Here is a 137,500-nt window from a genome sequence, read left to right on the forward strand (position 1 = left end):
GCACCATGGACAGCGCCTCCGCCACTAAGCGCAGCGGAACTCCACTGAAGAACAACAGACTGGTAGAACGGAAAGACGTGTTTTGCGAGCTGTTCTTTGGCGGAGCGCTCCGGGCACCACTCTGGGCAAAGAAACCAATCAAATTGATTAGTATGCAGAAGCGCGTTTGGTGGACACAAAACCTCACAAAGCAGGCTACGGTAGCCCATAGGCCTCATTCTGGACAGGACCCGGACAGGGTCAATGCCCCTGTTTGTCACACTCACATGACCCGCAAAACGTCCTGTAGTGTCAGTGATACACACACACACACACACACACACACACACACACACACACACACACACACACACACACACACACATACATACACATGGTCATGGTAGTCATGTCTCCCCAGTCTGACACAGTCCCCTTCACAAAGTCTTCCCTCTCTAAGTGTTGTCGTGAGGCGGGCCGACATGCCTGTACTCGGTCGCTTGACTGAGCAGCTGTCGTTCCCCGAGGCTGTTTAGGCTCGGTTACTCATACGGTAGCCTGCGTGTGAACGATCAGCCAAGCAGCGTGGAACAGGGTAGCCTAGGCGACCGGCGGGGGCATCAACGTGGAACCGGGTAGACTAGGCGATCGGCGGAGGCATCACCGTGAACAGAGGGAGCCTTGAAGTTTTTGCATTCCACTTTGGGAATCTCAAATTGGCCTAACTGTCAGAATAGGCAGGACATATGTGATACAGAGTACGATGAAGCTTCTATGGCCATGGCCTGAGGCTGGTGAAATGTAGAAGTTGTTCCTGCTGCTTCGTTGTAAGGGCCAAAAGATTTCTTTCATTTTTCTCACTTCAAAAGTGAATTATTTCAATTTTCTAAAGATGAAAGCAAACAATTCTACAGGTTTAGACCCGTTTCTATTAATAGGCGGCAAGCACCCAAAGACAGTATTACGGGTGATCACACCTAATTACCAGGAGTATTTTAAATACATTTTAATACACATGAAACCAGTGAAATACGGCGGCAATGAGTTCTCGCCTGTTAACGGCTGATAAATGTAATTGGAACTTTAAGATGTGCAGTCAGGTGAGGCGAAACAATATTGAAAGGAGTTTCACATTACCTCCAAGCGAATATCCATTTACCAATTTAGCTTATTATTTTTTTCATTAATTTCTTTATCTGTGTGTTCATAGTGCCAACTCGATTCATACCTGTCCATCAAACTCTGGGTAATGTTATTGCTGATTTCCCCCTGAAATGGACATAATTTCACTAACGAGGAGGAGGCTAAGATTGGGATTTGAAACATCAAAAAAACTGAGTAGGACGTGAGTGCCCTCTAGCTGTTGACACCGTCTACACATCTATGAGGGACATTGAGGCGATGATTCATTGGTTTAAACAGTTGACAAATACAGTCTGACTGAAAGAACAGAGGGCAAGTCATTGGAAACGTTTAATAATCATCCATCATCCCCTTCATACATTTTCATTTCCCCATATCTATCTACGTACAGTGCATACATGCAAATATAACAGTACTTTATCATCCATTACAAAAGTAAACGGAAATTCTTCTTTTTGCATAAAAGAGAGAGAGAGAGAGAGAGAGAGAGAGAGAGAGAGAGAGAGAGAGAGAGAGAGAGAGAGAGCTGTATGAGAGATGTATTTGAACTCTTCCCCACATTGTGTCAGAGTATTTGGACAGTCTGTCAGAGATGCTGGAGTCCTCCAGGTCTTCTCGTTGCTAGAAGAGGCTTTTGGCGACGGTTGTAGGTGTGGCTAACGAAGCTGTTCCCTTGGCAACGGTGTGAGACCTGCCTACCTCCCCTTCATCACCACCCACTGGGGGTTTTAATGCACCATGAAACTGTTTCATGATCTAGAGGCGACTTCATCCTGTTGTGTTGATACATTGTGTGATCAGTGGTGACTTGGAGTGTTGGCTCACCAATGGCTGCTCTGGGCGGGGACGTCCTCCTCGTCCATGATTCGTGGAAGCCGGCCACTAGCCCCGCCCTCCAGGTAGCCTGGCTTCACGGTGGGCGTGTCTACCAGTTTCCTCCTGTTCAGGTCTAGATAGAACAATTGACTGATTGATTGATTGATTGGTTGAATGATTGATTGACACTTTATCGATCACACAGAGGAACTTAGAAGTAGAGACATGAACACAGTTCAGAGAGAGTGAGAGGAAAATTGTGTTCTGGAACACATCCACTGAAAAGACCCCAGGGGAATGTCACTCACCAGTAATAGCCAATAGCATCTTCCGCCTAGCTCCAAAAGTGGACACGCCTACTTCCTTCAGATCTTCATCAGACAGCGTCAGGAAGGTCTGGTAGTCGATCTGGATGAAGAGGGGCACGGATGGACCACGTTACCCTTCTCTGTGTGTGTGTGTGTGTGTGTGTGTGTGTGTAAATGTGTAAGAGTGCAATTGTGAGTTTGTGTGTGTGTGTGTGCATGCATGTGTGTGTGCATGCATGTGTGTGTGTGTGAGAGAGAGAGAATCTATCAGTCCACCTATGCTCCAGGGGGCGCCCTACCTCTTGCTGTTGGAACACATCAGTGTACTTCCCCAAACCCAGCTGACTCAGGAGTCCTGGGAGGTCGTCTGTGGGCTGGGGGGAGGGGCTACGCCGGCTACCGGTCGACGCCCTGACAGAGGACACACCCTCAAAGTAGTTACTGCCGCTCAGGAAGCTCTCCGCTAGGATCCAGGGTCCAAGTTTTCCAGATGTGAAGGTCAGAGGTCAAAAGGAGGAAAGATATGAAAACGTTGAGACATAAAGAAGATATAGAAGACGAAGAAGAAAAAAAATATATATATTTTCTCGTTTTACTACTCATGGATGAAAACACTTACAGGTTTTGTCAGTTCGAGTTCTGTTTGTTGCCGACACAAATGGGAAGGAGGAAGTGGAAGAGGAGAAGGAGGAGGAGAAATTAGAGGGGGAGGAAGAGGAGGAGGAAGAGGGGGAGGGGGAGACGGGGGAGGTTGAAGAGGAGGAACCGCGTCTGTCTCTCCAGTTCCCCGAGTTGCTCCCGTTACACACTCTCTCCATCCCGTTCTGAGGCCCCCATGTCTACGGAGAGAGAGAAAGGAGAGAGAGAGAGAGAGAGAGAGAGAGAGAACGAGAGAGAGAGAGAGCAAGAGAAAGAGGTTACTTATGTTTATACTTTGTTTATCTCCTTAATAGGCTATACTTTGGAACTTCATCCTCCCCACTTTCTGCCTTTCACTTTCTTCTCCTCTCTCGGTCTCTCTCTCTCCCCCCCCCCTCCCTCCCTTCCTCCCTCCCTGAGGCTGAGTGGATCAGACAGGATGGTAATTGGCGCTCACAGTTTTCTCTCCTCTTCTCTGTGTTTCTCGGGGCAGGAATACCGACGGAGCCAAACCCTGAGAATAATCATATTTCTAAACAAGCGCCTCGTCTTGCTCCGCGTCTCTCTTCACCGCAAATAATCAACCGCTCAGCCGAAACACACACTCTCGCTCTCTAATTCCCTCTCGTAGAGAAACACAGAAGTCATCAGACAACTGCCTCTCGCATCTATTAACTCAGATTAGCCTGCTCTGCCTGACTAGCCTCCGAGCTTTCGGGGAGAGCGGCTGCCTTGATGCTGTTTGAAAACCCTGGAGGAGAGGAGGAGGAGGAGGAGGAGGAGGAGAGGGGGAGAGGGTTAGCACCTGTTGGAGCAGCCCCGGCTGAACACTGTTGTCTGTTGGCAGTGTCTTTTAAATATTTAAAGGTTATTTTTTAGAGTGTGGCAGTCCCACTTGTATTGGATGGAGACAGTGAAGAAAGACAGGAAAGTAAGGAGGAGAGGGTATGCCAGCAGGGTACGGGCCAGATTCGAACCCATGCCGACATGGGCATGTGTGTGCAATGTAGGCAGCGGTGCTGGACCACTGGACCACCCCAGGCCACTCTGTTGGCAGTTTTTGAAGTCTACGTAGGTTCAGGCAGGGCACTTTAAGGAGAAAGGCAGCTGGCTGTCAGGTGACTGACAGGTGTCAGGTGATGGACAGCTGAAACCACCTATGAAAGAAAGCAACATGTCACATGTTCACGGGACCAGGCTTTAAGGGCTGTGTTGATACACTCCACCATAGGCGAGCAGTTGTTTGCCACTGGCTATGAGACATTTTGCGTCGTTCCATCCACCACCCCAGCCTCCACCTGCAGGTGTTTTACCTACCTATAAAGGGTTTGAAAAGATTATGGACTCCCCGTCTTATCATTTTGGATGTTATGTTGTTTAACTTCAAGCCGGGAGCTATATCAGAGCGGAACCATCCAATTACGGCAAACCTAATGTACTACCATTTTTTATTAAACTTTATTAAACTCACTAACTGCCAAAGAATTCCAGAACACTCACCACACCTAGAGTGCCAAGTGTTTTATGTGGTGTTTACCTAACAACAATACTTTGATTGGCTACAAAATGAAGCATCATCATTTATGCATTTTTGGTGAATAAAGTCACCCTCGGCACTGTAGAATGTTGACCATTTGATAGACTTTATTCACCCTTGACACTGAATGAGTTAAAATGACATAAGTGGCTGGTGTTACCAGGGTTAGGGGTCGTACCTGTGGTTGGCCCACGGTTCCCAGGTAGGTTAGGGTTAGGGGTGTTACCTGTGGTTGGCCCGTGGTTCCCAGGTAGGTTAGGGTTAGGGTTAGGGTTAGGGTTAGAGGTGTTACCTGTGGTTGGCCCGTGGTTCCCAGGTAGGTTAGGGTTAGGGTTAGGGTTCGGGGTGTTACCTGTGGTTGGCCCGTGGTTCCCAGGTAGGTTAGGGTTAGGGTTAGGGTTAGGGTTAGAGGTGTTACCTGTGGTTGGCCCGTGGTTCCCAGGTAGGTTAGGGTTAGGGTTAGGGTTAGGGGTGTTACCTGTGGTTGGCCCGTGGTTCCCAGGTAGGTTAGGGTTAGGGTTAGGGTTAGGGGTCTTACCTGTGGTTGGCCCGTGGTTCCCAGGTAGGGTTTGTAGCTGCGACGGCTGATGTTCCGCAGCTCTTTGATGGCCTCAGCAGGCATGGACTTAGAGAAGCCCAGACCGCTCCATGTGTCTGTGGGGGTCTGGACCTCCGTCACCACCGGCTTCCTCTGCATGGCTGGGAGAACACACACACACACGCACGCACACATATACACAATTACATACACACACACACACATACACAATTACATACACACACACACACACACACACACACACACACACACACACACACACATACACAATTAACTACACACACACACACACACACACACACACACAGTCAGACTAGACATCATATATCATATCCAGCTCCTCCCATGACAGGCAGTGGTTTAATTGGTGAGCTGTTTCAGGTGTTGAATGATGCAGATTAATAGAGAGTGGTGTTTCATTACTGGGATACAGAATGTGCTTAATGAAGCGCAACAGAGGTTGATACTGAGCACATGCACACACACACACACATACACACACACACACACACACACACACACATACACCAACATTAGACTGTGATTGTGTCCCAGGAGTGAGTACTGTATGTCTTTATGTTAGTAGAACCAAGAGTGTAATCAAGCGTGCTTACTAAGTACAGTATGTGTGTGTGTGTGTGTGTGTGTGTGTGTGTGTGTGTGTGTGTGTGTGTGTGTGTGTGTGTGTGTGTCAGTCACATAGACAGACATATGGGTATCTTAATGACCAGAGGCAGATGGCTCATTCAAGCTGCTAATTCAAAATCCCATAAAGCAACACTGTGGGAATTCAGAACCATTTGGCCAAAGATACTCAGATTATCGCTCATTCTGAACGATAGATGTGTGTGTGTGTGTGTGTGTGTGTGTGTGTGTGTGTGTCTAACCAACAGAGTGTATTGGACTAAAGAGTGTATGTTTAGTAGGAGTAGCAGTGCTCCTCTTCTATCTCTTTGGCACAGTGCAACCCATAAGTAGGTGCTCTTCATCAACTGTTTGGCAATGTGCAACACTTAAATGGATCCCGTCTATCAATTCTCTGGCTCAGAGCAACACACGAATGAGTGTTCCTCCCATCACTGATATAAATAACAAACAAGAGCTGCCTTGTACTTAATAACATATGTCACATATCCAGTCATATTATGCCATGAAAACACATATTTGGCTCAGTGCAGTGGTTAAATCCCTTATTCACAATGGTTGGGCCTGGCGCGCCACTTAACTCGGTCCCTGAGGCTTTGCCCACACCAAGAGGATTCTTTGGACCAGCAGTTGGCAACTGATCACAAACGAATGGATGAGGATCATCTACTGTAGATTTGACTGATGTCTGTCTGTTCTTAAAATATGAGTTTCACCGGTACTTCACATCATTCATATCAGTAGGAAAGGCGACCAGAAAAGGAGGTTGTTGTTGTTATTGTTGTTGTTGTTGTGTGAAAGCAAGCTCTGGGAAGCAACGTCTGTCCGGGAACTCTTTGGGGAATCCACGAGGCAAAGACATTTAAAAACGCTCACCTCGGGTTGCCAGCAGTTTCTTCTTTTCGTAGTCGTAGTCCTGCAGAAACAGCAGAAGGGAATGGCGCAGGTAAATATGGAGAGGAGAGAAAACAAGGTTTCCTCTGAGTGATGTTGGAGGAGAGGGAAACCTGATTTACTGTGAGAACAGACACTGACTCCATCTGGCACTTCCCATCATTACCGTGGAGATAAAGTCATTATCCCCACGGTAACCTTTGATTCAGGGGAGACAGAGTGGGCCAATAAGACCAGACCAAAGCAACAACAACAACCATCAACAGACAGACATTCAATTCCGTGAGGGTAAAAAAAAGCAGCAAATGAATTTGTGACACCACCCACAATGCCACAAATGAAATAAAGCTAGCCCTATTCCATTACTCAGTATGTGCACGCGTGTATCCAAGTATGACCTTGCAATTCCATCTTCCAGCAATACAAGTTTGAAAAATGGTATGCATGCCTTCTCTTCTCGTCCATCTTTACCTTATTAAAGTTTAAATGTACTCCATTCTAACATAGAATTCACACGTGAAAAGTATCTGTCGAACTTCACACGTACTGCACAGTGTCATGATCAGTGTTCAGTCTTCAGCCTTCAGGCTACATCTTAACGATCCCTCCTAAAGACCTCTTCACCCTCACTACCCCCCTGTACTAACCCTAACCCTAACCCTAGAGACCTCTTCACCCCCACTACCCCCCCTGTACAAGTTTCTCTCCTGTTAATAACAACAACAACAAAAATCCTTCTTCTAGCATTGTGACTGCCTATGGCCCCTGGTCCGAGCATTGATTACTTTATCTCATGATGACTGATGGATAGATGATTCACTTACTTCAACAAATGGATTTGCCTTTGGATAAAGGCGTCTGCTAAATGCCATCGATGTAAATGTAAAAAATGTAAAGTGTGTACTGTGACGTTGTTATGGAGTCAGACGTGGCTCACTTTGATGAAGACCTCACCCGTACCTCACGGTCGTATGGAACCATCAACATAAGTTGAATATTTTCCTCCTATTTCTTTGAAATGTAATACGTTTCCTGTTATTGCGTACATCGTTCCTGGACGAGTCAGAGAGAGCGTCCTGGGGATGAGTCACCTCTCGCCTCAGGCTGTTTCCTCTGTCACCCCTCCCTCCCTCCGTCTCTCCGCTTGGCAGCCTGCAAGAGAGGAGCCGCGCCATAGTCAGGTGTGAGCCGCAGAGCATGAAGGCTGTTTGAAAGACTTCGCTGACCAACAATGATCTTTTCCAAGGGCTATTTTTTTTAATTTTATGAGAGGCTCTCCTGAAATGCAGTCCCTTTACAAGGGGCTATGATCTACCATCTGGCAGGACTGTTTTACTGTCCACTACACAGCAGTACATAGGTTGGTTCCTGATATTTCCCAAGCCTGACAATGTACAGGTATTGGTAGAACAAAAGGTTAATGACAGGCGATGAAGCGTGAAATGGTTCATCGTTACACGTTCTATGTTGTGTTGTGAGATGGGAGCTTGGTAGCTTTACCTAGGAGTCATTGCCTGACCCGTGGAATGGCGTCTTCCTTGGTTCAGAAGCCTGAACACCTCAGGGCCCTGGAGACTACCCCTCCGGCTCATCATTGCCACCCTGCTCATGAATTCATTGACCTCTGAGGTCATCGGCCCGGGGCTCTCGTCCTCTGAAAGGCTGGACGGATCCTCGTTCTCCGGGATCTGAGGAAGCAACATGTGGTGGTTTGTTGTCATTGTTGGTTCGGTAACCCAGTCTCCAAATGTTTCTGCAGACCAAAGAATACGGTCTGTGTGGTTGTGTTATCTAGCTGTACTGGCAGGTAAATACGAAAGGACAGAACACATTACATAAGGAGGTACTGACTTGTAACCTGATTGTTTCTGCTGTCAGGACTGCAGAGTCACTACCGATCTTCCGCTGTAGATTGAAAACCCATCTCTTCAGGCTACATCTTAACAGTCCCTCCTAAAGACCTCTTCACCCCCACTACCCCCCCTATACTAACCCTACCCCATACCCTAGAGACCTCTTCACCCCCACTACCCCCCTGTACAAGTTCTCTCCTGTTAATAATAAAAAATAATAATAATAAAACAAATAAAAAAAAGGCTTCTAGCATGACAGCTGCCAATGGCCCCTGGTGTGAGCATTGATGACTTTGTCTTATGATGATTGTTGGATAGATGATTCACTTACTTAAACAAATGTATTTGTTGTAAGTCGCTTTGGATAAAGGTGTCTGCTAAATGCCATAAATGTAAAAATTTAAATGGTTTGAATCAGTTGTTGCTTTTGCTAATATTTGCTAATGCCTTCCCCTGACAACTTACCCTAACCGTAACCACTCAAGTTAAGTTAATGCCTACTTTAACCATAACCAGTCAAAGTTAATGCCTAGCCTTAAACCGCCACGCAAGTCTTAATTCATGTAACTCTTACGCAATGTATCTTATGTCAAAACAGGTGATCAAACGCTGGTACAGCCAGATAATACGATCCCTCCAGACTGTATTTCCTTGGTCTGCAGAAACGATCCCCCAGAATGTAATCATTTGGAGACTATGTTGTGTTTAGGTGTGTTGATTCATGTTTTATGTGATGGTGATCCTGGCGCTCCAGACCTTCTCCAGCGGTCTGCTGTCTGTTCCCTTCAGCCCCATCCGCCCTTCCTCAGTGGGAGGGGCCAGACCAGGTGGAGGAGAGAGGCGGGGCTTTGTCTGCAGGGGAGGGCCAATCACTGTCTCGGGGGTGTGCACAGTGCCTAAGAAAAAGGAGGAGCAGATCATCGAGAAGATGATTGGTCAAATCAGTAAAGAGCAACAAAGACACTTTATTTAACATTGTAACAGACAGAACAGACAAGCAACCATTGATATCCCAAAATAAACTGCATAGCACCCACCCACCCACACACACACACACACACACACACACACCGTGGTCGGAGAGGCGAAGCTGCTGGAGCAGCATGTTGAGCCAGTAGTTGGTCAACCCGTTACCGGATAGCATGGGGTCAGGGGTCAGCTTGGTTGCCGTGGTAACCTCACTGGAGTCCAGCCCCAGCAGCAGACGGCGAGCCTCATACAAACTGGACACGTTCCTTTCCAGCCCCTTCACCACCACCGACTGGGAAATGTAGTCCCACACAGAACACTGTCTCATTGTCCAACACACAACACCATGTCCTCTAAGACTACAAGAGCACAGTACAGGAAACATAGCAATGTCAGCATCACAGTGCAATAATGACCTGCAAGCTACTGCACTGCTAGGAGAGGAAATGCTGGCTGTGTACACGGAGCAGGGTAACGTGGGTAATGTAGTACCTTGGCTGTCTGTTTGACCTTCGGTTTGACGCTGATGAAGACCTCCAGGCTTTGCATCATCTGAGCCAGCCGCCGAGGGTCCGCCTCCCCGTCCTCCCGCATGTCAAACATCAGACACACAGGAAGACAGTCCTGCCACGCCACAGAGACAGAACACACATGAAACAGTCGTCAAGTTGTTGCAAACAACCCCCGCAATTCCACTTGCACCGACCAAGTCTCGAACTTGCAACCTCTGACTTGCCAACACACATGACCGTCTCCTCAAATAGCCGATGTTAACCAGCTACGCTATCGAAAAGCTAGCAATTCGACAGTGCAGATGGGTGGGGGTATTTGCACTTGAGGAGTGAGTTTACCATCTCAACTCGGTTACGTACATACTGACCTGACTGAACTGTTGTCAGGTCAGGTCTGTTGTTCAGTCTGTTCTTAAGCCGGACGGGCCCATAATTGGGCCAAAATTCTGCTTTAATTTGCTTATTAATTTGATTATTGTTTACTTTACCTCCTTGTCATGTGTAGTATGTTATTCTGAACTATGATCTGAGCATATCCACACAAAACTTCAAGGTGTTCCCAATCAAATGGCATCCTGCTTTTGCATCTGATCCTCATATTTCTAGTGTTATAAGCAGTTTAGTTTGGGTCTGGTTTTGAGGCGGAAATGAGTCAAATAGGGCATTCATCTTAAGAGGTTAAATCAAAAGAGTCCGTTGACCGTTCACAAAGACGGAAGTGAACTTGAACTTCCTCTCACCATGAGCTGTTGCCTGGCCAGACACACTCCGTCTGGGCTGCCCTGGATGAGCAGGGAGGGGGGGTTCTGGGGCCCGCTGAGGTCCGGCAGGACGATCTGGGTCTGGGTCTGGTGCATCACGCCCAGGAAGTGAGCCCCATTCTGGCCCAGCAGGAAGAGGTGCTGCTGGGATGTGACGTCCAGCTGGGTACTCACCATGCCAGTGACCCCGGTCTGACCCCCGACCTCTGACCCCAGCAGCAGCTCCATCAGCACACACACCGCCTTCTGTTAGGGGGAACAGTTCGGAGGGAGAGGGAGAGAGAGAGAAAGAGAGGGAGAGAGAGGGAGAGAGAGAATGTAGAGAGTGAGTGAGCAAGAGAAATTGCATCTGGAGAGAGATAGAGAGAATGTCTCCTACTGTACATGCAGTGTGTGTGTGTGTGTGTGTGTGTGTGTGTGTGTGTGTGTGTGTGTGTGTGTGTGTGTGTGTGTCAGCGTATCACACGGACCTTGACTGCGGCAGAGTTGCCCTGCAGGCCACGGACCACGCAGCAGCTGCTGTAGAGGCGAGGCTGAGCCCTGAAGCTCACGCTCACACCCAGAGCCTGCGCCACCTGCTGGACCACTGGGGAAGCTGCATCCGGCAGGGCCTGGGGAACAAGGCTCACCGGCAGGTCAAAGGTCAACACCAGAGGCTGGAGGTCCTACGGGAGGAAGAGAGAGAAGAATGAAAGACAAACAGACACACAGAGATGACACAATTACATATTATAGTGCCAGCACAGAAACAGAACAGAATGTCTGCTTCCTTACGAATACATGTATGCAAATGTATGCAAAATATAAAAATATGTTTTAAGCCCCCTAAATGGTCCTACACACTGACAGGGTTTTTCAGCCCACTCAGCTTTGACTCCTGCTACAGTGCAATCGCTTTGTCGGTCTATTTCAAACAACATACACTCAATAGTGACAGTAGACACACACACACAGGAATGTAAAATAAACACATATATGATACACCCAGTACACCCAGTAGGCCCAGTGTAACCCATGGAAGACTGAGATGTGGTCCACTCACTCGTATCCTCCTCCTGGCTGCCTCCACCCCTTGGACCGGCCCGGCGATGGACACCTGGACAGGCCAGGCAGAGAGAGGGGAGGGAAGAGGACGTTAACTTGCAACAGTGCTTGGTTAGAAAGTTGTGGATGACATCACTCAAATATAATGTCACATGCTTTCTTTTGGAGAAAAAAGATGGGGTTGCCGATGGGCAAAACGAGAATGACAGGAAAATGATGGCTGGTTGCTAAGGGACAGTACCTGGTTGCTAAGGGACAGTACCTGGTTGCTAAGGGACAGTACCAGGTCGCTAATGGACAGTACCTGGTTGCTAAGCGACAGTACCTGGTTGCTAAGGGACAGTACCTGGTCGCTACGGGACAGTACCTGGTTGCTAAGGGACAGTACCTGGTTGCTCTTCTCGCCGGTGGCGTTGTGACGGTTGGAGTCGGGGAAGTGAATGTGACATGATGTCATCTCCATCACCTTCTTGATGTTCCCGCCCCCTTTCCCAATCACATGCGAGTGCTCCGTGTGAGCCACGTCCATCTTCAGGGTCACCTTGTTCACCTTAGAGACGGGGAAGAAACACTCACTATACTGTATGTTCTTACTTGTTTTCTTCATGAGGTAAGATAGAGGGTGCTCGCTGATATAAATAGACTCAGTCGTTTTCTTCAACAGGTCAGGTAGGAGGTTGTCATTGTATGGATTTGAACTCTCACCTTGGTTTCCAGAACTTCTAGAATCTTCTTTTTGGCATCCAGAACATTGGCTCTCTTCCCCTCCACCTTCACATGGGGGTCTACGACACAAGGACACATATGATGGATGGAACTTTACAAGTAATGCAATGTCTTAACAGTCCCTCCTAAAGACTGCTTCACCCTCACTACCCCCCCTATACTAACCCTAACGCCGAGACCTCTTCTCCCCTGCCACCCCCTGTACAAGTTCTCTCCTGCTAATAAAATGTATTTAAAAAAAAACAAAAAAAATTACGACTGCCAATGGCCCCTGATGTGAGCATTGATTACTTTGTCTTATGATGACTGTTGGATAGATGATTCACTTAGTTAAACAAATGTATTTGTTGTATGTCGCTTTGGATAAAGGCGTCTGCTAAATGCCATCAATGTAAATGTAAATGTTACTTCAGACTTTATTTTCATGCATTGGCAGCACGTTAGTGTTATGATGGAGATGGTGTCAAGATGGAGTCCGATATCAGAGAGAGTTCAAAGGCCAATCACCTTTCTTTGACTTGGCTCCAATCTTCAGCTTGGACGGCCACTTCACCTGGGTGTCGGTCTCCCTCATCACCTGGGTGACGAGAACCATGAGAAGAGAAACCCAGGGGTGTGAAAAAGAGGAGGAAGAGGAAGAGGAGGGGAACCAAACTCCTGACTACAAGAGCAACACAAGTCTAAGTGTCCCAGGGACACACTCACACAATACCCAAACACACACACTTACACACAATACACAAACATACACACACTTACACACAATACACAGAGAACACATAGGTTATTCAGAGAAGACAATGCTCCATTTGCATTTCAAAGAATGGCATTTCTTTTTACCTCCATAACAACAACAAACAAAGTAACAATGTATTTCCAAAGTCTGTTTGGAAAGTAATTCAGGTTTTATATTTTCTATGTAGAAGACCTCTGTGGATACAAATACAACTGCTTCTTAAGTAATAGAATGTGTTATGTTATTTTTGATGGAGGTGTGGTCCCCTGATTAGTAAGTATTTCTGAGAATGACTGCTATTGTTTCATCTCCTTCTTTCTTTCTCTCTCTCTCCTTCACCTTCTCTCCACAGTAACATTTATAAAATACTTACTCTCTCAAAGAACTCTTCACCTGTGAGACCCTCTCCATGCTTAGGGGCTGAAAAACAATCCATCAATTTATTATTCATAGCCCTTTTACAGTTTTGTCAAACGGTGCTTAAGAACGTAAACCATATAAACAATACAGACAATAAATACTGGGTCACCATTCCACATCAAATGAGATGTCGAGGCAAACCACAAAACAGCTGTTAATGATTTGTTTGAGTCAGAACAACACGCTCGGACATGAGTGTTGAGAGTTGTGAGAGAGATGTGCAGAGTAAACATTGAAACAGGGAGAGAGGTGAAATTTGCAGAGAAAGAGGGACCAAGGGTGGAACATAAACAGTTTAAAAGGGCATTGCTCCACAGTGACATTTAGAGGGATGGGGGGGAAGCCCTTAAAAAACGCCCGCCCCCCCGCCCGCCCCTTCTGATCACCAAGGGTAACGATGGCCAACGCCAAGGAATGGCCGGGTGAGCAGCATGGGGCGGAGAGAGAGAGGGGGGGTGACACCAAAAACCAAGCCCAGAGACAGCTTACCACGTCAAAGGTATTTCACTGACGCAAAGCCCCTCTAACCCTCCGAAAATGAATTAACAACCGCTGACACACTTGATAAAGCGATTGTAAAAAAAAAATACAAAAAAGTATACCCATCCCCCAATATCTTTCGTTCCAATTCGGCTAAAAGTCCCTCCCAAGAGGATGCAGAGGTTCACAGTCTGTTTATCATACCCATCTGGTTCACTTTGAGCTGTGGGACTTATTCACAGTACTACCTTTAAAAAGAAATGTACACACACCCAAACACACACACACATACACACACACACACACGCACACACACACACACACACACAGAGACAGACACAGACACAGACAGAAAGACAGACAGACAGACAGACAGACAGACAGACAGACAGACAGACAGACAGACAGACAGACACAGACAAACACACACTTTGTACTTTCTACTGTACACATTCTTAACAGTGTTGAAGCCTCTCAAACAAAGTAAAAAAAACACCCACTCATTCACGCAGATGATTTTGCCTGTCACAGAGTTTTCCCTGAGCACGGGGGAGGCATTTGTCATGAACCTGTTGTGTCCTGATAAGTTACCCAGACAGACATGTCTACATTGACAGGAACGATAACACTGAAGCCCTCACGCTTCCGACGCCCCACCGCTCCGAATAAATCAGCTACCGCAGATGATAAATCATACTGATCCACTGGCTAACTTTACCATAGAACCTCACAATGACATCAGCAGATAACTTGGCAATACACAGGAGGGTCAGACTGGTGCTGGAACAACCCGATACTTCAAAACGCACCAGGGTCTTGAAATAGACAAACAGGCTCATCATCGGCCCAACTCACTTCAGCTCAGAAGACATACCCAGGATAGCAAACCCAGCAAGCTCCCTCAAAAACATGTTGAGATGAACTACATGGCTTTGTCAAGGACGAGTGTACACTCCACATAGAGGTTCAACCGCTGGTCAGAGTGAGTGGTTGTCCTGACTCACGGTACGACCGCAAACTGGAGTGGACCGCACCTGCTCAGCCCGCTTACCGTACAGCATGGTCTCCAGCTTCTTCCTGTCGATGCGGAACCTCTCCTCCACACACTCCGGGTCCGAATGTTCTCTTGCCAGATACTCCTGTCCCAGTCCGGAGTGTCCAGCATCTTCCTCTTCCTCCTCCTCCTCCTCCTCCTCTCTGTCAGGGTGGGCCAGGTACGTGGAGGGGAGCTGCATCGGGCTCTGGGTGGGCTCGGGGCTGTGTTCTGAGCCGGGTTCTGGGTCAGGCTGTGGTGGTTCTGTCTGGGCCGGGTTAGGGGTGCTCTCCTCCGTGGTGGTGGCCATAGCAGGACTGAGCCTCCGTCAGTGTGTCCACGGAGACAGAGAGAGAGAGAGAGAGAGAGAGAGAGAAACGTGGAAGAGAAGGGGCAAGAAACACCCCCTCTGTATCCATAGCCCCCCCCCCCCTTTTACATACCCGCCTCCTCCTCCACACACAACACGTTTTGGGCACACACACACACACACACACACACACACACACACACACACACACACACTTCAACGGGCTGTGGTGCATGGGGAAGAGACAAAGTACCCCCAGCTGCTATGCTATGCATTACCATTCTCCTTCTCCTGCTATGATTGTGCATTAGGTAGAGTCACTACAGTGTGTGCAATGCCTCAATGTCATCTTTCCAGTAGTAGGTATTTGGGAGAGATGCCTTTACTTTCTTAGTGATTTCGGGTAGTTGGAGTTTTTGCTCCTATTCACTTTGACACTGGCCTGACAGGCAACGTCAGAGCCTCTGAATTAGAACTGTTTGCTCACGGACATGCAGATACACACGCATTCCTTCCTGATCAGAGAAACATTCAACAGAAATCAAGTGAACCCAGAGAGTGTCTGAATGGACCAGCGCTTACATTAAAGACCCCCCCCCCCCGCCCCAAATCCTGAATGAGAGGGAGAGGGCTTGAGATTCCAGAGATGGGGGGAGGGGGTCAGGGGGTTTGGGTGGGTGTATAGGGGAGGGGGGGGAGAGAGTCTGCGTGTGGGGGGGGGGCATGGAACAATACTTGGGATAAAAGATCCCCTCCGCTAACAACCCGCTCCAGCACTGTGTTTGCCACTGTTGCCTAGCGACCCATTTGTTTACGAACAAGCAGACGGTGAGAAAGTCATAAACTTCTGCAAAGGGGGGAAATGGGTCACGAAAGACAAAAAGAGAAGAAATCTCCACAGCATTTCATACCGCTTTCACCTCTCTACGACATCCCACAAGTCCCAAAATACAAAATAGATTTTTTCAAATTCAACAGTTCTTAAAGTGTATCTAACAACATTCTCAGATACTACTTCAGCAGCCTCTGCTTTCTATATCGCCCACAAAAATATCACCTCAGGCAAATGTGAGATGCTCGTGAGATGAGTGACATTGGCTGAAACGTGAATACACTGCCTCCCCAAGCTTCCGTTTTTTTTATTTTCTTCCATGCGGGAGACCTCTTCCTCCATGTAAAAAATATTCCTGTTTACGAAAAAAAAAACTAGGAGTATTCGCCTGAGGGAAGATTGCTGAAAACTCAACAGATCATCACCATGGAAACTGGTTAAGATCTTAACTCCATTTGAGGTCAACCCCCCCCCACCCTACCCACTACCCTTGTTACTCTCTGAAAGAGTAAGAGTGTTATTCCAGTAAAGGAGGCACGTCACTGTTTGACCCTGAAAGACACAGAGTAACCAACGGGCTAGACCACTTTTACTAGGGCCCTTTGTCCCAGGACACCCCAATGCTCAGGAATGGGCACAGAGTGCCCTTTATATGTGTGCGTGTGTGTGTGTGTGTGTGTGTGTGTGTGTCTGCCTCTCTCTCTTTCTTTCACACTCTCTCTCAGACAGACAGACAGAGAGACAGAGAGACAGACAGACAGACGCACGCGCACACACACACACACAATCAGAGAGAAATGGGGTATTTCTACCTGATTTCATACACTGAAAACTATGGACCCTCCTATAGGTACGAGCTGCCAGACTGAAAACACTTGCAATGCTTTTGCCACAGATGTCCACAGAACGGAGGGTCAGCTTAGTGATGTGGATGATCTTTCATCCACGACTGGCTTCTGGAGTTGTACGAACAATAACAATGTTCCATCTGTTTTGTTTATTGCAAAAGTATTGAAGTGAAGTTTATTGTCAATGTATTTAAATTAAGTTGAAAACATGCACATCGACCAATGAAGACATACATCACAGAGAGTCATACTGGATTTTGAAGTTCATTTCGAAAAGTCCACTGTTCACATTTTCCCAGTTTAAGAATATGAGCTGGAAGGCGTTGTGCATCTCTCTCAGACAAACTCCTTCACCCGGGAGAAAAAGGGTTGTCGTTCTGAGAATTTCAAAGCAACTTGGAAGCTTTGTGAATCTGGTCCCAGGTGTTGCTGGAAGAACAGCAGGCGGTACTCCTTCCTCCGTTTGAAAAACCCGTTAAAGCCCCAGGCAAGAGACAGGGGGTCTCGTCCCTCAGACAAGACGTGATGGAACACTGTTGGTCTCAGTGTGCCATGACACAGAACATCAGCTGTCGTCTGGCATCAAAACCTGCTGTGCTACACATCATTACTGAGGAAAAATAGGACAATAAAGTGACAATAAAATTACGTTTTATAGGACCCACATTATTAATAACTCTAAGCATTAAGAGCGTCAGTAGTAGAGTATCTTGTCACTCGTCATTCCCGTTGTGCATCCTCAGATATCCCAGTCAATTCCATGTCATTGGAAGGGCTCTAAGTGTATGAGAAACGCGTGACATTATACATTTAGTACCATTTATGGTTGTGTTCTTTCATTCCATGAGAAACATTGGTGTGAAAAATTGGTGTGTTCAAAACTTAGTATGCATGTGCGTCGTTGTGCTATAAGATAGAAAATCATGCCCGTATTTGTTTGGACAGTTAGCCTAAAGTGTACATTTGGGTTCTAGACTTCAGCTAATTGTGTTCTAGATGATGCAAACACATACAAACGGGTGATACAAACACAGAGGTGACTGTACAGTGCATACTGGTAAAAGTGTGGGGCTAGTTCACAGGCCTGGACACTGCCTTCAAAGGCCTCCACGTCATCTGGATCAGGGGAGGCGGATGCAGGTAGAAATCCTCAGATTTCTACCTCCACCAGGCTCCACTGATCTGGATGTAACATTGTCAATTTTCCATCCAATCAGATGCTTTCGTGATCTCACAGCCCATGCTAAACTTCTCCCCTTCTGACTGTGGCTGGACACAGGCCTTCCTGGCTCTACGCCTTCTTTCTCCGGTGAAAGGGTCCAAAAACACCTTTCCACTTTGACAGGATCGCTTTGTCGCAGGCCTCTTGAACGATCCCGACCCAGTCTGGGTGTCTCAGCAGTCATTCTGTCCGTCCAGCTCCTTGTGGTAGAAAGTGCACATGATCTCCTTGGAAGTCGTACGTTTTTGTTTTTTTTATCACATTCGCAAATCATCCATTCAGAATTCAGACACACCTGTGGACGCTCCCCTTTGTACCTCAGCCTCCCCTGGGTAGGGGAATAGGCGTGGTGGAGACTGACAGAACACGGCTTCCCAGACACACGGTACCCATCATGCCTTGTACATGTTGACGGGGCTACTGAGAGCCAGCTGCCCGTTGGACACCGCCTCGCTGACCTCCTCCTCCAGCAGCCCCGACATGTCCGTGTTAGGGAGGCTATCGTGGTAGCTGCAGAAGCTGACGTTGTCCTCCTTCAGCTCGATGGTCCAGAAGGGCGCGTTGATTTTGCGGTTCTGGTACTCCCGGTAGGTGTAGACCCCGCCCACCGAGCCCATCAGCACCACCACCACCACGATGATGACGGCCAGGACGATCACGTTGAACTGGCTCCAGGAGACAACTTGGAGGGCCGTTGTGGTGTTGGTGAACGGGGCCAGGGTGCTGGTCTCGGTGGTCAGCAGGAGGGTGGACTCGGAGGTCATGGTGGTGCCACTAGAGGGGGTAGTGGTGGTGGACTGGGAGGTCAGGGTCATGGCCTGGGGGGTGGTTGTCGTGGGATGTTCAGCGGTTGGAGTGACTGTTGGGGCTGAGGAAAAGGGAAAGGCAAAGGAGCAGGTTTAGTGAAGCATGCAAACCACAGAGCCAAGAAGGTGCTTGTGAAAGTGGACATCCCCACGGACTTGGAACGAGGCAGGAACTTCCTTTTTCCTTCCAACAACTGCCCCATATACAGTACAAAGAAGAGTTCAAAGGAATGACATGTATCCCAGCTCATACTCATTGTTATAAGCAATCATGACAGCTGGTGTCATCTGTCATGACAAATTAATAATTTATGACAGAGACTTTTCACCAGTTCTCACCATGGAGGATACAGCTGTGGGCGAGGGCGTCACCAGACTAATTCATTTGAAAAGAAGACCAAGTCATTTGAAAGAAATAATAATTTCTTATTATTCATGTCTAATCACTTCTATTTTATTTCCATGTTAAGGCTGCTATTAATAATCATGATGTACTACCTCACATTGACTTGCCTCACAAGTGTTAACTGTATACCTTGTTCACTGTAACGATGTCACTAACTGAAACAACAGGGCCTCTTTCTTGTCTAGTGTGCCCCCTTTGGAATGTGGAGATGACTGAAACTCATGTGCTTGTCCTTGGTCCTTATCTCTCAGCAGGCTGTTTGTGCATGTCTATAAATTGATGTGTCGAAGTGAGTCCGGCAGAGAAAAATCACTTCTGCAGACGGTTTCCCTGCGTTGATCGATTTGTCTCTCCTTATTGCAATAAGATTGAATGAAGGAGTTTGACTTGATCACACTGGAACATGGAGTGAAGACGTTTCTTCGACAACACCATCAGTACGTTACTGTTTAGGATTGCTCATTGACTATGACTGTGCTGACTGTTTACAGCATGTTGACGTGTATACCAGTGTTTTATGATACTGATGATGTTTATTATTATTATTAGTAGTAGTAGTAGTAGTATTAATAATAATATTATATATTAATTATTATTATTATTAATAATTCATATATTCATATATTAGTATTATTATAATAATAATGATCATACTGATGATAATAATAATAATAATAATGTTTTATGACAGAGACTTTTCACCAGTTCTCACCATGGAGGATACAGCTGTGGGCGAGGGCGTCTCCTTCATAGCCCTGGGCACAGAGCTGGCAGTGTCTCCCTGCCGTGTGGTTGACACAGCCCAGGCAGTGGCCGGTCTCAAGGTGGCAGAGGGCAGGCAGGGTCTCGGGGGCCGCGTTCCCACTGCAGTTGCAGGGCAGACAGATGCTGTCTGAGTTGTAGAAGCCGTCCACACACGTGTCACAGTGGGGACCCTGGTACTCTGGCTTACACTGGTCACACACAGGACGGCCACCACTGTCTGCAAAATTGAAGAAAAAAAAAGAGAGGAGATTTATTTAAGCAAGTGCACTTTGTCCATACCCGAATGAGCGACAAACAGTACTTCTGCCACTAGATGGCGCTATCACACCAATTGATAACCACTCGTTGGCAGTCATTTTATATGGCGTGTGTTGTTCTATGTTGTACACCGTAAAGTAACAACAAACTGTCATTCCATCTGGAAACTGAACTGGGGGAATCTTAAAAAATGTTAGTGTTACTGATCTTTCTGTGATGCACCATAGGTACTTTGGATATGTTGGCCTGGGGGTGAAGGAGAGAAGATCAATGCACTCCGGACCAGAGGCTTTTCCATCCCTGGGTGAGGTCACAGTGAACAGTGAAAGGAAACGTCATGGTATTTGTAGTATGCAAATCTCAGGAGAGGACAAGCTGGGCCCTATGCCTTTCACACTCAGTGGAGATTTGGGAGGTGGGGTAGAGGTGCGTGCGTGCGTGCGTGATCTTCTGGGACACAAGCAAGGTATGTGCTAGAGGGCTCTCCCCCTCTTCTTTACCCTTCACTGCACAGTCAACCCCCCACCCACCACCCTCCTCCACGGCCCCCCACCCCTCCTTCCTCCTCCACGGCCAACTCTCAATCTTCCGAGTCAGTGGAGAGCAAGATGAGACGTGTTGAAGCAAGAGCTACCCAACACTTGCTCAAGGGGTCAAGCTGTCGCAACCGTTTTCTGCCCAAAAAGAAATGTTCTGGGGTGAGTTTCCCAAAAGATGCAAGATCTTTTAATTGCCACAATTGGTGGAATTGGTTTTCAGTATAACATGGTGGGGAACTCTACATTGACAGACATTCATGTACACATCAATGAGACAAGACAGGCAATGCAACTAACATTATGAAAAGCTTTGGAGCAAACACAATACTTTATCTGGTTTAAGCACAAAGGCCCAAGCCCAGAACGACAATGTGTGTCATTTGTCACATGGGTTTGTTTTGGTTTTGTTGAGAGAAAACGTTGAGATTTTAGAGGGTTTCAAAACTCTCTTCATACCTGCAATATAAACACCTCCGGAGTGTACCTCAGTATAACCTGAGTATACCTCACTAATCGCCTACTTCCCCTGCAATCCAAACATAATGAGTATATTATCATTTCATCTGACAATGTTGCAGCCACCAAAACCAGGAGGTTGTCACAAGGTGGTATCAAGGTTATGTTTACTAGGCGTACACATGATCTCCTGCTCTCCTGAGGAAACCGCAGTGAAAAGGCTTGATATTTGGACTCTCATGGCGCCCAAATCCTTTCCCCTTATTTAGCACTGAAAATACAGAAGCACTTCTGTCCAAGTGTTGTAAATCAAAACAAACGCAGGGGAACACTGCTATCCTGCTCAACCCCCGGTTGCAAAGGAGAGACCCAGGAGTAAGCCCAGGTTCCTGTGATGGATGGGCCAGTGGTTGCTGTGGCAGGCTGGGACACTCACCTATGTGGCAGCTGCCTGAGGAGGTGACGCTGGAACATGGACAGGGGACGCAGACCTCAGAGAGGGCGGTGGAGGGCCTACGATAGAAGTTATACTTGCATTCTTCGCAGCTGGGTCCTTTGGTGTTGCCTTGGCAGCTCAGGCAGATGCCTGAAAGAAAAGAAGTGAGGACAGGGGGAGTTGGGGGGGGGGGGGGGGGGGGTTGGGGAGACAGTTAACGGAGCCGGCTGATGCAAGCCACGGAGCTGACTGATGCAAGTGATCTTACTCAATGACTTAACAGAGTTGAAGGAAGCTGCGCAAGGCAGAAGGACTGAGTGGGGAAAAAAAACCAGGCAGGCATACACAGAGGACTGTAGAAAACCAGGCAGGCATACACAGAGGACTGTAGAAAACCAGGCAGGCATACACAGAGGACTGTAGAAAACCAGGCAGGCACACACAGAGGGCTGTAGACAAGGAAATCAGACAGACCAGCTGAAAGTGCTGACAAGGTCATGTGACTGCAAAGATCACAGGGAGCGGCAGTGTGTAGGCGGAAGCATATCTCTATGGCCAACAGCAACTGTGTACTTTGACTTAAGAACTCAAAAAGGAGAGAAAGAATTACAACGGCATTACGTAACATAAGAAATACAGGTCTTTAAAACGTTTTGACAGTATTGGGTACAGTAGCAAGTAACTGGTCGAGGAACTTTGAAAGATACTTAAGATTCACCAGCTAACAAATAAATAATCTCATGATTTTTATTTCCAATGTATTGTGATTGGTAGGGACCAAAGCCAACCATGCAGTTAATGGAGAAAAGCAGGTTAGTGCAGTAGTAAGATGTGGCTTCCAGCCCACAGATAGCAGTCTGCCATTAAGTTGAATTGGGACTCATTAATATGTATAGAAGGAGAGGAATAATTAGCTTATCAGGCGGCATGTACTTAGCCCTGCCATTCCGCAAAGCCGTGAAGCGTAGAACAGGGAGAGGAACACGGAAATGCTTATCAAAGAGATTGTGGCGGACTGATGACTCTGGCACTTCCTCATTAACGGAATGGCCGCGACATCGACTAAAACTCATTTCAACAGAGGCAGGAGAGTGGGATGGATTTTTTTCCTATGCTCTCTTTTAAGGCTTAGGCTAAATCATGCACTGTGAATACAAATCAAATTACTACAGCCCCTCTCCCTGTCAGCAGGCAACATGAAAGACACTCTTTTTGAAGGGAAAAGCTCAGCAGCAATTTTTTTGCATTACATAACACCTAATCTTTATGCTGTTTACTGAATAAACCAGGACTCTTCTCTATATTCATGAAAGCTAAGTCGATGCATTTATTTATGTGTGGGACATATGCAAAGAACACATAGAATACACATCACCACATAACCCTCATCTGCTTCGTCTGGGCTGGACTCGGATACCTCTTTCACAAACATCTCCTTCTCCAGTTTCTCTGAAATCACCACCTCTGACCTCTGAAAGGTGGTTGCAGGTGTGAAGACCTCAACCTGTGCCCTGGACCCAATTCCATCCACCTTGGTAAAGGCCTGCCTCCCGACAATCAGTCCGCTCATCATCAAAGCCGTCAACTCCTCCCTCTCAACTGGTAGTCCCCGCTTCTCTAAGGCTTGTTGCCGTCACTCCCAGACTTCAAAAACCTGGATTGGACCCGGACAGCCCCAACAATTATAGACCCATCTCAAACCTCCCTTTCCCGTCCAAAATATGGGAACGAGTTGTCCAGGTAGATGAAAATCAGTCCGTCTGTCTTCAGATCCAAACACAGTACTGAAACAGCGCTCGTAAAAGTCACTAATAATCTACTGCTCTCCACTGACGCCCAATCCCTCATCATCCTCATCCTCCTTGACCTCATCCACTTTTGACACCATCGACCACTCAATCCTCACCACTCGCCTTGAGTCCTGCCTCGGCATTACCGGTACTGCTCTGAACTGGTTCACCTCCTCCTGCTTCACTGACAGATGTCACTATATCTTCATCAATAACTGACCAAAAGTATCACTCCAGCCACTCACTCCACCCTTGCTAACTGTCTTTCTGGCATCAAGTCCTGGATGCAATGCAACTTCCTCAAATGGAACTGCAACAAATCAGAAATCATACTTGTTGGCCCAAAGTCCCTCTCCCACTCTACCCAAGACTTCACCTTCAACATTGAAGGCTTCACATCAAGCCAGGTCCGTAACCTCGGCGTCATCCTGAACTCCACCCTCTCATTTGAACCTCATGTCAAACACATGGCTAAAACTGCCTTCTTCCACCTGAGGAATGTTGCCGGTCTCTGACCCTCCCTGTCCTTCAGTGATGCAGAGATCCTTATCCATGCGTTTGTTTCCTCCAGGCTGGACTACTGCAACAGTGTTGTATTTGAGGCCACCAAACAGAACCCTCAACAGACTCCAACATGTTCAGAACTCTGTTCTGCCCTTTTGTTCAATAGAACCCACTCCAGAGACCACTTCACTCCAGTCTTTCAAAACCTCCACTGGCCCCCAGTCCGATTTAGTATTCAGTTTAAGATTCTCCTCACCACCTACAAAGCCCTCAACAACATGGCACCCTCCTACCTCTCTGACCTCCTCCTCACCCAAAATAGAGAGCACTTTCAGTGACGGATATTACAGGCTATGGATGTCAAGTGCAATGAACAAACAATCACATGTGCAGAAGTTTACAACTCTATTGATTCACAGATGATCAAGCTAGTCGAGAATGCATGGTCCGCCCACTATGTTTGAGAATGCAGAGGGTGGGAGGAGCCACTGTACCTCAGCCTCCAGTCACATAGCATGAATTATGGGGGCGTCAACAGCTGACAGTCCACAGAACTAGAAGCTATGTGTATCCTCAGATAAAAATGTCTGTGGGTAGACACTTTCAACAATATGGTAACGGGGATCACTTCTTATTCCAACCATGATTCCCCTTCATTTCAATGTAATTATAGTCCTGTTCCAGGGTAACACATCACAGACTTTGGAATATGGCAGAGGGGTAATTGGGCTTCACTTCATCGTCGGCTAGAACAACCACTTAATTCAAGTAAATCATAGTTTTGTTTCAGGTGAATAAACAACCTGTTATGTGAAGGGGAAATGTATCTCCTTTCCACCACCAAAGTTGTTCTGCTGAAACAAAATATACACATCTTCTTCAAGCAACCTGTTTATGGTATGCAGTGGGATCAAAGGGAAAGTACTGCAGTGAATTTTCAATAAGAAACTGAGATGATCAATCAGAATTTTAAATAAGCTCTGTTAACAATGCAGAGAGGACATAGAAAGAGCAGGAGGTAACACAAATGATAATGTGACGTTTCACACTATTTCTCTAAAATAACCAAGTAATTAACCTTTAATACTGTATGTCTTCTAAATTACTTACATGGTTGATAAATTATTAAATTAAGCAAATGGGGCCAAATAGAGCCTCTATTAAATGTGGTCCCTGCATTTCATCAAATTTCAAACAACTTCAAATTGGTTGTGATTCAGTATGCATTTTTTGCTTACATTAAGTGAGATTGCATTGTAAAACAGAGTTTCTGAGTTAGTTCTGCCCTTTGTGTGACTTTGCACACCTCTGCAAAGCCCTGGCAAGGCTTTCACAACAGACGCTGGTTTCAACCCTTGTAGAAGGTGACTCACCTGATTGCGGGTGGCAGTTGCCGGAGTGATTGTTGCACTGGCATGGCTGGCACCCCGTGCTACTGAAATGGAAGAACCCTGGGTGGCAGTCGTCACACTTGTCTCCGTAAACGCCCGTTTTACACACACATACCCCGGAGCTGTGAAAAGGAATTAAAATCTAGTGTCACTTCAGTCAGGAACCCTCTCTCCTCCCAATGCCTTCTTAAACTACGCACTCCATAATGTTAACTGTCAATTGCTCATCCAAACTTCCAAATGACTTCAATAAAGTACAAAAAAGACCCTTGGGGAACTACAGTATATGATACACAACAGAGTGTGTCATTTCTAATGATGGGAGCTATTTTACAGAACCTTTTTATTCCTGAAGGCAGAGCTTCTCGACATGGGTTCCATAAAACACAAACTGCAGGGAGTTTGCAGTAGGACACAGATGAGATGCCATTCCTAGCCTACAACAAGTCAGTGTTGAAAAGATGATCTTCCACAGGCATGGCCAATGCTCTGATGTTTTTTTTCCTGTTTTTTTTTCAAGTCACGTAAATTATGAAGGGAGCACGGAAACCTGCACTGCAGAGGATAATGTGTCACTGTGATATGTAAACAGAAGCAGCAATATCATAACATAGTATTTCCCTCTGTTCTGAAGCCTTTATTGGTACATTGGTATTGGTAGGTAGTCACAGTGTGTTATTTCATCACCTTGTTGGCATAGACTCTTAAACTACTGTCTGTTGGTAGTAATCCTAGAATGAGAACCCAACCCCTGCGAAGACATGTATCCTATCCCCACGGGCGCAATGGGGGCTGGGTTTCCATGGCAACAGCACCATGGACAGCGCCCCATGGCCTCGTGAAATAAGGAGATCACAGCTGTAAACAAGTCCAATGGATCACATTAGTAGGTTCTCATTAGACGGACGGACACTGGGGTCCAGCACGGCCCGGCAGTGTGTTTGATATTGAAGTGGGAGGGACTAGAGGATCAGACACAAAAGGCATCTCTGAGGATTCCTGCCTCCCGCAAGCCCCCCCCCCCCTAATCCTTCCTCATCAGCACCATCGGATGTGAGCGCACCGCCACTCTGAGCTGGCCACATACATTGCATTATTTATTTCACCATGTTTACTGTACATGGACTAGAATAATGTGAGATGTTAAGTCCTGTCCATCATTTAATTCCAAATGTAGGTCTCTTCTCACTCATGAGTGCAGTAATTGCATTGAAACCAGCACACACCTCCGGGGAGGGGCGGAGGCAAGCAAGTAATATGCATGAGGAATCTTTAAGATATTTCCTGAGCCGGGAAAAAACATTGAAACACAGTCGCCTCTACATGTGTTTGTTGTTCTAAAATTGGGATTTTGCCAACTGGTTTCTACACCGTAGATCAAACGTACAGCAAATCACAAACAGGGGGAGGGTTAACATCCTTTCATTGAGATATCATATAATACGATATTTATCATAGACATTAGAAGGCATTAAACAAGCGGATTGAATGCATCGTACCATAACGCTTTAAGTAAAGTGTTACCTTATGGATTTATGAACCATACGACATTGACAACTCACATCTTAGCTTTTTGGAAGTACCTTTCAGAGGTTCTGTGGGTCAGCAGCTACTGAAGCAGCAGCAGAAGCACTGTTTCGCTAGCTCGATGGACTACAAGTGCCAAAGACAAGGATAGAGACGCCTCAGCTCCCATGCCTAGTTACGGCGTCCACTTCCATTAACAAAAGACCTGAAGGACAGGTGCTAGTCAGGGACTATAACAGGGACACGGGCTGGCGGCTGTTCTCACAGCACAAACAGGTTTACCTTTCTTTGAAAAAGATGACCATTTTCAGTCCGTTTTCCTCCTAATTGCTGCAGAAGCTACAATGCAGAGACTGGAGCCTTGTGACAGTTGGCTGTGAGTGTGTTTGAGGCCCCCAGAATGCAGCACTGTGACAAAAGCCAGCCCTTCACAGCAAGTACAGTGTGCTAGTTTGTTTTCTACTTGGGCAGCCTCCTTTTGTATCGCTTCCTTTCATCTCAGTCGGCTCCTCAACAGTGAACAGCTCCCAGTTCTCTACACTGAGAGTTTTGTAATGAAAGTTTTTTTTTTTTTTTTTTATGCACCCAGCAGGCTATGACGTTTCCTCTTTTGAACCTCACAGCTAGTAGAGGCAGAGACGAGGCCAGTCCCAACTATGAGAACTCAGAGAGCCCAATTAAATCAACTTGACTTGGAAAGCAGCAGATTAGCAGACACCTGCCTAGCAAGCCTATCCTTAATACCCTAATAAATCAATGAATAATAAAATAATGAAATCTCATTTCATGCAGCCATAACATATTCATGTGTAAATGAGCCAGCATAGAGCTTCTGGCACCTGATGTTTTCTGGGGTGATTCATCCTGATGACGTCATAATCACTCCCACTAGTCTAGCTGTTCCACTTGCTTTATCAAAGTTGTTATTGCTGTATTCAGTGTCATTTTTAAGCATGTGCCAAAAAGCGTGACTGTCTGTGACTGTGAAAGAGAACCAAGGTATTTTGGTACTGAATCAAGCCCCTGCCTCCCCCTCCCTCAGCCTGAGGTACTGAACCAAGCCCCTGCCCCCCCCTCCCCTCAGCTTGGGGTACTGAACCAAGCCCCTGCATTCCCCCTCCCTCAGCCTGGGGTACTGAACCAAGCCCCTGCATTCCCCTTCCCTCAGCCTGGGCTACTGAACCAAGCCCCTGCATTCCCCCTCCCTCAGCCTGGGGTACTGAACCAAGCCCCTGCATTCCCCCTCCCTCAGCCTGGGGTACTGAACCAAACCCCTGCATTCCCCCTCCCTCAGCCTGGGGTACTGAACCAAGCCCCTGCCTCCCCCTCCCTCAGCTTGGGGTACTGAACCAAGCCCCTGCAATACCCCTCCCTCAGCCTGGGGTACTGAACCAAGCCCCTGCATTCCCCCTCCCTCAGCCTGGGGCACTGAACCAAGCCCCTGCATTCCCCCTCCCTCAGCCTGGGGCACCGAACCAAGCCCCTGCATTCCCCCTCCCTCAGCCAGGGGTACTGAACCAAGCCCCTGCATTCCCCCTCCCTCAACCTCGGGTACTGATCCAAGCCCCTGCCTCCCCCCTCCCTCAGCCTGGGGTACTGAACCAAGCCCCTGCATTCCCCCTCCCTCAGCCAGGGGTACTGAACCAAGCCCCTGCATTCCCCCTCCCTCAGCCTGGGGTACTGAACCATGCCCCTGCATTCCACCTCCCTCAGCACCCTGGCATAAACAACCTTTATCTGAGGACTGGGAATAGTACAGACCAACACACACCACAGGCTGAGAGGCTGCTGACCTGATAAAACACCAAGGCTTTCTTACAAACTCTGCATGTTCACCCCTCTCCATCTGCAGGGAGGAGAGGCGGGAGGGAGGGAGGGACGGGAAGAGCAAACAAAGCAAAAAGGGAGGCGTGAGCTATTGTCTGAGCAAATACTGCACTCTGCACATAAAGTGTGTTGGCACACAAGGTGTGCTGATGCATATTCTATCTACTGATAGTCTGTTTTATTGAGTGTGAAAAACAGATGCAGCAAATGTTGCATGGATGGATCGGCTGAAACAGAAAAGGCAATGATAAGACCTTAATGTACGACTTTCTCTTCACATCCAAACATGTAAGAGATTTGGTGAAATTGAAGAGATGTTTAATAAGGACTGTTCAAACTCTACGTGTTATGAACTTTAACTGTTCTTTCTTTTGAGGAAGTGTTTTGGAAAATTTCGCCCCACAATGCATTGCTCTGGTAATTATGTATTTTGCCAGGTTAGTATACTTTTGTTATATTCTCTGAAATGTTGATTAACGCAATTATATGCCTACTGTACCATCATTGTGTTGTTATTAGTCAGGTTGGTGAAGAAAATCAGTATTCATAAAATCCTTCAGAAATCCTTCAGAAATGTTGCTTCGAGGTCAAGGAAAAGTCACAGTCCTCTGTGGCTCAGTTGGTAGAGCATGGCGCTAACAACACTTAGGTTGTGGGTTTGATTCCCGCTGGGACCATATATACTGAAATGTATGCACTGACTGCAATATAAGTCGCTTTGGATAAAAGTGTCAGCTAAATGGCATATATTATTATGTTATGAAAGAAGCTTACTAAAGAATTTCAATGGAGCTAAACTCTTACATGCACAGACCTTTGAATGTGAATGTGAGCCAGCAAAATCATACTGAAGCATACTGAAGCAACACTTCCACATTCAGACTTGTAACAACATGTCCAGAAATGAGGAATTCACTTTTCACACATTCCACACACACACACATTCCACAAACACACACATTCCACACACACATTCCACACACACACACAAACACACACACACACAGATGATTGATAATGAATGATTCACACCTGTCACAGAGGAGGCTGAGGGCTCCATAGGAGTCACAGCCGCAGGGCAGGCAGCCGGTGGAATCGTTAGAGAAGTGTTGGTCCTGGCAGTCCTCACACAGTATCCCGGTATAGCCAGACATGCAGACGCACTGCCCAGTGGTTCTGTCACAGTCGTCAGGGTCCAGCGTTCCTTCACTGCTGCAGTTACACAGGATCTCAGCTGGAGGCAAAGATAATACAAGATCAGACATGGGGCATTTTGATGAGGGCTACAACCAAGACTCACTACACAGGGGCTCCAATTTGCTTCCGCTAGTAAGCCTATGGCAGCACAATAACCAAGTGTAAAGACCATTTTGGTATTTTCATGTCACCTCTAGGTACCAACACTAACTTTGTGCAAATGGCTATGTTAAGCAAAAATTAACACAATTGGGCCTAGATAAAGAACACACAGAAACTCAATAAAATCTGTACTGGGGAACATTCAAAGTTCCAGTGAAGGTGTCACAACTAAATCTAATTGTACGTAGTGCAAATACAAAAGACATGGACTGCTGTTAATGAGATGACAGTTCTAATTGTCAGGCTGTACAAATCACACCAGTCAGTGGAGAACATGGCCGGGCACAGTGACAAAAATCGGACGCAGAAGATATATTTAGCATCAGCTAACGGCATCCACCTCCCTCTCCGTTGGGCTGGGGAAATCAGAGCCCATATCAGAGGTGACCTTGTCATGGACTGTATCAGTGTGCACATTTCTCTTTGCCTGGGGCTGCCACTCTCACCATCATAGAGCGTCATAGAGTGGGTCACCAACACAAAGGTAAACAACGGAGCAGTTGCATCCCGTGACTTATTCACATGCTAATAGCATGAAGTCTATGTATCTAGCGCATTTGAACGAGTGACATTCAGTGAAAGCAGCATTATCTTTTTCTAACCTGTGTTGAAGCTGTACATCATTCAGGTATCTAAAAGTTAGAGTCTACTCATCGAAATCAAAGGGTGCAGCTGTCACTGCCTATTTTCCGCTGCAGACGAAAGACCCATCTCTTCAGACTGCACCTGGGTTCCTCCTCTTCAGACCTCTACCTCTTCTGGCACTTCCCAGCGTACCCCACTTGTGATGGACCTGCACTTTTTTTTTTTTTTTAACTTTTTTTTAAGATTTATTTTAGGGCATTTCTGCTTTATTGGGATAGAGATAGTAGAGATTGACAGGAAGGATGGGTGAGAGAGAGAGAGGAGGGATGACATGCAGGATATGTCGATGGCCGGAATCGAACCAGGGACCTTGCGATGATATGGTACACGCCTTGGTGTGCTACGCTACTGAGCGCCCATGGACCTGCACTTTTGCCAAATTAAATAGTTTGCTTCCCTTGCGCTAGCACGGTGGCTACTACTAGCACTTACTCTAATATAAAGTCCCACTTGCAATGAGCTGTACTTTAGGCAAATGTACATTGTGAGTCACTCTGGATAAGAGTGTCTGCTAAATGACTAAACTGTAAATTAAGTTCAAGCCTCCTTTTAAAAATACTAAAATAATAGTAAGTACTCCAAACTGAGAGTCCATTTAAAGACAGCCAGGCAGTTGTGAACAGAGGGGTAGTCAGAAGCCCAGGATTTCAATCAATACTGACATTCAATCTATAACAAGCAACTGTAAATCACACTTGAATCGCAAGGCCTCACATACCTTGACTCAAACTCAATCCACTGTCCATCTGGCTGTTATTCTGGCTGGAATCCAATCATTAACAGTTCAACAAGAACTGGACTAGGGGATGTACTGAGCTATACTGTAAATGAAATCCAAGGACAGACAGAGAGACCAGGAACTATCATTTCAGTGTGTCATCATCATACCTACTATGGCGAATGGGAGAGCAGCACAGGAACCTGTCACAGTGGGAGTGGTGAGAGTGTGCCAGACAAGATTTGAGACGGTGCCTCAACGTAAGCTCCCGACTGTGAACTTGAACTCTGGACGTCCTTGTAAAAGACAACATCCTCTGAAGCTCTATGCTACAGTACAGTATGTATCACGCATGGATGTCGTGACTCCAAAATGTGTCATTCCACTGCCCTTGTGTATGTTTCACTTTACTGAGACAGTAGGAAGGTAGGAGAGGATACAGGAGAGGAGGGGAGGGGAGGCAGGACAGAGTGGCATTGGGTGAATTCAAACCTGCACTGCCAAGGCAGGCAATAGGCGTCCGGAAGGCTAGGAAATGTTCTACTTCAGAGTAATCAATAGTGAGTGAGGGGAACAAAATGTACATTTCATTGGCTGTGCTTTGAGGAAGATCAGCTAATGGCGACAGTGATTCATGTATTAATGAGTCTTGAGACCGAAAGTGTCTGTCTACGGGCCCTAAAGCAACAAAGACTGAACATGTCTGAACATTCATGCCCCATCATCTGAAAGTCATTGAAATAAAGCCATCGAGGCTTTTCATAGAATGTGGGATGAATTGGGTGTGACATTTCAAATGTGTCAGCTCACATTCCGAAATGATACGAAATCTGTGTAATTGGGGTTTTCCAGAGCAAATTATACACATATATGGATTTTTATGAATGAATTAACTTGTTTATTGGTGTTCGCTGTTACTGGAGTGCCGACTGAAATGGCTGAATTTAGCAAAGTAACATTAACTCTTTGGACTGTGCAGTCAATTAACACTAACTAAATGGATGTTGACTGAACAAGAGAGTTATTCGGCATAAGGAGTCACACAGTAAGATATTATTTACCTATCATTTACTTCACCAGTTAATATTTGTATTTGCTGTATTTGTATTTGTATTTGCTTGTATCCATGAATTTCTGAGTCAGACGTTTGAGCTAACTTTTGTCACAAGCATCTTGGGTGTGTAGTTCCAATTCACATGTTTGTTTATTCTCGTGAAGAGAGCAGAATAGAGCACTTGAATAAAGTTTGTCTTGGGGAGGGGGAGGGCTGGAATAAACCATTACTGGAAATTACAGTAGTTAGAAAGTTAGGGTTCCGGAATTATTTTCTCAGTGCATTTTTGGATGTTTCTGTAAATTAAATATACTGAGTATAACAACAAATAATTCAGTTGATAATGAAACTGTCACAACAAGTTAGATTGAATAACAAATAAAATATCGGCAGAGATATCGGTTATCGGTGAATGTTGCCGCCCATAAATCAGCATCCCGAACCAAAGATCCAGTATCGGTTGGGCACTAGTTAGAAGTTAGTGACAGTGCTCAGATAAACAGAAGCAACGTGTGGATTAAGGGTGTCCTTGATCATAGACTCCTTTCACTGTAAGGAACCAAATATGTGATTTTGTAATTAGGATGAACAATCCCTTTAAAAGTCATATTTAGCTCCCCACCAATGTTTCCAATTGATTTCTCCTGGCCCGTACAGCCATTATCTGTTCATCAAATCCGAGCTCATTACAGAAAGTAGGCATATCAAAACATTCTGCAAATATTTATTGTTACCTGTTCACTTGACCTGTCGGGATGTTATCTCTGGTCTGAAGAGCTGATTCCGTGACGGAAGCTAGCTAGTACAATGGCTGTCACAGCTCATTATTTGCAGTTTCAACTTGTGGCCACAGCGGAGGTAGATTTCAGATGTACAGAAGCTCCTGGAACTTCAGACATCTTATTCAAGGATTCCCTCCTTTCGTTTTTTTTTAACAGTTTTTAGTTTTTTTGCCACAATCATTATGGTATTCATATGCATATATTTGAGTTTGTGGTACACTAGCCTACATCAAGAGACACGGATGGAGCATATATTGCAGTAGGGCCCAAGTCCAAATTGTCAATATCATAACATTGATTCATTAATTCTAAATAATCTTTGAGATATAAATGTCAAAGGTAAGTCCTCAGAAGGACCTTATTTGATCACTGACTGACAACAATTATGCAACAATCAATTAGGCCTATTAATCATATCATTGTGACAACTCAAGGTCTTCTTTTGTCAAGGATTTGACAACATCCTTGTGGTTTTGAGTTGGCCAAATTCAACGAACCCATTAAGGCTTCGACCACTTAACTAAATTACAATGTAGCAAGTTGCTCTTTGACAAAACCGATATGGAAAGGATATAGTTGCACAGAAATACGTGGTTTTCCTAGGAGATAGCAGATGTACATAGGCTGTGTTACAATTGCGCAAAGTGGATAGAGGGTGCAGGCAGCCACCTACTTGGACGTCTGTCAGAGGATGAGACAAGTGGACGAGGATCTGTGCTTTTCACCAGCAACGAATGTGTCGTTGTTTCGGGATCCCCGGGGAAAGAAATGATCGAAGTTGACGTTTCCATTAAAGACCGGGTTGTCTCCGTAAAAGTTGTCGGTATTTTGTTCGGTGTATCTTCATTGCGTTTGATAGAGGTCTCTTTGTAAACCGACTCACTTCTGCTGACCGTTGCGGCACTCGTCAGTCTCTTTGTAGGAGAGGTTGTGAGCTGGTTATATTTATTTCTCCTCAACCCTGTGATTGCCGTGGAACCTGCAACGAGCGTTGAGTGTGTGGACAGTCTTAATGTGTCCTCAGGTAAATCATTGGGAATGGTTGTGGAGTCGAGCTCTCCGGGAGCGACGGAGACGGGAACTTCAGAGTCAGACAATGCATGGTTGGACACGCGTGGTGCAGCCCGAGACAACAAAGCTGTGAATAAAAACAAAAGTAATTCAAAAGACATTGATGTTATCATGGTGATGTTCACACTTCCTTGTTTTCTTTCAACTCCCCATGTGAAACTCCTCCTTTAAGTCCAGTTGAACAGCGTGAAATCGGTGAAGCCGTTCCGTGGAGCATTAGTGCGTCTTCTTGAGTGCGACCACAGCTGTTTCCACTGGATGACAGGCAGGCAGCTCGAGCAGAGATGGTTGAAACCAAGACCCCCAACTCTGTGCTGTCTTCCTGGTTGGGGCGGGGCAACATTAGGCAGACAATGAAGGCGCTGTCGCCTAACGTAGCTGCTACACGGAGATGCAGTGCGCGCATTCCGTGAAGAGTGGCACGCCTGGATGCAGAATACACATATCTCCAGTCTGTTTCTGCATGAAACTTCATCGTATATTGTATCTTGTATCAATTTCTGACGTTGAATTTATGTATGTTGAGAGCCCTGTCAAATCGGAATATCTTCCCAGTTCGGCTTGCCCTTTACCTCCACATATAAACGAGGACTGTATTTTGGTGTATCAGCTGGTTTTTCACGTACCGCTAGTGTATGCATGCACTACTAATATCAATGTTTCTATGACATGATCATACTATGAAGCTGAGTGAATATGTTTTAAGCGTCCAAAAAGCATTGAAACCATGAAAAAAAAGCATGAAAAGTGTATGTGGTTTTCGCTCGTAGATCAGAGAAAAAAAAGACTCCAATCCTAATTTTAGGTTGCTGCTAGCGCAGCCGTTCAACGTCTAAGCTTAAAACGATGAACATGTCACCTCAGTTTCAGCCGCAAATTATCGCTATTTCACCCAGGCACGTAGGAAAGGGGGGGGGGGGTGCGGCTGATTGCTAGATGTATGCAGCTGATCACAACTCAATATTTTTTAGATAATTTAGCATGTTGGAGAGAGGGTCACGATGAACAACCGTGTAGTGCGTGGGAAAAGGAGATGTAGTTTATCAGAGCTCTTCGCCTCTAGTTACTTACGTAGTTACTTACGCCCAATGTTCCCTCTAATTTTTCATGTGTCTGGGCATACACACAAGCTCCCTGAGCACACTGAGGACCACTGTGAGCAACAATCAAAAATGCTGCGCTACGCAGCAACTGGCGGCAAATTCAAATGTGCGTAACGCAGCAACCGGCGGTAGATGCAATGCTGCGTAGCGCAGCATCCGGCACAAATGGGTTAACTCCGCCGCATTGTTGTTAGCTAGCTAACCTGCATGGTGCGTATGGGCAGGGCACATATGCAAGCACTATCAATGCTATGATTGGCTGCGTAGCGTAAGTAAACCGTATCGTATCATTGGCTGGACACCTGTCACTCACTGTGTTACATTGAAAAATGGTACAAAAAACACATTATTGGTCTAATTAATTAGATTAGATTAGGTCTAATATTAGATATTAATTAATACGTTTATGGTGAATTTTATTTTATGCGCTGCATAGATTTTCTTGTGCGCTGAGAATGTGCGAGCAGTGCGCGATTGCGCAGGCGCGCAGCTTAGAGGGAACATTGCTTACGCCTGACTTTTTTGTACGTTTATATCACACATATATTAGCCTTAACTCCTCTCATCCTCTCCTCTGTCCTCCACTCGCTTCCTCCTCAAAAAGTATTGGAGGAGAATATGTAAGGGGAGGAACCTAAATCTTTTTCTCTAATGCGTTTTCAGTTGGAAGCGAGTGGAGGACGGAGGAGAAGATGCGAGGAGTCGTGTTCTTAACAACTGAGAAAATGATACTGTCAGGCTTGACTGACACTGGTTAAAGCCACAACATTTTATTGGCTCGGGAGCGTGATTTGAACCAATCCTTTATAATACGGGTTGAAAATCCAACAATGGGGAACAGAGAGGACAGACATGCACTCCTGGTACCAAAAATAAAAGGGGCGGCGCTTACTTCGGCTCTTTATTGACAACCAGCTAGTCAAAATCCTGCTTAGTCTGCTTATGGGCCGTTACAGGAAGTGCCCGTCAGATAACTCTCTTGATTTCAATGTTCTCTGGTGGGACTGGTGCTAGTTAGTTTACACAGTGCACACTCTTTCCTATGTGTATTTTCTTTGGTTTTTGCGGTTGTTGTTGTCAAAATGGCGCCGTTGGACTTGGATAAGTATGTTGAAATTGCAAGACAGTGCAAATATTTACCAGAAAACGACTTAAAGGTGAGCTGAAATGTAGTCGTTTGCTTTTTTGAGAAACGATGACTCTTGCATTGATGTATCAAGCATGCTAAGATATAGCTAGCTTTGACGGCAACATTTTGTAGCCTCGTTAGCTAGCATGTCAGCGCTTTCCGTACAGTTGACCCCAGAATACAGCGGAACTACCCCATTTCCTGAGAAAAATAACCATCAATATACATTTAAACATGGTCTTATTTATAGTATCGATACTAGCTGATTTCACTCCGCTGTCATGTACTTGAGAGTTAAAGCTGGACTTCCCAACTTTTGGGGGATTTTTACATGCTTAATTATTAGCTTTGGGTACAACCTTGTCATAGATATGAAAATAAGTTAGTTACGAAACTATTACCAAGTTTTGATGATCCTCAATGAAATGGACTGTAGGGTGTATTTTTAATAACTCGGGGTTAAAACTCTGGTGGTCGAGAGAGGATTCGTGAAAGTAGCGAAATGCTAGGGAGTCTAGGTCAACAGTCGCGGCCCCTCGGACTAGCATTGGACTAGCATTTATGCTAGCAGTAGGAGATCATTTGACAGCATCCAAAAGCACCTTGCATAGTCACAGATTTGCAATAAACTCATTCTGTTATTTCGTGGGGTAGTTGGTCCTCACGTCATGCAGCAAAATAAGCACGATGTCCACTGGAAAGTATAAAATCAGCTATGAATGACTGTTAGGCTAGTCATTTCAAAAGAAGAAATGTACTTCGTAATGATGATTAACATGTCTCCTTCATGCCTTTATGAAAGCAGAACAAGTGTTGCACCTCATTTGAACCAAAGCAATAAGGATTTATGACTGGTTTTGTTTTAAAGCAAAGCTTAAAAGGGTCTGCGTTTATACACAGTATATACACAGCACAACTAATATGATACTAAAAACACTACTCATCCCTCCTTGACAACTGCTCAGAGCAAGCTGTGTGTGTGTGTGTGTGTGTGTGTGTGTGTGGCCGTATGTGGTCTGTCCTGCTCATTTGAAAGAAGGCCCTTTTTGCTCATTTCAAATGTTTCTTGTGCCTTTTCAGAGATTATGTGACTATGTATGTGATTTGCTACTGGAGGAATCGAACGTTCAACCAGTATCTACGCCAGTCACTGTGTGTGGAGACATTCATGGCCAGGTATGTATGTTCCTATGCTCTTATACTATCTTTACCATAACAACCAGTAACATTGCTGATTGTTGAACACTGGTCATGTAATAATAATAATAATAATAATAATAATAATAATATATGCAATTTAGCTACCGCTTTTATCCAAAGCGACTTACATTGCAGTGAGTGCATACATTTCAGTATATATGGTCCCAGTGGGAATCAAACCCACAACCTAATCGTTGTTAACGTCATGCTCTACCAACTCATGTGTGGCTCAGTGGGCAGTAATGCTTAGATTGTGGGTTTGATTCCTGCTTGGACCATTAGGCTATACAGTGTTTACGCCTTCACAAATGCCCCCACTGTTGCATATTGTAATGATAGATTAGCGGTCTGAAGCCAGACACAGGGGGCAGGATAGGGAGAAGGCAGCTACTTTACCAGCTTATTGACTGTTTTACTGTCGTGACACAGTTGGCTATTGGCTCTCACCATGCATAGTGAGGTTGTCTATTTATTATTTTTTTATGGGAAAGCCTTGTTGCATTCAGATCTTGAATTTAATTTTGTCTGATTTCTGCCTTCAGTTTTATGACCTGTGTGAACTCTTCCGAACTGGTGGGCAAGTCCCGGACACAAACTACATTTTCATGGTGAGTGTGAACTTTGACGTTTTATTCAATTGTCAGAGACCCTCAGTTAGTAACTTTCTTGTGATTTGAAACAGTATCCTATGTTGCATGGCTACAGTGGTATTTCTCAAGTAACTCAATGGACAGACATACCATGCTCACTTGATGAAAGAGTCACTACTTTTGTTTTCCGTCATCATCCTATTTCTGATGTTTTGACCTCACCTTTTCTGGTTGTGAAGACGACGGTTCACTATTTTGACACTTAATTTTTTAAATCGGTGGTGTTGTTAATCAGCGCAGATGGTTTTATGTGTGTACGTGTGCTGTATGTCTAGCAGTTCACTTGCTCAACTCCACCATATTGTGGGAGCTAATGGGGCAAGCAGCTCTCGACTCGAATAGTCGCATTTGTATGTGTCGTGTACTCCCTGTCTCTCACGAGTAGCTTTGTCGTTTCTAAAAGAACATTTTGTGCTTTTTAGAGTAGGAGGCTACTTGCCCAGTTTGCTTTCACTATACAGTTGAATTGAGCCAGCGGGCTGCAGTCATTAGGATTTCATCGTTATAAGTATCAATGCTTGCTCTTTTTAAAATATTTTTTGGATAAACCAACATTTACAACAGTCATCCACGAGCATTGCTTGAGTTGTTTGTTTCCTCTGGTCAGGAGGTGTACAGGAGGTAGAATGGAGAATTGTATGCATGCGGATGGATCTTAATATCTGTTTGTTTCCCCCCCCCCCCAGGGTGACTTTGTAGACAGAGGATACTACAGCCTGGAGACATTCACATACCTGCTAGCCTTAAAAGCCAAGTGGCCAGACCGCATCACACTTTTACGCGGAAATCACGAAAGCAGGCAGATCACACAGGTGTACGGCTTCTACGGTGGGCAACGTGCTGACAGACAGCCACGATGATCATATAGGTCCTTGTAGGGTCTCAGGCTGTTGAAGTGTGTGAGTGTGTGAGTGTGTGTGTGAGTGTGAGAGAGAGTTTCACGTGTGTGAGCATTTCAGAATTATTTTATTTTATTATTTAAAGTATATTTGCACATACAGGAAATTGACTTGGTGAGGTTGGTGCATGGGACATAAGATAGCAAATATTAACAACAGCAAATATTGACAAAAAATTACAAAATAGTAAAAATTAATGTGTACATGTGCACTGATCTCCCATGTATAAAACCACCAATATGATCTTTCCTATGTGTAATAATGTTTTTTTTTTTGTCTGTGTTTGTATTTTGCAGATGAGTGCCAAACAAAATATGGAAATGCCAATGCCTGGCGATACTGTACAAAAGTGTTTGACATGCTAACAGTAGCAGCTGTAAGTCTCATCATTGACTTGATTCCTTTATTTTAAAAAATAAATTTAAAAAAAAAAGTCGATCATGTTAATGCTCACATAGTTGATTTGTATCCTCATGTTTTGAGTGTAGGTCCTCCACAGTGTTCAATCTGCCTCAAAGTGTCCATCATTTTAGGAATCAATCACTAATATAGTTTCTCACCACAGTTGATAGATGAGCAGATCCTTTGTGTGCACGGTGGCCTTTCACCCGACATCAAGACCTTGGACCAGATCCGCACCATTGAACGCAACCAAGAGATTCCCCACAAGGGAGCCTTCTGTGACCTGGTGTGGTCGGACCCTGAGGACGTGGACACGTGGGCCATCAGTCCGCGAGGTGCAGGCTGGCTCTTTGGCGCAAAGGTCACCAATGAGGTAAATCAGAATCAGAATTATTTTATTTGGCCAAGTATATTTGCACATACAGGAAATTGACTTGGTGAGGTTGGTGCATGGGACATAAAAAACAACAGCAATATTGACAAAAAAACCGTACAAAATAGCAACATATTAACAACAACAACAAAATATTAACAAATTTACAAAATAAAATGCACCACGTTGTCATTGTTTTGAGTGAATCACTGTCAACGGTGATTATCATAATCACGGACAGGATTCTCAGGATGCACTTGGATGTCCTATCCTGAGTTCTACATTCACGGGTCTCTTTCTCTGTTTCAGTTTGTTCACATCAACAATCTGAAGCTCATCTGCCGTGCACACCAGCTGGTTCACGAGGGCTACAAGTTCATGTTTGATGAGAAACTGGTAACTGTGTGGTCTGCGCCCAACTACTGCTACCGCTGTGGGAACATTGCGTCGATCATGGTCTTCAAAGACGTTAACACGCGGGAACCCAAGCTGTTCCGCGCTGTTCCGGACTCGGAGCGAGTAATCCCTCCCAGAACGACAACACCCTACTTCCTCTAATCAAAAGAGACATTCGGTTCAGAAATAGCCCCAAGCCTCTTCCCCCCCCCCCCCCCCCCCCCCCCCCCTTTTTTTTTTCTTACTACTTTCCTTTTTATATTACGACATGCCTGTACACCTGATGTGCGTTCGACAAGGCAGAACGATAACGGTAACGTTCGCCAAATCTTTTCTGTTAACTTGACCTTCTCCACGACCGTTTGCTGGTGTTCAGTAACAGTACGGTTGGAACAGAGCTCTTAGAGACCGCAGGGAGTATCTCAACGCTGCCACCAAGTTAGCGTGAGAAAGAGAACAGCTTTGAGGGGGATTTGATACGAGGATCCCTAGCTACAGAGGTGAGTGTTGTACTACCTAAAGCAGTATAACAAGTTGACAGTAGCTACTGATATGAACGCGTATTCCGATATAGTCGACGTTTCATCTTGGTAGTTGCTGTACGGCCATTTCCTTATTCTTTACTGGCATTTCCGACAGTGCCAGCGTGTCCAGTGGCGCAGTAGGTAGCACCCTCATCTTGACCTGTCAGTAACAAATCAGCAATCGGATCCATACCTACTGTGAAATACATTTTTTTTTTTTTTTTTTTTTACAAATTTCTCCACCAAGTTTAGGGATAGGGTTCTGCATAGGTTCCTGATTGGTTAAGGTTAGGGTAAAGGTTAAGCTTAGATATATAGCGTTAGTCAACGGCATTCACCAACCCGGAAATTTGTTGTCAAAAAGCACACTTTTTTTTTTTTTTTGCCACCCTATGTTTTCATGTTTTCTTGTCTTCTCACTTGTATTGTTTTGTTTCAAATAAACAACAAAGCTCCCATTATTAGTGATGATGTGTTATGCTCTATGTCCTGATCAGGGTGCTACACCAGTATGGAACAGGTTTTGCTGTTGTGTTTGTAGCGTGCGTCTAAGATTGGTCCCGAGCGTTTTAGATTTTGCAGCGTGTTTTTTTGTTTTCTACCCGTAGGTGGTGTTTGTTGTTGGCCCTGACCTTCTAACTCTAACCAATCACACTTCATACTAGTGGATAACAATGATAAAATGGGTTTATAATGCCCTATGCCTTCCTGTATAAAATAATAAGCAGGACAGTGTCCTTGTGTTTCAAATGAAGGTATTTAATGAAGTCATGCATTCATGCGACAAAAGATTTCGAAACTGAGGTTTGTATCTTTCCAGAATGACAGATCAGAACATGAAGCATGTAGCACACAACATGTTACATGCTGTGGCATAGTGCCTCCTAAGGAAATCTGGGTCCAAATGCAGTTATGTTATCTGTGGCAATTTCAGGCTATAGGCATTATGCACTTTGGTCTTATAATGCTATCATGTTAGGCATTATAAATGTACTTAAGGTATTGTGTGTGTGTGTCTCAGAGAAAGCGTTACAAAATGTTTATGTTTTAGTATCTCGCATCTTCATGCGCTATGATACTCGGTCTGCAATCCCCAAGCATATTTTCTTTCATCTCATTGTCCTTGTGAATTCCGTCATGAAACAGAAACGCAGACATTTCTCACCTTCATCGACCGTGTTCACGGTAGCCCACTCCCACGTGCTCAAGCCATTGAGAAAAGTGTTGTTTTTATCAATGATGACACCCATTTAACTGATGTTACATAATGGAGTAAGTGTCATCATTTTAGAACTGGCCGAAACTTGCCTGTAATGGTTGGGAATGTTCATAAAAATGGTAAATTAGTAACTGTAAAAGGGTAACATTGTTGGCAGTGAACGCCTTGTTGGACAAACGCCTGGTTTATTTGTACTCCCTGAAACACGTTTTGATCCATGTAATGAGAGTAAATGGGTGGGTTATTTGCAATCAAATTGAATTGTATACCCAAAAACTTGATATGAATATTCTTTTATTTATAGTTGTGTGTGCATTCAATAGTTGTTCATCTGCTCTGCTTTTGTATGTGTATGTAAAGGGTTAGTTCACCCAAATTATGGAATCACTGATTTCCTTATGTAACCGAGTTGAGATGGTAAAACTCACTCCTCAAGTTCAAATACTACCACCTAGTGTAGCTGCTTAACATTGGGTGTTTTTCCAGTCACGTGTGTTGGCAAGTCAGAGGTCGCAAGTTCGAGACTCAACTTGAATTGTGGGGTGACTTTGCAGCAACTTGACGTCTGTTTCACTTAACCTGAAAGCAGTATATAGACTTCCCCAAACACACCGTCTTAATGTAGTTGGTTTGAGCTTGTTGAACTTACTTCCGGCTCAAGCTGGAAATCACCATTCATTTTCCCATTGGGATCCCAGCTAATATAAGCTTCGTGTTCTTGTCAGTTTTTCTGGCCTGATGAACTAACTAGTTTGAACAGTCTTTCAGTTGGCAACTGGTGATACAGTATATGACATCCTGGGGCTGCACAATGATTGAAGTCAGAAAATGGCTGTTTAGGTAAAGTATGTGTTTTGGGCGATACATTTTATTTTCTTAGCTCCTCCTAAAAATGATTTCCCACGTGCCGTGACGTATGACATTTCATTTTAGTAAAGTTAGCACCAGAGTCAAACAGAACCTTCTGAACCCCCTTCACGGCTTTGTTGAGACTTGAGTCAAACAACCTTTAGACACATATTGCTAGCTATATCTGGCATTACTTTCCCAAATATCTCCCTGATTGTCTCACGTTCTTTGAGTATTTTTTTTTCTCAAGAAACGTTGGCCTACAAAGACAAAATATTTGAGAAGCAGTTACCAAAATCAAACGCTAGTGGATCGGAAAATAAAACGTACAAGAAACTGTACACTGATGTGTAACGCAACGCTTGGAAAAAAAGACTTTGCCACTCCATTGACAAGGATAAAGTGCAGTCCACTCTTGGTTTTATGGGTTATGGCAGTTGTTTGAGTAGCCTACATTAATCTCACATGGCAGATGCAGCCTCCATATAGTCTTCTGACAGAGAGGTGGCGTAATTCCTACTCAACGCTCTTTATTGCAGTGAACAGAATGCATAACAAATAATTCACAAACAGCACAACAAAATACAAAAACTGGAACTTGAAAACAATTTGAAAGGGATAAGGGTCATCAACTTGAAAACAGATACACACTGACATGTAAACAACAAGGTACAAACATACATCATGAGCATTTCAAGGTTACAATAGATAAAATCCTGAGACATAGATTGGTACATTTTGTTCGATTTTTTATTTTTTTTATTTATGTTTTTCATAGATTTCCCAGCGATGCTCGTCCCTGACGTACGGATGTAGACAATGCTGTAAACGTCTGTGCTATAGATGAATGAAAATACACACATCCATTCATTGACATTATCTCTATGTGAAAAAACATGATGAAAACGACACGATCTGTATTATTCCTGAACCATCAACCACGCTTGCTTTTCACAAGAGCCGGCGTAGGTTTTTGTTCGGTTTCACCCGAGCGCTCCGCCCTCGCCGCGTTTGGCCCGGTGACGTGACCGACTTACGGTCCGGTTCAGACGAATCGAACGCCACCAAATGTGCTAGAAAACGTTCAGAACGTTGCAGATAGAAATACAAACATAGAGCCGATACGACTTCCCATCGTTCACATGACACATAACTGGTCGTACCTGTTCTACACATCCCGTTTCTATGTCCTGTAACGTTCCAACCTCCTGAAAAGGCCCCTTACTACTGCTCTGCTCCGCGTCTACTCAGCGGAGTCAACAGCTGGAGCTAGCTTAAATGACGGTGCGGCGCTGTATTGGATGCCCTGACCTAATAATGAATACATTTACATTGTACACCTGGATACGGTTGCCCTGAGGACGGGAGTTCGGCGCAGCAGGAGCCTGAATCAGGTAGCTAGCCAAAGCCTCGCCCCGTAAGGCAGTAGTACATTAATAATTTTTTTGAACGTAACTAAGGTTTCCCTCATAGGTTCTATAGCTGTATTGCTAGCTAGCAAAGGTGAATTGATTATTTATGAGCTAGCGAATTCGTTCATCTACCCTCGTCTGGTGTGAGAAGGGGAGTGTCAGGCACATTAGCACAACGTGTTTTGCGTTGCCAATTCGGAATGGGCTCGTTTACCTGACTGACAATTTGAACGCTTACCGGGAGCTGTCTTAATGGAAAGAAAACGGTAGCTAGCTAGCTAACTACATACTAAGCAAAGGCTAGGTTGCTAACTGGTGGAATGCATGAGTTGCGATGATGGAGGGGTGCTGAACTGTACGTGTAATGTGTCAAGGCTGCTTTAAATACGGCATCACATTCAGGTAGAAACGCGGTAGAGTTGTAGTTTCTACGCTTCTATTCTAACCTCGCATTAATTCACATCGACGACTCCACAGCCGAGCGAAAGGACTCGTTAACTAGATTATGTCCTAAAACGTCAAATGATGAAGTTGGATCAACTAAAATCCTCATCAGCCCTGCTCTCGCACTGCTGCGGAGATGACAGGGGAGTTGATGCATGCGTTTCTACCGCTTGTCAATGAGGGGCCGCTGTAGGCCTATCTTATTGCTATCAATAACGGTCCACATAATTGTTCTGATCAGGTCCTCATTGAATACTAGTCAAATGGTTTAATACTCCAAAACGACACTGAAATATAGCTTGTACAAAGGGAGTTGTGATAGTCCGAGACCTTAAGGTAGCCTGTCATGTGAGGCCAACATCGGTTGCAATTCAGTCTCTATACATTTCGATATTGTAATATTAAAACAAAAGAACAAATCGAATATCATCAATAGGCATGGCTTCTTAGACATTCCTTTGTAGAGTACATTTTGTACACCTATTTATACCAAAGTTTGGAATTGTGTTTCAAAGATAGGCTCCCCATTTCCCCCTTTTTAAAGGTGGACTCAGTGATATAACAGCCGCGAAATATGCGGGGTGACTACCAAGAGGCTCGTTACCATGAGGCAAAGCCATTCACTAGACATCCTCACAGTCGGGCATGATGTTGTATGGTCATGCCAAGATGCCTATAGAATCGCTAACAGGTGAAACACCTTACTTGGGTGAAGATGAAACATCTCTTGAAATCATTCCACTTCAAATGGTATCGCTGAGTCCACCTTTTTTAAAGGAGCTACACATGAATTCTGGCTCCCCGGGGGGCCACGAGAGGAAATTGCAAACAAGCTTTGTTTACACTAGCTCCGACACGACACGCCATATGATTTCATGAGATGGAGTGTTGTGGTATTGGCTTGCCAGAGCTTGTGACTTAATTCAACCATGAGTGTCTTTACCGGTTTAGGGCATCACTTATCCCAGTTTTGAAAATATCCACATTATTCTCCATCATCAGAGATTTTCTCCAGCCCCACAAAATATCCAAAAGGATATATCCATGGTACTAATATCCATGGTACTCTGCATTTCCACATCGGTGTGCAGGTAAGCCATAGGGTGATGGGGCTAACTGCCATTATTGTAAACAAAGAAGCAGACATTTCTGATGATTAGCCTAGATTATGTTATTGAATGGGATAATCTGGAGCAATGTTACAAGGTCATTGTTACGTCATACTTCATGTTACAATCTTACTCTATTACAGCTCAAAATGTGAACCTAAATGAAGTTTAAAGAGGCTGTTTTCATTTGTAATGGAAGAGTAAAAGGGTCAGAGACAAATACAATCAATGTTAAAAAAATAAATAAAATAAAAATTAAATTAAAAAAAAACAATTCACGTTAATTCCCATGGGAATTTTCAGACTTGATAGATAGATAGAAACTTTATTTATCCCTTGGGGAAATTCAGGTTCCAAGTAGCTTAAAGACATAGAGACATCACACATAACATACACATAAAACATACAACCTACAACATAAGCAGGATTGTAAACAGTAAGTCTATATGAACGCTATAGACAGATAAGAATAAAGATACTGAGAAAAATATACTAAATACTAAGTAACAGACAAGTCCACATTGATGTGCTGAGGCTGTATGATAAGGGTGACAGGGCAGGGACTGACCCTGTGGTACAAGATGGTTCAAGTATGATTTGGTGAGGTGCAAAAAGGTAAGGCAAGACAGTGCAATTATAGGTCAGGAGACCAGCATTAAATACAAAAAACTAAATATGGGCTAAATAAATATGGACTATTTTTTTAAAGTGCATTTAGTCCAGGCTGGTGGAGGGAGGTAGGGGCTGTGTATAAGGCCTAGCATAGCCAGTAAACATTGTAATTAATGAGGTGAAACAGTAAGGTACAGGACAGTAATGTGATACAGAGGGTGGAGGTTATGCAGAGAAGTCCATCTCTTTGCCTTTGATTGACATATTGTATAGTTGTATGGCTCTGGGGACAAATGATTTACTCAGTCTGTCAGTTTTGCATGTCAGTGCTCGTAGTCTCCAGCTGATCAAGCTCTTCTGCTGGATGATGGTGTTGTACAGTGGATGACCTTCATTGTCCATGATGGTGAGCAGTTTGCTCAGAGTTCTTTTTTCCGCTACTGAAGTGATGCTCTCCAGTTCAGCTCCCACAACAGAGCCAGCTTTCCTTACCAGCCTGTCCAGTCACCCGGCATCCCTCTTCTTAGTGCTTCCTCCCCAGCACACCACTGCATGGAAGAGAACTCTGGCGACCACAGACTGGTAAAACATCCCTAGGAGTTTGCTGCAGACATTGAAGGACCGCAGCCTCCTCAGGAAGTACAGCTGGCTCTGTCCTTTCTTGTAGATTGCATCAGTGTTGGCTGACCAGTCCAGTTTATTGTCCAGGTGTACCCCCAGATACTTATATGTGCTGACCACCTCCACATTGACTCCCTCTATGGAGACTGGTAGCAGAGCGGGCTTAGACCTACGGAAATCCACCACCATCTCCTTGGTCTTAGTAGTGTTGAGTTGTAGGTGGTTGAGTTTGCACCATTGCACAAAGGCTCCTGTACTCCCCCTCCTGCCCATCTCTGATACACCCCACAATTGCAGTATCGTCCGAAAACCTCTGCATGTGGCATGACTCTTTGTTGTAGCAGAAGTCAGACGTGTACAGGGTGAACAGGACAGGAGAGAGCACAGTTCCCTGTGGTGCTCCGGTGCTGCATACCACAGTGTCCGAGAGGCAGTCCTTCAGTCTGACGAACTGTGGCCGCCCTGTCAGGTAGTCAGTAATCCAGGATACCAGGTGGGCGTCCACACCCATCTGCAGGAGCTTGTCTCCCAATCTGAGGGGTTGGATGGTGTTGAAAGCACTGGAAAAATCAAAGAACATGATTCTCACAGCGCTTTTCCCTTTGTCCAGGTGAGAATGCGTCCTGTGCAGTAGATATGTGATGGCATCGTCCACTCCAACCTTCTCCTGGTATGCAAACTGTAGTGGGTCCAGTGTATGGCTAACCTGGGGTCTGAGTATATGTAGAAGCAGTCTCTCCATCGTTTTCATTATGTGTGAGGTGAGTGCGACAGGCCTGAAGTCATTGAGTTCTTTTGGGTGTGGCTTCTTTGGGACAGGGATAAGACATGATGTCTTCCACAGTGTTGGGGCCCTACCAAGACGTAGACTCAGGTCAAATAAGTACCTCAGCGGCTCTTTCAGTTCGGCAGCGCAGGTCTTGAGCAATCTGGGACACACTTTGTCTGGACCCGCTGCCTTCCTGGGGTTAAGTCGCTTTAGTCCCGATCTCACCTGGTCTGCCGTGATTGTAGGGGGGAGGGGCTGGGAGGGAGGGGGGGTGGGTGGTGGGGTGGCTCTTTGTCCCTGGGCGCTCCAGGAGACAGTGGCTGATGGCTGGTGATTGAGGTCGGTGACGCCTTTGATGATGGGTGTTGGGAGATGGGGGGGTGTGTGAGATGGGGGAGAGGTGTAGAATGGCCCTGCACGCCGACAGAGACAGCTCCTGGAGAGGGGGCGGGGTAGGCCGCCGCAGCTGGGTGGTCGAACCTGTTGTAGAACTGGTTCAGTTCATTGGCCCGGTCCCGACCTCCCTCAACACAGCTACTGCTCTTCCTCATGCCCGTCATCATCTTCATCCCATCCCACACCTCTCGCACGTTGTTCTGCTGCAACTTCCTCTCTACCTTTCTTCTGTATAACTCCCTTGCCTCTTTCAGCTTGACTTTGAGTTCCCCTTGTGCGTGCTTCAGCTTTGCTAGGTCCCCCTCTTTGAACGCCCTCTTTTTCCTATTGAGGAGGGCCTTGACATCGCTGGTAATCCACAGCTTGTTGTTTGGAAAGCAGCGAACAGTTTTTGTGGGAACAACAATGTCTTCACAGAAGTTCAGGTAGTCGGAGTAGCAGTGTGCGAGCCCATCAATGTCATCACCATATGATTGTTGGAAAATATTCCAGTCTGTTATATCCAAGCAGTCCCTCATGGCCTCATCCGTCTCGGGGGACTTCTTCTTGAAGGTGCGTGTTCTGATTGGTTCTCTCCGAACACATGGAGTGGTTGTAGGGAGACCAGCTTGTGATCTGATTTCCCCAGTGGTGGTAGTGATGTGGCGGTGTAGGCATCCTTAATGTTTGCATACAGAAGATCAATTGTTCTGCTCTGTCGTGTGTGGCAGTTGACATACTGGTGAAAGGCGGGCAGTGTTGAATCCAATGTGACATGATGCATACCGTTGAGATAACATCCTGGCATGTCAGATGGAGAAGTAATACTAAATACTTGCTATGGATAGTTTTGATTTGCCTACTTTCTGTAAACAAGCTATGAACAGAGTGGCCAGTACCAGCCAGGAGAAATCAACCCGCAATACCATAGCTAATCAAAAAGTTACTTTTAAACACTTGGGTGCCACAATCCCTGCACATTTTTCAAGGCTATTATATGCCGTAGTACAGTGAAAATGGGGGGATCCATGTATAGGGAGAAACCTGCAGCATTACATTATGGGTTAGCTTCATAGTTAGGTACTGGATTGATTACTGGTCTTTTCCACTTACAAAATCAACCATTATTTTTAAGGAGCATCAGGGACTGGTCGGGGTGGACTTGCAAGTAAACTTGGACTTGACAAGCGACAAGCCCTGTTCTGAGAGGTAAGTCAATCGTACATGCTTTATGCAGGTTGCCTTATTATGAAGCTCACAACAGCAGTAGCATAACTAGGATTGCGCAGCATCAAAACGTTCATATTGTTGCAATATCTCTCAAGATACAATATGATGCCAGCAAACATGCCACCCTCCCAACAAATATTGAACATTCTCACTACTTTAGGTAACGTTCAAATTCAGTACCAACTTTTTTCTTTCTTTTTTCTTTCACTTCCTGTCGTATGGACCCTTCAAGTAACGTTGGTTTGAATGGGGATGCCTGTTCTTTTAATTCTATTTCTATGGCTCATACCTGGTCATGCTTATTTTGTTATGCATTTAAAAGTAAGAACTGTTTTTGATTTAAAGGAGCCGGGTGTAAGTCTATTGAAAATCTGCCACCTCTGGGCATGGCGGCGAAATTCAGTTTGACCATCCAAACAACAACATCCTCTTTAATTATAATAATAATAATAATAATAATGATGATAATAATAATAATAATACAGTACAACCCCCGAAATGGACTTGCAGCTGTTGTGTTTTTGCATGTGTGCACGATTCAAAGAGGCAGCCACCAGAGACAGAAAGTCGAACATTGGTGAGTCCACTCCCCTAAAACACCAGTGTGGCCTCTAGACACTCCATTTTAGAAAGCGCTTTTCGGGACTAAATTATATTTTATTACCTGATCACTAGCGATTAAACAGTCATTATAACCATTGGACATTTTAAAGATGATTGGGTATACAATACTTTTTTTTTCAAATGTTTTAGCAATTTGTATTATTTTTAAGGAGTTAAGCTCAGGAGTGTTTTCTTACCAGGTACGACATTTGATGTTGCATTATTACCTGTGAAAAGTCTTGCTACCTGTGTCTGCTCAATGAGTTTGGCATTGCACGTTTGATTTTCAGCTGAGGAGCGTAGCGTGCTTTCATCCACTCGTAACGCAAAGCTCCTGCTCAATCAAACATCCTTCTACCATATATTTAAAAATTAAAAAAATAAATATATAATCTGTAGCCATCTACCGTATGTACTAGGAATGTGCCAGTATGATAATTTCATGGTGCGATAACCTTGGCCAGAAATCTCTGTTGACGATATTATTTCAGTATTCATTAAAATAAGCTGAAAATCTTCAATTTGATGCTAAAACATAGTCCCCTCCACCACATGATTTTGCATTGGAAATTTTTTTTTTTTTATTGTAAGATATATTTTGCATCTCTTAACAACACTTTTGTTCATTTACTTACTGAATATTCAACAAGGCTACAGTAGCATACTCTGTTTTCTTTTAAATCTTTCCTAAAAACAACAGTATATGTACAAAAAAAGTGTTATCATTTCTAAATTGTGAAACCAATATGTACACAAATACCCTCAAACAAAAGCTGAGAATGTCATAGTAACTTGATTTAAAATCCAAACTTTTGGATTATAGAGCCAAAAGAAGAAAACATGCTTCACTGTCCCAATACTTACGGAGGGCACTGCACCTGATAATTTAAGGCTATTTGCATGTGGAAACTGCATCCACTTTTATTCACATATAGATTGCTGGCAATCAATTTTATCGTCACCATACCGTGACGATATGTGGTCTGCCAAGATCTTGTCAAAGAATAATAAATGTGTCTGTATTTAGTGAGTGTTGTGCTGATGTGATGTGATGTATGCCTCTCTGAACCATAGGGGTCAGGGGTGAGAAGGAGGGGCCATGACTGGAGCTGGGGCTGAGGATGACATCCCATTGGGTGAGAGGAAGACAGTCACAGACTTCTGCTACCTACTGGACAAGTCCAAACAGCTCTTCAATGGCCTGAGGTCAGTCTGACGGTTACAGTAGTTGGGAGTCTGCTTTTGTGCGATGTTTGTATTTGACTTCTTCCTTTAGGCAGATAATGTACTACAAATAAACCTTCAAAAGAGTGGGCTACACACATTTGCTAAGGATCTTTCTTGAAACCCTGTCGATTGCTGGGTTAACCTTCTTAAAGGGTAAGTTGACGTGGAGACTAAATTGGTCTAACCCCTGAGAGTTGGAGGCTACAGTACTTGCCCCATTTCTTTACCATTACATCCCTGAGTTGAGCCATCAGGCTGATGTAGCTAAATAACACAGACATCAACAACATGAGATGTGCAAGTGTCAACATCGTGATACATCCATTTAAATGGGATGAAAACACAACGCCTACGGTTTCAAATGTATCTTGGCCCAAACAAATGTTGGTCCCAGAACCACAGGTACTGTATTATTTTTAATTCTAAAGTACTTGTGATGCGGTACCCTCTGTCACATGGAACTTTTTGCCTTTTTGTGAACGAGCCAGCTAGCCAGCCTCATGTTGACTGTGCATCTTAATCACATCCTGTTGTAGGTTTTTTAGGGCTTCTGAAAAGCAAAACAAACTCTTTGGATTTCTTCCCAAAGGCACCAGGGAACGGCACCGGGGTACTGAGTTAGTATCTGAAACGGCAATATGACGAAGTGGAATATTTGATTGTAGCAGCTCTGCAAAATTGCTTTTCAATGCACACACACACACACACACACACACACACACACACACACACACACACACACACACACACACACACACACACACACACACACATACATCAGCTTGAAAAGGGAAGAATGATTTGTTTCATTCCATGTTTTTCACCAAACCTCATTCAGCCAACGGGTTCTTTTTGAGTTAATCAGTCATTTGTAGTCTATTTTTAGGCTGGATGTCAGTGGCTGCAGGCTGGATTGTCTCCCTCTCACGCTCACACACTCTCATTCCCTCTCTGCCTCCCCCTCTCTCTCTCTCTCTCTCTCTCTCTCATTCTGTCCCATATGTGTGTGTACAGCAGCAACCATGCCTGCCTGACTGGTTGTCTTAGAGGTTGAAATTGATTGCTTCATTACTTTAGTGTGATGAAAGCCCCCATTCCTCTCTCCCCTGTGATAAACTGAATTAGCAGAGACTGGCGTGGCATTCTACTGTGTCATACACCGTACAAGGAGAGAAAGAAAATCCTATGGCCGCTAATTTTGCCCGATGCAAAGTAATGGTGAAAAGCAACCATTTTGATAGATATGGCCGGCACATTGGTGACATTTTCCCCTTTACCATCAAAGTGGTTGGTCTTAAACCCTATGGCATTGACATTGAAAGGGTGGCAAAATGAAACTGCCATTTAACTGTTCAGATAAGGTTTGACAGGGAAGTCTTGACTCTGTATTATGTTGTAAGTCAGATAGTTGATATTTGAATATAAATAATCTAAATCTGTTTCACTTAATATACACAATGTGCAAATAACTGTTGAGTGTGAGTAAAAAAAAAATGGTCACAAATCAAATGGGAATTTGTTAACAAATAAGTAAATCAATGAAGGAAATGCAGTATAATATCATCCTAACCCAAACATTTGACTCCCTGTGATGGTATCCATTATGCTGATAATTGACCAGCCGGTAGAGTGTTTCTACAAAGCGATATATACTCACCGAACACTTTATTAGGAACACTATACTAATACTGGGTAGGGCCTCCCTTTGCTCTCAAAACAGCCTCAGTTCTTCATGGCATTGATTCCACAACATGTTGGAAACATTCTTTTTAGATTCTGGTCCATGATGACATGATTGCATCACGCAATTCCTGTAGATTTTTCAGGTGCACTTTCAAGCTGTGAATCTCCCCTTCTACTGCATCCCAAAGGTGTTCTATTGGATTCAGATCTGCTGACAGGGAAGGCCACTGAAGAACACTGAACTCATTGTCATGTTCATGAAACCAGTTTGAGATGACTTTTGCTTTGTGACATGGTGCATTATCATGCTGGAATAGCCTTTAGAAGATGGGTAAATTGTGGCCATGAAGGGATGCACATGGTCAGCAACAATACTCAAATAGGCTGTGGCATTCAAGCGATGGTTGATTGTTATTAACGGGTCCAAAGTGTGCCAAGAAAACATTCCCCACACCATTACGCTACCTCCACCATGAGAAGGTGTACAGGTGTTTCTATTAAAGTGTTCAGTGAGTATTGGACCTTCATACAAAGTCTGATTTGCATATAAATTGTCATCTACTGTATTGGAGTTGTATAGATGAAGGAGGTTCTGGGAGACTGTGACAGAACGACCATACTGCCTCCTTATTACTACAAGTATACTGCATACTAACCATACAACAGTACATACTATTTTAGGCCACACTGTTTAATAAAAATGTATGCAGTAAGTGACATTTCAACATGCTACAATGCATTCATACAGAGAAATCCTCATCTCATGACTCAACCACGTTGCTTCATGGTAATCGGTTAAAGTGTTCTGCTGCCCGTTCCCTTACAGCTGTGCTCCATTGAATTGTGGGACTAAAACCCGAATTTACTTCCCGATTAGTGTGCAGTGAAACTATACTACATTGAAAGGCTAATCTAACATTTTAAGTCTAGGCTACTAAATGTTCCTTCATTTTGCATTAAAAAAACATTCGAACCTTGCATACTGAAAATGCCTACTAAATAGGTCGCAGTATCATTCTTTCCGGTACAACCTTGGGCTGTCAGGAATACTGAAGTCTGTTAGACTACTCATGCTCATCCCTACTATGCACTGACGGGGCCTAATGTTCTGTCAATTGAGTGTAGAGATTCTCAGCTTTAATTCAATGATTTATTTTTTCTGTTTGGTTTCACCATTTAGAAATTACAACCCTGTTATACATAGTCCCCCTATTTCAGGGCACCAAAAGTATTGGAAAATTGGCTTGACGGGTGTTTCTGGTTAGTTGGGTGTGTTCCGTCACATCATTTGCGCAGGCATAAGAGAGCTGTCAATGTCTAGTATTGATTCTAGGGATTGCATTTGCCTTTGGAGTCTGCTATTGGTGTGTGTCAACATGAGGACCACATAATTAAAAGTGGTGAGCTCAGCAATCAGTGAATGACCATAATTAAGAAAAACAACTGTCCCACAGATCAGGAACACTCTCCAGGAGATGGGCGTGAAACGGTGGACAGATTACAGTTTGCTCAAAAGTACCTAAGAAGTTCTGCAGAGGTCTCGAAAATGTTATTGTGGACAGATAACATTAATGTTATCATGTACCAGAGTAAAGTTTGGAGGCATAATTTAAAATGAATAAATAAATAAAAAAGATTTACAGCATACCACCTCAACTGTGAAGCATGGTGAAGGGGGTGCTATGGTTTGGGCATGTAAAGCTGCCACAAGAACTGGCTGACGTGTCTTAATTGATGGTGTTACTGTTGAAGTGTACAGAAACATCTCGTCTGCTTGAGTGCAACTAAATGCCTCAAAATTCATTGGATGGCGTTTCATCATACAGTAAGTCAATGACCACAAACATTGCCATAGCAACTAGGGAGTTTTTCAGGGCGAAAAAGCAGAAAGTTCTTGACTGGCCATGTCAATCTTCAGATTTAAATCCAATTGAACATGCATTTCATTTTCTGATGAGATTTTAGGCAAAAAAAGACCTCCAAAACAAACAACAACTGAAGATAGCTGCAGTACAGGCCTGGCAGAGCATCACCAGAGAATATACCCAGCGTCTGGTGGGGTCAATGGGTCACAGACTTCAGGCAGTTATTGCATGCAAAGGATTGTTGACCAAATACTCAACATGAGTGCTTAATTTGGACATTATGATTTTTTTCCAATATTTTTGGAGCCCTAAAATAGAGGGAGCATGTTTTAAAAAAAGGTTGTACTGTCAAAATGGTGAACACAATCTGAGAAAAAAAACCCTCTTGAATTAAAGCAGAGAATCTCTTCTTTGAACCCATAGTAATACTTCGATTTCAAATCCAAACAGTTGGGAGTGTAGAGCTAAAAGAAGACAAAATGCTTCCTCTTTCCAATACTTATGGAGGGCACTGTATGTAGACGTGGCCATACTGGTGAAAATGGCCAAAGATGATGTTGCAGGATAAAATGTTAATCCCACAGGTATATGGGGTGTGTTGCATGTAATTCCCACATAATAAACCCTGTGTTTTCACTGCCCCCCCGTCCACCATTAACCACTCGTTTCTTCCTTTGCTCCAGACATGTTGTGATGGCAACACTCCCAACTATTACAACAAGGATTGAAACTTTTCCGGATTCTATAGAAGAGAACAAAATGAATGCCAAAGTGTCTGACTTATGCCCCAGCCCTAACGGGCAGACCATCAGATTCCATCATATCACCACCCCTCTCACTCACCACTGCACAATGCCCAGTCCGCCCACACACTCTTATGTCATACACACCACTCCTCAGGCGAGGGGGGGGGGGGGGGGGAACTAAAAAAAACCTGGTCAGAACGCCCAATGCAGAGAGAATGGCTCCAAAGGGGAATCTTCAACAGAGCATATTTCTACTAGGGCCTGACAGGGGGGGAAAAAAGAAACTGTTCTTAGATGATGAACACCAGGCTGACAGACTGGTTCAACCAGGGGATCAGTCCTGAGAGAGATTTTGAAGCCAGATATAACATGTGGTTATGGAGAGAACTGAGGCTGGTGCCAAAAAGCATGTTTCCCCATTGAAACCCATACTCCCATCTGGCAAAATAAGACTTCTATTATTTTTCTAATATTACATGTATGTCTTCTCCCTGGGACATTTTTTTTCCCTCTTTTTTTCTTCATAGCTCACAAGTCAAGAAGCATATTTGTTTTAGGGTTTTTTTTTCTCATGAAAGGCAAGCTCTGAACTTAATTTTCTGGCTTCACTGTGACCATCTGTCTCTCATAGGGAATCCATTTGGCAGTTCTAGTTAGCTTTTTCTTCTTCGTCACTCTCTCTCTCCCACCCGTACCCCTTTTCCCCCACAGAGATCTCCCTCAGTATGGACATAAACAGTGGCAGTCGTACTTCGGACGCACCTTTGATGTCTACACCAAGCTGTGGAAGTTTCAGCAGCAGCACAGGTCAGAGGAAGACCTTTTAGTTATGGAGAGCAGATCTTAGAGAGAGGAGGTGGAAGGCTCTTAGACAGAGGCTAAATTAAACACAAAGAGGCTATGAAAAGCAAAAATCTGGCCCAAAAAATTTCTTTAAAAACGTTCCACAAACTAAAAAAGTGTTGCGTGACAGTTTTTACAGCAGGCGATAACATTGCCCGATTCTGTTTCACGCTGCAAGAAAATGTTGATCATTATTTTTGCTAAAATGAAAAAAAGAATGCATTTCAACAACATGTGAACATTATGCAGGGGGGTGAATACCTTCTCAAGGTACTGTATCAAGTGCCAATTCATTCTTTTGAATTAAAGGGGCAATCTGAAATTCAAACAGCAGAGCACTCTCCCTGCCACTCCCTGCCACTTGAGGGAGGGGCTAGAGAAGTGTAACCACTGTCAAATTCATAGACTGAGCTATCGATGCAAGGACTGACCATCTATGAGCCAGTGGCCGTGTCTTATGGAACACTCTCATATAGTCTACATTTATGAATGATAAATTCACGACTAAATCAGTTTGTATAATGTTACTAAATCAGTTTGTAAAAATTTGTTGTGGAGACCTGGCATGTATTAAGAGATATCTGCTGGCCTCTGTCCCACATTAATGATAAAATAAGATTTGAGATTGTTATCTATTATCTCCATTATTTTCCCCATCTGTGTCGCCAGGGAGACCACTGTGGTTGCATGCTCACATCTGTGGTTTAGTTTTGTGCATGTGTCTACTTTATACTGTGATTTGGTCAATGTGTCAATGTTTATTTCTAAACCAACGTTTCTTCTCTTTTGGCTTGTGTGCAGGCAGGTCCTGGACAATCGCTACGGCCTTAAGAGATGGCAGATTGGGGAGGTGGCATCCAAAATAGGCCAACTCTATTACCACTACTAGTAAGGCAATCCTGCCAATGCACCACACACCAACTCCAGAAGAGTTTTGTCCTACACCACTTTCTGACATACTGTGAAAGCTCTTACCGTACTTTATTTATTTAACAGACATGGAGTACACAGCAAAGCAGAACTAAATGTGTGAAGAAATATGTTTGTACCATCAAATAAGATGATATTACAAAGGTTATGGTTCAACTAATGTAACATTGCAGCATGCAAAATGTGTATCTTGGGTTAGTGTATCTCTACTAATGCCTGCTGTATACGAACGCCTTAGCACGCAGATCATGGGCGTATTGATATGTGACAATATTTGTATGTCTTTTTTTTTTGTGTGTCATAGCCTTCGTACCTCAGAAACAAGTTACCTGAACGAGGCGTTTTCCTTCTACTCGGCCATCCGCCAGCGCTCCTACTACTATCAGGTCAACAAGGAGGACAGGTGAGTTTCCAACACGGCCATTGACCGATTCAGACATTCATGGAAAGAGAAACAAACACTGTTCTGCAGGTAGCCTTTCTAGATCAGCAATAACATGAGTGAATGAATTATGAATTATTTTCCACCAGTTAGGCCCTTCATTAAATATGTGTTATTAGCTGATACATTTTTCATTTGTTAGACTCTACCTACATTAATAATACAGCATCAAATAATTGCAATGACATAATTACGCAAATGTTATCTTGACTTGATGCACAGCCTACTGTCCACATATAGGCCACATATATAATATACTGTTATTATGTATTAGAGGTAGTAACTATCATTTGTTGTTCTAAGCATTTCATCTTTTTTTTTTCTTATTCTATTGTTGCTCTCCTTCATCCGGCTGATTCTATGAAATGCTGTAATGTCATAGAAACATATATAGTACAGGACGTCCTTGAAAACAAGATGGTGGATCTCAAGGGCTTAAACCACTTAAATAATTTCTCTTGTTGTCATATTTCCTGCTGTGAAATAATGCAACAAAAACTCTTACAAATTATGATCTAATTCTGCCATACAGTTGGTTGGGAACATTGAAGCCATTCTGTCCACTGTAAACCTAGGTAGCTAATTAGCCAGAAATACTATACTATTCTCTCACTGGCTCTTGTGGAACATTAATTTATTACGTCAATTGTTACCAATATCAATCCTTCAATAGGAACACCGGTGTGCCTGCAGTTGACGTTTGCTGCTTTGATTGTAACAGCTCCTCTCTGCTGTCCTCTCCCCCCCCCCCCCTCCCTTCCTGACAGGCCTGAGCTGGTGGTGAAGAAGCTTCGTTATTACGCCCGCTACATAGTCGTTTGTTTACTGCTGAATAAGATGGACCTGGTCAAAGTCCTGGTCAAGGTATGGAACCAGAGAAGGTGAACAAACATCAAGTCCTGAGTTTCCCAAAGTCTCGCAATCTTTAATCTTGTTCCCAGACACTTCCGCACAAATGCTCAGAAGGTCTGGTGAACCAACTTGTCAAACTTGGCCTTCATTTACCCAATAGAAAGACCGGGAGAAACTGCCGGTCGCAGCCATTGGCAGTCGTGTGATTAGCTGAAATGACACATTGACATACTTTACTCAGTAAATTCACTCCCACTAAGGCCAGGTTTGAGTCTTTGTTATTCAAGGCTTATATGCACTGTACGCAATGACCTAGGAACGAGGTTACTCAGTCTTTTACTCCTTATCTGTAAATGAATATAGAAAATATGTGTGAAGAAATATGTTTGTACCATCAAATAAGATTATATTACAAAGGTTATGGTTCAACTAATGTAACATTGCAGCATGCAAAATGTGTATCTTGGGTTAGTGTATCTCTTTGTTGTAATTGCAATTAACTTATTTTGTCCCAAACGGCGTCAACGGTGGACCACCAGTATATGACCTTCACATGCGTTGAACTGGACCGCTCTGAACACATTTGATGTAGGATGACACGGCTCAATATAAAGTTCATGCAGAAATTGGGACAAAATGTAGAATAAATTACTTCAGTGATTAGCCTGGCAGAACGCGAAGAGTTTAAGTGAGGTATCTTATGAGCTACAGTCAACGCACAGCCCATGAGCAAGGAGAATGTGAGCAGCTGGACAAAGTGGTCGGCTTTGAAAGAGCGGTATTTGATATACCTCACAGCAGCATGGCATTATGCCAATGAGCAGAATGTTGGCAGTGTTAACTGAATGGGCATTCTAGTGACTGCAAGGATTCAGAAACATTTAGTAAGAAGAAGTGATGTGTTCATCTATCCATTCAGCGGTGGAACTACTAAGCTGTCACTATGACAACCTACCTCACTGTGTAACCAATACAAGCTGTCACCATGACAACCTACCTCACTGTGTAACCAAAACAAGCTGTCACCATGACAACTTACCACACTGTGTAACCAATACAAGCTGTCAAAATCCAGGGGGGTCTGCCTGCATATATTCCGAGTTGTGCTTCATTGAAATCATTGAGAAAACAACAAGACAAAGAAAATATAGCAAAACAAGCTGACGTATCCCTTTTTAATAGAGGGATAAAGGAGGCACTCTTTGATGTGTTGTGATGGCCGTTTAGACCCACAGCTAGTTTATATTCTCCGGTGTTAGCAATTTGAGCATTTTCAGCATGTTTCATTTTCTCTGATCATGAGTAGAAAGCCTCAGTGAATTGATAGGATTGCAGATGCGGGTATCGCCAGATTAGCACACCCCTAGTAGAGATTAGTTTATAAACTATTGCTGATGCCCACATGTCTCTTTTCAGAAATAAGTCATCATAAATATGTATTTGCGTGTCTGTGCGTGCGTAGTATCTTATGTCTGTCTTCCCCTGCAGGAGCTGTCAGAGGAAATCGAGGACTACACACAGCGATTCAACACAGAGGATCAGTTGGAATGGAACCTGGTCTTACAGGAGGTGGCAGCTTTTGTGGAGGTCAGACCCCCCAAAGTATCTACCCAAGGGCCTGGACTCTTAATATCACTGTTCCAATTGGAAGTTCTGTAGAGATAACTTGTGATGTCCAGAAACATTCCTACCAATCACAAATGAGAAAATGTCCATCTTAGGACCTATGATGGAGCCCACAGTGCTTTACAGAGCTGTCATTGGTCCAAATCAGTGCCATTTTCAATTGGATTTGAACCCGATGCCCTTTACTCAACCATGTTCACCACCAGTCATCCTTTCATTAGGGTTGTTCTAGCGTAGCATCGAATGTGTGGTTTTGTCTGTTACCACTTTTCCACTGTTACTGCACGTTTCTCAACGAGAACAAGTTGGATGAAGCACAAAATAATCAGACAGAGAAATGGGGCTGAATCCCAACGTTTTATTTTTAGCAACTTTATTTTCATAGATGACAACATAAGTTCTGTGCACGTAGCACAGTAAAGAGAAACAGTTGAGCCAGCTAGAATATTAAGTTAATAGCCAAACTTAATAACCCCGACTTACTTTTATGAATAAGCATTTAGAAATACGTGTATGATGTTTTGTAATTCCTGAGGCTTATAACTGTTGATGGATGCTTTGTCGATGTCCGTACATGTTCATGATTTGTCGATCGTTTATTCATTTAAAGTGAAGATGAACTATTTTTTTTATTTTTAGTGTCTAATGTTTGTGTGTCTGTGTTTCTGTGAGCAGGCAGACCCAGTGATGGTGCTAAACGATGACAATACGGTCATCATCACATCCAACCGCCTGCAGGAGGGGGCCACACCTCAGCTGGAACAGGGCATGGTGGTGGGCCAGCTCACCCTGGCAGACGCCCTCATCATCGGCAACTGTAACAACCAGGTGTCCACCTACTTATTCTAGTCAGGTTCAGGTTCAAGTCTTGCCCACAAACGACCCCTAGACCATTTTGCATAAAAGCAGAAAATCGAGCTAGCCCCCCCCCCCCGCCGCCGTATAGTATTACAATATTATTGAATATGTTGGATTAATTTAAGTCACACACCCAAGCTAAATATATATTTGTCATTCTAAATGTGTATCTTTTTATTTTTTTGACAGGTGAAGTTCAGTGAGCTAACTATCGATATGTTTCGTATGCTCCAAGCTTTGGAGCGGGAACCAGTTAACCTGGCCACACAGACATCTAAACCTGGAACATTGGTGAGAGAGAATGCTGTAGAACACACCACTGCTCTACAGACACATGCAGGTTATCTGTTCTCAGTTTTCAGATTTCATTCTTTTCCTCACAGGAACCCATTGAGAAACCAGCCAAGAGAGAAAACCCTCACAAATATCTGCTATACAAGCCCACATTTAGCCAGCTATACACTTTCCTGTCAGCCTCATTTAAGGTCAGTACCCAGCTGCCTGTCCCCTGTCTGCTCTGCCTTCATCTTCTATGAAATGTTCCACTGGTATTCATCAACCCCACACCTGCTTAAAGACAAAAGAAAAATTCAAATGTTTTTCAATTTGAGTTAGAGCGGGATCACAGCACCAAATGTTCAAGGATCAGAATCAGGGCACATTTGAACAGGCCTGCTTTGGCTGATTTTGAAGTGGTGTTGTTTTCTAGGAGTTGCCAGCGAACAGTGTGCTGCTTGTCTATCTCTCAGCGACTGGAGTATTCCCGACCGGACGCTTGGATTATGAGGGTAAATCTAACTTCTATTCTTGTCCCTGTTTTTTCTTTTAACTTTTAATGTACTGGGTATACCCTGAAAATAATCAGGGGTTTGTCAATATTCATCTTACATTTAGGTGCAAACCTTAAGCCATCCAATGAAATTAAAGATGGTCTGAAATGCCATGATAAGTTTGGTAACACTTTACATTTATTTAAAACATTTTTTATTATTTAGCAAGCACCAAAGTGAATATCGAACAATCCAAACGAATGACTTCTAACTGTTTGTAAATGGTTCATAATTGAACAATAAACTGGTTATAAATGATTTATGAACTATTTATAACCCCTTTACAAAGGGTACCTTAATGCAAAGTGTTCCCACCAGTTTTCAATGAAGAGAATTGTCTGAGTGATTAGACGAGACCAAACAGATACATGTCTCCAACAGGGCCGTATGACTTTGGAGGAGTCCTCACCAACACCAACCGTGACGTGGTGAACGGGGAGACGGTGCAGAAAAGGAACCAGGCCCAGAAAGAGATGCATTGGTAAGAACACATGCTTACAGAGAGCTTTGTCCTCCGTACATGTGTCAGCTGTTGGTGGACACGGGACACACCTAATTAGATGTGGACCTCAATGGGTCTTCCTCGTTAAATAAAGGTTTAGTGAAAAATATCTTTATTTGGCCAAAATCCTGAGAGATCAATAGCGTTGAATTCATTTTTTTCCCCAAATTCCCTGCATTTACTGTATGTGCATGACATTGCAACCGTCGGAGGCAGTTTATTCTCACTGCAGCATGGAGTAGAGAGCCGGCAAGCTGTTGTAGATACGGAGCCTTGTAAAATGTGTTCACTCCCTTTCAATTGGAAAAATGACATTTTTTGTGTCATGCGTATGTTCACACAATGACACTTGACTGATTTGTGCTTCAGCCTTCACCCCGGAGACTTGTTCCCTTTTACCCGGAAGCCTCTCTTTGTCATTGTGGACTCCTCCAACAGCGCAGCCTACAAGGTCAGTGAGGGTTACAATTCATAACAACTCCTGCGCCTCTCTTTGGCTATGGTGATGGTAATCATTTAGTGTGAAAATGGAACAGAAATCTAGTCATATGAACGTACAAATGTGAAATCAAGGGTCTAAAATCATTCTCAAATTGATTAGAAACAAAGAGAAGACCGGATTGCGTCGGTATTCACCCCCTTTGCTGAAGCACTTTCAACTACAATTACCTCAAGTGTAAAAATGTGTTAAACAAATTACACAATACATTAATTCAAGTCCATCTGAGTGATAAAGTTAGCTGAAGTTAGTAGTGGCTATTTAAACAACTCTGAACCATGGATTACAGTTTCTCCTGGCCCATGGACTACTTTCAGAGTAAGGAACCATCTGACTATAAGGTGCAAACAAGTGAAGTATCCCTTAAACAGTGGTGTGCGTGAATGTAATCTTTTTTTTACACAATTATCTGAACAAAACTGGTGACTACTAATGAGAATGCCTTCAATGTAGTTTCTGAAATAAATCGACACTATTTTGTTTGAATTAAAACAAACCGTAATAAATGTATTTTTCCCCTCTGAAGCTAGTTCACCTGTTAATAGCCTAAACATACTGACAACGTTTGTTTTGTTCAATAATGGTGCCAGTATAATTATCTGTGGTCTTTACAAGTTATTTAGGAGCTGAAGCCAAAACTGAAGGTACTAAGCCCATGTTCAACCATTTTCATTCTCCTTACACTGTACTGTGAAATACAGTGGTACCCGTTATGTTCTGAGTGAATAGAGTGTAATCTAAAGGGGTAAGATCTCCAGTTGTTTGTTAAAGGGTGATGATATAGGCTGTTGTACTGTAGGAACTTTCTTTTTTACTGTGACCAGCACTTGCGTTTAATGCTCAGATTAAAACTTTTATTTTATCTTTCCTTGTAGAATTTCTCAAATCTCTTTGGCCAACCGCTGGTGTGCCTTCTATCTCCCACAGTGTATCCTAAGAGCATACCAGGTTATTATGTCTTTTACTTACTGCTTTTAATGCAATATTTATTGTATTACAAGAGTAGGTTATTTGTCTCAATTAGATGGTTGCTATTTTATGCACCTTTTGTGAAATATCTACTACTGTATGTTCTTAGAAAATGGCTCTGAACTTGTGCAATGTGCCTTTGTGCAATGCGTCTTCCAGTGCCTTTGTGTATTGATACTCACTTACTTATATAGCAGACTTCTTCTTTCCATGGAATCCAGCAATTAATACTTTTTGAATTTTAGGGCTGACAAGAGACTTTGATTCGGTAGTGTTGAAAGAAAGACAGCTGTTCAATGGTCATTTTAAATGTATGATGTAAAGTGTACCCATTGATTCTCAAAGAATATGTCTCATGAATGCCTTATGAGCTCAGTACAGCTGTCTTGCCTTCTCATATATAAGGTTGTTTTACTTCATTGTTTGTAAAAGTGTGTTTAAAACCATGTCATGTACTGATTCTTCTTGAGAATAGTCACATTTCCACAGCCCCATCTCAACTTGATACCAAAATAAGTGGTGGGCCAGCCATTTGGTTGAAACATGAATCAATGATTGCACCTCTCATTTTCTTCAGATCAATCACAGCATGGCAGCCTCTTTACACTCTTCCTCTACTGCCCCCTGCTGGCCTTCCTGTCAGTGTGTGGTTTGAGCAGCGTGAGGGAAGAGTTGTGGGAGAAGGCTCAAGAGTTTCTACGCAAGGTTTACCGGGATATCGGTCAGATGATAACACGCTCCAGAGCCATAGGTATCGCACAGCTTTTTTGGACATTATTAATCTTTACATCTGATCAGTACCATGCATAAACAGTAGACTGTGATGCTTGGTGTGTTACATGTCCGAGTTATTTCATTTTTATAAGACTCCATAGATGAAAGTAGAAAAAAGTCTAAGTCCTATTGGAAATGTCTTCCCAGACCAAGCCTTTCTCCAGTTCTACGGTGATGAGTTCCTTCGATTGCTGCTGATCCGCTTTGTGTTCTGCTCAGCTGTACTGAGACTGCACAAGCTCTTCCGGGTAAAGCACTGTCCTTCTACGCATTCTTGGTATTTAGTTCCTGAAGCTCTGCTAATAGTCTGAGCTTCCTCTTGCCTTTGTTATATGTCTTAATTTTGAGAGAACTGCTAATTTACTAATCATAATTAGACTAAAGCTGTGTAAATAAAGCAGCACTAGAAATTCCTCCTTTCTGCAGTAATAGTTTTACTATATTAACAAAATCACTAGGACAATTGCTTTAAGTCAAACCAAATGCTACAAAACCATGAATGGCTAAACTAGAACTAAGCAGCCCACAGCTGTTAAGGAATTGCTGACAACATTCCCTACAGAGTGTGTCTTGTTGATAATGTACCCCTTTATTTATGGCAATTATGGTGATTAGGTGGCAACATGTAATAGTCTGCTCTCTGTCTATTTCCTGCAGGAGTCCAGGAGCTTCCCGGAGTCGTACCCTCAGCTACCCAAACAGGAGATATTGGAGAGCAGCCTTTTACAGAAGCATGTTCTGGAGCTGGCAGCCATGTTGGATGTGCAGAGCCTTTTCTGGGACGGCACACTGGATACCTACTGACCGTTTACAAACACAGATACAGACACATACACACTTGCACACGGGAGAGCCGTAACCATCTTTCAGAGGTAATATAATTACCTCTTATACACATACACCTTAACAGTTTCTTTTACATTTGGATCTTGAATAAGTTCATACTGCCACATGTAGAGGCAAACCGTGCCACATGCAAATATACACAAAGATAGACAAAGTCACCAACTTATACCCATAAGCTCACAGAGAGTGAGACGAGCATGTCATTGCGTGTGTTGTTTCTCATAAAAAGGTACTGAAACTAACACATGGGTATCATGGTTGGTTGAGGGTACAGGACACAATCTAGGGCTTAATAAATGAACATAGTATTTTATGACAACACTGCCTGCAATGACTCCAGATGGATGCTTCTTAAAATGCATGTAGTTGATCCGCACTCAAAAAAAAAAAAGAGAGTTAAAGGAGCAGGATGTACGATTTGTATCTTTTAAAAAGCTCTAAATGCCTACGATAAATTGGTAGTCAGAAGATGAGGAGATTCAATTGGAGAAATGGAACTTAAACAATGTAGTTATCGTCTTTAAAATCAAATTGTCAAGGTTGAGCGCTGACCATTACATTTTTACGTTTTGGTTGTCTAGAAGGACATGTACATAATTTGCTGCTATAAAAAAAAACGTTGTATATTTACGCTTTTAATTTTCAGTGTGGCCACAGAGGGCAGCGAACTGCAAAACGTACATTCTAGAACTTTTTTAGGGATTTCTTTTCACTATTTATTAATTCAGGAAGAGGATGGACACAGGCCATTGTCTGTGTCAGCGTTTTGGTTCTTCTCTAAGGTAGAAATCTCAAGTCTCTTAACTTAGCTCATTATTTTCCAAGTTTTGGCTTAGAAACCAAATAATTGAAGAGTTACAGAACTCTTTTTTTGTTTGTTTTGTTTTTTTCTTTAGTTTTTATAAGGAGTGGAGTTCCACTCCCCTTTCATATTTGAATTGATAATTATTGAGGTAGTAGGAAAATAAAGAGGGGAACAGATGAGAGTGAGGGGAGGGGCAGGCTGCCAGGCGGGGGGGACCCAGAACCTTCCAGGGAGAGAGTACATGTGTGTTGTTGTCCGGGGCGTTAACGCTTAGCCACAATGCCAGCACCCAAACAATAGTTCATCTCAAAAGAGAACGTAAGCCTATATGTTCACAAATCTTGTATTAGCTATTACACGTAATGTGTCAAATCAAATGTTACAAATTCCACGTATTGTGATGTGGAATTTACTGTACATGTTAAAGGGATGGTTCAGCCTAATTTCAGTTAGATTAAATATCCTACCGTGAGTTGTCCTCATAGGACAGTACCAAAGATTCTCCGGTTCTCTGTTATCTACTTTGCTACTGCATCACATAAGTTTCTCTGAGGAAATGTTGACATTTAAATGTTGCTAATCTATTGGAGACGGGGCTGCTAACTGTTAGCCTGTGTTGCGGTAGCAATGTAGATAATGAGAGAGAACCAGAGAATCTTTCACTACTGGCCTATGAGAACAGATCAGGGTAAGATGACATTTCACCTAAACATGAAGTTAGGCTGCTGAACCATCCCTTTAAAGTCAATGGATTTGCAAAAAGTCATAAGCTTACTGCATGTTTTTTTAACCAATTTTGCTATGCTTGAATTTAGGTTGAAGCTTTAACCTCTTATCAACCTTGCTGAAATTATTAATGTAATTACATCAACCTACTTTCAACATAGCTATGTAATGTGTTGTAATCTTTTTTTTGTTGAAAACAAATTGCATTATTGAGTGGCAATCAATGTCAGGTTTTAAATGTGTCTTCAACATTGTGTCCATTATTCAAATATAGCATCTCCTATTGTTCAGAAATCTACCTACCGTTTGTCACCTCAGGTCTCCCATCCAGGAACTGGCCATGAAAGGCTCTGCTTAGCCATTCAAATTTCTAGCGTGAATTACCATTGAGCTATCTACCGATTTGTGCCCTGTGGGAGTTTATTTGCTTAACAAAAAGTGCAAAGACCGGTTGGAAGTACTGTTTAGTATGAGAAGAGTTTGTTGCAAAACGCTATATCCACCATTTCCAAAAATGTAGGCTACTTTCTTTTCTATAAAATGATTGCCGTCATGAAACAAATCCCCTTTATGATGCATTTAAAAACACAGTAGTGATGTTAAGTTATTTGCTAAAATAATAATGATATTCTTGAGGTTGTAATGAATATTTAATGATAAATGTAATATGTCCTGAAATGTTACAAATGGACATAGTGTTTTGGAGTTAAACTCTTCATTTGCAGGACCAGTCTTTCTAAGAGAGCTATGTTTAACAGGGGAACGGAGGTCATGGTTGACCTTGGGGCTTAAACTCAAATGTGTAAGATGTGATACACTTCTTTTTTAAATTGAAGAGTTATGACTTATAGTTTAGTTTAATTTAGTTTGTCTTTTTATGATTAAGCATTATACAATATGCCATGGCTTTATTCAAACTAAGTTCATGTCTGATTCACATTGATCTCCAATTCAGAGATCAACTCATTAGATGAAAGTGACATTTGTGTAAAATAATAATAATAACCTAGTCATCAGGTTAGGTGGAATATTTTTCTGAAATATTTTTTCTAAAAAGGCCACACTAAAAAAATCTTCATCTAAATTGGATGTCAACTTTGAAATTTTGTTAAGAAATTAGGTTACACACTGTACATTTAAATAAATGTACAGTATGTTATGTCTCCCCCCCATACATTTTTATTATCAACAATCTAGAACAACCGTCTGAAAATGAAAAGCCAACGACATATACATGTTCTTCAAATGAAATCTGACACTTATGACAACCACGTACAATAGCGTAAACTAAAATTCAGTGGGTTGCAGCTGAGCTGGATTCACTTGACTTAACTTCAAGTCAGTCCATACAAAAAAACATGAGGTTTAGGCAGTGGGGTCACCCCTAGAGGTCAACAGAGCTGCTTTGTGGAGGTTGTTCTGGATGTCATTGGACAAGTGTCCTATTCTCTCATACAAACTAAGAGAGCTAATCAATACAGTTATTGCTATTTTAAACCATTGTGTTGACTATTGACATTGTTGACTGTTACATTCAACTAGTTTTAGATGGCATACAGTGTTTCAGCTGAAAATTGCATCAGCTTCATCCATTTACAGAAGTGAAGCACACGACTTTCAAAGTACGGTACTGGGGTTGCCAGAGAACGGAATACTTATGTGGGCATTTTATGTTTGAAGTGGATATAGATCATAGCAGATATTTAGAGATCTGGAGAACTGGGAAAGAATCACGCCAGTGTGTTTACAAACTTTACGTTCGGCTAGCCAATAAAACCATGAGCAAATCATCAAATTGGCGCTTTACTGCGCTGATTTCATATCACAAGGAGACTATTTCTGCTGTTGCCTGTCAAGCGCATGTGCCCCATCTGCATTAGGGCTAGCTAGCAAGATTACTATCAGTCGATTATAGTAACAGTAACAAAAAAGAGTTGAAGAGTCAACTATTTGATGGGTGCCATTATATTGACCGGAGAACAAGTGCGTCAAAAGAGTTATCTTGATATTAAATGATGCAGAGGCTACGACCAACGACAGCACAGTCATATATTTATCTGCAGAGGGCTGTGTAAGTACCCTTAGACCAGTTAAAAAGCAACTTGGTAGAGGAAATAAACTGATGAGATGTTCAGCTTTTACCAACAACTAGTGAGGGACCGTTGACCACTTTTCTTATGAATTGTAAATAAACGTTCAAAAGAAGGAGCACTTTTTTTTAGTTTTAGTTTTTTTTTCTATCCATGCCTTATGTAGCAGATGTCTAAGATGGCATCGTGCACTAACGTTGACTTCCTGAGACTTGAACTATTGATGCCCTGGAGCCAGCAAATGCCTACGCTTTGCTAGTTTAATAGTGTTGTCCGTTCTTTGTGGAGTGCGTTATGTCAGGGCTCTTTGAAACCTCAACCCGCTGTGACAGGGATGAATCGTTTCACTTAGAAAAAATGTGTCGATAGAATACTTAGCTATTCGGTGACTGTGTGTGTATTCACATCTAGCTAAGTTAGTTTAGTGAGCTAGCTAGGAATTTCCAGCCCGCAACAGTACAAGCGGTTAGCTAGCTCAGGAAGATGATAATTTATTTTTAAACAAATTTGGAGGTGGTGGTTGCACGGTTATGTATTGACAGAGGTTTGGCAATGGTGATATTTGAGGTCAAGTTAGTGGTGACCAGTAGTATGCTTCTGTTCTCAACACAGAATTGTGGTTTTACTAGATATGATCTAGATATGATCCTATGCTAGCCCTAATCGGCATACACGCCATTGCATTTTAACGTCTTGTGTCTTTCTGTCTCTTGTTGTTGTACCATTCGTTATGGGTGATGACATGGTCCTTGATCAAATGCAAATGTCAATTCAACATTAAATCATGCAGTGGAAGAACCCTCTTGGGGAGTGCACCAACAAGATGCACACTGTTAGAGGTGAAGATTTTTGCAAATATGACGATTTTGGAAGTTGTGTAATGTATACCAGGCGTTAGTCTGATTGGTCTGTTCCAGCTGTCCCCATCTATTGTAGCTATGGAACTGACTAGTGCTGAAATTGACCTCTGAAACCCAGATTTAAGGAGTAGTCCCCTAAAAGTACAATATGATGTGATTTTCCACTCACTGCCTTAATAGGGATTTAAAGTGAGGGTCTGTAAGGTGATTTAGACCTGCTTTCAGACTGAATTGGGCCCTATGGCAATACTGTTTTAAACAAAATATGGCTGCTAAATATTTTAGGGAACTTGGTACCTTAAGATTGTCTGGGTGAACCAATTACAGCCAATGTAAATGGAAAATCACATCAAATGGTATTTTGAAGGGAATTAATACCCCTTTATGTTGTGTGGTAATTAAAAAAAAAAATAGACAAACCGATTTTTGTATCAATGACTAATTTAAAGACAAGTTGAAGAAAATAGTTAAGATTTTAAATGTGTGTATATTTATATATAATTGCTAGTATTTATATTGTTGTATGTACACAGACAGTGTAAAAATAACCGTATATGACACAGATGATTTTGTCTTTAGTACTGTATGTGTGTCAGATTAGTTAATTGTAGAACATGTGTGAAACAATATAGTTGGCATAGCAATTGAATGATTGAACTAACGAACTGTGCATCCTCTTAACCTCCCCCCCCCCCCTCCCCAAGTTATTTTAACCAGTTCACCCAATGTACATTCCAAGGACATGCAGCGTAGGGGGGGAAACTGCCACTGTTCTCCCCATTGTAACACTAACAGCATGAGCTGTTTCAACATGGGAAAATGTTGCTTCCATGTCAATTGCAGTAATATTTTTTATTATGTTTATTGGTTGATGATGATAATGATGATAATAACTAATAGTAGCATTGCACTTGCATTACTGTATTGAGTAATGACCTTAGTTATTTATTTATTGTGCTGTTGGTGAAAGGCATGTTAAAAACGATCCATTCCAATGTCCCTCATGCCACCTCCCATCCTGATCCCCTTTTTGATAAGAGTCTTGCGTGGGTCATTTTTTCATTAACCATATCTGCCCACAATAATCGCACAACTCAAACAGCAACCCGCTTTCAGGACAGAATGCTACTGCAATGTGTCCTAAACCGATGTGGAATTTAACCAAATGACACATAAACAAACCAACACATTACTTTTTAGACTATCCTTTTTCTGTGAACATTAACTGTTGTGACATTTCTGCTATGTTCTTTGGTTAGAGCATGTGTCCATGTTTAAGAGGGGCAGCACAGGGCATGCACGCATGAGCGACCAGACCACATGGGACAAGCAGCCTTGCTCACTGGGAAGCACAAACGGGTACCTTGGCTTGTCTCAACTTAATGGACCCACCTTCATAGAACTGTTTCCGCAAAGCCTCGTAGAACTGTCTTTCATTCCAACTGCTTTTACTTTCATTCTATCATTTTGGACTGGACTGCTGTATCACTACGAATTCTGTACTCAACGCTCATTTCTACCATTTTTATGAACTCAGCTCCAATAGGGGTTATCACTGCCAAACAAAGTTAACGGAACAGCTCAATGCGAAACCATGCAGGAATGTTCCAGTGTCCACATTAGCGCATCACGTCTTCTGTCTCACTGGACGATCCCTGAATCACTCATATACAATCGCAAAATAAATGGTAGTCATTGGAAGAGTTGAACAAACTCTACACATGGTACTTGACTAAACCTGATGTTGAAGGATGAAAGTTAAAACATTGTGACTTTGCGCTTATTTATACCTGGTGTTAACATGTGACTCATTGTGGGATCAAGACGGTCAGATGACTACTTGATCAAGGTATGGCGCATCTACACATGGCAATAAAATGTGTCTATCAAGCGTCCACTGTGTCCTTATTATGAGTTATTATTTCCTAAGCCCATTCATTCTGGATGTATTATTTGAGTTCTCAACCACGTCCCCCTGTCATAACACATGCACAAGTCGACACAAAACCTAGTCTTATTTCACCATGATTTGTCATAATTATAGGTTAAAATCCCATCATTGTTTTTTATATATTTTGAATGTCATCCTTTGCAAACACTTAACTCAATAACCATGCTTTAAAACAGTTCCATAGATCAATGGATACAAGTTGCCAGTCAGATGCAAGAGCTGAGTACAAAATAACTTTGACTGGTATAGATGTGTTTATTAGTCAGACCGATGAATCAACTAATATTGTTTTAATGGGAGTTTGTCGCTGGTAATGAGAATGGGGAGACGCAATGTGCTGCACGTGGATAATGTGGATGGCAGAATTGGTTAGAATGTAAACCTTAATTATTTTTGGAACACTCACACAGCTACACAGGTGGTGTGGGGCTGGTGTTAGCCTACACAGTGTGTTTCTTGAATGCATGTGTACAGATGGTCTCCTTAAAGCTGCACTCCACAAGGGGGAATTGGCTGGCCCACCACATTGTCTACAATGTGAGTTGCAGCTTAAAAGTAAGCTAAAAAAAAGAAGAAGCAAAAAGCTTAAAAGTAACCTGGATAGTTTTGCTAAGCGACTGTCCTTATAGGTGTAACATGTAGTTTTGCATTTTGCTGCCTTCTTTGTTAACACAGAAAATATCCAATATGCTACATTTTCTAATAGTGGCAGACAATGTGCATTCCTTGATCGCTACAGATGTTTTGGGCCATTTAGCACTACTGTAAAGCTAAAATCTACATGCTGGACCTTTAAACAATTAGTTCAGAAGTAAAATCATAGCAATCACACGCTCAGGTACTGTAGTATTATACACTGCTGCTGTATCATCCAGTCTTTTCAAGGTTGTCGTGTTGATAAACTGATAGTGTTATTATGTACTTTAGGGCTCAATTGCTAAAAAGTAAATTCATTTTTTCAATCATGGAAGCACAAAAGTTGCTGCCTAAAATGTAAGAGTTAATTTAATGATGGCCTTACACCTAAAATCTTTGGAATCACAAGTTATAGGAGAGTCAATCATTCATTCATATACTGTATAGCAGGGAGTGTCAGGAGCCTACTAAAACTAGGCCAGAGCAGCTTAAAGTCAGACACATTCAGCACCACATTTCACCAATATCTGAGGTTTTAATCTTTTAATCTTCAATAATGTGGTTTTATGTACCCCTCCCCCCTTTAATACACATAAATTAAATACAAGCATACATTTATACAAGGGCAAACAACAAGGACACTTCTTCCCCTTAAAGATGATTTTTGAGCTTTATTGCAGCAGGCACTTTACAATGAAACCCCCATGGTTCAGAACCCCTCCCATCATTAAAATGTAGTTAAATTCTATTAATCTCAATCTTTTTATGAGGCTTTTTACACTTTGTTGTAGGATTCATTGTACACTATTGATATTTTTGCTAAACTGAGTTTCTGATTACAATTACAGCTTTAGGTCTACCACAAATGTTACATTAGTGTTCAATATAATATGCATGAAGTAAGCGCTATTCTTGGCATTTGGTTTTATTTGAATGGAAATTTGCAAAACAAGGCCAAAATCAAATAAGCAGCTAAATATTCAATTTCATTTTCACAAACCAAGACTCTCTCTTTAACAGTAGTAGTTGTATCCAAGTTCTAAAATGTTTGGTTGCCCTTCAACATTTTAAAGTCCTCCAATTCGAATTCTGTGTTCTGAGTCTGGCACAGTCATCAGACTCAGGAAGTACAGTCTCTACCCCTGGAGACTGAGGTTCTGATCTCCTTAGAGACAGACAGCAACATTTGAAAACATGTTTATGTCTACACTTATTCAACTATCGGTCGTAAAACCACAACTGAAAACCAACAATGGTTGCAGTGTAAAAAGCCTCTATTACAGTAAATGTACTTATCTGTACAAAAACCATAAGAAAAAAACAACAATCAAATCTAAATATAACCTTTTTTTTTTTTATTCTTTTTTTTTTTTCAGATTTCAGTTTTTCTGAAATGATTTGGCAAATTGTTGGAAGCAAAATTCCATGCTCTCAAAACAGACCTCCACTTTGCAAAATGCAGTATTGCTTTCATCCATAACCATTTTCAAAATCGAATTACACCATCAAACTACACACACGTTGCTTCGCTCATATCTTTAGTTTTAGCAAAGTTGTAACAAAGTAATATCAATAACAGAATCAAATGTGAGGTTATAGTCTGTATATTGGGTGTACCCCTCATAGCGACAGGGAGGCTGCGGACCCTGCTGCCCACTCCCAAAAAGGCCGTTTTCTATGAAGGAGATTGGCTGGCTATGTGATCCACATACTCAATCATCTAGTGTCCCCTCTCCCATGTTGGAAAATAGAAAAGTTGTCGTGCTTAGCTAATCGTAATTGTATTTTACAAACCATGAGAAAGGGATATTCATAATAGTTTTTAATATGACTGCAAATTAGGAGGAACTGTTTTGAGAGCATGGAATTATGAGACCAAAAACGTGCCAAAGCTATTGAAAACTCTAGAAAGATCACCAATAGATATGGCATGAAATGCATTAGATTTGCCTCAAAAGAATCAATGCCAAACAAATATTTAATTTCCACTGATGTTGTGTTATCAATATTTTAATTTCTATCAGACCAATGGATTTGATCTACATCACAAAATTGTAATACCAAGCTATGAATCTTAGAAATTGAGAATGCAATTGTAAATGTGTCAGAGGCAATTTCACTTAAAGCGATGCTACAGGATTTTTGTACATTTTTGATTTCTTTACATTCAATTTTGTAAATGTTGATTGTATGGTTTATGATTTATGCTAATTGATGTCTCATCCGATTAGACCACATAGTCCTCAGTTTAAGGCCAACAAACTTTTGCTAAATAAGCGTTTGCTCATGGGAGTGGGGAGGTCCCGTCTCTGTCCAATCAGGTAAAACGACCCGTTTTTGGCTGGTGATTGTAACTAGTGGCTGAAAATATACAAAATATCCTGTAGCATCTCTTTAAAGGTTGGGCTGAGTTTTGTATGAAGTGTTTTTCAAAAACACCTTTTGAACAACACTGCATACAAAAGGTTTTGCAGTTTGTGTGAAAACAACGAGAGAGAAAAAAGCAAGAATATCAAGTGTTTTGACAGTTATCCAACTCCATTTTCACCATGTGGAAAACGTCTCCATTAAACAGGAGGTTGATGATTCTGTGTCCGTATTTCAGTGTCAGTCTTAAGTAGAGCTTGGCATCACTCTCTATATATGGGCTCCTGCTAGTGCTGACCTTGACACAGAAATCCTATTCCAAAATACAGAACCCAAAACCACATCTCTCATTTCCTCTGGTCGTTAACAATTTATCACAGGCGTTTAGAGGTATTTTAATTCTGACATAAATGTGCCAAATCAATTGAGAAAAACTGTAAACATTGACATGCGCAAAAAGATACTCTCACAAGCACTCATTCTTGTCACACGCAAACACATCAAGTAACACTTGATGCACACGCTCTCTTTGACCTGGTGGCTGTAACTTTCCTTCCTTTCCTTGCCATCATCCCCCAAGAAACACAAATGTTGATGTTTCTTAATATTGATGTTTCTTAGTATTAGAATAGTCATGTTTGGGGAAACTGAAGATGAAACTGATCAGGTGAAAATGATTATCTTCTACTTCTCAACCTTTCCTTAGTAACAACAGCTATGATACAGTACATATATTGACAGTCATATCCTGTTTGGTACTGTATGTCTTTTAGATCCCACTTTAAATAAACCAAAACCTCATGAAGCATTCTTAAACCCTTTATAAGACTGACATAGATGAACAAATCAACATCAACAATCTCACATGTACCTTGGCTGTGGTCAATTCATCCAGACAGTTTAGGGATATTTAGTTCCTTTACTGAGATATTTGAGTCAGTACTGCCATGGGGCCCCATTCATTCTGAAAACGCATCTAAAACACCTTACAAACACTCCAAATCCAAGTCCTATCACAGTTGTATGCCTCATGTGAATCATGTTCAGTTATTGTATTGTGCTGTAATCCACTTTTAAATATGTATGTTTTGATGACATCACATCATCAAATTCACCAGTGGATTTTGACACAATGAAGTGACTTAAGATACTGGTTGTTCAGGTGTTATATAGTACGAATTGCCTATGAATGATTTATGAGCCATCTATGTAAGTTTTACGAAGGATTTTAAGGAGGCTTAAAGGCACAATCTGGGATCTGCATCTGATTGACGGTCATTTCAATCAATGCTATCCTGTACTGTATATCTGTTTATTCTGGGGGAGAAACATATTTCTTGCGGTCTGTGGTACTGTCCTATTTGTGCACGACACGAGAGCAAATCATTAACTTAAGTTCTAAAACATAAACTTTTAATGCAACACAATCACGACCAGTTAGCCAAGAATAGCCTATTGTTATGATTATTAAAGGATGGATAGAGTACCATGGCTCACCAAAGTACTTGCAATACGCGCTTCCACATTTCTACAGTTCAACGACACTCAATAATCTTGCGCGTTTCCCAACGGCGATCTACCCTGTCATAACCCAAAACATTTTTTTTTTTTTTTTTTATCTAAACGTTTGAGCCAATTTCTGCCAACTTCGACAGGGTACGATGGCGAGATGATCGCTTGTTATAACCAGGGTTGTGTTCCGATTCTCTACCGTTGTCCTGAAGGAATATGGTGGAAACTCTGTCCAGCCATGCTTGCACCAATCCAATGCTTTTTAAATTGCCCGGGGAGAAGTGCTAACTTGTGGGTGACGGGTAGAGAACGGGAACGTCCTCCTGTCAAAGTTGGCAGCAGTTAGCCCATCGTGCGGACGTCAAGGACCGTCATTGCTTTTTACAGCGCCTCGTCTATGAATTTGGGAGGGGTTCCCAAATTTCCCCCGCTCCACCCCTCAGCTGTACAAACTAAAACAAGTGGCGAGGCAGCCGTTTGTGACTTTAAAATGGGTAATTTGTTTAAAGTGAAAATGTGTCATTTTTTGTCTATTTATGTAGTTGATGGGTTTCATCTTCCAGAAGAAATGTATCACGGTAACCATGAGCTCCTCTCCCTCCCACACAGGCAGCTCTCCTCTGGCCTGCTGGGAGCCGCTCGACAATAACAAAGCTAGTTCTCTCAAACCGCCTTTCTGGCTGTCAGAACCCGGAGGATAGACCCTAAGCCTCCAACTGCAAAAGCCTAAGTAAAGAAAAAGAGAAGAGAAATCATTATAATTCATATTATAAACAAATACTACATCATACAGTTTCTCTACATTCATGACAATATGCATGGATAAAGGAGAGATGTGAATGTACTGTACAGATTACTATGATGATTCCAACATACAACGTTCCATCTGGAACTTGGAGGCAATATTTATTGTTTGTAATTTCTTATAGACCCATTTCATGTGAGTAAACAAGCCTGATGTGCTCGCAGACTCAGTGCAAATAAGCAACATGAGTGATATGCTTTGCAAGGCGCTGTATAATGAAAATATCAATCAACCAAATAAAATTATTTTTTAATATGTGAACACCAGCCGAATACCAGAATTCTTCTACGGCGGTTGTGTTACTCGATGCTATCTGGAAAATGAATGCACACAACAGTGCACACTTTTGCCTATGTATCCTCTTTGGGGGCACTGATCTGTTCATACTTAGACCACTATGACCATACTTTGTTGAATAGTGTTTACCACCTTTTAAAGGGTCAGTACAGACAACTCCAACTACTCTGATTTCAGTTGCACACTATTCCTAGATAACAAACTGCTATGTGGTTTCAGTTACACACTATCCCTACATAACAACAAACAGCTGTGACATTCTTTCTTGTCAAAATCTTCACAATGCACTAAAAAACAGCTTTATCTTTATGCCTACGTTTATCCGGAACACAGAGCATTTTACAGAGCATAACTTTGCCAGTTATGATACAGTAAATCTTATAAATTGCACCTTTAAGATAGGGCTTTCACACCTTTTCATGCCACTGCAGGAGAATGGCACTACTGTTTTCAGAGGGCTTCTCGAAACCTCTGTAGATATACTTCATGAGCAGGTCCACCCCGTTCCTGTCTAGAGACTGGACAGCTGCCTCAATGTCGCTGTTCTTGAATGACATCAACACCCTCAGAACTATCGCCTGAGCTCTTTCCTGAAAGACAGAGCAAGGGAGAGAAAGTATTACACCCTCACCACAGTGGACATTCCCATGAGGCACCAAGATGGAATGCAAAGGAATATGAGAGGGTAACATAATCGTTGAGCAGATGATGTGCCTTGTATGCCTTTTGGTTTGAAAGCATGGTAACCCTTTATGTCACAGCCCTGCGTTATCTGGTATTTACAAAACAACAACATGGTAACTGTGTTGTAATAAGGGGTACTTTCTGTTACATACCTCAATAGATTTAGCCACTTGATAACTACATGGTACTAAATACCACATATGCTTGTGCCAGTGAATGTAAAAAGAAACAGTGAGGGAATTATTAGGCAATCATCAAGAAATAACAATTGCACCCAGTACTTTTAAAGTAAATACCTGCTTAATACGAGACTGTAAATCACATGTGACCAATGGCCTATAGGCAAGCATATATATAAAACGTTCCTGGATATTAAAACTAACCGGATAGTTACAGTAACTACAGGTTGACCAATTGGGTGGTGTGCATCATCCTTGCCCTTTCTCCAGGGATTTCTCCAGGTGCCAGTGTCATCTAAACTTGTTTCTCAAAATCTATAACCACCCATTACTACTTCAAACATATCCTGGATGGTTTGTTTTCAAATAATCTCTAAGCACAGAATGTCATCTCTCAATTAAGATTCTGGGAGCACAGGGAGTAAAAAGTGGGGACGGCCGTGTGGGCAGTCAGGAGAGCCTGACTTAGTGAGACTAGTTTTCAATTTGTTTTGGAGCACTTGGAGTGGGGCGTCGAATTGGAGTGGGGTGTTTAATTGGGGGGGGGGGGGGGGGGGTTCAGAGCTAGCGATCACAATCTAGGTGTGAGCCAATTCAGCAGCTAGCTAGCATGACATTTTCTCTCCTGATCGGTACATCGACGAAGTCGCCACAAAACTTAGTGGAAAATAGAGCCGGTTCCTACTCTGGTCACCTCACCCCAACTGTCAAATCACTCATGTCTCTGACTTGGAATGAAATGACAGATTAGGGACTGCTTCTGGTCTGAACACATAAAAGCCTTACTTTGATTGCTGGATTCTTGCTGTTGATTGGAGGGTTCCTCAGAGCAATGTGAAAAGCTGTCATCATGTCTCCTGTGCATTATAATTGGTTAAGGAATACAACAGCTCTTATTCTCTACATTCTGACTAGATTGTATCCCTGTTTTTTTTTTTTGCACAATCCGGGATTCAGGAATCTGCTCAAAGGTCATTTCAATTCATACCCATCGATCCCTGAAGAATAGAACATAGAAATGCATTATGATGTTGAGCACAACTTGTCTTACCCTGTCATAAGGCAATGCGGTTGTATTATTCCCTAGTCCATAGTTCCAAACAAACCCATCATGTGTACTTGCATCTAGAGCCCTGTCTTGAGAGGGGATCCATGTTCCCAATCTCATCCAATTCCTCAGCTGTACTATAGAACTATAAGGATTGTAGCTTTCATCAAGTTACATATCAGAAGTGGAGGTGATCTACTTTTCCTTTGCATCGTATTGGAATTCCAATCCCATAGGATGTTTTTTTTATAATAGGTTTGCCGTTCATTACCCTATTATTGGGCTCCATTCCATGTTTGGCACAGCTAGGGGTTTGGAAGGGGAGGGTTGGGAAAAGCATCCACTCCATAGCTTTCCAACTGCGTCAACATCGGACTGCATGCTCTTTCATCTCCTGTCTATTTCAAGAAAACCTATATACTATATAAACCTACGCTACTTCTAATTGAGCTAACTGGCCAATGTTTAGTCGGCTGTGTAGGATTCACAGTATATTCTGAACATCTCTTCCCTTCTAGCTAGCGAGCTAGCCAACATGTTGGGTAACGTTAGCGAACAACAGACATGTAGTCACAAAGCGCAGCGCCTCAGGTGATTTGGGTCACAGTGGAAACCTAAAAAGGTGCTATAGTACGTTGGCCTTGCATAGCCAGCTAGCTAGCTAACAGCAGCATCAAATGAGTTGTGTCCAGGAGAGGACCAATACAGAATGTCTAGGGTCAACATAGCATTACACTGCAGTTGCGCTGCGCAGGTTCATATCAGTGTTCAACCAAGAGGAACCCACTTATGTAACCCTTAGCTCACAAATGTGCTGATCTGTGCGACCTGGAACGCAACCCCCTCTTGACATGCGAGCTTGCCTGCTGGCTGCTGTAGCTCACGAAGGGCCGGGGCATCATAAGGCGTAAAAAAAAAAGGATATTGCTTGATGAGGTTCTCTACCTCCACCGCGTCTGGTCCCTGATTATCGGCAGCCTCATCGTGATCGTCTACAAATTTGTTCTCATCAAATTCGTCTATGTCCACCTTCCTGAAGCGCGACGAAAGAGTGTTTTTCGCCATCGGTGGCACAGATGGGGGGGTGTGGGTGTAACACCAGCAAGCTAACGTCAGTCCTCCACAACGTTATACTGTCACCACACCAGATCCAAGTTGAGAGATCAGAGCTTTCAGCTTGGGGGTGTGGGGGGGGGGGGTCTTCTAATTCTAGCGAACGCAGCAGATATATGTACTGTTTGTGTAGTCTCTGCCTGTCGTCCTGTCCTTGTACGTTGTTTTTTTGTTTTTTTCCCCCCAACCGTATACGCACAAAAAAATATCACAGTTCCACAAAGTACTCTCTGTGGTTGAACACATCGATCGTGTGGTCAGTGGTGTCGATGTTGGCGTCCGTCCATCCTGGGGAGTTTGTCTGACATTGGGGACCTGTGTTGTTGTTGACCCGTGGACGTCAAAATACACGCGAATCCCTGGGAAGCGTTCATGTGTCACTACCGGGTCATCGTCGTCGTCTTCTACTTCTACTTCTCCTGTTCATAAAAATATACTTATTCTAGCATTGTGACTGCCTATGGCCCCTGGTCCGAGCATTGATTACTTAATCTTATTATGACTGATGGGATAGATGATTCACTTACTTCTACAAATGGATTTGTTGTAAGTCGCTTTGGATAAAGGCGGCTGTTAAATGCCATCAATGTAAATGTAGATGTACTTCAGTGCGATTGGCAACCCATCACGTCCGGGTCACGATGATCGGAGGAGCCCATTAAAATAAAAATGAATTAAATCAATAAATACTCAATAAATACAATAAGTCTATGATAGTAGACTCGCGTATACCAAGAATGAGAATGAAGAGTTTTATAACACAGACAAACACATATTGATCATAAAACTGATGACTACTTTTCAGATGTGTTGAGAACGTTTTTTTGACATATCAATTGCTGATTCATTTCATACAATAGATAGACGTTTTGTTATCAGATTCATTTGTCATATTCCTATGAGATGACATTTTGTGTTTTAAATCTATTTCTGCCACAGTTTGTTAGATAATTGTGTCATTTCTCCCGCAAGCAACACAATCGTTTTCAGGTTTGCAATGAGATACGTAATGGTATATTACTGAGAAGCTCAACAAATTGCCAGGGCAGCTACTTACAAGTAGAACAAATGACAATGAGAAACACCAGTTACAACCACTCAAACTTTATTGGTTATCCATCTGAGATCTTAACCAGAGAGTAAAAAGGAATTGAATCTACAACTAATAGTGCTACTGAAAGGAATTCAAACTGTGATAGTGGACCATGCTTTCACCTCTGCCATAGGTAAATGCACAGGTAACACTTCATTTGACACTTCTGTCATTAGGCCTATGCTGTTATGGGCATGACATGACACATTTCAGTTTGTGTTACTGGATCAGACCTGGGTCCTTAGTTTGTGGTATGACAGTCATCAGCTGTCATGACTGGTTATGACATGCAATATGTTGAGCCATCTATGAAGGGCAATGTAAACCGAATAATGAACATATCAAGTCAAGTGCTACCCACATTTGTTTCGAAAATGCGCTCCACACACACACCTGAATTGTTTCATGTTTTACCAACTTATGTGATATGACCATTTAGTGCTAAAAAGCTGAAAGCCCACAGCCTAAAATACCTACACAGTACAAACCAATCAAGATCCATCCTCCCATTGGTGCAATGTAACTCTCCCTACTGAATATTTGCGATTACAATGTCTGCAAAATGGAGTCAGAGAAAAAACATGTGGTTCTAACAATAATATAATATATTTTCGGTTTTTATAAGCCTTGCCCATTTGGCCTCCCATTTGAGAATAAACTCTCCATAATTGTGAAAGAACAATATAAATATAGTTGAACCAGGCATACAGATACAAAATCACATGGAAAAAGGCTTTTAAGACAATGTACATGAGAAAAGTTAAGAATTAATTATATTCTAATGGACCAGAGATTTGTTCAAGAAGTGAAGGGAAATTCTATGTCTGACTTATCAAATGAACAACGTACAGCTCAGTGTTGGATAAGCAAACTGTCAGCCTTGTGTGTCCATTCCAATGGGGGAAAACATTTAATTTAAATACACAATTATGTCAAAGGACCTCTGGACACAAATCGCTGGATGTCAGCTGATTGAGGCTGGGAGAGCAGCTGTTAAGTCATGTGGTGAGATGTATTCCTAGGGAGTGTCAGCTATTTGGTGTAAAGGTAACATTTTACACATTAAAGGTACACAAATGAACATTAACTGATGTAATAGTTAATGATGAACAGATACATTAACAAAGTACAGACACAAATTATGTCGATATAAAGTTGAGTTAAAGTGGAGTTAAAGGTCCAGCATGTAGTTTTGAGTGTTGCTGCCCCCGCTGGCCACCACTAACATTTCGAAAATGTGCATACTACGTTTTCTAATAGCACCAAACATGTGCATATCCTTGTAAACAAACCAAACGTCAAATAGGCTCGTAAAGGCCAGTGTCCTACCCGACACCAGATTTTAGAAAATGCTTTGGCTACCGAATTATCATGGCCATTTAGCACTATTTTAAAGCTAAAATCTACATACTGGGCCTTTAATAGTTAACATATACATTAACAACGCATTCGCTTATGCATGGAATATGCAAATAAAGCTCCAGAGAATTAAGTGTTGAGGGGGTAAACCGTGACAGAAAGAGTGGTCCACCTCAGTCATCCCACCTCCGCATCCTAAATGCTGGATAATACATATTAGTTACTACGTTAGGAAAGCATAGAGTGACTTCACTTCCTCTTTTACTATCCTGAACCAACAATGTTATAAACATCATTGTTAATGTATTTGCTAACTGTGAACATAAGATTTATCAGTACATTTGTTCATCTGTTCATCATTAACTAAAATATCATGAAACACATTGTTAACCACTACACTAGTTAGTGTTAAATCATGTACCTTTATTGTAAACCTTTCATCAAAGCTAGCAATGCTAATAAAGATCTAAACAACTTTTTTTTGTGTCTGCGAATGTAAGCAAATTTCATTAGTTAGGCATTGATGATTAGGCAAATGATTGAATCAATATTTCAAATGTGATTTTTAATTATTTGGTGATTTGGGCAGGTAGCTATCGAGCTACTACTCAGAGGTTGGGAATCTCAGTGAAAATGAGTCGCCTCTCTCCTTTGCTAATGTAATGCAATGTGACTACGCAGAGAGGGTATTTTGAGTGATACAATGTGGCAGAATGTTGCGAAGTCATTTAGGCTGCATGACAGAGCTTACATTTGGCCTACACCAAGAAGTATAGTCAATTTAATGGGGATAAATGTGGCTGTGTTGTTGTTCTCCTCAGGGGCGTGGTTACATTTCAACAAATTGCCCGGATGTACCGACTGTATGCATGCCTCAACTGCTGTAGCGCCAAAACCATTTGTGCAAATGAAAGGCATACTGATGCTAGGCCACAACATGCTTACATGGCCACAGGGCTAAATGGTTAAGAAATGTAAAAAAAAAAAAAATTGTTTCGTAAATGTGTGGAACATAAATATATCACTTTAGGACATTATATATCCATACTCTAAGCAAATCAAAATCCAAACAATCCAAAATGAGAGCAATAAAAGATGAATTACAATTTGGAACACATAAAAATAAATTCAGCATCACAGCAGAGGCCATGAATTCAGGTTTACATTATTTTTTTTTAAATCCAGCATCATAATTCTCAAGCAGCCATGTCTGTGAGATTACAATAACGTGTTACAGTTGTTAGTCGTACGGTCCTTACTGCCTTACATTTCTCACCGTTCAGCTTTTATGTCAGTGAACGGTGGATTATTTGAGTGAAGAATGGGCAACCGAGTCTAGATTAAAGAGAAATCATAGGAGTGTTTATAATAATATCATAAAAACATCCATACAGAACAAAGATGAGACAACAACTCCAAATATGTACAAAGAGAACAAGGAGGTTCCTCCCATTGCCACTGGATCAGGGAAGACTTCCTCTAGGCCACCGTAGTGACACCCCTCCTCCAGTGTGGGATTGTGAGGCCTCCACAGAATGGCAACTTCACTGCGCAATAACGACTGTCCACAGATCAGTGCTAGAGATAAAACTGTCCCCCCCCCCCCAGCTCACAGAGTTGTCCTAAACGTCCTCGCCAAGAGGACCAAGGACTCAGAGAAAGAGCAGGGTAGAGTGATGGAGCTCTTTGCTGGAAATTAAGCTTATACAATTTAGGGCCCAAGTTTAGACCCAGTATTATACAATTAGGGGGAGAAAGATGACGAATACACATACATTTTTGTTTCCTTTTAAAGAGGCAAACACCTCAGTATTTTGTTCCTTACCATGACACACACGCACGCACGCACGCACACACACACACACACACACACGTCCTTGCACACATGCACACACACACTCATGTAAACATGCACGCTCTCTGGCACACTGACACCCACCCACACAAGGACCAACACAGACCATAAAGCAAAACAAACCAATAAAAGAACACAAATCCATTATACAAATAATGCTCATCATGTGCAACACAAAAACACACACACACACACACACACACACGCACACCAACCCAGTGCACCACATTTCAACTTCCTATAGTGTCGTGTAACAAGGTTCTGTCCAGAAAGCCTGGTCAAGAGGCAAAAAACACAGTTGCTCTGCTCTACAGTAAATCGATGCACACAATTGACCCTTGTGGTGAGAAGAAAGTGAAATGGGTCCTATGAGGGTTTGCCTTTTGTTCGTTTAGCCGTGCTGCTCCCCCGACTCCGTCGTTTACCTCGTCGTCTCCATAGGGTCTTCTTTGAAGTTCTCACATTGCTCCATCACTTTCCTGAAGACAGAGGGAGGTAGAAGCGTTGTGTTCAGGTCATAGCATATAGACCCGACCCGTTTAAAACCAGACATACAGCTATGGGCCCAGCCGGCTGAGGCTGAGGTTGAGTAGCAGCGTTTTAGGTCTACATCGGCTTTCTCGATCGACGTCAAATAAACGACATCATGCAAAAGTCAAAAGCTAGGTCCTGAAAACAACAGAGAGGTCAGAGGTCAAGTCCAGTCATACCGTGCCATGTCCTTTGTCTCTCCCTTTGAAGTGTCCAGTTCCAGAACCTTCTCGAGGAGCGCAATCCCTCCTTCTTTTATCAGCAAGGGGCAGTACTTACTCGCTGAAGCAGGAGAAGAACAGAGGAAGACAAACATTTTAAGGGACAGTTCATTACGGTTCATTCATTTCCCACTTACATGATTTTACGTAACATCTTTGGTGTTTATTAATAAATCCAGATGTTTTGTAATGGGATACTTTACTAAAATACAAATGAACATGATTTCCTACTTTTTACTTAAATCTTGACAGTGGAAGAATAACATTTATTAAAAAAGAAAAAAAAAGAAAAGTGCATGTGAGGTAGGAAACCAGACATAGGCTTATATTAAAACCGCACTATAACTCATAACATAATAAATGAATATATATTTCATTATTCTAAAGAATATTCGTCAGAATAATTAACTTCATAAATAGTAATTAGTTGCACCCCCAGTTTACAACCAAGCTAAATAAATATAACCTACTTCTTAGCTAGGTTAAAAGGTTGAAATTAAAAATGACCAGTTTTATTAATTTCATATTTACTGTTAGTGACCATCATCAGTTGATGAGGGTATGGTGGAAAAGCATTGAGATCAGGGTGGAGCTCCCTAAAGTTGAAGCTAAATCTGGCAGACTACCACCAGAAGAGCTGCTAAGAGAGTGGAGGGGGATGTACTCACGGTAAACTAGATATATTCACGGTAAACTAGATATACTCACTGTAAACTAGATATACTCACGGTAAACTAGATATATTCACGGTAAACTAGATATACTCACTGTAAACTAGATATATTTACGGTAAACTAGATATACTCACAATAAACTAGATATACTCACGGTAAACTAGATATACTCACTGTAAACTAGATATATTTACGGTAAACTAGATATACTCACTGTCAACTAGATATATTTACTGTAAACTAGATATATTCATGGTAAACTGACATCAAGAGAGAGTAGTGGGGGATGTACTCACGGTAAACTGACACCAGGTTGAAGAGGGCCCAGGTGGCCCAGTGCTGGCTAACTGGGGCGATGCCCTGGGGCAGAAGACGAAGGATCGGCTCGAAGGATCTGAGGAGAGTCAAAAGTCAACTTGACATGTAATTCAGACGATGCTATCATGGCTTGTATTGAAACCTAATCTTTTGGGGAGGTTGACGCTAACAGTTAGCCTGCAGTGCCTGAAGCAATTTATAGAACAGATTAGCATGGATGCTGACACTGCTGGCATGTAAAGACAACTGTAGGTAAAGAGGAATTTCACCCAAAAATGGAGCCAAAATCAGGCTGAAAAAAAATGTAAGAGCCTTTAGGGACTCATAACCGAGCGCCATGTGGCCACCTGTAGTTGATGTTCCGACGAGAGGTGACGTCCCAGCTCTGGATAGCGTCCCACATTTTGTCCATGACCGTGTCCCTTTTTGGGTCCTCCATGGCCCAGGCGTCTGGCCCGTCAAATATGATGTGGGACAGAACTCCACAAGCATTATAGGACACCTCGATCCCGTCCGCCTTACTGTCCAACAAGTTACTATCACAAGAGAACGATCATGGTCAGCTTGGCATATAAGGCATAGAAGACAATTCAACAAGGACAATGGACTTGATTCAATATGTATTGAAACATATAAATATTTATCTTTTCTCTCTGGGGATTAATGAAATACATTAACCCTTTTGAGCTGACTGCTATCTGCTGCTACCATTAAGAATGTATGAGGATGCGACCGAGTTCAGTCGATTTGATGAATTATTGGACGTAACAAATAATAATAAAATAAAAACAATAAAAAGTACACCTGGTATATAAGAGAAATTAAGAGCTTTGTGAAAAGGTACTAGCAAAACAACGAGCGAAACAAACAACTAAGAAAGCAGAAAAGGGTCTGTGTGAGAGTGTGGCGCAGCAGTAGTGTCACCCACTCGGGAACCATATACAGTGCCTTGCAAAATGTTCACATTTTGTTGCTTCAACGGCTGAAATTGAAATGGATTCAGCTTCTCTTACCTGAAGACGTCGATGAACTGTGCAGTGAGGAGTTGTGGCCTCAGTGCCCTGACCTCAGCCACGTTACCCAGCAGCCCCAGCATATTACGATGGAGTTCCTGTTTGTCTGGAAACTCCTGGGGGGGGGTTACAAAAAGGCTTTAAAAAGGAATACATCCCTTATAGAGAGGGTCAAAGGTAGTTTGAGAGGGTGGAGAGTTCAAAGACGAAACATATCTGTAAGGATGACAGCTTGAGGGAGAAGGATGACACATGGATGAGGGAGAAGGATGAGACATGGATGAGAGACAAGGATGACACATGGATTAGGGAGATGGATGAGACATGGATGAGGGATGGATGAACATGGCCTGACCTGCAGGCACTCCAGGAACAGGCTCATGCCCCTACAGTTGAGGAACATCTGACAGTTGTCGGGCGTCTCGTCAGTGATGTTCCACAGGGCGCTCCAAGAGAACTCCATCACCTGGTCACACTGTGAACACAGTAACACCATTTTGTCATTGAGTAGCTCCTCACACACACTCAGTCCCATACATGGACTATGCTCCCGCCGACTTAGCTATCAGAACCACTGTGTGTTTGTGCGCATGTGTGTGTTTCAGTCCTGGCGGGCCCTACCAGTAAATTCCTGCCCTGGTGTGCACATGTTTTTAAGTGTTTGTGTGTGTGTGTGGGTGAGTGAGGGGTTAATAGGCGGTACTTTGACATTTACAAAGGTGAGGCAGACGTGACGCACACCATACACTTGAATGAACTTGACTTGCAATGGTTTCTATTGAAGGGGACGGATGCACATCATCATATAATTTAATAATAAAATATGTGTAGTGGAATGAGCTTTGGCCTATGGCCTGACTCCAAGATGGTGGCTCTGAGGTACTATTAAAATGAGCTGTGGCCCAACAGAGGCACGTTTTACTGGTCCCTCCGTGTCATTTCAGGCACGCGGTAGCACGTACCGATGGGTGACATGGACAAAATGTTCCACAGCTATTTAAAGAAGACATTGGGATATTCCTGATTTGCCCTGATTTGCCCTGACCTAAACAATGTCATAAAGAGAAACACTACAAGAGAGAATAACATTGAGACTCACCATCCTGTCCTGAAGCTTCTTCTGGATCAGATTCAGCATCGTCTGATAAAAAACACAGTCAGTCAGACACAACATCAGAAGACTCAATGTCACTCAGTGGGGGTTAAGAGGTCTTTAGGAGGGACCGTTAAGATGCAGATGCATCTCTGAAATATTGTTGCACTTTGCACTGATGATGATTTTCTGTGGATCCAAATTAAGCATACAAAATGAATAGCTGTGTGTGTGTGTGTGTGTGTGTGTGTGTGTGTGTGTGTATATCTTTGTATCTTATGTATACTGTTCGTCTGTGTGTGATGTACCTTGACGAAACCCATCTTGCCCACGGCCTCTTTATGGTGGTTGTCCACCTGGCAGACCAAGGCGTTACAGAGGTGCACGGCGATACGCTGGATGGATTCATCCTGCCGGGCCGGCTCCAGGATCTTCAGCAGCAGCAGGTTGACCCTCCCGTACTGGAACTCCAGCTCCTCAGGGATGCTGAAGTTACACAGAGTCAGGCAGCAGTTCCTCTGGACCTGGGGGGGCGGCAGGGGGGAGACAGGAGAGGTTTCCACTAGTCTGAGGGAGTTGTACATTTTGTACAGTCACCAGGACAAATTAAGAAAATAAGAAAACTTTGATCAATGCTGAAATGAAGTTAGTCTTATGAACGATATACGATCAAATTTGTACGTATGCTCGGCGGGTGTCTTTAGAAACGAGAGTGATTTGTCTCTCCACTGGTGTAGCCCGCCAGACTCATATATCATTAACCGCTGTTTTTTCAATAAGCTAATATTGATATGCAGGTGCCCAGAATGAATAACTCTATCTTGATAAAGATCAAGCTTGGGTCCAAACTTTGTCCTTGCAATAAAACCGTACACCTTTGGAAACAGAAACCAGTGTGCTGATTTCTCTCATGTTCTTCATGTTCATCTCTATGACTCTATGGACATTGACCCCCCCCCCCCCGACCTACCGTGACCTCCTGGTACTGCTCCATGCCGTTGAGCACCACCTGAATGACCTGTCTGCGCAGCCGCACACTCTGGTCGCTGCGGTACTCTGTGTTGGTCAGGTAGAAGAGGGCCGCGCTTCCCGTCACCTGGATGCTCTTGTCGTACTTGTGGCATTTCAGAGCAGCGATCACCAGCTGAGGGGACGAATAGCAAGGTGACGGGACTGACTCAGTAGTGTACACACACACACACACACAAGGTATATTATACACAGGGCCCTCCAGAAGTGTCTGGACAGTCAGCATCACATTGGACTCTACACTCCAGTCATTTCTGATGAGATGAAATGAGGCAAATGTACAGAATGTCCCCTCTCATTTGAGGATATTTTCGTACATTTCTGTTTTACCATTTAGAGATAAAAGCACTTTATGAATGCAGTTCCCCCCACCATTTGAGAAAGGCATAAGTATTTGGACAAATGAATTTCATTAAAGTAGTCTAAAGGATAGTATTTGCTCCTATTAGACCAAAAGATGCTAACCTACCATCAGCACGATAAAAAGGGGGATCTTCGGTATCACCTCGATAACGTTCTCACTCATCATCATTATTCATTTATGATTTCTTTTCATAATCAGAGCAGCATCAGAATGAATGCAAGAAGTGTTCAGGAATGTCTTTTCTGCTCACTTACAAAAACATTTCTCCAGACATAATTGACCATTCACCATGCGCTCACTACTGAGCAAGACACGGCCCCCAAACACACTGCATCCAAAGAGCTCATAGAGTTGTGATGTGTTGATGCAGTTTTCCATGTAATGCAAATGGGAAAGCTATATATAGGAAAGAAAACAAATAATGGGTACAACATTGCGTTGAATTATGAGGGTCTCTGACCTGCAACGCTCTCAGAAGCTGGCTGCAGTGCTGTATTCTGGCGATGTCAAACAACTGGTTGATGGCTCGATGGGCCAGCTCAGGGCGAAACTCTGTGTAGGCCTCGATGGCGTTCAGGACCTGTTCTTCATTCTTGGAGCCTGTGACCTGAACCGAGACATGACCGTGACAGAGATGGGAAGTTAACCCCCACATAACACAAAGATAAAACGCACAGACACACACCCCACCATATCCACTTATGAATAAAGACACATACATCATCGTCAGAAGTATTTGAATACGCCAATGCTTTGGTCTAGGGACAAGTGTTTATGGCGCACAACATAAGCAGCAAACTCATACAGCGCAATGCTTTATTAGGGCCCTTAAATGCTCATGCCAGCCAGTTTTGCTTCCTGGCTTCTCGTGAAAAAAAAATACTCAAAGAACAGATGCACTGTTATGACGTTAGTCTGAGCTATTTGGGAGAGTCAACATGAATAATTCAGGCCTGTAAAGGGCTGGTTCACGATGTGTACACTTCCATTTGTTTTTAGATATCTCACATATGTTTATCTTCCATGTTGTTATTATTGTCACACTTATAAACCACCCAGATCGATCAACAACATGAGAGATATGATACATCTAGAAACAAAGTGTCAAAATAGTGAAGCAATCTTTCGAGCTCAAGAAACGTAATGAATAATGAATCTATAGTCATAGACAAACATTACCTTGTATGCAGGGATGTGTGTCACATTACAAAGGGTGGTGTCGTACAGCCCTAGAAACTGCAGAGGCCTCTTCAGCTCCTGGAAAGGGTAAATGCTGCTCTTGCAAGGCTCGATGCTAAAACAGAGAGGGAATATGAACCAGGGAGGAGGTGAGGGACTGGACAACAACAACATCAACAGCACAGCTCCTGCCTCTCCAGGACATCCAGTCCAGGTGGTGTCAAAGGAAAGCCCTTAACATCAGCAATGACCCCATTGAATGCATTAAGCCCTTAACATCATTGAATGAATTAAGCCCATAACATCATCAATGACCCCATTGAATGAATGAAGCCCTTAATCAGGAGGCTCACCTTGGACGTCCCATGGCCTCCTCAAAGTGTGGGACTGTGCAGTTGTCCAACATGATGTGGCCCGAGATGTCCAGCGACACCAGGTTGACCAGGCCTTGCACGATGGCCGTCAAGATCTTACGAGTCATCTTGAACTTGGAGGTGCGGCGGCTCTCTCTGGAGATGTCCAGGTGCCTGAGGAACACGAGGTGCATCAGTTTCTATGCATGACTCAACAGCACTAACCCAGGCAGACATGTTAAGAACCCCCCTCCTCGCCCACCTGAGGTGACCCAGCTCCACCACTGTGTTGACCAGCTCCTCCGACAGGTCCACGTTGTAGAGCACCAGCGAGGCCAGCCTCTCCTTCCACTGGGCCAGGAAGGCCGCTCGGGGCAGCTGCACCGCGGACAGGTCCAGGGAGGTGAGGGCTGGCAGGGGCTTGAGGAGGGCTTCCACATCCACCTCTTCAGGGAGACCCCCCAAGTTGAGGAGCCTCAGCCGGTTGAAGCCCTGGAAGTTGAACTCTGTATCCAGCGCCTGCCGGGACGCCGGGCTCTCCTCCTCGTCCTCTTCATCGTCTTCATCACACGCCAGCGGGGCGCCGCCCTTGCGGTAGAAGATGCGGCCGCAGCCGAACAGGCTGAGAGACACAAGGGTTTGGCGGAAGCAGGCAAGTGTCTTCAGGCTGCGTGCTGATAGGCTGTTGCAGTAGGTGAGGTGGAGCTCGATCAGGTCCTGGAAGGTTGGAAAACAGCTGTGTGAGTCAAAGACTAACTAAGAAGTGGGATGCGTAGGCAATGTGAGTGTCTTTGAAACAGATTCGTAGCGCAAAACAACAAGGATATCGCTGACAAAACTATCGACCTCTTTCAGTGAAAAAGCAATTCAAACCAAAAACAAAGACAAAGTCTAAGGGATGAACCTGCTAACCATTGAAAGGGAAACCTTAGCTTTGGGGTAGACATTTTTGAAAATAAAGTTACATTTTTTTATTAATAATAATAATAATAATAATACTTAGTCATTTCAGGCTCCAATGCAAAAAAAAAAAAAAACTAAATTAAGTGGTGCAGGGGTTCACTCCACATGTTTTGTTTTTTTCTTTTCTTTTTTAAAAAGGTCAACACTGACACCTCACCTGTTTCCCAATGGCTTCCAGGTCCTTGTCCCGCACAAAGTCTTCCCTCAGCTGCACCCTGGTGAGCCTGGTGCTGCGGGGGTCCGAGAACAGCTGGAAGAAACCGTCCTGCGGCTCAAAGTTACTGTCTGTGTGGACCAGCTCCATGTATCTGTGAAGACACAGAGAACAAAGTGCAAAGCAGCAGCAGTCAATCATTGCATATGTGCAGAGATGTCTTACTGATCTAACTTAACTTACAACTATCAACCAGTCAAGTTCTAACAAATGTAGGTGATATTTTGCACAACTCGTGAAAAGGCTCCTGAATGGTTACTTATGAAATAATTGTTTCAGCATCATATAGCCTACTTTCGAGACGTGTGTCAAGCAATAGACACCTTATAATGTGAATTATGAAACATGAGACATATGACAAACCAACAAGAAAAAAATATGACTAGTAAAGATGTTTTGAACAACCTTGCCTGCATATTTTCAAAGTGTATACACCACTAATACGACATTTAACAATTCCATCCATTGGTGATTCCCTTTTACGGTACGTACGTGTTGACCAGCTTGTCACAGATCTCACTGGGCAGGAACACATCTGACCGCAGGCAGAGCTTGTTCCTGTCCCCCAGGTAGCACATGGTTCTCCTCAGGTTCCTCAGGCAGAAGGCTGTGGACAGAGCCATGAGGCTGTATGGGTTGTCCCCTGCTTTAGCCGCCATGCTGGCTTCTGCTTTACCTCTCCAGTTGACAACAGAGCAGAGCAGGTGGCCTCCGGAGCAGGTAATCACTGGAGAGCAATCAAAGGGGAGCCATCGAGATAGGCAAGACGCTTACAAGAAGCTGAGCGCTCAACACCTCCCCAAGCTGCCCTTAGTGGAGACAAAATAAAGACAAGTCATGACTTGAAATATCTGGAAGCATGGAGTGTCTATATCTAGTGAAATTGTCATTACACTCAGTAATCAATGACTATATTAAACCGAATCTAGCTACATTGTCATGAAACTCTCGTGTTCATTACATCTTCTTCATTTGGATCTAGGTAGCTCTTGTGCTCATTTGTTAATTTTTAGGCTAGACTCTTGAAAAAAAAAAAAAGTCAAACTAAGCATTCTAGCTTGCAGCTACAAAACGTCTAAATGCTGTTGCTTAATGACGGCTACAATGGGTTTTCGGTGCAAGCTTACCTAGCGACCTACCGCTTAATATTGGTTAGCCAACTAGCCACTTACCTAGCAAACTCACTAAATGATTTCATTGGATTGACAATGTCAAAAGTTACAAGCGAAATGCCTTGATCATTACAGTGGGCTACAGTAAAAAAAAATATATAATTTGTCAACAAACTGATAATCAGCCACGTCACTGTAAGTGCCACTGACACTGTTAACGATATGATGCTAGCTAAGTATGGAAGTACTGATGGGCGTACTACTAGTAGAGTACTACTAGGTTACAATAAATCAACATACTCAATAAATCAACTGTCAGTTCCTAAGGTCTATCATGACGAACCGAAAACATAAATCATCAGGTAGACGAGTCGTATTTGTCGTTTGTAACTATCGCTTTCTGTAGCTAGCTGCTAACGATTGCTATTATTCCAAACAGCTAGCTAAGATGAAGCCCGTTCTGGATCGCTGCTGCATAAAAATCGCTTGCAAAGCCCAGAGAGCGCTAGCCTGCGCTACCCTGTTGCCAGCGCTACCCTGTTGGCGATTAAATGATATGAGATGCAGTGTACAAGATTTGTCAACACTACTCGTGTGCACCGTTTATCAGACACCCACGTACCTTAGCCTTGGCCACTTGTAGTTGTTTCGGTAGATTCAATTAATTTCAATTCTTTTATCATTTAGCTTGATGTGAACTTTCGTGTTTTTCGTGTTCCCCCGATGTCAACAAAACAACCTCAACTTCCGGTTCACGTGTGTACCAAATAATTCCTTCCTGCATTTTCTGAACTGGAGGAGATTGTTCTAAAATTGGTCAACTAAACGTTGTTTTCTAGGTTTTCAATATTCACCTCACCGCAACTCAGAGTCTATGCGGTGGGGTGACTTTTGGATTGAGACAGAGAGTATCTCATTAGAGGAAATCAAAGTGTACACATAAATATGGATCTAAAACATACGGTTTCATTCAGTAATTCATTAAATCTATTTCATTTCAGATCTGGACCTCCATCAGAACCGGTCCTCATAAAGACCACATCCTACATGAGTTATCCTCGCCATTTCTAAAATAATACATGTATCCGTAGTTGAGCAAAACGTGAAGTGAACTTATAAGATCATAAGATTATAAGTTATATACGATCCTTAGGCCTGGGTAGCTAGCTAGTTATTCATCTACATATCGGTCCTACAGCAATCAGACAAGACATACAATAAGTAAAAAATCGAACTTGTTTAAATGTCAATTAATTCATGTATTAGTAGCATGTATATAACCCTGAAGATGTCCATCCATGCGTTGAGAGGTAAACCTTGTCTAATGTTACTCATATAGAGACATTTACCTGTAATTTGCCGGCAACTTACAGGTACTGTTTTCTGTGTAAACTGAGCTGGAACAAGGTATACCACTTCATTTTGTACCTGTGCAGCTACCATACCATGTTGTGATGCATCCACTCAGGATGCTCTCAATCATCTGTAAAAATAAAAAAATAAAAAAAAGTAGTAACTATTTGTGTGCTCATGCCAAAAAAATTCTACATCTGAGGATGTAGGGTGTACAGTAGGGGGCTGAGCATGTTCCCTTGAAGGTCAGTGTGGAAAAGGTGTGTTGCCTATTTTCCCAACCTGAGGTCTGTCATGCTGCCATGCCCCAGTATTGCTTTCTCGCTCATAAGCACTGATACTTGTTCTTGTTTCCTCTGTATCTCAAACACACATAACTTCCCTCTTAAAATCCCGATGTTAACCAGCTACAGCACAGAAAAGCTAGCAATTCGATGGCACAAGTGGGGGTATTTCAATTTAAGGATTGAGTTTACCACTTTAACTTTGTTAAACCTGTTAAAAAGTCCGGGACCCAGAGACATCTGGGAGAGGACAGAGTTAAAAACAGACCCATTGTCACGATTTGTGTATGTATGTGTGTGTGTGTGTGTGTGTGTGTGTGTGTGTGTGTGTGTGTGTGTGTGTGTGTGTGTGTGTGTGTGTGTGTGTGTGTGTCAGATTAAATAGGGAATTTAACTATACTTGAGTGGACCAATTGTATCTCAGAGTAGTGATACATGTTTTTTTTGTTTATGTGTTCTCGTGATTGATATATTGTATGTGTCTTTTAATGATATTATATTGTGTTCTACACAGGCCTTTGCACAATCGTAAATGTTTCCTCATCGGACTATTTTTCTTGTAGCACACGAATCTTACTTTTAGAGTTCCAACCAACATGACGAGCTCGTACCGAAGCAGGTAGGCTAGGCTGCAAATTATATTTTTGAATGGACAGTCGGTGACGATAACAAAGTCTTTCGTATATGTAATTTAAGTCGGTGTTAAATCAAATGGATTATGGTTTCCGCCGTGCGTTCCCTTGAAAATTGGCTTGGGTTCTGCGGCTAACAGCTAGACTGGCTAGTACTATGTGTCCGTTGTCTCGACGATGATGCATTGTAGCAGGGGGGATAGTTAGCCACTGCTGCTACAATACATATTAGCGAATAGGATATTTTCTGCTACTGTGATGTGAGTGTTAGTTAGCCAGCGCAGCTAGCTCCTCAATTCAGCTTGATCGAAGGTTTTTTTTAATAATATTGCTAGCGCGTTGTCAGGCTGCACATCAAGACTCACATCGACACATGATGTGTCATGAGTTCATTTCAGCTAGCTCGTTAGCTAACGTTAGTGCTCAATTTGTCTCCAGACAGTGCGGCTGGGGTCATAGCTATCCAGTCCAGCTATCGAACTAGCTATGATTATAATCAGATGCAATGTCTATTAGATCTGAACTGTCAGCATATTAAGGTGATAGAATTCAACGAGCTAGCCAAGTATGGCTGTGCCGATTGATCCAAATGCTGACTTTAACATGGAAAATGTATGGAGACAGAGAAAGGACACGACTAAAATTGCAGAACTTGTGCTACCTAATTCCTCAAATTCAATTATGTGACTTACCGTGCTAACATGCCTGCTGCATTATCTACTGATCAAATTATCACATCTTCAACTTAGTGAAGCCTTTTAGAAACACACAAACCTGTGCACTTCATTTGATATTGAATCGAGAAGCCGCAGCAGGGGACAGACATTTTTCAATAGAACCATTTGTCATTTCAGAATGTTGTTCGGCACATTCAGGCTACTTCTCCATCCATAGGCTACTTTCAAGTTTCCAGACAAGGGCTAGCCTGATCAACAGACCCGTGATAAAAGTATTCATTTCGCTCTAGGCAAAGGGTCTGGCTACAAGAGGTTTTCCCCTCCCATGAAATTCCTTTTCCAATGTCAATATTTATTTTCAAGATTTGATCCTACACCTTATAATTCATTCAAGGGGGCATTCCTATCACTGCAGCTGCACAAAGCTGCCAGACTTGGGAGCATGGCAGCAAAAAACAAGCTCAATTGGAAAAGAGGGTCACCCAATCGGCATAAAGTCAACCCCCTATTGCTAACTTGACCTGCGGACAACTTCAAAGTATTGTACCCAGACTATATGTGTTGCTGTATTAGCTTCATGGTAATAAGGCAGCAGTAGAAAAGCCTTAGCCTATGTAGTTGCATTTGGTAGGCCCATGTTATATTTAGGCTACCTGGTCTTCCTGCTTTCAGTACAGAATGGGTTATAAAGGGACATCAAAGTTCGGGTTTAACTGTGACAGCGAAGCACTTTTCTCTGTGTTGAAGTTAATGATCTAAGGTCATTGCTTGTGTCTTGTGAGTGCTCTTCCTGATAAAGAACAGATCAATTGTTTCCCCTCTGAGTAGCCTGGAGCTGAGTGACTTTGAGGATAGTCTGCAGTTTTAGGGGGAGCAATGACAAACAGGATGCAGTCTAGTTGGTGAAGTTGTGGAAAAAGATATGTCCTTATATTTAATCTGCAGTCAAGTTATCCATTTAATAAAGGAAAATGGAAGTGCAAATGAATTCATGTGAAGTCATGTGTTACTTGTAATTGTACTGATAGCAGCAGATTTTCACAGTTTTGCAATTGATTGACTATTCACCTGAGGGTTTTACATTCATTATTGCACTCCAATGGGCCCAATTCCACTTCCGAGCTTACATAACTTGAAGAAATATTAGCATTTTAGCTACTATGGCATTCCATACTTGTGCAATCAGGTCTTCTCTGTTTTTTTATTTATTTTTTTTATTTCAGAGTTATTATGTAATTTCACTTGGAAAGTGGCAGTAGGCTGTGTATTTAATCCTAATTTTATGCATTTAAATCTCAGAATACTGTACATGTCAGCATGAGAGTATCCACTGACAACACCAACTGCCCACCCCATAATATAGGCCTAAATGTTGAGTATGCTGCAGGTGCATATAATCAGAATCAGGCTTATGGGAGTGTGACCTAACATTGATGAGCGTTTTTGACTACAAGCCAAGTGGCTCATTTCAACCTGAAATGAATGCAACAAACAATTAGTTGACAGACAGTTTTTTCCATTTTAATGGCATTTCATGAACCTATTTTGCTGTATTTTTTTTTCTCCAGGATCCAGGAATTTAAGGTGGCCTTGAGTGAAGAGAAGATAGACTTGAAGGCACTCCGGGAACTCTGCTTCAGTGGTAAGTTGCACCACTAGAAATGCTGTTGAACTGACATTGATTTGTTATACTATCACAGACTATGCCTTTATCCCAGACGCTACCGAAGCATCCATTCCAGACCAACAGGTTTCGGAATAGCTTCTATCCTCAGGCCATTAGACTGTTGAGTTGACACCCCCCCCCCCTTTGTTACATTATGTTGTTGATGATGATTGATGTTGCAGAACTGCTTTACCTCAGGCTTGTACTCAATGTAGTGACAAATAAACAAGACTTGACTTGACTTATGTCCCTCTATCTACTTTTTTCTTTCCTTTTCTCCTTCTCTCCTTCGTATCATCGCAGGGATCCCATTTGAAGGAGGTATCCGTGCACTTTGCTGGAAAGTAAGTTGCTCCCTCCCCCTATGTGGGATTAGCCTTTAAATCTAAATGAAAGGTCCAATGTGTACGATTTGAGTTTGAAATAGTGATATATCATTAGCGATCAGAGATTGAGATGGCATGGGAAAGAACGTTCAGTGAAGAAAGCTGTTCTCGTTTCTAAAATCTGGTGTAGAGGTCGACTGGCCTTTACCTACCCTTCTTACGTTTTGGTTGTTTACCAGGATGTGCAAATATTTGCTGCTATTAAAACATTTAGCATATTTACGTTTTCAGTGTTCATTTTGTTCATTTATATGTCAAGTGACACACTTGACATATAAAGTCTGGGCTTCAGACCTCCTAGCCCTGGCAAAGCTAAAGGACTGTCCATCCATGATATCAAATTATAGTTTTAACCATGTTTTGAAGCTATACAGTGTTTACAATTACATTGTTAACTAACAAAAGAGTAAAACAAGCTTACACTTTAGCTTCTGACGGTGAGACAGTTTAACTAAACCTATAAAGTCATAAAGTATGTTCTTCAAGATATATATATATATATATATATATATATATATATATATATATATATATATATATATATATATATATATATATATATAATTCATTTAAAAGTCCAAAAATGGATACCAGTCCCAGATTGTGCCTTAAACTGGTGTTCTAATTTGTGACTCTGTGGGATAATAGAATTAGAAGGGCTGGGATACTCTTATTTCTGAGAAGGTGTTACATCTTATTTTGTAGATCCTGCTCAACTATGTGCCTCTTGACCAAACGATATGGGACTCCTTTCTCAAAAAGCAGAGGTAAAAACTACTCAGAAACTCTCAGTGGAGAACACATGCATAAAGTGATTCTGAATGTAAAAATAGACATCAAATGAAAGTTGTCATTCTGTAATTGTGTCTCATAGTCATCATGTGAGACTAAAACCCAATTTGCTGGAGTAAAAAGCCACAATTGTCTCCCTCTGTAATAACAGATCATGTCTGCTTTCTCTTGTCTCTTTATTATTCCAAACCCCAGGGAGGGGTATTCCCAGTTCCTGAAGGAGATGATTATCCAGCCTGGTATAGCCAAGGCCAACCTCGGCCTCTCCAGAGAAGACGTGACCATGGAAGACCATGTGAGTTTTCCCTGCTTACGGGACCTAACATTGAAGCCTATTTCCTTGTTCCTCATAGTTTTTGTTTCTTGTTTGGGCGAGTGACGTGTTATTCTTGTGTATATTTCAATGTTGTCCTGTATGCAGCATGCCTTGACATGGACTGGCAGGCTAGCTTTGCGGGCATTGCAGAACGTGATGGCTTATTTAGTCACTCGGTTTTTCGTTTCTCTGGTGCTAGCACGCAACAACTCTCTAGGGTAGAGCACAATAGTGAGCAAGCAGCAATCGACGCCATTTCAACAAGCACCACTAGTAGGCAGTATTTGTTACCGTCGATTTGTCATCCCCAATTATTTTGAATTCTTACAAGTAACTACCAGCATTACCCTCTTTACCACCATATTACCTAGCTGTCCATACAGGTGAACATCAGTGGAAACATTAACGGTCCCTCCTAATGACCTCTTCACCCCCACTACCCCCCTGTACAAATGCCTCTCCTGTTAATAATAATAAAAAAATAAGAAATAAAGTCCTTCTTCTAGCATTGTGACTGCCTATGGCCCCTGGTCCGAGCATTGATTACTTTATCTTATGATGGCTGATGGATAGATGATTCACTTACTTAAACAAATGTATTTGTTGTAAGTCGCTTTGGATAAAGGCGTCTGCTAAATGGCATCAATGTAAATGTAAAAAAAAAATGTAAACACTCCTATAATATAAGTGCTACCAATGTATCCATTCTCTCTTCTCTTTCCAAAGCTCTTTCTTGTATACTTTCTGTCTCCCATATATTGTTTTCATACTACTTTCTTTTCCCATTTTGTTGTGTAGCCTCTCAATCCAAACCCAGACAGCAGGTGGAATAACTACTTCAAAGACAACGAGGTGCTCCTGCAGATTGATAAAGATGTCAGGTAGGTTGGGGTAACATTTTTGTTGTTGACTGTGAAGTACAAGTTAGAAGTTGAACTGTTCCAATACCCAGCCCGAATAGTGAAAGATGGTGATGGCACGATACTGGATGAAACAATAGCGGACCCACTTGAAATATGGAGATATCCGAATAACTTTTCTAAAAAATATATTTTTATATATTTTTACCTAAGGACTCAGAATTTCAAAGGGGTTTGGCTAGGCTCAAATGATCTGATATGTGTGTGTATCGCCCCTGTTCCCAGGCGTCTGTATCCAGACATGGCCTTTTTTCAGAGGCCAACAGAGTACCCCTGCCAGCTCATCCTGGACCCCCAGAACGAATACGAGACCCTCCGGCGCAGGGTGGAACAGACCACCCTCAAGGCCCAGACCGTGGACCGCAACCGCAGTGGAGTCACTAACGTGAGTGTGTGTGTTAGTGGGAGTCTGTGTCTGGCTGATGTGAGTGTGTGTGCATATATGCAACTGTGTATGTGTTTGCGTATATATATACATTTGTATCCCTTAATTTATACATTTTGACAACATCATGCAAAGTGGGGATGGTTTGCCCACATTTGTCCTGCCTTTTATTCTGAATTGTTTTGCATCTCCACCCTTCTTTCATATTCTATTGCCATTTTTTTATACAGTAGGTCTTATGGTGCTTTGCAAAAGTATTCACCTCCTGCACAATTACCAACCCCCCCCCCCCCCCCCTTTCTCTAGGTCAGCTCTCCTGGCAAGTCATTCAACCTGTACCCCTCCAACGAGTATGAGGTTCTGCCCAACGGCTGTGAAGCTCACTGGGAGGTGGTGGAGCGCATTCTCTTCATCTACGCCAAGCTCAACCCAGGCATCGCCTACGTCCAGGGCATGAATGAGATTGTAGGCCCCATCTACTACACCTTCGCCACGGACCCAAACGACCTGTGGAAAGGTGGGTATTGAAGGGGTATATTTTTTTGCTTTTGAAGCTGTGTTTTTCTGGCTTGACACGAAACCTCTACTCTTATCTTCACCGTGTCTCTAACCTTTACCTCGGGGTAAACAATGTAGAAAACCTGATGTTTCACTTGAGAAAAAAAACGAAACAGCTATGTGACTGCACTCAGACGTTTAGTTTTACAGTGAAATGATCGTCAGGTTGGTGGTTGTAGTAAAACACCATGTTTTCTGAGTGGCGAGCCAGTACCCTGATGAAGAGATCAGTCTATTTAACCAATGTCAGATAACGCCACCTGCAGGACCAATGAGGGATTACAAATATTACTTATCTTCCCTTCTAAAGTGTTGACCTTTTGCTATATCTCTTTTGTATGAATCCATTTATTTATTTATTTTCATTGTCTGTTCTTACACATTTGAATATTTTGATAGATACATAGCTTGATGGGTAGTTTGATTGACTGATTGATTGGTTTCTGAATCGTGGTTGCTGAATCGTTCCTCAGAGCATGCAGAGGCGGATACCTTCTTCTGCTTCACCAACCTGATGTCAGAGAACCGGGACAACTTCATCAAGAGTCTTGACGACTCCCAGCTGGGCATCACCTACAAGATGGAGAGTGTCTACTCCATGCTCAAAGAGAAAGACATGGAGCTCTATCTCAAACTGGTGAGCAGACGCCCTAGGCCAAGTCCCCAGGCCCAGCGTCAAACCCATCCCTCACCCGCCTTGACCCCTTGCATGGCCACACTTCCAAGTGTCTTAGACACTAGGCATTTTGGATCTACAAGGGACTGTTGGGTGCGTTCTATTGAATTATTTCTTAAAAACCTTTTTCCGGTTTTTGACAACATATTATCTTTTACAATAATTATCTGGCAAACGACCTGCCTACATGAAGTAGGAGAGTGGGCTTGGTATTGGGTCCTGGGGTATTGGAGCGTCAATTTACCCCATGGAGTTTCCCTCTGCAGTTCTGAACATGCTGGTTTCAGTGAGATTCATTCAGCATACTGCTTATCCAATCTCTACCCTATATTAACCTTTCTTTTTCACCCTCATCAAATTTGTTCTTCAAATTCTTTCTTTAATTTGTTCTTGTTTCTCTCTCTCTCTCTAACAGCAGGAGCAGAACATTAAGCCCCAGTACTTCACCTTCCGCTGGCTGACCCTCCTCCTCTCCCAGGAGTTCCTCCTGCCCGACGTCATCCGTATCTGGGACACGCTCTTCTCTGACCAGGACCGCTTCGACTTCCTCATCCTCGTCTGCTGCGCCATGCTCACGTGAGTTCCATCCCGCCACGCTGCGCCCGTCAGTCCACGGACACTCACGGATCAAATGTCCCCATGAGCAGAGTTAAATGACTACTTGTACTTCCCTCAAAGAATTGAACACAATTGTGCCTCGTGTGGTACAAACGGTCCCTTTCTAAACCGAATCCCAAAGAAACAAGAGGGCAATTAAATCGTTGTTTATCTTTATTCTGGTTTGTCTGATCATTTTTGTTTCCTCTGTGGTTGCAGACTGATCCGTGATCAGTTACTGGCAGGAGACTTCACAGTCAACATGAGGTTGCTGCAGGTGAGCGCATGCTGGGAAACACAACGGCTCAAATGCTCTAAGCATCATGTACTGTTTGGTTATTTTAGGGCAGGAGAAGGCAACCCTGGTCTTTGAAAGACACAGTGGGTGTTCGCTTTGGTTCCAACCCACCACAAATCCACAGGATTCCCATCTTATCATGGCCTGAATGAAAGATCATATGCACAGGGTTCCTACACATGTCTGGAAAAGTAAGGAATAAAATATTGACCATTTCCATTACTATTTTTTGTTTGACAGAGGTCAGGATGCAGATATCGCTACACATTTTTGACAGATGTGCCTGAAATATAAACCCACAAATCAACTGAGCAGTCTGATAGTGTAGGTCTGGAAATGTAGGTCTGAAAAAGTCTGGAAATTTGACATGGAATGTGTGTTGAAACCCTGTATACAGTAGAAGTGGCAACAAAGGTGCACAAGTACCTAATGAAAAACGAAATCCTTGCAAATAGATGTTAAATGAAGTGGAAAACTTGGTCACATGGACTGTGTTTTGCTAAATTGAAGACTATCATATATTGATTATTTGAGTCCGGTGTGTGTTTGTGGTAGATTGGATCGAAATACTGCACCCTAATCTTCTCTAGGGCCAGAATTGCCTGTCCCACGCTTTAGGGAAGGTGTCTTGTGATGAAGTTGGAGTACAGCCAACTAGAGCGGAGGTGTTTTACTGTTTTCATTGTTTTTCAGGATTATCCCATCTCAGATGTCCACACCATCCTGACCAAGGCCAAGGACCTACAGGATGGCTTATAGCACCCTCCCTCCCTCCCCCACCCAACCCCCACCTCCCCTTTTCACTCTGGGTTGGATGGGGAGGGGGGACACCATGGATACCGGTAACTTGGGCGACAGCAGGGCCTCATTGCATCCTAAGATGAAGGGGGAGGTTTCCACTTGGCACCTGGTGCATGGTGGGAGAAAACAAACTTGTTACACACTTAAGGCCTCACTCTCACTACAGCCCGTCTCCCAGGGAGATGGTATGTGGCCTCAAGCTATTTATTTTTGCACTGAACTTTAAAAAATAAAATAAAACGGTATTGACATACATTAAGCAGTGCAACTACAGTAACCCATACTACAGAAGCATTTTAAAGTCTATCAGTGCGATAACACTCCTATTCTTTCTTTTTAATCAAAGAAATTATTTGGTATTTGTTTGTATGTCATTTTAAGTGCGTCAGGAATTTAACAATTTTACTTTGTGCATGTTTTTTCGGGGGGGATTATTATTTTATTTTTTTATCGTGGCGACTAAACAAACAAAGAACTACAACACCACCATGTTAAGACGAATGTCAATTAGGGAGGAACTCCTGTCCACCCAGAGGCAACGATGCGTCTGATCACGCCGCTTACACAGTTATCATGGCGGGAGAGCTTCTGGGCATGGTTTATAGATAACTTTAATCGTGTTCCATTGGTTATGAAGCCCTAATGTTAAAAGGTCCCCTCTTTCTTTTTTTCTTTTTTTTTTGCGGTTCAACTGAAAGGCTCAGATATTTACTCGATTCACATGATCTACGTGTCTAGACAGTTTCTAACTGCCTATATAACCTGATTGTTTTTTCTCTTTAATCTGACATATTCGTGTTTGTTTGTAAACCTTACTGTCAAACCACTTGGACAACCTGTTAGCATTAAACTCACCAACTCATTGTGCATGATTTTATGTTACGTAAATGCTAGCGAGACAAAAGGCAAGAAGACATGACCTAATGGATGTCTTGTTATTAGAGGGCATGTCTGTGCAAACAGATCGACAAGCTGAGTTTAAATAACACATTTCGAGCCATCGTTGCATGATGGAATCTGGTTGAATGAACATCTTCACATGCCTTGTAAAGTATGATTAATTGAACATGATTGACGTTTTAAGTCTAGTCTAAAAAAGAATTCACTCTGCACACGTAACACTTTAAGAGCAATTTGTTGGAGGGTGCATATTTATGTATCTTTGCATTCAGATAACAGTTGACAACTTGAAATGACACAATGATTGGATGTTTTTTTTTGTTGTTTTTTTAATTTTGGATGACTAAAAATGCAAACACATGCTCAAAATGAATTTAATTTTCTAAACAGTAGAATCCACGTGACGATATGGAACATGAAGTATACAGAGAAGGGATTGCTTTGAAATTGTAATGGACACTGTAAATCAATATCAATGTGATATTGATTTATAAAACAGTAACCTTTTTTGTGATTTTGTTTGATTCTGCTATCAGCATCTTTACCAGTCTGTTTCTCTTCCATTCGTAGCATGATTATTTCTTCCAACTAGAAATGCAACAAAAATAATTCCTTTAGTAGATCTCACAATGACCTTGGGAGTTGGTGAATACTTGTCATGCCAGAGCGACACAGGGCAACATTGTGAATTGTAACGCTTGATGCAATCTTATTTGTCCTCCATTGTCTTAACTCCACAATGTCCATGGCAACAGGGGTGATCATTGTTGACATTTTTAATCTGTATTCAGATAGAATTGATGGGAGTAAAATGAAATGATTTTTATTTTTTTGGCCATATTCTTAATCATGGTGTTTGGATGTGAAGCTATTCAAATGGAGGCCAAGTACCCAATGAGTGTAGTTTCTCCTTATCCTCCTTACTTTCCTCATTTCTAAATGTTTCCAAATGTTGTGTTGCTGTTGCCTTCCTCCTCTCTCCTACTCTTTTGCCTTCATTCACCTTCTGTCCTCTCAAACCTTCTCCCGTCTTCCCATCCTCTCTCTGTCTTCCTTCTCACTCTCACTTTATTTTCTCTCTGGACACTGCAGGTGTAATCTCTCCACCCCCTCAGTGCTGTTATGTAGAACTGTAGATCAGGAACACATGGGGGTGTACATCATACACTGGTGGGGAGAATGGGACAGCGATTTTTCTTTTTTTTCCGCTATAGATCGCTTAAGTCTGTAGGCTATGCAAGGAAGAGAAGCAATGATTATTACCTGTACCTCACCCACGATAAAGATGGGTTTTTTAATAGCGTAAATGGTTAGGTAAGACTTGACAATAGTTGTTCCTCCACTTTTCAAGATTTTGGAGCAGGGGCAATTTGCTAGCAAGCAAAGGCATGTCAACTTGCATCTGGTTCTTCGAATATGTGTCTCCGACTTCATGGCCTTTTAAATGTTCTTCTCCCAGAGTTGAGAGGTCGGTGAGTAAGGTCAACTGCTCTCTCTGGAAGTCTGGAATGGTCATTACACAGCAAAAGTTCAACGGAGCTCAGATGGAATACAAATAAATCAGTATTTTAGTTTTGCCGTGTTGCTTAATGGTAGACCGACTAGAGTGAGGGGAACAAAATGGTGGCTTGATGGCTATTACACATCAAGCTGACAAAGCAAATGCTGAAACACATTGGTTTTTCTTGCTCTGCTGCAGCATGAATTAAACAGTTGAGATGGATTTTCAGTGAGTGAAGGTTTTTTCTGCTATCACACATCAACCAGGTTAAACAGTATTCTGGGTAGTTGTGGAGAATCGTGGGAAGCATGGAGGTTCCTCCCTGTACCTCCCTGTTATTGGATGTGAACCCTGTCCTCCCACCCCTTCATAGGTCACGTTGAGCCAAGGGAGAGGTATTCCCAGCAGCTTCCTCTTTGATCAACTGCAGGGATTAGTTGAGTCCCAGTCCCATCACCTGCTTGTCTTGTCCTGTCCTTTCCTTTGATGCTCATTGATCATAAGATGGCTGTTTGTTTTGTCAGTTAAGATGGTGGGCTCCAGTAGAAGTGTTGTTGTCAGTGTGGCTGTACAGGGAAGGGGCTCCATTGCATGTGCATGAAGGAAAGGAAGCTGTTAAAGACTATTGGGACATCAGCAGTGATTGCTGTGGATACGAAGCAAAGCTTGATTAGTGAAGGGAATGCAGTCCACATTCCTTCAAGAGATTGTTCACTCACAAAAATAATCTTTTACGATTTTCCACACACCTTCTATATCGATCCACCAAGACGTTTTTAAGTCCGTATTCACTGTATTTAGCCAATTGCAGTAGCTTTTGGCTCTTAATGGAAGCAAATGGGGGTCTAAAAAGTTTGCCAATATATTTTAAGTACTGTATCTCTAAAACGTTGTGTAGAGGGATTACAGGTACTCAGATATATAGGCTATACATGTGCTCAATTGTAACATTGAAATTCAACCGTGTTTTGAATAGTGAAAGACTGGTGTAGCAGAGTGGAACGAAGGATTCAGTGGGGACCAGACATTTTAGTGCTTTTTAGAGCACTGGCAGTTAGACCACATCTGCTTCCATTAGCTGGCCAGTGGCTGCTGCAAGTTGCTGAATATGGACTTTGTAACAAAATATGGGGAAACTCATAGAACGATAGAACGTAGTTTGAGAGTGACCTATCCTTTTATGTTCAGTTCACCCAATGCCTTGTCTTCAGTTAGGGGTCCAAGATGCAGGACTTGTGATGAGGGGGGGGGGCTATCAATCTAAATGGACTATAATATTCCATTCTGTCAAGACTGTCCTGAAGTTGAAAAAAATCATCAAGGGTTTTGTACATTTTGCTTTTTTTGTTGCTTCATTGTTTGTGGTTTCATCTCACATGTGCCTGTATGTATAATAAGTGCAGGAAAGAAGAATTGAGCAACGGATGAAGGCCCGGTTTTTTTGGTCCCTGGTAAAAAAAAAAGTTTCTTTTTTTTTTTTTACATTTGCTATTCTTATTTTTCGTGAAAAAGTGACTTCTTTCCTTGATTTGTCTGATTTGTTAAACATTTTTGTGGCGGAAAAAAAACACCATTGTCACTGGTTGCTTAACATCAGTCTTTTACTCTTTTCTTGAATGATTATCTTATTGCTACTATGTAACATTTTAATTGCAATGATGTTAAAGAAATATTAGCCAAGGGCCACAGCGGACGAAGGGAAGTTGTAAACTGAAGTAGCTTTTTCAAGCTGTTAAGAAGTGTCCACATGTTGTTTTTATTGTGTTTTTGTCCAGAAACAGTTGAACTATTTTTTGACAGTGTATGGTTGTTTGTATGCGTGTGTGTGTGTGTGTGTGTGTGTGTGTGTGTGTGTGTGTGTGCGCGTGTGTGCGCGTGTGTGTATGTATCGAAGACACTGTTCTTGTGTTTGTTTGTTTGTTTGTTTTGCATGACTATACATTTTTGTATGTATCTTGGTATTGGAGTTCTATACATGTTTTTACAGTATTTGCAAATGCACAATAAATATTACAATGATGGTTTAAATCAAACGTTTGAGGGCTACTGTCAACTGTATGTGGCATAAACTAAATATCATCAACAACAACAACTGTATAGGCTTTTATAAGGCATGAGAGTGGAAGCATTCATCTTTTTAGTTTTTATTAAGGAGACGGGGGGGGGGGGGGGGGGAGGGAAATAGAGAGGGAAACAGAGAAGAGGGAGACCAGGGAAGACTGCGGGACCTGGTTCTGCTAACCCAGTACTGTTGTGGGGGAAGGACACAGTTTACATAATTGTTGGGTGTGTTACTGCCAACACTAAGCCACGGGTTCATTTGCTGCACATTATTCAGGAAGAAAATTCTAATTTAAGTCCCACAATTCAGTGGAGCAGAGAAAAAAAAGATATTAAAACTGAAACAATTGCAATGAACCATACAGATGAGCTACAGCTGACAAATTCTTTGTTTGGGTGAGAATATAGAAATGTATTGCTTACTGCATACATGTTTACTCCACAGTATGGCCTAAATGTAATGAAATATGTTTAGTATATACTTTTAAGTAGGCAGTATGAACATTCGGACGTGTTCACCTTAACCCATGTCTCTCTCGTATTGAGAGAGAGCAACACACTACAGTATATGCAATCACTTTGTGTGCTGGTGGGCGTTGATATAGGCTCCTGCTAGATTGCAGCACAGGATTGGATGAGTTGGGATTGATATACTGACAAATATATGCAATGCTCTCGTGATCAGAGCTGTTTACTCTAGTAAATCAGCTGTAGGCCAAGCGTCATTTACCTGAGACCCGATCATTTCATGCTTTTCACTCACACTAACCACTATGTTATGTAATGTCCAGGGTCTGGCCATGTTTACACCCTACAGAGCGGGGGATGTTAGCCTGCCAAACGGCAGAAAAAAGACTTTATGTAAAGGAGAGTGACTGCTACGCACATGTTCCCCATCTGTTCCCGTCGTATATTGACATATGAGGTCACAGATCGTTCCCACCAGACATGGTGCTGACAAAGTCCTTTTCCCTTTCCAGTATTTGAAGATAACTTTCCCCAGATATGGAGGTATATTCGCGATCTACATTATCTCGTCAATATAGACCATCTCTGGTTTAGGGCTAAGGCCGGTTCCAGCAATGGTTTCACCTCCTCGTTAGGCGGTGTTAGAACAAGAAGGTGAGATTTCCAGCCAAGGCAACTTATGTCACTCCCCTCCCAACTGTTAGTGCAGGGTTATGATTAGGATTACTTCTCCAGCTTTAGGAGTTGACATATCAGTGAAGGGGGCCTTTAAGGGTAGGGTCGTCCCAAGGACCCCATAGCCTCTATTGTACGCTGGGCTCCCAACAGGCAGTGGCCTGCTACGTGCGTCAGTTAGGCTGCATCTATCTAGATACATGCCAACCTGATGGCTGTGTGTCAAGGGCAAACATGTAACTGGTGCTGAATCTCAAGTAGCTTTGTCAACCTCCTCAGACATGATTCCCAAATGCCCCAGGACCTATGTCATGCACATAAAGGATCATGACTTCTGGCCGACTATGTCACCTAATATGACAAACCGGAACCGGTTTCAAAACAAAAAATGGTTTCTTTTACTTTATTTATTTAAAAAAAAAAATAGTTTGGACTCATTTGTGGAAAGCAGTGAAATAATAATAACCCTGGCCCATGCAATACATATGTACTGTATTGTGTGTTAAAGGGTTATGTGGCCGCTTTTCTACAGTTAGTAGTCTTAGAGTATGCCTAGATACACAATAATCATGATATTCATGTCTGCCATGTAGCCATTTCAAATTGAGGTCAAATCTGCTCTGTGTGGCTGCGCACGCAGGATTCAGGCTGAGCGCGTCGCTCGTCTGGCCGTAGCTGTTCCCGGTCTGATCATCATCTCCTTGGGAACCGGCTGGCAGAGACCGACTGATCACACTGTCCCGACCAGGACCGACCTAGAGAAACGACACGGAGACATCACTGAGAATGAACAGATTATCTGCTTTCTTCGGGGCTCGCAAATGACGACTGGTTGAAGGAGGTGTGTGTGGGTGTGAAGGTTTCTGGAGAGATGGACGGCTGCGCGATGTCTGTCTCTTCATCATAGCTCGTATTGGTTAACGAAGGATTCCGATTCTGTATTTTTGTACTGTTGTGGATTTCATGTATTTGGTCATTTTCCCAGTGTGGTTTTGTGTTTAAATGCCTCGGCCAGAACACGACTCGCTTTCCCACCATGCTATTTATGGGTTGGTATTTTTTTCTCCACGGAACAGCCAACACCTCAGAGGCATATGAAAGAGAGATGTGACACGGATTCCTCACATCCCGAAGGAGAAGACTTCATATCAGAGCCAAGGTATTGGAGAGGCCATCCATTTTGTGTCTGCGAATATTTTTGAGGAATGGTATATGATGATGAAAGAAACAGCCTCTGGATGTACATTTACCGAAATGGGAGCACCCAGTTATAGAAATCTATTTTTCATGAACACATCAAAATAGCTATAGCCTCATGGCTGGATCATAGGTCTGTAGCATATTCTTTATATTCCTAGCTGATTTGGACATTATTGTCGGGCGGAAAAATGCAATTGGAAAAGGTGACCCAGAAACCGGGATCGCCCTGTCATCTGTGCCTTCAGCATTATGTTATGATGTGGAGAGGCTGCGAAAGATGATCAACTCAATTGTCTATGCGAAGCACGTTTGTTTTGGATGTTGCATATTAATGTAACAACTGCCTATGATCTTACTTACAAATAGCGATGCATCTACAGACGTCAGGTGAAGTGATGCCCCGTTGTTTCTAGGGACAAGAGTAGACGGTTTTGGAAGAAAAACGCTATTTTGATGGAGACAATGGACTGAATCAAATGCCAGCGATACTTCTATATTGTCCAACAAGACGGTGCCCCTTGACCATGGAATGAATTAACGAGTTATGAATTCAAATAGGTTCACTCTCCCACTGTGATGTTGTTTGTGGGAAATTCTCAGTGTTATTCGCCCACCCTCCCCCACAAATCTGTGGATTAAAATCGGACGGGCGGTGTTATCACTCTGGATGGAAACCATATGTGGCCTACTTGATCTGAAACCAGTATTCTCACAATAACAACTCAGATGTGTCCAACGTAAAACCCATGACTTGAATACTAACAGCATTTCAGGCTGCCTAAACCGTCAGATTGTTAATGAGGGACACTGTACAGGGGTGGAATGGATGACACACAACTGGACACCGCTGGATTGTGAGGAGGTGGCACTGTACCACTCAGAAGCGCGACAGTTAAAGGGAATCCGACACGTTTCAAGTGCACAGTCAGGAAGTTTTGGGCTGTTTCTTTCAAAATGTGGAGAAGAGTTTTGTGGTAGTTCCTCACGACGCGTCCTGATTTGCCTGGAAGACGAGAAGGAAGGTGATATGAATTCAAGAAGATGATGATGATGCTGGATACACAGGTAACACAAAGAATTAATTAAGCATATAGGCCTATTGCTGTGTATGACATAAACGCTCTGCATGTGTAGCTTATTCATTTGTTTGTCCCCAAGATCTAGATCTGCTTTTATCACCAAAAACACACATAGGCTATGTGTTGCATACGGTCCGATTTGTCTTAGCATGTATTGACTTTCACACGGTTAATGTCAAAACATCATAAAATAAAATGACAAACAACGTGCTGGATGCAGTTGCTAGAATGGATTCGAATGAATTACCATAACAATTCACTATTCAAGCAACTGCCACAGGCAAAGGATCATCTTTGTGTAGTCTTTACAAAGCCATTTAGGCCTGGCACGACGCCAGTTCTTTTGTATATGGCCGTCATGGCACGCCATGGCAGGGGAATAGGGTGCAGTGCCCATCACCCATCCGAGAAAGAGCGAGAGTGTGTATGTGTGTGTGTGTGTGTGTGTGTGTGTGTGTGTGTGTGTGTGTGCGAGTGTGAGAGAGAGTGTGTGTGTGTGTGTGTGTGTGTGTGCGTGCGTGCGTGCGTGTGCGTGTGTGTGTGTGTTACACATTTAAAAACAAGGTCACAAAAGCACAATAATTGATACACGTTCCTTATTTTCAACAGGAGTCAAAAGTGTGCATTCTGGTTATCACAGTTAACATTGATGTTCCTCTAATTCTCTACCACATGATCGTATGATAGGGTTCTGTCATTTAGGATCAGGAAGTCTTAATAGATTCTTATGAATTCTGACTAAAAGGTAACCTGGCTTGGCCCTTTTCAGTTCCCAAAGATACATACCTATTGACAACATGTTATGGTTGTGCAACATGATGGCCATCTGCCCTGGTTACTGTAGTGTGTCACATTCACCACAGTAAAAACTCACTATTTCTCTTCTTGCTCGTCAAAAAATCATCAGCCTCTTGAGCTTGTGGATTGAATGTGTACAGGAGCTGTGTAGAGTGGACACATATTCAGCTAGCATGTCTGCTAGTGAGTGTTGGTGAGTGTATCCTACCCAGGAGCTCAGCAACGGAATGCAAATCTTCAGGTCTCCAGGTTCCAAACCCCCTCTGTGACACAGGCATGGGGATGTGGTTGAGAAAAATGTCCTTTACTGTTCATCCTCCACCATTCAAGATTCAACACTTTATTGCAGGTTGTTGAGAACTTGATTCAGTGCAGTTCAAGACAGACAGTCACTGTATAATGTACATACACACACACACACACACACACACACACACACACACACACACACACACACACACACACACACACACACAACCTATTCCGTCCATACAATCCATTGAAAAGATACATGGGATCAAAGAGAATATGAGTTGTCCTCACCAATAATGCAATACCACAAACTATATACCAGGAAAAGACCTGCACAAAACAATACACAACAATACCACAAAGATGTGGTAAATCGGAACAAAAGTACTACTATAATACTCTATCTATATGTCATACGTGTTCAATTGGATGTAGCGAGTCAATTTCAGGGTCACTTGTTTGAAACCATAGAGACCCAGAACAGTGTATAGACACCATGGTAACTAGTACCATGTTACTACCTTGTACTGTATTGCTACAGAGTGTCTACACATGTTAAGTCAGTAATGTCCTGTGTTTTTGTTCTAGTTCAGCTGTATTTAAGTGTAAGTTTCAGTGTAGAATTAATACACCACAAGACACAGAGAGCAAATCCGAGCCAAGCCTTAATTCCTATGTGAAAACATGCACCGGTACCGGAGCTCAGAGTCATTGCCAAGTGAATACCTGTCTTTCTTCCAAGTAATATATAGTAGGAAACACACATCTCCATCTCACATGATTAAAGAGGTCGATTTTGATCTGAATGTTATCGGCTGCATTCCTCGTGTCTAAAAAGCCATTTTGTAGAGTTCCTGTGATATTTGGACCCGTTGAACTCTCTGCCTCTCTCTCTCTGCCTCTCTATCTCTGCCTCTCTCTCTCTCTCTCTCTGCCTCTCTCTCTCTCTCTCTGCCTCTCTCTCTCTCTCTCTATCTGCCTCTCTCTCCCCTTCTCTCTCTCTCCCTGCCTCTCTCTGTCTATGTGTTTCGCCCAGTTACAGTGGGCCTATATTGCTTTATCATTTATTTATTCATCTGAATGTATTATACATTAGTCAGATCACCGTGGAGATCCTCATGCATTTTGCTCTGTGATTCCTTTCAGTAATGGTCACGAGACGTTCGCAGATGCAGCGTTGTGACAGCGGGCAGCACTTAATGCTCAGTACTAACCCCCCCCACCCCACCCCCACCCCCCTCTTCCTTGAGGCTTCCCATGTATAGTATGGTCAAGTGCATCCATTACTGGACCTTAGGCTTTATTTCATTTTAATGTTGTCAATTCAGGAAGCTAAGGACATTGAAATTCCAGTACTGAAAGTGTTTTAGGTTTTCTTCTTGCAAAAACAAGTGAATCGTTTTCTCTATCTGAGTGAATGGATTTAACAGAGTGAAAATTGTGACTGGACGTCTTCCATAAATAATAGATAAGACAGACAGATGCCGGCTTGGAATGTATCCGGACAGAGACAGACACTTTGTAAATTATCTGAAACTTCATGTCCTCCCTTCGCTACACCTCCAACCTCTGTGTCTGACTGTTCCTTTGCTCTTAGAATGGATTCTTCCTGGTTTCTCTTTAAGAACATTAGTCAGGTTTGAGCTCTGTCAATGAGAGATGCACTCTTACTGATACCAAAGCAGCCTCTCTCAATGTACACAACATTACGTAACGCATTGTCAGTGTATGGAACTGTCTTAGTGTGTGTTTGTGTGAGAGAGAATGTGGGCTCTATCGCTCACATAATGCACTGCTGACTTGAAGAACAGCAGTCTGTGGGCTGTATAGTCTGACAGAGTCTGTAGCTACTCGCCACTCTAGAAGAGAGAGACCCCCCCCCTTCCTGTCCTCTCCACCCCCCCACCCATGAGAGCGTTGCTATGCTAACAGGCTAGACAGCCAACTCTGACTGGACCTAAGCCCTCGCTGGCAACCTTCCCAGTTTGGACCACTGTGGGAAATGGGGAGTTCTTCGATTCTCTTCAGTCGCTAGAACTCTTATTGCCTGACCTGGACCATAGGCAGGGCTCAGAGGGGGTTGGGTGGGGGTGGGGGGGGGGCTGGGGGGGATATATAAATATATATTTCAACCTGATTGGTCATCTCTGTGTCTTTCTGTAGTGCAGGAGCTGCATATTCATGGCCTGTACCAACAGCTCAGTTCTCAATAGGGGTGGCTTCTCTCCCCTCACAGCAAATTGTAAATACAAACAATCGAGCCTCAAGAGGACTAAACGCTGTGAAAACAGGCCCACATGTTCCTGATCAGTAAACATTGAAATGCTAATTGCTCCAAAGCTTTTTCAGAAGTTCATCATTACCCATAATTATGATTTTATGGGTTTATATGAGAAGTAATAGCTTCAGACAATGGAGTGAGTACAATAGCTTGGGGCCAAGACCACCATTGGTTGTCTCTTACATTGAACCACATTCTAAAGGGCAATATTCCCCTCAGAATTGACCGCCCATGCTACTTGGTTAGCACAAACTGTAACAGTCTTTTCGAGGGGGGCGACACATCTCACTAAGACGTCTGTGCACAATGATGATTAGAGTCTGCATAAAAAGGAAGAACTATGATAAGTTCAATATGATTTTTGGGGGGATTTGTGGAAAAAAAAAAGAATCTAGTATTAAACCCAGCTCAGATAGGGAGCTGCATATGCCGACCATGTCCAGTAGGGTTGACAGTAGAGACAGTATGCCTCTGTGGTTGGCAAAGCTGCCTTCCATGTGAGCTCTCCTTTTCCAGATGTTTTTACTCTCTGCAGCAGGCCTGGTGTGTGGAAAGGTCTTTAAAAAGCTCAGTAGAGGAACATTACATCAACCCTGAAAAAGATTGGATTCTGTTCTGTTTTGTTCAGCCATGTACTCATCAGATAGGAGACCTTTGATTTGTCTTCATACTGATTTTACAGAATGCAATCATAGATACAAGTAAAATGGTGCATGGTGCTCTCAGATGCAGATTTCCTCTCTTCGTTACATACAGCGCTGACATCATTTACAGTTTTTTTTTCTCTGTTGTCATGGAAGTGTTGGAGCACGCTTAGCTTCAGTGTGATGGTGGTAAATTAGGATTGGACGCCTTCCAGGGTTGATTGGTTATGCCTGACTACATCCATCAAACTGTGCAATGCAATGATTTGCACATTAATTGTGTGTGTGTGTGTGTGTGTGTGTGTGTGTGTGTGTGTGTGTGTGTGTGTGTGTGTGTGTGGGTGTGTGGGTGCGTGTGCATGTGTGTCTGAGTGTAACTGGACCCGCAAACTAGTTTATGTTTTGTTTTTTTAAACGACCCCCATAGATTACAACTGCCACATCATTCATTGCCACATTTCCCACTGTCGTTCCCTTGGCGACGGCTGGAGGACACACATCCTTTATGATTGGCATGGACAGAGTGTCCTAGGATGTAGGAAAACCAGGGGGATAGGGTGGAGGCATCTGGCCTGAATCAAGGGTGATGAGTGCAGAATGGGGGGAACATATGTCAGGAGATTCCTGAATGCTATGGAAGGACGATATCATACTAGAAAATAAGGAAATCTCTGCACACTTAGGATGATACAGTCTATGACACCTTAAAGGACAGAAAACACCACCACCTCCTTTTTCTACTTTTTGCGCACAATGTTGTATCTTCTGGTGCTTCTCTGCATTGCTTCCACAAAACCTCCCACCACTGATAAAGCACTACATTCATTTATATTATTATTACTTGCTAACCCTAACCCTAAACTGTTGTGAAATGGTTATTATTTGCTTATTATCTATCTATTACATTCTATTGTTGTTGTTGTTGGTGTTGTGGGTGTTGAGAGCTGCTCTGCCCAAGGTATTTCGTTTCGTTGTGTACTTCTATTCAGTGTCATGACAAATAAACAAAACTTGAATTTGAACACAAGCAGCTGTTGCAAAGACCACGTTGACATGTTCATGTTCACTGACACGTCACCTCTAGGTACTTTTGCTCTGACGTACGCAAGCATTGGCCCGACGACTTCCCCTGAAACAAAACACCGTCAAATGTCTGTTGCTTTATTTTTGTGGAGCAGGACAGGGAAATGCTCAATATGAGACTTGGGCAACTGCACCTGGCGAGTGAAGGGACTGTGAGGAGACAAGTAGAAGTAGCGGCTGGGACTAGTTCTGCATCATCACTCCTGCTCTTTGACACAGTAACCCCTCTTCGCCCCCCCGGGACAAACACACACCTCTTTGTCTCCCGTCCTCTCCTGGCAGAAAGAGGAAGGAGGCTGCTCCCTTCATCTGCATGCTCCCTGATGGAAGCTGTCATCCTGTTTGATGCGCTTGCGGATTTTCTTACCGAGACGGAGGATGCACTCGTGGTATATCGATATATTCCGCAAAGGTAGGATTCAAGTGAAGTTTACCGACAGGCAGGAGGGTTGCTGCACTGAACCCTGCATACATGCCGAGCCTAACAGTTTGGAATATCAGCCTGTATCACCGTGTTGATACATTAGTCCGGTCCTTTCACACGTGTTAACACTGAATGATTGGATTCGGACAGATCTGTTGGCAGGAGTGGTGTCTACCTGGCTGACAGGGCTTGGACGTGGACCAGCATGCTGTAAAGCAGGATGAGACAGTGACAGTGGAGTGGTTTGTCTTGGCCGGGGCCCTCAGATCTGATGCTGCCAGAACTCGGGAGCGGTGGAGTGCGCGAGAGTGCTCAGCGGTCTCCATGGTGACGGGAGCTCCACGGCGCGAGCTTTGTCTGGCCCGTACCTCCTTACTGTTAGCTTCGCTGCTCCGTCACGTACCGTACCCTCCGCTCGGCCTCTGTCTCCGCTCAGCTCTTTGTCTCGACCTCCGTTTTTGGTCGATTTCTTTACCTGAGTCTTTGCGTCCATCCTTTGTTTGTATCCACTTATTGAGGTATTTTTGCTCATTTTTCAACAGTCTCCTCGCCTCCTACTGCGTCTCCCCCTCCCTTTCTCCTTGCCAATGCGCTCTTTTCTCATTCTCGTTGGGTCTCTTATGACAATTATACACAACCTTATCTTGAGTTTATTCTTTGTCCTTCTCTCTCACGCCCCCTAGGGCCGTCTGACCCATCTGTTGAACTCTCTTGTTTGTTGTCTTCCCTCTCGCTATCGATAGATCTGTTTATCTCTCACTCCACTTATCATGTTGTCTCCTCTGCGCTGACCCTCCCCTTTAAAGCCCTGTTTAAAGGGGCACCGTATGCTCTGAGGAAAGGTGAATAAACACAAACCTGACACCGTCTGGGCTTGATAGCTATCATCTGGGAGGGAATGTAGCATGTTGTGGTGTGACCGTTTGTGATACTGCATCCAAGTTAACAACATGATGTCCTTTATGCCGGATGTCAGACCGTTAATCATTAGAAATATCTGATGGAGACAAAAAAAAAAGATCGTTTTCAGGCGTGTTGTAGTGCTTTTTTTAGTGCTAGGCCATTTGCAGTGGAAGGAGCATGGTGACCTACATTTCACACTGTTGCATACATTGAGCAGTGCTCTTAAACTGGCCAGCCATGGCCGTCAGCATTGTAAATAGACTTATCCCCCCCCTGCCACACACACACACACACACACACACACACACACACACACACACACATACACACACACACACACACACACACACACACACACACACACACACACACACACACACACACACACACACACACACACACACAGTGCCCTGCATAAGTAATGGGACAGTGAAGCATTTTTTCTTCTTTTGGCTCTACACTCAAAATCTTTGCATTTTAAAATCATAGTATTCAAACAATTACTATGAGGTTAAAGTAGAGATTCTCAGCCTTTATTTGATAGTATTTGTGTACATATTGGCTTCATCATTCAGAAATTACAACACTTTTTCTGCATAGTCCCCCTATTTTAGGGTACCCAAAAGTAATGGGGCAATTGGCTTTACTTTTAGTAAGTCAGGTGTGTTCCGTCACATCATTTTTGCAGGCATAAGAGAGCTGTCAATGTGTAGTATTGATTCTAGGCTTTGGATTTGCCTTTGGAGTTTGCTATTGGTGTCTGTCATCATGAGGACCAAAGAGGTGCCAATGAAAGTCAAGGAAGCCTTTATTAGCCTGAAAAATCTGAAAAAACTATCACTCAAAAAACAGGCTGGTAGGCCAAGGAAGACTTCCACAGTGAATGACCAAAGATTGCTCACCATAATTAAGAAAACCCCCAAAACAACTGTCCCACAAATGATCTGCCCAAGATTTACAGCATACTACCTCATCGATGAAACATGGTGCAGTGGGTGTTAGGTTCGGGCATGTGTAGCTGCCACTAGAACTGGCTAACTTGTCTTAATTGATGATTGTAACTGCTGACAGCAGCAGCAGAATGTATTCTGAAGTGTACAGAAACATCTTGTCTGCTTGAGTGCAAGCAAATGCCTCCAAATCATTGGATGGCACTTTATCATGCAGTAATGACACAAAATATACTCCCATAGCAACTAGGGAGTTTTTTTAGGGCCAAAAAGTGGAAAGGTCACACTGGCCAAGTTAATCTTCAGATTTAAATCCAATTGAACATGCATTTTGTTTCCTGATGATAAGATTTTAGGCAAAAAGACTTCAAACAAACAACAACTGAAGATGGCTGCAGTACAGGCCTGGCAGAGCATCACCAGAGAAGACACCCAGCGTCTGGTGGGGTCAGTGGGTCGCAGACTTCAGGCAGTCAAAGCATGCAAAAGATTGTCGACAAAATACTAAACATGAGGACATTTGGTACATCTGTCCCATTACTTTTGGATACCCTGAACTATGCATAAAAAGTGTTCATTTCTGAATGGTGAAACCAAGATGTACACCATTAAATAAAAGCAGAAAATCTCTACTTTAACTTCATAGTACTTGTTTGATTTCAAATCCAAACGTTTAGAGTATAGAGCCAAAAGAATAAAAGATGCTTCACTGACCCAGAGGCAGTGTTTCACCTTTTTGGGTCGGAATGATAACTTTTAAAAGGATTTTACTGTACCACCAACAAAATCATGCAGTATTGTTACACACACACGCACGCACGCACGCACACACACACACACACACTCAAAGACACTCTCAGCAGCTGTTCAGTGGGTAGAGAGAGGGAGTGTTCAGTACCTGCTCTCTGATGCTGCCCCTTCACCCCAGCATTCCATTCCAGGGCTGAGAGAAAGTGCATGTGTGTGTGTGTGTGTGTGTGTGTGTGTACAGTATGTGTGTGTGTGTGTGTGTGTACAGTATGTGTGTTCTAAAGCAGTAGACACGCTCGCTCTTAAATGTAGCAGCACGTTAGAGGAACCTACCCTTACCAGGACTTCAAGACCAAGGACGAGAGAGAGAGAGAGAGAGAGAGAGAGAAAGACAGAGGAGGAGGAGGAGGAGGAGGAGGAGAAAAAGAAAGGCAGAGGTGGGAGAGGAAGCGTCTTCTTATGCCATTTCGATTCGCTGCGTTCATTTTTGGAAAAGGAAGTCTGGCAGAGAGAAGGAAATAAGATAAGGGAAGAAGCAGAAAAGGACTTAGAGAAGTAGACAGTTTAGAGACGTCATTTTGTGGACTTCTTGTGCACACATATTGAAATCGTGACAGAGGCAGGTTTCACCTTGACCTCCATGCGCGGAGGGGCTTGCGGCTGGAGGACCACAGCTCCAGTCGAGGGCCTAGCCTCAACCTCAGCCCCAGCCTCTCTCCCTGGAGCAACATGTCCAAGTCCCCCTTCAACCTCCACAGAGCCCTGGTCCAGCCCATGAGCATGTGTATGCTGGACTTCCCTCTGTCCATACTGGACCACCTGGTAAGTGTGTGTGTGTGGGTGTGGGTGTGGGTGTGGGTGTGGGTGTGGGTGTGGGTCTTTCTGTCTGTGTAGCTGCAGTGGCTTAGCTATGTGGACCTCCGTAACATTGATACTTGTGTATAGCTAACCTAGTGATGGATTGCATCTGTGTATGTAAACAAACTCAGTTAGAGTTCAGACTGAATGCAAGGCTAGGACAGTAGTAGTGTTGATATTAGGTATGGACTGTACTGTATATTAATTCCACTTCATACTCACCTTTCAGTGTTGATGAATTGGAAGATAATCGTGTGCAGAACTTTCCTTCCTCAATGTGTCATTTCTCTGATACTATGTCAGTTGATTGTGATCTTTAACCGTGGTGGGGCTGACATGTTTGCTATTTCTCAAATCTGAGATCAGTTTACTGTGGTCTGTTACATTGATGTGTGGGTGGACACAGCCTATCACGTCATGCTACTCTTTTGAGGTTTGGTTGGCATGGTTCTGCTATGGAAACAGGTCAGGGTGCCCAGTGAGTTATTTCCTAAGTGAAGCTCAATTCTTATTGGCTGAAAGGGTGTTGCTATATGTGTGTACTGGTGCTATTATTAACCAATGACAACAGCCAATTAGTGAAGAATGAATACTCATCTAGCATCCAATTGATATATGGAATAGTTGTGACATTTTCAGAAAAATGTGTAGGTATGATTACATATGTTAAATGCATTTACCTCATCCATTTGTTGATCAACGACGTGAGTTTGACATACTGTATACTACAACAGACTACAACCCAGTCCTACTAGGATTGGCTGCAATGCTCTACTCAAGTCAGCAATTGGCTGAAGTAGAAGAATTACAGAGGACTACAAATGGTCTCTAGATATGAACTGGATATGCTGAAATATCTAACTTTCCCCGTGTACGGACACACACACACACACACACACACACACACACACACACACACACACACCCACACACCACATTTCTACATGCATACACACTCAGCAATCCCAGCTATTTCACCACCCTAGAAATAGAAGCAACGTGTCCCAAGGCGCATCCATGTTTCACTCTGATGTCAGAAAAGTATGTTGTGGTGGTATGGAATTATATGATTATCTATTTATCTATATATTATTATATCAAGATTCAACATTTTTGTCCCTTTTCTTGACTTTATATACTGTTTGAGGTTAAATGTGTGTGTGTGTGTGTGTGTGTGTGTGTGTGTGTGTGTGTGCGTGCGTGTCTGGCATTTGAACAAAGTAGCTAATAAGGGCTCAGATGTCTGCTTGTACTGTATGCACGTTCGTTCAGGCAGCCACAGTGGCACAAGTGGCAGGTTATCACCCAGCTGCCCCCCTTGTGGCCAAAGAATGTCACAACTGCTGAGTGGTCTCCAACTCACTGTCCCCTAGAGGGCAGGTGTGTACATGTTTTTGTGTGCCAACTATGTTCTACATGAGTTTCCATCTTAATGACACGTTTTATTTATTTATTGCTAATGAGTCAATTGAAACACACAGACTCTTATGAGCATGTTTGCAGGATAGTGCCAGTGGTGTCAGAAAGAGGTATTTGGGCCCTTCCTAATTACCAGAAGACAAAGAGAAAGGCAATGAGGAGTACTACTGTAATAGTGTTTTTATGTATATAGTATACTGTATATAATATGTTGCATCTTTCCAAGTCTGTAATGGCAGCTCCACCAGGCTACCTCTTCCCCTTTTTTTCAAAGTGTAGGTCTTCTTTCATCTTTACAAAAGCAATGCACTGAATCTTATTTTTTCATTTATTTTGTATTAGTTTTATTTATCTAGGTATGTTATTGATAATACATTCTCATTCAGAAAAGGGCGTAATGGCTATGAATGTGATTTGTCTAATTTATCACATTGCCTGACCTGTATTCATGTGAGTTATTTTTCCTATGAAGCAATGGGGAGAGGAATGTCTGAATGGTGATGGACCAGGGGGGTTTAGAGTGGTGGGGATGAGTCTGGGATGCTTTGCGATCAAAATCTGGTGAAATATGCCTGGATTCCGTTCTATTTGAGTAATGTGTTACTAATTAGCAAGGAAACGTTTCCTTCACCAGTTTCATGACCACACCACTGTCCTACAACACTGTAAGCATGTTACAGTATTCCTCAAATCACCTACATCATTTTCTTTCTAAGTCCACTGCAAAAATGATCTTAGACAAACAATAGATGAAGAAGAACAAAATGTCTGAAGTTTAGTCCTTCAGATATAGAAATGCTACACGTGTGTCAAGGGGTGAGGTTGACAAGCTATTTCCACTCCACTGAGAAATATTCTAGCATGGCAACATATAAAATGGCACTTATTACTTATTACAACTTACTACAATTATTACAATGGCACTTATGAGCTCTTATTACAGCCCATAGTAACCCCCCCACCACCACCACACACACACACACACACACACACACACACACACACACACACACACACACACACACACACACACACACACACACACACACACACACACACACACACACACACACATACACACACACCCAATCACATAAGGATGGGAGCAGGGTCAGACACTACTGCTGTACCGTAACCAGGGGCTACACCGTACTGTAGGGGCTGTCTGTGAACAGTGTGTGAACAACCTTCCAACCTTGTTCACCTTGGTCGGCGTTAGCCTGTTTATTTTCCCTTTTCTACTTTTCTACTTCCCTAAAGCTGACGGCTCAGGAATTCCTGTTTGGTTGAGTGGAACATTATGCAGCTGCACCTGTGGGAAATGAACTAGCTAATTCAAGTGTGTGTTGCTTTAACATGAGCGGCCTTGCCTGACCTGACGGATGTGTGAAGTGGAGTTAGTGGAACACTTTTATGTGGCTGTCGTAAAGGTGTCCAGTGATTAGTAATTAGTGTAAATGGAGACATGTGTAGACCTTTTTTTAAAATGAGCTACAGTTTTCCTTGTTTAGCTCATCTTTTGGCAAGAATTTAAACTGGGGGTTTATGTAGGCTATCCATGATATCATATCAATACATGTCTTACCTCTGCTTTAGGGTGTCAAACTTTTGAAATGTTAGCAAGTAAGCTTTATGGCAAGGCCATGGTAGTGAAGAGGTGTGACCAGGAGGAGGTCCAATTTGTGGGGCCCTTTTTTATTGGTTCAATGTGTGGACCCCCTCTACAGCCATTATCTATTCGAACAAGGAGGCAAACTAAGCTACACACATGAAGACGTTCCCATGCCTTTAAACACTCGGTTTCGCAGTCACTTCAAAATGCCCTTCATGAATTAGGAACGTTTTTCACCGAGGACAGCACCCCAACATCCTCGTTCACCACTCTCTTTCCCTCCTCCCTCTCTGCATTCCTCAGCCTCCCCAACTTTGTTTTCAGCTCGCATTTACTGGCAGTGAGTCTGCCTGCTCAGCCCACGCATAACGCACAACAGATGTGGAAGTAGAGCAGACCCAAACGTTGCTGACGATACGTGTGGGGGGGCAGCTTGGACTTGTGTACATATACTGTCCCAACAAAACAAATTCGTTTGTTTTTTTGTTTTACTTTTCAGTTGTGTTAAACATTGTCATATTTAGACCAGATGAGAGATGAAATAGATTTCCCCAGGATAACTAAATTATTCTTCTAGAGCAGCAACACAATATGTTCCACTTGAAATGCAGTTGCACATTGTTTTTTTTGTTTATCTTAACTCTGTACACACACGTTGATGACATTAACTCACACATGCATGATTGCCTTGCGAGGAGAATTACAGTGTTTCGCAAATGTCTTGCAAATGTGTTTTTCAAATGTGTTTTGCGATGTGCTTCCTAGATCGCCCGAAGTGTAGTTCTAAGGAGTATATAGTGTAGTAGGCTATAGTGTTGCATGAGGATGTGAATCGTAGCCTACACATATGGTAAGGACAGTATATCTTTACGACCTGCGATCTCCACTCCACCACTACTTCATCACTTCACTGCGAAAATGACATCATGAAGTCTCCAGAGGGCCAGACCTCTCCGGGGAGGAGCCTGGTCCTGGACCTCCCCAAGCCCAGCATACTCACTCAGAGGCAGCGGTCCGTCCATTCCACTGGTTTCTCTTTTCGTATTTGGGAACATGATCAGTATTCTTCGAAAAAAAGAGGCATTTTGTGACGTGTTTGTCCGAGATATGGAGTGAAGTGCCGCTGTGTCGTCTCCCCTGATAGTGATATTAATTGTTGCGGTATTAACGGTCGACACCCATGGTTTATCTAACGGGAGCTCAGTGTGAGGCGCGCACCAAGCTGGCTTCCCCTGATGTGATGTTCGATGCCAGCACCTGGAGGTTACGCAACATCTGGGACGGGGTCAGACTAGAGGTGGCCGGGGATGCCAGCCCCGTTGTCCTGCATAGCTTCACCCAACTGGACCCCGACCTTCCGCAGTTAGAGGTAATGATGGAAGGCTTGCGTGTGTGGAGGGGGGTTTGGTCTGATTCTCCAAGCTGAAATTGTGTTCCAACTTCTTCTGTAGTCCTTATTCTCTTATCGGAACCGTTAGCTTTCCATGCAGTGACCAGTAGCCAAACATATCCAGCCCTATGCCAGATCCGTATGATAGATATACATAGGAAATAACCCTGTTTGATAAGGAATACAGCAAATCATGTCAAATGGCCTATAACCTGTACCATTGCACCACCACAGTGTAGCCTAAGCAGTGGTAATGTCACAGTGTCACTTGTTGTGTTGTCCCAGGGGTTTGGCTGTCATTGTTTGACATGGTGGTCGTGTGCCACTTTCATTTATTTGTGTTTTTGTTAGCTCAACTGGTGCTACTCTGCTGTGTGTTCTGTCATGTCCGTGTCTGCAGAAGATACAGTTATATACAGTGTTTACCCAGGGTGCTTTTTGCATTAGAGTCAGTGTGAACTCTAGTCACTACTAGTCAACACTGTGTGTGTGTGAGTGTGAGTGTGAGTGTGAGTGTGAGTGTGAGTGTGAGTGTGTGTGTGTGCTGGCAGCACTGTGAGTCATCAGGGGTAGAATAGCACTGCATAGTCTCTCACTCTCTTGGCTCCAGAGCTGCAATAAGAGATCAGTTTTTTTTTTTAAACCACTCAGCCGGCCTGCTCTTCAGAGGGTCTCTGGTGTCCTCACCAGGGAATCCACACCAGGGAAACCCTCTACCCTCCCCTGGCTTGTCTTACCAGTCCCTCAAAATGGTCAAAAAATACCTCTATAGACAGATGGGTAGGGATCTAGCAAAATCAATAGACAGGCTCACATTACAAATGCTCTGAATGATGTCTTCTCTGTGTAATAGTGGCTTCCAAGTCATTATGTTTAGCAAGCAGGGTATAAAGTTCATATCACCCTTTACATTTTTTTCAAAATCTTCTTTAGAATCCCTTTGTTCAATTGTTCAATTTCCATTAGATTCAACCAATTGTTTGCTGGTAGGATGAGAGTGTGGCTAACTAGAGAGCTGAACTCTGCTCCCTCCCTGTCGTTTGTAAAAAGGCAACAGCTGCATTTCATATCTGCTGTCTCAATAACTCTCCTGCCTCCACCCCTACTGTACAAAACCAGGGAGCCGTTTTCTGCTATTGGTGTCCAGTTTCATGCCAGGCAGGCAGTCAGTCCACACACCGAAACTGCTGCCAGGCTACTGGGTGAATCGTGTTCACTGACACACTTTCCAGATCTGACGGCCATAAATCTCTAACAACACTTGGTCAGAGAGGGGAAATTAAAGTGATCATGGAGGCAGACTATGCCGGTAGTTATCAGTGCCTTGTGAAACCAAATGGAAACATTTTGACTGAATATTACTAGAGTGGTTCGACCAAGCTAGGGGTTGAATTCATTAGAATAAAAATTGCATGAAACATAAAGGGCCAATCTTCAGAATAAGGCAATAGTTGTGCAGGCTAGTTTGTAAACAAAGTTAACAGTGGTGGGTTTGTTTGGGTCCAGCTTATCTGCACTCCTTCAATTAGATTGTCTGTGGATAATTTGATGTTATATCTTCTCTTTTTCCAGTTTTTTTCTGGAAGTGGGCAGTGCGACGAATGCCCAGGTTTCAGCCAGCTGACACATTGTTTCCAAGGCAAAGTTTCCCTCCTATAAACATACTGTATATAGAGATCGAGTAGGAACAGAAAAGTGACCGATCTTGAAAATAAAGTCTGGTTCAAAGATGGTATCTGTCTGGGTTTTTTTTAACAAAACATCTATGGACTACAGCCTTGGTGTGCCTTGGTTTTTATGAGAATCTAGGGGTCTGTAGAAAATAAAGTCTATGATATGGATTTTGGGGATATTATGTTGTAAAATGTGAGGGCATTGACTACACAATCCCAGTGTAAAGAAATCTTAGATGACCAGCAATGAAGTATGGAGTTTTGGTCATAGAATAGCCTAAATACATATTAGTCAGGCGTCAGATACGTTCAAAGTGCTGTACAATAGACAATGAAATGAAATAAAACAAGAAAATAAAAGTGGAAGAGAGTAAAGTTACTGTAGTAAAAGTAATGGTGATTAATGGAAAGAACACAAAAATAAAAGAAGAGAATAAAAACCCATCCCTTTAAATCCCTTTAAAACCATTCACTATGAATTGGGAGAAAATCATAACCTTCCTTTTAACCTTGACGTCCCTGAATTGCTTAGTGATCTCCAGGTTTTCTGACATAGAGCTTTGGGAATTGAGGAAAAGTGATGCCAAAACAAAAGCGAAAATCTGCCAAATGACCCATGTCTCTCAAGTGCTATGTGTATAGCCTACCATGATATGCTAGGTAAAGGTCAATTCCATTTAAACTCCAATCAGTTTCAATAGATAATTAGATATAATACCATGCGGGAAATCATCCATCATTTACCAGGAGGATGGCTGGTCTCTGGTGTTACATAACAGCCTCATCAATGGTCTCATTATGCTTTATCTCCCAGAGTGATGGGAGCAGATCAGAACCTAACCATTAACATAATGTAGGCTTCAGTCATGTGTAATGCAAACACAGCTATGTCTGATGGTTTGCAGTTGTTTGTCTGACTGTGGCAAAGTTCATTTGATACGGACCACTCCTCTGTAACTATAGGATGCATACTGCAGCTGCGGCCTCTAGTTGTATTTGTAGGATTTTAGCTGTATTAGATTCAATATATTCCACTGACAGTGGCTCATAGTCACCAGCCACGACATCGTCATCACACCTTGGATGCCACAAGGCAAGCAAACAAGGCTGGTTGTCAAAGCTCCAGTTGATTGGAGCTGAATCACAGATTTTCCCAAAAGGAGCGCAGAGGCGTGGAATCTGTACGTATCTCCTATGCTGGTCACAAGCCCAGAGAGTGGGAGTACTGTGTCTCTATCTAATCCTCCCGCCCCCTAAATCCTGTTAGTTGATTAAGGCTAATCTGTCCTCCCACTGCCAGGCCTTTCCCGCACGCCCCTGAAAACACACAAACGCTTTGCATTGACAACCTTAAAGAGCTTGGTAAAACTTCAGGATCTGGTTATAGTTGTGCAATAAATAGGACAGGACAATGTGATTGAATTCTATATTAACCGGGATTTGGACATTGTGGGACTGAGGGTGGGAGTGAGACGAAAAGCTGCAGAGTGGGTTGGAGAAACTTGAAGAAATCACTCCCACACACCAGACCTCTCAACCCGTTTTCTTCTCCATATATCCTATGGTGACTCACTGCTTGTTTTGACTACTCTTACATTGGGTATATCTCCATTCTAGCTATGAAGACACTATAGATAACATGTCCAAAAAATCCACTGTACGTTATTCAAGAAGAAAAAAGTACCTCTGTCCATGCCAGATGGTGCTCAAATTCCTGCCCAGTTACGTACATGATGCCCTGGATAGGTATCGATCCTAGACTGTCCAAATGCGAGTTTCTCCTCGAAACCCAATACCTGCCTTCTCCCATCTGCTGTGTGTGTGTGTGTGTGTGTGTGTGTGTGTGTGTGTGTGTCTGTCTCTAGCCATTTTCTTGCTACCCCCATCCTCTCTCTCTCTCTCTCTCTCTGTCTTTCTGTCTCATCCTTCCCTTTTGCCTACATCTATGTAATTCAATTGAGAAGCTTCCAGATACCTCCAGCAAAGGCTATCAGATCAATTCCACTTCTACAATTGGTTCATGTCATGCATTCAGCATGACCTCCTTAATGTCTTGCTATCCTCTGACTGTAAACAATAACGTAATGTTCTGCTAGGTCAAAGCTCTAAAGTCAAATGTATTTATGCTATTAGACCAGTAGAAGTGGTCGTTAAAACAGGCTTAGGGAATGCATTAGGAGAACTTTACTGTTCAAAACAACATGATAGATGAGCAGAGTAAGTAAACAGAACACTCTGTTTTTGTTCTGGATTCATTAAAGGAGGTTTGGAATGGGGATAGATGGTTTAGCTGTTTTAGCTTTGGAGTGACTCAGACTTTTGAATAGCTCTTACTGGTGTTTTTGTTTCCGAATGATATGATCTCTCGTGGTGTGGAGTCAAGACAGGGCATTTAGATCTTTGTCACAAATTCACAGTAACAGTCTTGTTAACTTGAATGAGTTAATATATGTTTTAATAAACAAAATAAATGTTCTGTAACTGTAAAGAACACATGCATATGACGGTAAACAACAAAGAGGCAACAGAAAAAACAAATGGGAGGGTGGCATGTTGCGGCGCAGAACCTTTTTCACATAGTCTCATGCTAGTCTTAGCCTAACGCTAGTCTTAGCCTCATGCTAGTCTTAGCCTCATGCTAGTCTTAGCCTCATGCAAGTCTTAGCCTCATGCTAGTCTTAGCCTCATGCTAGTCTTAGCCTCATGCTAGTCTTAGCCTCATGCAAGTCTTAGCCTCATGCTAGTCTTACCCTCATGCTAGTCTTCCCCTCATGCTAGTCTTAGCCTCATGCAAGTCTTACCCTCATGCTAGTCTTAGCCTCATGCTAGTCTTACCCTCATGCTAGTCTTACCCTCATGCTAGTCTTAGCCTCATGCTAGTCTTCCCCTCATGCTAGTCTTCCCCTCATGCTAGTCTTACCCTCATGCTAGTCTTCCCCTCATGCTAGTCTTAGCCTCATGCTAGTCTTAACCTCATGCTAGTCTTCCCCTCATGGTAGTCTTAGCCTCATGTTAGTCTTAGCCGTTGAGTGTTAGCAGATGAGTACTTTATACTCATAAGGTTTGAATAGTCTGTAGGCTGTAGGATACCATCTGCATATCACAACAAAACATTGAGGTCATACTACAGGACATCTCATTAACAAATTTGCATTTCATTTCAACATTTTTTCCTACTTCCTATTTATTTCAAAATGGTGTCTTTTTACTGGTTGCTTGGCTTTGTTTTTATTTGTTGTTCCACATCGGTCAGAAGCCAAGAGTAAGCATTGAGAAACCACAGCCAAGGCTGTCCAGAGCAGATGCAGATATAGACAGAGCTCTCTTTGTTATCATCACTTCCATTGTTGTATTATCAATTGAGAGGACAGCATAGGATAACAAAAAAGGATGGACAATATATGTCATATATATCTATATATGACAACCATTTACATTTTACATTACATTTACATTTATGGCATTTAGTAGACGCCTTTATCCAAAGCGACTTACAACAAATACATTTATATAAGTAAGTGAATCATCTATACATCAGTCATCATAAGAAAAAGTAATCTATGCTTGGACCAGGGGCTATTGGCAGTCACAATGCTAGTAGAAGGAAGAATTACTTTTTCTTTAAATTAATTTATTTACAGTAGAGAAACTGTACAGGGGGGTAGTGGGGATGAAGACGTCTTTAGGAGGGACAGTTAAGATGTAGCCTGAAGAAATGGGTCTTCAGTCTACAGCGGAAGATAGGTAGTGACTCTGTAGTCCTGACAGCAGTGGGAAGCTCGTTCCACCAGCAGAGCGACCGGGACAGTGAAAAGCCGCGACCGAGTAACACGACTGCTGCATCCACATAGAGGCGGCGGTGCCAGGCGGCCAGCCAAGGTGGAAGAAGAGAATGATCAGGCAGGGGTTTGGGGGCTGACCATTGCTTGCAAATAGGGAGGGGCTGTTCCCTTTGCCACCCGGTAGGCGAGCACCAGGGTCTTGAATCTGATGCGAGCTGCAACCGGGAGCCAGTGAAGGGTGCGAAGGAGGGGGTGACATGGGAGAATTTGTAGAGATTGAACACCAGACAGGCGGCAGCATTCTGGATGAGCTGCAGAGGCCTGATGGCGGAGGTGAGGAGCCCGGCCAAGAGTGCGTTGCAGTAGTCAAGGCGAGCGATCACAAGTGTCTGGACCAAGAGTTGTGCTGCTTCTCTGGTGAGGAATGGACGTATCCTTCTGATGTTGTAGAGGAAAAATCTACAGGAGCGTGCTGTTGCTGTGATGTTCGCCACACAGGATAAGTGGTTGTCAAGGATCACCCCAAGGTTCTTGGCTGTCTGGGAGGAGGTCAAAGTAGAGTTCTCTACTGTGATGGCGAAGTCTTGGAGACAGCACACTTTCTCCGGGAGGAAGAGCAGCTCAGTCTTGTTAAGGTTGGGCTTGAGGTGGTGGGCTGAAATGTAAGCAGAAATGTCTGCAAGACACGCAGAGACACGTGTTGCCACCTGTGAGTCAGAAGGGGGGAATGAGATAACGTTGAGCGTCATCTGCGTAGCAGTGGTAGGAGAAACCATGTGAGGAAACTACCGAGCCAACAGATTTGGTATAGAGGTAGAACAGTAAGGGCCCCAGGACAGAGCCCAGTGGTGAGGGCTCATGGAGAGGACAGCGATCCTCTCCACGTCACCTGGTAGCTGTAGGGTCCAGCAGACAGGTCCAGAAGAATGAGAACAGAGGAGGTTCGAGCAGAGCGGAGAGCAGTCTCAGTGGAGTGCCCAGCCTTAAAGCCGGATTGGTGAGGGTCAAGGAGGTTGTTCTGAAGGAGAATGTGGGAAAATGTGGAGAACAGTTTCCTTGGGTCAGAGGCAGAGGATTGAATTTTGGAATGGTAGTAAGAAGCTTTAGCAGCTGATGCAGATGAGGTGTAGTTGAGGAGGAGAGAGAGATAAGGTTTTAGGTCATCAGGAAGGCCGGTTTTTCTCCAATTCCTCTCAGCTGCCCGGAGCCCTATTCTACAAGCTTGCAGGGTTTCAGCCAGCCAAGGAGCGTGTGGAGAGGATTGTGCTAGCCTTGAGGTCAGTGGATAACCCTCCACCCCCCTGGAGCTCTGGCAGCAAGGCTGAGGTGTTGACATATGGCTGCTGAGAAAAGATAATCTCTTTCAAAACAAGTTTTTCTTTACATTAACCTCAATCTGATAATAGGAATGCAAAAAGCTGCTTAAGTCTTGGGGAATTCATGGAACAGGGAGGTTCTTAAAAATGATTGGTCTCCCAATTCTCCCCTGTGGTACCCCCCTTCCCCCTCAGTTGCTCCCATCCCTCATTCCTGTCCTCCATGTTGTGGTAGCAAAGCACTAGGGTGTTATTCTTTCGGATTCCTGCACACAGAAGGCAGAATGAGGGAAACAGACCAAACAGACTGCACTGAATGCACAAGACAGAAGCCCAAAAGCATCTCCTCCCACCGTTCATCGCTGTTCCTGTGTGTGTGTGTGTGTGTGTGTGTGTGTGTGTGTGTGTGTGTGTGTGCGCGTGTGTGTGTGTGTGTGTGTGTGTGTGTGAGACCCAAAACCGAGGAGGTAGTGTTGTCAGTAGTGTTGTCCTATTATATTCCACCTTCCTTCTGGCAGCCACAGCAATGAAATAACTTCACTCCAGCCAAACAAAGGAGCTTGTAACAGAAACATCCAGTCTTGAGCTTGCTCTGGTTTGATATTCTCTGTTGGAAGGGAGTTCACTGCTGTTGTTAGCTTACCCCTCCATGGCCAATGCTAGGCTAATGAGTTGTTTTTGAATGGGTGTTTTACAGACACTCTCACCCTGTAGCCTACCCCACAGCTAGGCTACAGGCAGTACTATTTTCAGAGAGCCTAATTTTGCATTGCTCGTGGGCATTCACCAACCTCTAATCGAAATGGCTGAAATGTTTCATTTGAGTATTGACCCCTCACAGCATTTTAGGTACTGTACCTTGGCCGACAACAACACAGAAATGAGGAAAAATCAAGAGCTGTCATAATACTCAAGTGTTCTCAGGTTGTTGATACTTAGCTCTAACCCCTTTCTCTCTTGTTTTCCTCCATGTTTGGTTTGCGAACATTTCTGTGCTAACTCTGGTGGCGCTGTTAAAACCTGCAATACCAAGCCAGGACAGACCAGGCCAAAACTCTGCTCTTGACACTTGACCAAAGTGCACATTTATTTTTATGAGTGTAATAATTTTCAAAGGAGGCAAATGGTTTGCGCTTGACAATTCAATCCTCTGCCTCTGACCCAAGGAAACTGTTCTCCACATTTTCCTCACTCCTCAACCCACCTCCTCCCCCTCCTCCCTCCTCCCTGTCTGCAGATGACTTTGTCACCTACTTTGAAAAGAAGGTTGATGACTTTAGCAGCTCTTTCTCTCTACCTCTCGCCAACACTGCTACCACTCCTCCCAAACCCACTGCGCTACACTCGGTCTCTGGTTTATCAGCTCTTTCCCCCCTCTCGCCTGATGATATTGTAAAACGGGTCACATCCAAGCGGGCAACCACCTGCCCACTCGATCCTATCCCCTCCCCCTTTCTCCAATCCATTTCCTAAGACCTCCTTCCGTTCCTTACCCCCATAATCAATTCCTCTCTATCGACAGGATCTATCCCAGCTGCCTTTACGACAGCCAGAGTCAAACCTCTTCTCAAGAAACCAACTCTTGACCGGTCTGCTGTCCATAACTACAGACCAGTATCCCTTTTCTCCTTCTTATCTAAAACCCTTGAATGTGCTTTCTCTAACCAACTGTCTCACTATCTCCTTCAGAACAACCTCCTTGACCCTCACCAATCCGGCTTTAAGGCTGGGCACTCTACTGAGACTGCTCTCCTTGCTGTCACGGAGGCCCTCTACTCTGCTCGAGCTTCCTCCCTCTCCTCTGTTCTCATTCTTCTGGACCTGTGTGCTGCATTCAACACAGTAAACCACCCGATCCTTCTCTCCACCCTCTCAGAACTGGGCATCTCTGGCTCTGCACTCTCCTGGTTTGCATCCTACCTGGCCGATCACTCTTACCAGGAGGATCGCTGTCCTCTCCACGAGCCCTCACCACTGGGGTCCCCCAGGGCTCCGTCCTAGGACCCTTACTGTTCTCCCTCTATACCAAATCTCTTGGCTCTGTAATTTCCTCACATGGTTTCTCCTACCATTGCTACGCAGATGACACTCAACTCTTTCTCTCTTTCCCCCCCTCTGACTCACAGGTGGCAACATGTGTGTCTGCGTGTCTTGCATACATTTCTGATTGGATGTGAGCCCATCACCTCAAGCTCAACCTTAACAAGACTGAGCTTGCCCTCTCCAAAACCTCCTTCCAGACACCCCAGATTCTTGGGGTGATCCTTGACAACCACTTATCTTGTGCAGCGAACATCACAGCGACAGCATGCTCCTATAGATTCTTCCTCTACAACATCAGAAGGATACATCTGTTCCAGTGAAGCAGCACAACTCTTGGTCCAGACACTTGTGATCTCCCGCCTTGACTACTGCCGGGCCGGGCTCTCCCTCTGCAGCTCATCCAGAATGCTGCCGCCCGTCTGATGTTCAATCTCCCCAAATTCTCCCATGTCTCCCTCCTTCACACCCTTCACTGGCTCCTGGTAGCAGCTCGCATCAGATTCAAGACCCTGGTGCCCTACCAGGCGGCAAAGGGAACAGCCCCTCCCTACTTGCAAGCAATGGTCAGCCCCCAAACCACTGCCTGATCACTTCGCTCTTCCACCTCGGCTGGCCACCTGGCACCGCCGCCTCTACGAGGATGCAGCAGCTGCGCTATTCGGTCATGGCTTTTCACTGCTCTGGCGCCCTGCTGGTGGAACGAGCTTCCCACTGCTGTCAGGACTGCAGAGTCACTACCAATCTTCCACCGTAGATTGAAGACCCATCTCTTCAGGCTACGTCTTAACTGTCCCTCCTAAAGACCTCTTCATCCCCACTACCCCCCTGTACAGCTTCTCTACTGTCAATAAAAATAATAATACTAAAAAATATTATAAAAACAATAAAATAATAATACTTTTAGCATTGTGACTGCCAATGGCCCCTGGTCCTAGTATATATTTGTTTTTCTTATAATGACTGATGTATAGATGATTCACTTACTTAGACAAATGTACTTGTTGTAAGTCGCTTTGGATAAAGGTGTCTGCTAAATGTCTATAAAATATAAAATGAAATGTGGAACTCTTTGACTCTTTGTTAGCATACAACAGTACGTGACATGCAGGCTCAATGTGTTCTGCTCCAAATAAAGTGTTATATGCTTAAAATGCCATTGAAGGACAAAAGGAAATGATTTGCTTTAGTTTACAAGGAGACACCTAGATGTATGTGTGTGTGTGTGTGTGTGTGTGTGTGTGTGTGTGCGTTTCTGGAAGAGTGGGCCCAGAGGACAGTACACATATGATCAATGGCTCATGGGCTGGAACCTCTAAAGCTATTAGTCCAGCATCCTCCCAGGAGTTCAGACCACTTTAACTTTAGAGAATGTCACACGACACGCCACTGGCACCAGCCCTATATATGCCAGTGAACCTCATCTCTCTCCCCCTTTCTCTCTCTTTCGCCCTCTAGCTCTCTCTTTGTCCTCTCTCTTCCTTCTTTCTCTCTCTCTCTCCCTCTCTCTATCTCTCCCTTTCTCTACCTCTCTCCACTTTGATAATAATGAAAATAATAATAATTATTATTATAATAACAATACATTTTATTTGTATGGAGAAGAAAAGAGAGTGGGAGGGACGGAGGGAGAGAGGAGGGAGAGAAGGACAGAGGGATGAAATGAAAGGAACACATAAACAAACTGGGGGATCGGAGATCTGGATGGCGCATGATGTCATTGCACTTCAAGGGCCAAGTCACAGAGAGAGCAGAGAGAGTGATGATTGGCTGCTGGTACGTCACTTTGGCAACAGCCCTCTGTCCTCATGTCCCACACAGTCTCTTTGTTTGGTTTTGGGTTATTCATAACCGAGGGGTGAATAAACATTTCGGGGGGATATTGATATTCCAAGTGGAATGAAAATGATATAGATGTGTCCATGTCTGTCCAATAGAGAGAAATGGACTTCATATGTATACTCAAAGAAGAGTGTGAGAAATAGAGTGACTGTGAGTGAATGAGAGAAGAGAAGTTGGGGAGAATAAAGAGGGTGCAGGAGATTTGGAGAGTACAGAGGAGAGGAGAGAGAAAGGGATGGAAAGTGTGAGAAGGAAAATGTGTGTGTGAGGGAGAAAGAGAGTTCACTGGTTCATTCTTAACTACTTTACTTAATTCATTATCTACTTCCCCGGTCTCTTCAGTGCAACACAACAGACATCCTAAAATTACAATCAGCAGTGCAGTTTGTTGATCAATGTTTTGTCTATAGTTTGGGATGTTTTGTTGGGACATTTCCAGTCTGTTTCTTCATTTTTTACTGTTTCGTAATCTAATCTTATCAAGAGTTGTTTAAACATACAGTATGTGTGTGTGTGTGTGTGTGTGTGTGTGTGTGTGTGTGTGTGTGTGTGTGTGTGTGTGTGGTGTGTATGTGTGTGTGTGTGTGTGTGGGTGAAAGCATGCATATGTTTCTATCTGAGTGAGTTTGCTCTGGCTCAACTGCGTCTGCATGTGCTGGAATTTGTGCCTTTACTCCCAAGATTACAATGAAGGAAAAGAACCAGGTCAGGCTGAGAGAGAGAGAGATCCCACCCATCCATCCACCCACCCACCCACCCATCCACCTACCCACCCACCCATCCATCCATCCATCCATCCATCC

General features: G+C 43.1%; 8 protein-coding genes across 12 annotated transcripts in view; 4 read left to right on the plus strand and 4 right to left on the minus strand.

Moving 5' to 3' along the window:
- Window positions 1–1,943: 1,943 nt before the first annotated feature.
- Window positions 1,944–15,364, minus strand: bicc2 (bicaudal C homolog 2; the record flags this gene model as incomplete). Its single annotated transcript, XM_083686115.1, has 19 exons — window positions 1,944–2,071; window positions 2,247–2,346; window positions 2,546–2,709; window positions 2,866–3,085; window positions 4,961–5,121; window positions 6,503–6,542; window positions 7,567–7,672; window positions 8,021–8,208; window positions 9,130–9,269; window positions 9,445–9,634; window positions 9,835–9,966; window positions 10,595–10,861; window positions 11,086–11,280; window positions 11,658–11,711; window positions 12,048–12,209; window positions 12,365–12,444; window positions 12,893–12,962; window positions 13,495–13,541; window positions 15,073–15,364. 19 exons carry the CDS (start codon window positions 15,362–15,364, stop codon window positions 1,944–1,946), a joined length of 2,736 nt encoding a protein of 911 aa, XP_083542241.1.
- A 1,865-nt stretch (window positions 15,365–17,229) lies between these two features.
- LOC310815696 (multiple epidermal growth factor-like domains protein 9) lies at window positions 17,230–34,819 on the minus strand. Its single transcript, XM_083685588.1, has 6 exons — window positions 34,203–34,819; window positions 30,004–30,205; window positions 25,600–25,739; window positions 21,933–22,082; window positions 20,191–20,460; window positions 17,230–19,134 (listed from the first exon to the last, which is right to left on the minus strand). Exons 1-6 carry the CDS (start codon window positions 34,711–34,713, stop codon window positions 18,659–18,661), a joined length of 1,749 nt encoding a protein of 582 aa, XP_083541714.1. The 5' UTR covers window positions 34,714–34,819; the 3' UTR covers window positions 17,230–18,658.
- Window positions 34,820–36,730: 1,911 nt separating this feature from the next.
- LOC310815817 (serine/threonine-protein phosphatase 6 catalytic subunit) lies at window positions 36,731–42,765 on the plus strand. The gene is made up of 7 exons (XM_083685750.1): window positions 36,731–36,860; window positions 37,913–38,008; window positions 38,575–38,640; window positions 39,369–39,510; window positions 39,878–39,957; window positions 40,147–40,356; window positions 40,666–42,765. Exons 1-7 carry the CDS (start codon window positions 36,786–36,788, stop codon window positions 40,912–40,914), a joined length of 918 nt encoding a protein of 305 aa, XP_083541876.1. The 5' UTR covers window positions 36,731–36,785; the 3' UTR covers window positions 40,915–42,765.
- Window positions 42,766–44,616: 1,851 nt separating this feature from the next.
- On the plus strand, window positions 44,617–72,378 carry scai (suppressor of cancer cell invasion). The gene is made up of 18 exons (XM_083686771.1): window positions 44,617–44,738; window positions 49,822–49,895; window positions 51,594–51,725; window positions 56,752–56,847; window positions 57,685–57,771; window positions 58,118–58,216; window positions 59,023–59,119; window positions 60,596–60,694; window positions 61,409–61,561; window positions 61,781–61,882; window positions 61,975–62,076; window positions 62,301–62,379; window positions 62,803–62,902; window positions 63,293–63,374; window positions 64,298–64,370; window positions 64,969–65,142; window positions 65,313–65,413; window positions 65,823–72,378. The coding sequence occupies exons 3-18, from the start codon at window positions 51,619–51,621 to the stop codon at window positions 65,967–65,969; spliced, it is 1,698 nt and encodes a 565-aa protein (XP_083542897.1). The 5' UTR covers window positions 44,617–44,738; window positions 49,822–49,895; window positions 51,594–51,618; the 3' UTR covers window positions 65,970–72,378.
- A 3,334-nt stretch (window positions 72,379–75,712) lies between these two features.
- LOC310816146 (actin-related protein 2/3 complex subunit 5-like protein) lies at window positions 75,713–81,735 on the minus strand. Of its 2 annotated transcripts, none has more exons than XM_083686164.1 (4): window positions 80,896–81,735; window positions 79,710–79,781; window positions 78,474–78,650; window positions 75,713–77,684 (listed from the first exon to the last, which is right to left on the minus strand). In XM_083686164.1, exons 1-4 carry the CDS (start codon window positions 81,034–81,036, stop codon window positions 77,622–77,624), a joined length of 453 nt encoding a protein of 150 aa, XP_083542290.1. In that variant the 5' UTR covers window positions 81,037–81,735; the 3' UTR covers window positions 75,713–77,621. The 2 variants fall into 2 exon arrangements, with proteins under 2 accessions (XP_083542290.1, XP_083542291.1); XM_083686165.1 differs by having other exon boundaries at window positions 78,452–78,650.
- A 3,141-nt stretch (window positions 81,736–84,876) lies between these two features.
- On the minus strand, window positions 84,877–95,180 carry zer1 (zyg-11 related, cell cycle regulator). 4 transcript variants are annotated; one of them, XM_083685720.1, is made up of 16 exons: window positions 95,078–95,180; window positions 93,836–94,152; window positions 93,287–93,437; window positions 92,429–92,883; window positions 92,167–92,340; window positions 91,814–91,928; window positions 91,095–91,241; window positions 90,212–90,385; window positions 89,550–89,765; window positions 89,248–89,289; window positions 88,504–88,623; window positions 88,149–88,264; window positions 87,483–87,671; window positions 87,114–87,211; window positions 86,102–86,204; window positions 84,877–85,870 (listed from the first exon to the last, which is right to left on the minus strand). In XM_083685720.1, the coding sequence occupies exons 2-16, from the start codon at window positions 94,000–94,002 to the stop codon at window positions 85,813–85,815; spliced, it is 2,325 nt and encodes a 774-aa protein (XP_083541846.1). In that variant the 5' UTR covers window positions 94,003–94,152; window positions 95,078–95,180; the 3' UTR covers window positions 84,877–85,812. The 4 variants fall into 4 exon arrangements, with proteins under 4 accessions (XP_083541846.1, XP_083541847.1, XP_083541848.1 ...); XM_083685721.1 differs by having other exon boundaries at window positions 93,836–94,147; window positions 95,078–95,178; XM_083685722.1 differs by lacking the exon at window positions 95,078–95,180 and adding an exon at window positions 94,756–94,880.
- A 1,508-nt stretch (window positions 95,181–96,688) lies between these two features.
- Window positions 96,689–109,224, plus strand: tbc1d13 (TBC1 domain family, member 13; the record flags this gene model as incomplete). Its single annotated transcript, XM_083685733.1, has 12 exons — window positions 96,689–96,711; window positions 98,970–99,043; window positions 99,371–99,411; window positions 100,159–100,220; window positions 100,441–100,540; window positions 101,360–101,442; window positions 101,707–101,866; window positions 102,173–102,383; window positions 102,898–103,061; window positions 103,516–103,676; window positions 103,917–103,974; window positions 104,689–109,224. 12 exons carry the CDS (start codon window positions 96,689–96,691, stop codon window positions 104,752–104,754), a joined length of 1,203 nt encoding a protein of 400 aa, XP_083541859.1. The 3' UTR covers window positions 104,755–109,224.
- A 16,610-nt stretch (window positions 109,225–125,834) lies between these two features.
- The window catches only part of ralgds (ral guanine nucleotide dissociation stimulator), a gene marked incomplete at both ends in the record, with an annotated part of 31,644 nt that continues 19,978 nt past the window's right edge, over window positions 125,835–137,500 (plus strand). Inside the window, one exon of the mRNA XM_083686200.1 lies at window positions 125,835–126,023. Within this exon, the coding sequence (XP_083542326.1) occupies window positions 125,835–126,023 (189 nt within the window). The remainder of the gene's footprint in view (window positions 126,024–137,500) is intronic.

The sequence above is a fragment of the Argentina silus genome (genome assembly GCF_951799395.1).
Source record: "Argentina silus genome assembly, chromosome: 15".
Lineage (NCBI taxonomy): Eukaryota > Metazoa > Chordata > Actinopteri > Argentiniformes > Argentinidae > Argentina > Argentina silus.

Bases quoted from the DNA above. Each gene is read 5' to 3' on its own strand.
- LOC310815696 (XM_083685588.1), bottom strand. From the start codon at position 34,713: ATGATAACATCAATGTCTTTTGAATTACTTTTGTTTTTATTCACAGCT. The intron at 30,206-34,202 runs GTAGGTGGCTGC...CTTTGCCTCCAG, and splicing joins ATCCTCTGACAGACGTCCAA to CTGAGATCCTGTGTAACTGC. The intron at 22,083-25,599 runs GTGAGTCACCTT...CTTTTCTTTCAG, and splicing joins CAACTGCCACCCGCAATCAG to GCATCTGCCTGAGCTGCCAA.
- LOC310815817 (XM_083685750.1), top strand. From the start codon at position 36,786: ATGGCGCCGTTGGACTTGGATAAGTATGTTGAAATTGCAAGACAGTGC. The intron at 38,009-38,574 runs GTATGTATGTTC...TTCTGCCTTCAG, and splicing joins GTGGAGACATTCATGGCCAG to TTTTATGACCTGTGTGAACT. The intron at 38,641-39,368 runs GTGAGTGTGAAC...CCCCCCCCCCAG, and splicing joins ACACAAACTACATTTTCATG to GGTGACTTTGTAGACAGAGG.
- scai (XM_083686771.1), top strand. From the start codon at position 51,619: ATGACTGGAGCTGGGGCTGAGGATGACATCCCATTGGGTGAGAGGAAG. The intron at 62,077-62,300 runs GTCAGTACCCAG...GTTGTTTTCTAG, and splicing joins TCCTGTCAGCCTCATTTAAG to GAGTTGCCAGCGAACAGTGT. The intron at 63,375-64,297 runs GTCAGTGAGGGT...CTTTCCTTGTAG, and splicing joins CCAACAGCGCAGCCTACAAG to AATTTCTCAAATCTCTTTGG.
- LOC310816146 (XM_083686164.1), bottom strand. From the start codon at position 81,036: ATGGCGAAAAACACTCTTTCGTCGCGCTTCAGGAAGGTGGACATAGAC. The intron at 78,651-79,709 runs GTAAGGCTTTTA...TCTGTCTTTCAG, and splicing joins GCAAGAATCCAGCAATCAAA to GAAAGAGCTCAGGCGATAGT. The intron at 77,685-78,473 runs GTGTGAAAGCCC...TTCTTTACTTAG, and splicing joins TCCTGCAGTGGCATGAAAAG to GCTTTTGCAGTTGGAGGCTT.
- zer1 (XM_083685720.1), bottom strand. From the start codon at position 94,002: ATGGCGGCTAAAGCAGGGGACAACCCATACAGCCTCATGGCTCTGTCC. The intron at 90,386-91,094 runs GTCAGAGACCCT...TCGTCCCCTCAG, and splicing joins AGCTTCTGAGAGCGTTGCAG to CTGGTGATCGCTGCTCTGAA. The intron at 89,290-89,549 runs GTACATCACACA...GTTTTTTATCAG, and splicing joins GCAAGATGGGTTTCGTCAAG to ACGATGCTGAATCTGATCCA.